Genomic DNA, 122619 nt, shown 5'->3' with positions numbered 1-122619 from the left:
TGTTAAGTCTGGACAACTCCTCATACCGACCTGTGTTTGGATCCTCTGACTCGGGCCCCCTGCGCTCTGGACTGGCTCCATCAGTGTATTGAGTCTGTTTTTTACTAAATTCTGTCATTTGGTTATTATTTATATATTTTTTTCTCAAATTTCAGTTCAGTTCTCTCCTGTTTCTCTGTGAAAGGCTGCCCTTCCTTCTTAGAGCATGGTCACAACCACTGCCTCAGGGTCTCAGTCCCACACTGGGCCATCTTGGAGTGGTCTCTTGATGTCTCTGATTTTCTTTTCCCTTCAGAGATGTTGAGATTTTCCTGTCATTTTGGACCGTATCCTGGACATCATGACTATGGTGTCTTGTGCTGTGAGTTGTGTTTAAATCCTGTTTTGAAACTGATTTTTGTTTTGTTTTGTTTTGGTGGTGTTGGGGATTGTACCCAAGGCCTTGGGCCTGCGAGGCCAGCCCTCTACCACGGAGTATGTCCCCAGCCCCTTGATACTGACTTTGTCCAGGCGGGCAGCCTGTTGGGCTCCTGCCGGGGTCCCTCGCCTGCTCTGGGCTGTGGTTTCAGTGTGAGATCTTCTTAGCTTTGCAGGGTCATTCGGATCTGGTTAGTGTGACAATCCTGGGCCTGAGACCAGCCTGGGTCCCTGTGACTCAGTTCTGAAAGCCTTTGGGATTCTGTTTGGGGTCAGCTTAGGGGTGAGCTCAGATAGTCATCTACTATTTTATGGGACTGTTTTCTTGAGCTCCCTTGCTATGTTCCCCCCCCCCCCCACCACCACCACACACCTCCCAGGTCCCAGCAGCCTGCCCCTCCACACTCTGGACAAAACTCAGGGTTTTCATTCCTGTGACCATGTCTATCTCAGGGGCTGACAAACAGTTTGGGGGTGAGGAAGAAACGGGGATTCCCCTGTGCTCTCAGGACCAGGGCTCCTCTGCTGGGGGACAGTCCCCTTCCTCAGTTAGAGGTACTTTCCCGGCTGCCCCAGGCCTTGCCACTGTCATTACATGGCCTGGGACAGGAAACAGTGAGAGGGGCTGTTCACTCTCTTTGACCTGCAGAGGGTCTCTTTCCAATTCCTGGGACCAGAAACACGAGGGCTTCTTCTGGAGATGTCTTTCTTGGTGTCTTGTGTCCAGCTCTGGGATTCAGGCGCCTCTGAGTCCAGGCTGGGAAAACGGGACGCTCAGCACCAGCTGGGTAGTGTCCTGAATCTGGGTCCTCCCACATCCTGCTCCATTTGCTTCTGGGGGTCTCCCGAGAGCAGCTGCATGCACTCTGCCCAGGCCCTTCGCTGCACTTGGTGGCAGAGGGGGACAGCTTTCTCTACTTGATCACAGCTGAAGTGACCCAGCCGTCATTGTCCCCTGCACATCGCTGTCCCAGTCCCTCTCGCTTACCCATTCGCCTGTTCTTTCCCCACCCTCCCCCGACCCTTCCCTGGGACATGGGCTTCAGGGCAGCAATGGCCTGGCTCTTGTGGAGGACCATGGCCACTGCGCCATCTTGAATTCCTGGCACACAGAGCACCCCGGTAAGTGCTTCTTCAGGACTGATCCACCTTAGTCATGAGGACTTTGGGGACGACTGTTTCTCTCCTTCCCTAGATCCTCTCCTGCCCACACGTGCTCTGCATGTTCTTCAGAAATGACCTACTGGTCAGTCACCAACACACAGGGACAGGCTGCAGGACAACCAGAGGGAGCTGGGAGAAGAATAAACCGTCGTGTCCACTAGGATCCTTCCACAGCCGGTGCCGGGAGGCCCAGTTCTTAGGGGACTCATTTCCCCCCTTCCCAGGGAGGGGAAGTCATTAGCTCAGGAAAGTGACGAGTGCAGGGTAGCTGGCTTCAGGTGACTTCACCAGTGACTCAGGCCTTGCCCCAAGGTGGGGGGGAGCCACGCAAGGGGGATGTGGATGTTGGGCTGGGAACTCTGTCCACTCTGACAGTCCCCGCAGTGGAGGCTGTAGGACACAGCCTGTTCCCGTGACGTCACAGGACATAGGCCCAGCTGGACACAGATAATCTCTTTACTTCAGTCACCTCAACACTCCCTGGGTGGCAGGGTGCAGGGAGGTCGGGCTGGGGGGGCTGAGGGTAGTGCTGTCTCCAGGAATCCTGGCTCCCAGTGTCCCTAACAATGGTCAGAGCAAGCCCGGTGCACTCCAGGGTCAAAGGACAGCTAGCAGAACAGACTCACGGGAAACGAGTCTTCCAGATACCCCCCCCCCCACCCACCCAGAGGAGCTCGGTGTGGCTCTGCCAGGACAAAGTTCTGAATCACTGGCTGCTGGCAGAGTCCGACAGGAGTGGCTGGTTAAGGTCCACCCTGTCCTCAAAATGGGACAGGACCTGAGCCGCTGGAGTCCATTGGTGATCTCTGGGCTCTCCTGCTGCTCGTGCGCCTGCAGGCCAGAGGTCAGCCAGCAGTGCTGACCCAGCCACCCAGGCCTCCATGGCCCGTGGGTCCACCCTCCGCTTTCCTATGTCCATGCCCAGCCCTTGCCCACGCCCATCTGGTTCCCGTGGCCAATCACCAGGGCCCCGCAACTGGATTCCGAGAGCTGTGGAGTCTCCTGGACCCCGAGAGCCAGCGAGGGAGTTGTGGAAGGGGTAGGAGGGGAAGGATGCCTGTGTCCTTGCCCCTGACTTCACCGCCATGAGGCCAGGAACCTCCCAGGCCACAGGATTGGTGGGTTTAAATATGACACCAACAAAACACAAGGCCAGGACCGTCCAGTCATGAGTACCCTTGCCTCCAGTTGCTGTGGGCAATTGCTGTCCCCTGGTGCCTGTGCTGTGCCTGGAGCCCAGGGCCTGTGACGTGGCCACATGTAGAGTTGAGGAGTGAACAGTTAGAAGCCCCAGAGCACAGCGCCAAGGGCGGTCCTGTTCCCGTCAGCTCTGACCACCTCCTTGCCCTGAACACCCTCTGGCTGGCCGGGGATGCTCTGTGCAAAGGAAGCAGAGCCAGTCCCAGCAGAGGTCACGCACACTGCTGCTGGCAGGGGACACTGCTGGAACCTGTGGGAGCAGGGGACTTCCCAGCAGCACAGGTGACACTACTGGAGCCTGTGGGAGCAGGGGGCTTCCCACTGCACTGGATGGCGAGGCCAAGCTATGGGTGCCATCGAGTGGTTTTGGATGTGCCTCTGCCCTGGCATTTGTCCCAGGCATCCAGGCAGGGCACAGCAGACCCGACCAACACTGGGAGGTCAGGAGACGGAGAGGGATGTGGTTCTGGTGCGGGGTCCCTGGCTTCAGGGCCTGGAGGACTGGGAGGACAGGCAGGACGTGCAGTCACCCACTGTGGCTAGTGTACTGCTAAGGAGCGCTCCCCACAGGACCCCGGGCTCCTGGCCAGGATGTCTCTGGCGCCCTGACAACCCCTTCCTGTTGTGGAAGCTCAAAAGTGGCATTTAAAAACTCAGAGAGGTTTTGCTGGGAAAAAAAATATCGTGCTGCCTGAAGAGGAGGTGGCCCTCAGCAGCAGCCGCCCAGCCCTGGGCCTGTCCCCACCCTGTCCCCACCAGCCAGGCTGACTCCTGTGCCCCTCACCTTCTGGCCCCTCTCCTGTCCCTGTGCTTCAGAAACTCGAAGCCAACTCCTGACACCTCCTCAGATGAGCAGGGAGGCAGCAGGGACCCTGGACCAGTCCTACTCCTGCTCCTGCCGGCGCCTCCACCCCAACGGCCCACCCGGCTTCCGGCCGAGAACAGGCCAATGCTTAAAAAAATAAAAAGGAGGGACTTCGGCAGAAGATCCCACAGGGAGCGATGCTCCCAGTGGGGCAGGGGCAAGTCTTGGGTTCCTCTGAGAACAGGCCTTCAGGGACTAAGGTGACTTGGTGACAGAGCAGGAACCAGTCCCTCGGGGGCTCGCACCTCTGCAGAGCAGAGATGCCACGGGAAGGGTCTGCCGAGGCTGCCTCATGATGGGCAAGGAGAGGGTCTTCCTGCCTCTTTCTGTCACCAAGGGCAGAAGGGGACACACAGGGGTGCACGCTGGAACCCAGTTCCTGGGGATAAGTGGAAGCTCTCTGGGCCAAGTTCTCACCTGGCAGCCGCCGCTGGGGTCCCTTCACGCCAGGCTAACTTCTGAAGTTAAAGGCTGCTCTGATTTGAATGTGAGTCCCTCAAATTTCAGGGGTTGGAAGCCTGGTCCCCAGGGCCATGTGAAGAGCGGGTGGGGCCTGCTGGCAGCGGGTGGCTCTTGTGGGGCCCGAGTTAGTTCTCGAGAGAGTGCGGGTTCCCCATCCAGGGGCTCACTTCTCACCTGGCACCCTCTCTCATGCATTAGCTCCTGCTGTTGTGATGCCATCTGCCGTGAGGCCCTCACCAGCGCCCAGCTGGTACTAGTGCTGTGCTCTTGAACCTCCAGAGCTGTGGGCTAAATAAAACTCTTTTCTTCATAAGCCCCTAGCCTCAGGTATTCTGTTATAGTAACAGAAATGAACCCATACAAGGACCAAGTCTAGGTTAAGGGCTTTGAGTAAGTTAACTAAGATGTAGTCCATAAGTTTCATAATATGATACACCTCTAAAAAAGCCTCTTTTAAGATGGTATGCTGCCAAAACACAAGTACCTCATAGGTACTTTTAAGAGTTTAAGTTAATTTTTTTCTAATTCATTCACACTTTTCTTCAAATAGCTCTCTCAAATTTTATTTGCACGCATGTTTCTTAAAGGTTTGCAGGGATGAGGCAGAACATGGTAGGCAGAAGAAACTTACCATGGTGTCTTCCCTTGTGTGTCAGCTGTGACATTTGCCAGCTCTGTCCTGAGCAAACTGTTTATCCCGCCTGGCTTGTTACTTCAGTAGTAGTGGGGAGAACTGGCAGGTTAATCCAAGCGCTAGGCACACAGTAGGTACTCAGCTAATGCCGGCTGCTACTGCCTGCTTCTAACAGCAAAGGCTAGGGACCTTCCACCAGAAGTCACAATTTCACTCAAAACACAAGACGGAATGAACTCCTCTCTGTTCTCTAAAGGGACCAGGCTGGAAGGATTTTTTCTTGTTTTTTGACAGAGCACTTACTATGCTGACTTGAAAAGGAAAAAACGATTCTGCTTTTGTACCTAATTAGGAATAAATAACATTCAAATATCAGACAGAATTAAGTGCTTAAATACACTTAATTTCTCAAACAACAAAAATTTTAGTAGCAACGATCATACATTTTATGTATTCTGGATCCTAAACTCTTATCAGTTATGTGGCTTGGAAATACCTTCTCCTGCCCAGTGCACTGTCCCTTCACTTTCTTAAATGGTCATCAATTTCGTTTTTGATAAAATCTTGCTTTTATAGAAATTGACATTGCCAACTTTTTTTTTAAAGTCTTCAAATTTAGATGCGACAGTATTTCTTAAAAAATTTATTTTATTGTTTTAAAACCTATTCAAATTATATAACTATTTCTTTAAAAACACAATCTGTACCCAAAAAGGGGGTGAGACCCGAGTCCCATGGGCAGCTGCCTTTGGCTCTGCTGACAGCTTTGGGTCAGGCCGACAGCTTCCTTACCTCGCCCAGGAAGTCATAGGCCTGCTCTGAGAGGTCGAAAGGCTGGTGGGCCCTATCTGGGGACAGGAGAGCGCGCAGGGCGCCCCCATGCTCCTGGTTCTGCTTGAGGAAGTCAGCGATGGCCCTCCAGCGAGCCCCCTCGCTCTCCTCTTCTGCCCAGCGCAGCGGGGGCAGCAGCGTGGAGCACAGGAGCGGCCACGCGCAGTCTTGGTAGACCAGGAGGAAGGTGGCCTTCAGGCACTCAGGGTCTCTCTGGGAAAATGCCAAAACCACAAGTGACCAGGACGGCCCATTCGCTGCACCTGAGGCACGACAGCCACCTAGGGGCGGGGTGGAGGGTGCCCTGGGGCCCGGCAGGGGGTGCAGCCGCCTGGAGCGGGAGGGAGCAAGGTGGGCAAGGAGGGGAGCTCGGCCCTGCCCAAGCCTCCAGGGCTCCGGAGACCAGGGTGCTGCGGTAGGATGGGGGACAGGGCATGGTCCAGGCTAGACAACCAAACACAGCAAAGCTGTCGACTCGGCTCCACCACAGCCTATCAGAGCCATGGTCATGCCCTGGTGGTGGGGATGGCCGTGTCCTGCATGGGGTCCAGAGAAAGGAGACCCCAGGACAAGATTTGCAGCCATGCCTGGGTGGGGTGGGGGCCCTCAGTCCTGAGGGTGTCAAAAGCTCCCAGTGACAAGAGTGATGCGTACCAGCACCAGCTGCGGTGGGTCTCAGAGGGCCCAGCAGGCCCAGGGCAGAGCTGTCACATGCAGCAGAGCCCACAATGTGTCCCCAACTGTGCCCATGCGAGCACTGGGGTAGTCCTATGGGACTCAGGACAATGTCTCGACCCCGACCCCTGGGTTTAGGGGCATTAGCGTGTCTTTATCCCTCGTTCCTTGCAGGTGACCACCGCCTCCATTCAGGAACTGGCCACCATGGACTGCAGGTCCGAGCAGCCTTCTCGCTCTTCACAGGGACACAGGGTACTCAGCCACATGTGCCCTGTCTGCGGCCACGTCTGCAGCACAGTGGAGCAGCTGCTTTGAGTCCAGGGCCTCACACGTGCTAAGTGAGTGCTCTACAAATGAGCTTCACCCCCACCCAGAGTTGAGCAGTCCTGACAGAGGCTATGACACCTACAAAGCCAGAAATATTTACCATCTGGCTATTTACACAAAGTTTGTTGCCAGGCGCAGTGGTGCACACCTGTAACCTCAGTAGCTTGGGAGGCTGAGGCAGGAGGATTGCGAGTGTGAGGCCAGTCTCAGCAACTTGGCGAGGCCCTAAGGACTTAAGTGAAATCCTGTCTCTAAATAAAAAGGGCTGGGGATGTGCTCAGTGGTTAAGTCCTTGGGTTCCATCCAATCCCCCAAAGCAAAAGGCTGCCAAATCCTGGATTACAGAAGTCAAACCCCACCATGGTCCACTGTCCACTGCAAGTCCCACGTGCTGATTACCACTCAACAGAAGGCAGAGCAAATACTATTTCCGATATGTGATGCAGTTTAGGCTGGCTCCTTCTCTTTCTCTACTATGGGGATTGAGAGCTAGAGGAACTTTTAAAAGTAAGGAACATTGGAGAGCCAGCCAGAAGGGCTGGTTCAGAAACTCCTTCATTTCAATGAGACTCAGTGACCTGAGATGCCTTTGCACATTCAGACCCGATCATGCACACCCTTCTTGGAATGTGCACTGTGACCACAGTGACACAGTTTCCCTGACGGACAGCAAGCACCACTGTGGCCACTTGGCTGGAGAAGAGCCATTATGGGGCTGGGCGGGGCTCAGTGGCAGAGCGCTTGCCTGGCATGCATAAGGCACTGGGTTCCACCCTCAGCAGCACATACAAATAAATGGAGTCCACTGACAACTAATCAAATATAGGGAAAAAAAAGAGGAGGCATTACTTGAATGCAAACAACAGCGCTGCAAATACGAAGTCAGTATAAAAACCACATTACCTTCTCCGATCTTTTCAACATGCTTTCTCTCTCAGCCCACGAACTCTAGAAAAGCGAACAGAAAGAGGTCAGTCCCGTGTCCCCACAGCACTTCTGCAGCTTGTCTCTGAGGGAACCTACGGGCAGGGTTAAGAACAGTATGGAGTGACGGAATGACCCAACGCACCTGCTGCTAATCACCAGGTACCAGACCCACACGGCAGAGGTGTGCAAGGTGCCCCAGGAGCTCAGTTCTCATAGGTCAGAACCAACTTAAGAGAACCAGCGGCAGCCACATGCCGTGCGGTCTGCACTGCCACAGGCTAGGGCTGTGAGCTAGCATTGAGCTTCCAAGGTAAGACATCAGCGAGAAAACACTGCCAGATGCCACAGTCCTGCTCCCATGCGATGCCCATGGATGGGGGAGATAGAGTGAAGCAGTTTTGCAATATTCCCAGCCTGCCCACAGGCTTCACAAAAGCTCCTTTAGAGAAATAAGATCCCATGGGGTATGGACTGGAGTTCCCAGCCCCAGTCCTGGCAGCTGGTGAGCCTGGATGGAGCACGGCCAGCCTCAGGGCTGCCTCCCGGCCTGGGTGCAGGAGGCTTCCCCTGCCAGGGCCTGGTTTGTGGTACACCTGCAGGCAGTACCCGTTCTCGGGAGGGAGACTCTGGGGTGCTCATGGATACGGGTGCCAGGAAAGAGAGTCTCCATGACAGAGAGGCTGCTCCAGGGGTGATCACAGATGAAGCCACTGTGAGAAGGTTCTGGAGTGCTCAATTTTCACTGCCTCATCGGACCATGGTTCCCCACACTACTGACTATTCACCATTGCCTGGAGGTCCTCAAAGGCCTGAAGAGGCCCCTTAAAGAGCCAGAATACTTTACTAATCAGGCCAGGCGCCATTCTTATTATTAAAAGCTAATCACATGCTGAGCATAGTGGTGCACAGCTGTAATCCCAGGATTCAGGAGGCTGAGGCAAGAGGATTGCAAGTTTGAGGCCAGCCTCGGCAATTTAGTGAGGCCCTAAGCAACTTAATGAGTCCCCATCTCAAAAAAAACAAAACAAAACAAAACAAAAAACCTATCAAAACTGCACTTATTTAAATACATCAAGATGTACACACACTTCATCATGTAAATCTGAAGACAATATGGGTTAATGTGAATATCACTGAGCAGCATTAGACTGACTCTGCGGTAAACTCTGCCTGTGGTTGGTGACATCCTGTGCCATCTTTCACTGAGCAGCAGCCAGTGGTCAGCTCTTTCCTGCAGCCCTGCTCTGCACCAGGCCCCTTCTTCCTCTCTGCAGCAGACAGAAGCCCCTGCCCCCGGCTCCCTTCAAGTCGGGTAGCCCACAGAACTAGTGCTGGCCCAGGCACCCTCAGGGCGAAGGCTGTGAACATCCCAAGGACAAACCTCCCTCCGTCCTCTCCCTGTTCCTGCAGGGACAATGGGCAGCAGAGGAGGCTGCTTGTTCTAGTTCTGGATGATGCCCTCAGGGTGGGCCTCTGCCAGCCCGCACTCTTGGGGGACCATGGAGCAGGGTCTTCGCTGACCCAAGCTGGGCAGGGTCCATGAGTGAGAAGCCAGCCAGGCCCATGTGGGCGGCTGGCGAAGCCTTGCTTATCCTGTCACACTAACAGGTCAGGGCAGAAGGCTGGAGAGTGTGGTGCAAACACTCTGCCATTTCTATTATTTATCAAAGATTCACTATGGAAAAATTAAGAAAATACAGATTAAAATGACCCATGACCCAGAGGCCATCACTGGTAGTTTCCTGGAGCATCATCTTCCAGATGTTCTCACAGACCTCCCCCGTGTGTAAGTAACACGTAACCACATGTACCCACACCTGCACAAGAACGTGCACACACGCACGCAGCTCTCTCCGGGGATACACCACCTACACATACCCAGTGTGTCCCAAACGAGGTGTTTTTCCTTTATGTCGCAACAGACTGCATGGCTTTCTCCGTGTGTGCTCCGTGGCCCAGCCTGTGGCCTAATTGGCTGCACCCAGCTAGCCCTCGGTGACAGCCCTGCTTGGCCCTGATGAACTCCGGGGCCAGTCAGGTCACTGCACGTTTCTAAACCATCTGCTTCTCAAGGACACGCAGCCGTCGGCTAGCCTGGCTCTGAGGTCCCCCTAACAGAGACGTTCCTGTGGCAAAAAGGCCCAGCCCTCAGTGAAAAGCTGCCTGGCGCTAGTGACTTCAGAGGGAAGCAAGACCAACACTGCACCGTTCAGTACAGCCCCAGGGGACCATGCAAGTGGCCACAGCCATGACCTTTTTGCTGAAAAAGGCCCAAAGAGAATCTTCTTATTCCCCCACCCCAGACCAGTCAGCACACAGTCAGCTGCAGGTCTAGAGATCTCCAGGGATGACCGAGGCCTTCCACCTTTGCTGTCAGGCCCTCTGACCACCCTCCTAGCCACTGAGTCCCCAGAGCCCGGCCGCTCCTTCCTGCACATGGGCTGAGGAGGAGTCCACCTGCAGCACAAGCCTAGCAGGAACCACTTCCTGTACCCATGCCCTCCACACTGGGTCCGCGACCTGGCCCATGCTCCGTCACTCCCTGGCCTGCACCCAGCGTGCCAAACCAGAAAACGGCTCTCCTCTAGAATACTCTCCACTGATTCCTTCCTGCCTGGAATGTCTGCTCAGTGTCCTCACCTGCCCTCGTGAGTTGAGATCCCAGCTGGCCCAGCCCAGAGCTCCTTAATGAAGCACTGCTGCCTTCTTTAAGTCGCCATGGCCCAGGGCACCGTCCTGCTCTGGGCAGCACCTGGCATGAACACGGGTCCTCTAATGTTTGTTAATCCTGACATATTAGCTTGAGCCATGGGGACCCGCCATCTCTTAAGGCCAAAGCCACTGGACACTGGAGATGTCGCGTGCTCTGGCCTAACGTCCCTGCTGTTCTAGACGTGTGGACTGGCCCTCAGGGGTGCCGCGTGCCCTGACTCGCCTCTGAGAACTCAGCTGGTGGGTTTCCGCTTAAAAGCGTTCTAAAAGATGTCACTGGTGGTCATGTTAAGCCCAGAAAGAAGCAGGCACAAAAATGCCACAGGGACCATAGGCACCTCGTGCTGCTGGGTCAGGGGGGGCAGCCTGGCAAGAGCTTTTACCCTGACAGCGGAACAGTCCTGGGAGACAGAGCTAGGTGACAGAGCTCACTAAAGCGAAGCCAGCAGGTGCATGGGCACCGTCTACTCACCCTGAGGGCGTCCATCACGTCGGGCTGCTCCAGGAGCTGGGGGAAGGTGGCCAGCATAGGATGACTAATCAGATCTGAAAGACACAGCACAGAGTCAATGCACCTCTCTGCCCTGCATCTAAAAACACTCACATTAAATGATTGGGCCAAATGATTTGTTAACACCCGCCACACACCTTGACCTCCAGGAGGCTTAATGTGGTGCCCCCGACCCCCTTGTCCTGTTTCAGGGAGTTTAAAGCGATTCCTGCTAGGGTGAGGGTCATTGGGCTCTCAATAGGGAGGCTGGGAAGTTTATTTCTTCTCCTGGGGTTTCTTTCACATTTCCACCCCTTCCTCCTATGAGAGTGGCCTGGCAAGAGGAACTTCCAATTAGGTAGCCTTGCTCCCGGAGGGCGGGCAGGAGCCAGGAAATGCCAGGGGAAGGAGGGGGAGCCGCTGCTCAGGGTGACTCCAGTCCTTGGGAAGGACCCCAGCCTTGGGTAGGTGCCAGTGGGTGGTGGTGGGTGAAACTGGAAGGATCCAGAACTGGAGGGCCTGGCCCCACGGCTACAGACGTGTAGGACAGCACCACAGCACCGATGGCCCACAGGAGGGTGGCATAGGAGGCAGCTGGCCAAGGCCCCATGCACTGTGGCCTAATGTCCCTGCTGCTGTCCGGTGCCTGGGCCCGGCGACTCCTGCAACAGCAGCAGGTCACCTCCGACAGCTCTGGAGGAGTCCTTGGGGTCCACCAGCAAGGAACCAGCAGTTGGTATCCAGCTTCTTACTGTGTTGCTCCTCTGTAGAAGAGGAATGCTGGGGCCCACGTGGGAAAGGCGGGAGGGCGGGGAAGGCACGTTCCCTGCGCTGAGCTCCTCTAAGGGCACCTTCCCCGGTCACTTCTCCAGGTCCCACCTCTTAACACCACTGCTGCAGCGACGCTTGATACACAGAGGGGCTTCTGAAAGAGCGAATCTATTCTATAATTTTGTGTCCTCACTAAAGAAAAACCCCTCCTCTTGATCTTATTATGCTTATTCTGATGATCAAATGCAGTCAGCCATCTTGAGTGATCTTCTCATCCGAAGGAGGGACTGACTAATAAGCCTCATTCTCTTTAATAAGTCATGTCACACTGGGTGTAGTGGCCCATGCCTGTAATCCCAGAAACCAGGCAGGCCAAGGCAGGAGGACCGCAAGTTCAAAGCCACCCTCAGCAACTTAGCAAGACCCTAAGCAATTTAGCAAGACCCTGTCTGTAAATAAAAAATAAGAAGGGCTGGGGATGTGGCTCAGTGGTAGTATCAAAAAACAAAAACAAAAAGAAGTTGTGTCACTTGTGAAGTTTTTATAGAGTCATTAAAATAAACTCAACAGGCTTAATGATCCTCCCTTAGCGTATGGCCTTGCTTAAAAATGGCTGCTGGGGCTGGGATTGTGGCTCAGGTGGGACCCGGTTTGATCCTCAGCACTACATAAAAATAAAGGCATTGTGTTGTGTCCATCTATACCTAAAATAAATAAATAAATATTTTTTAAAAAATGGCTGCTGACTTTGAGCTGCCAGGTACCAGGTGGTGAGTCCCTGGGTGTGGACTCTGTCTAACAGGAGTCAGGCTGCTCTTTCACTCACTCTCCTGTCCCCTCTGGCCTGCCTTCCCTGGTGTCCCTTCAGCTCCTGCAGCTTTCCTGCCTGGGCCTTCAGGTACGCTACCCGTCTCCCCAGAAGGGACCCTTTTAATCTCCTCTCCACACTTCCTTCCTCCGGAGCACTTCCTGTGGAGGCGGAAAGGCTCACCCCTGCATTGCTGGGTTGAGGGGCAGCCATGCCTCTGTCACTCACCAGGGCCAGCATCATGTCTGGCACACAGGACAGGACACATCTGCTTACTCATTTATTAATGAGTTCAAAGGCTATCCAATAAATTTAAACTATTTTTCTTTTTAGAGGCAATTCTGGTAACACATTTCTCTCTCATTGTCAATTCATTCATTCATGTAAGAAACTTGATTTCCTAAAATTATTGGACTTGGAAAAAATTCAAACTTAAAGAAGCTGTAAGTAAAACTAGCGCCCAGAACCCAGAACACTTTTTACTGAATGCGCTGGTTTTATTCCACTGGCACTTACACTTCATGCATTAAGAACCAGCTATTTGGGGTGATTCTGGTTTCATCCCCCAAAGATGTGGGGAGAACTTATGGAACAAAAACAAATGATTCAGAAACAGAAAGAGAAAATATGTGTTTTAGGATCTCCAACCTCCGGAATTTAAAATGAGAATATGTAGAAGAATTTACATGCACTTGAGCTCACGAAGTTCAGTGTTCTGAAGGAGTCCCACAAAAGAAGGGCCAGGAGCACTTCTAATATGGTGTTTCCAATGTCACATTTACAGGCAGAAGACAGAGGGTGGCACGGGTCACACACACTCAGGGGCACAGAGCACGAACACACAAGGAAACCATGCAGGCCCCTTACCAGCACTCTGCAGGCTCATCCTATCCCTGAGGAGCACATCTCCAAGAATTTGTCGATAAAATATCAGCAGGTGGACGTAGCACATCCCTCCGATCAGTGTTTCTGGCAGAAGGCTGTTATGGAAGGACAAAGAGGCAGTCACTAAACAACCCCTAGGCTGGCCAGCCAACAGGGCTTTTTACTGTAATTACTCTAGGAAGAGGCTGCAAGTTTTGCTTCATTACTGGAAACATTTTAACAACCTAAAGGTGAAACTTCCACTCCAGCTGGCCACATTAAATTCCAGACAACTTGTATTTTAGGTGACACTTTGGAGTCTCAGCTCTGAGTCCCTATGCTGGCCTACATGCCCACGTCAAAGGTCAAGTAAAAAGTCATCAAATACATGTTCTGGAGAGCAGGGGATTAGGGAGCTACAGGCTGTAACAGGGCATGTGCTGCCACGCCTGGCTTCCAGTGCAGAGGAAATGCCAGATCAGACAGGGCAGGGTGGGACACGGGGGTGGAACAGGCCTGTGGCATCCTGACTTGGCCACTTCCTGATTGTGGATTAATTAACTTCTCTCCTTGTGCTTTCATTTCCTCGTTTGTGGAATGAGCATGCTACCTTCATTTCAAGGAACTGGGTGGGTTAAAGGTGGCGTGGAAGGCCTGGTGCAGGGCCCGAGATGGGGCAGGGACTCGGGGCGGACAGAAGACTCAGTACTGAAGTTCAGTTGGTATCGGTTTAGAATAGATGGTTGTGACTTTAGGATATGACCCACTACTCCCATGGTGACCACAAAGACACCACCTCCAGAACAGACACCAAGGAAACTGAAAGGGAACCAACTGTGTCACTATAAAAATCACTTCAACGTCAGGGGAAGCAGGAGGGGGAAATCAGGACAAAACCTCCAGGACACTCAGAACAACCGCCCAGGGCAAGGCCCGCCCACCAGCGACCACTTTATTCATTTATCTGATGCTACTGGGGCTGGAACCCAGGGCCTGGGCACACTGGGAATGGGCTCTGCCACTAAGGCTATCCCCATCCCCGACCAGCAATGACCTTAACTATAATAGATTAAACCCCCCAAATCAAAGACACAGATTGTCAGAATGGATACAAAATGAGATCCAACTATATGCTTTCCTATAAGAAAATATATAAAATTAAGAAATCTTAATTTTATAAATTAATCCTCTATCTTAACCCCAGAGTTTTAGAACAATTATCCTAGGGGCCACATTCAGGCTTCCAGCTGCCTGGAAGGAAACGGTGATCGTGACCCTGGGCTGGCCTGAGCGAGGGGATCCCCGTTCCTGAGCTTCCTGGGAACTGGAGCAGCACCTTGCCCACTGTCCAGAAGCATCAAGGTATGGTGCAGGCCAGTTTTCCCCACCTCCAGGCGGGAGCAGCCTCAGCCCTCTTTGAAGCCACTCAGGTTCCCATGTCTACTCCTGACCTAGGAGCCGAAGACTGGCAGCCTCAGTGCCCCATGTGCCCTCAGCAGTCATGCTGCGACTCCAGAGGCTGTTCTGCCCCAGGCCCCCATGGCCTGTGTTCCAGCTGCTGCTGAGTAAGTGGTCGCTGTGCTGCGCAGGGGAAGGGTGGAGCCCTCCTTCCTTCCTTCCTTCTCACCCGCTCCTTTGCTGTTTGCTGCCCACCTCCCTGTTCATCTGTCTGGCAGGCAGGGCACTCCCACAGTGGGCACGCCTTTCCTTCTGGCACCTTCCCACTCCATGAGGCAATGCTGCTTACCTGTTTTTTTTTTTTAATTCCTTTAGAAAAACCTCTTGATTTTTCCAAACCTAAGATGGCCAGAAAGTTCTGTGTCACCAAAGGCTAGCTGAGTTGAAGAAGTAAGAACATATCCTCTTGACCTCACATGGGGACCAGCAGTCTCTGGTGGCAGAGGTGCTGTGATTGGGGTGAATGGGCCTCAGGTAGGCCATATCCTATTTATTTTTAGCAATAATATAACAGCATTAAAAGAGAGGAAAAAATGCATCAAAAAGGCAAAGGGAAGTCCATTTCTAGCACTGCCACACACACGTGCACGTAGCTTGCTTCTACAGGCCAGCGCTTCTTGGTGCTCAGAACTCAGAGTTCAAATTCAGAGCTTCCCCTCCCCTAAGGGGCTAAGAACCTGATCACTGCAAATTGAACCCTTTGTACAAGAGCTCCAGAACGAGAAAGGTAATTCCTATTTAACCCTGAGAGAAGGCTAAACAATATAGAGCACTAAGTTAGATCTGAAACAGCTCCAGAGTCAGAAAGCCAAGCCTTGGGGAGCCTGAGACACCTGTGTGCTCCCTGCCACGTTGACAGCGCCCCCTAGCCTGTCCCAGCCCAGCCAGCTCCCTGAACAGTCTGCTGGGCCCCTGTGCAGGACCCTGGAGCTCTCTCCAGGGAACACGGGTCTGCCCAGCTTCATCCGCATTTTCAAGGTCTCCTGACACCCACAGGCTACACTCATGTAAGGCTGTGGGCTGGGGCAGCTAGGGCCCTAGGGGACAACGGGCTCTGAGACAGATACTGGGCTTCCTGCTCTTGGCGCTGCTGCTCCACTGTTCTGTACTTGCTGGCGTCCTGGAAAGTCCCCTCCTGTCTCCTGACAGCAGAAAAGTGGCGGAGCCAAGGTGGAGCTGGTAGGCAGGGCAGGTGGGGCTGGAGGTGGATGCTCCTTGGAAAGAGAGGGGAGGGCTGCAGGTGCCACACTCGCTCCCTTCTCTCTGTAGGTAGCAGGATGGGTGGTGAGGATGCCCAGTTGGGTCAGTCCTGCCTTTGCCCCTCCAGGTGCTCAGGCAGGGCAGCCACATCCTAAAGTTCACATCCAGCCCCTGACCTTGGCCTATGTACACCGCAGCCCATGGTCCACGGCTTTGGAAAGGCCTAGGGCCTCTGGTTTCACTGCCATGGCCTGCTGTCGGTGAGCCAGCCTGTCCCTGGGTCACAACAGCAGGGTGCCCAAACCCACCCTTAGCATCACCAGGGACGCACACGGCAGGATCCCGCCATGTGCAGAGGCAATGCCAGGACAGCCCAAGTCTGGGTAAGGGGCAGGGGCGGCAGCAGCAGGGCGCCTGAGAGGCATGCTCTGATATCAAAGGTCTGGGTGCCCGTGTGCACTACACTCAAGCGAGAGCCTCAGTCCCTGAGGTTGGGGACAAGGACCCAGGGCCCTTCTTAGTAAGCCAACACACAGAAGAGTGCTCCTAGTTTTATCCACCCCCTGTACCACAGTCAAACCTGACCTTGAGATGGTGAAGGGACCTAAAAGCTAGTATCTGGAGCCACAGAAACTGCCGGAAGCGCTGTGCTGACAGGGCTGCGGGGGTGCCCTGGGCTCCCGGAGGAGCGGCTGGCAGCAGCAGCAAGAGGGAGAACTAGGCCCCATGGGTCCGGCTGGCCCCTGACAAAGACCACTACTGTGCTGCTTCTCCTCACACTGGGAAAAAAACACAATTTTCTGAGAAAAGATTTGCCAAAAAAAGGGCCACGAATATCCAGGAAAAGAAAAAAGAGGCGGGGCAGGTAAGGAGAGATTAATCCCCAGGAGCACGTTATTAACAGTTACTGAAAGACTCAACACCCGTGTGTGATGACAAGCACCTGTCAGCTCTGGAGAAGGAACAGGGGATATTTAAAGCAAGGCCCTGACCCAGGGGCGGAAGCCACCACTCAGTCTGCTTCCCCTGCTGCTCCCCAACCTGCATCAGGCTCACCGTCTCCTGTCCCCTGTGTGACCTGGAGGAAGGCCCTCTCATCCCTCCAATCGGTTAACATCTGTTTTAAATTCCTCAGTCCTCTTCATTTGAACAAATTTCAGGAAATGGCAGCATGTATCTACCTGGTGTGCACTGACATTTATTTGGATATAAAATAATTAGGATATAGATAATTATAGCCAACACCACTGTGTTTCTGTATAGCCAGGGACTATAAATATGGACTAAGTGTTTTATATACTTGCTTTCAATTAAACCTCATTACAGCTGGAGGGAATTGACATTGCTATTATCCCCATTTTAAAGAGGCAGCTACTGAAACCCCGAGAGAAGGTTACATGACTACAGGGGATCCAGTGAGAACTGGAAGCTCTGGGATCTCCCCAGGAAAAGGCAAATGAAACCATGGTGAGAAACTGCTGTTCACTTTTTAAACTGATCTAAACAGAAAAATCATACCACATGCTGCCAAGAACACGGAATCACTGAAACCCGTGCACAGAGAGGGGGAGAGGGTCAATGGCACAGGCATTCAGGGAAGCAGCCAGACCAACACCAGATGTAACAACAAACCCTCTGCTAGGCAGTCCTACTTGAGATGTAGGTAGCCTCACATCCACACACGCAGAAACGTGTATGCAAATATTTAGAGCAGGTTTATTTATAGTTACCCAAACCTAGAAAAACCCAAATGACCACCAACTAGAGGATGATAAACACATGGTGGCATGTCCATCAAATGCAGCAGTAACCATTTAGAATGAACAGGAACAAATCACTAACAAAGGCAACAGCGTGGACGAGCCTCAGATGTATGATGGTCCAAGACGCCAGACTCAGAGGCTGCAGGCCGCAGGCCACATGAGTCCACCTATGGCATCTGGGAAAGGCCAAAGTGCTGGGGAAAAAAACTGAGGAGTGCTTCCCCAAGTCCAGAGCTGGGAGCTGACAACAGAGGGACACAAAAGAACCTTTGAGAGCAAAGGGAATATTCTTTGGATTGTGGTGATTGTCACGTGATCGGTACATTTGTCAAAACTCCAGGAACTGCAACCCCCAAATCATAAATTTTACTGCATGCAAGTAAAACCTAAATAAACCTAAGATTAAAAAAAAAAAGTTCATACTGTAGTGACTTGGCCACATCAGTATTTATAGTAGCTCAATTCACAGTAGCCAAGCTATGGAACCAACCTAGGTGCCCTTCAACAGATGAATGGATGAAGAAAATGTGGTATCTATACACACAAAAGAGCATTACTTAGCCTAAAGAAGAAGGAAACTATAGCATTTGCCAATAAATGGATGGAACTGGAGATTATCATGCTAAGTGAAATATGCTAGTCAGTCCCCAAAAACCAAAGGCCAAATGTTCTCTCTGATATGCAGATGCTAACGCACAATAAGGGGAGGGGAAGGAAGAAGAAAAGTTCATTGGATTAGACAAAGAGTATGAGGGGGAGGGAGAGGGGCTGGAAATAGGAAAGACAGCAGAATGAGTGGGACGTCACTTTCCTGTGTTCATATATGAACCCCCGACCAGTGGAACTCCACACTATGTACAACCACAAGAATGGGAAGTCCCACACCATGTAAGTAGGATATGTCAAAATACATTCTCCTGTCCTATAAAACCAAAAAGAACAAGTAAAAAAAGATTTCCCTGAAGATAGGCCCAGGCATTGGTAAGTCTCATTTGTTCAAAAGTAGCTGAAAGATTTATTACCAAGTCTGTCACTTGAGCTAAGTGGTAAAGAATAGTAAATGATGCTAAGCTTTATTATTTTTCTATTTCTCTTCTGCTCTTTGGCAAAAATAATTAATGGGGGAAAAAGTAACTGACAAGAGACAGCCAAGCAAGGGGGACCCAAGGCAGATGCGACCTGGGGCCGAGTGCCCCGCGGTCACTGCCCGGGAAGCTGGACGCACCTGAGCATGCTCCGTGACCTTTGGGTGAGAGACCTCAGTTTCACCAGGAGTTGAGGCTGCCTCCGCATGGTCATCATCTGCTGGAAAACACTGCCTTGCGCTGTCAAACAGAAACAGACCCACAGCTGTCAGCGCTCGGAGCGGGCGTTTGGTAAGACTATTAAGTGACAGGTCAGCACAACTGGTGGTTACAGCAGGCAGGAGGCGCCCACATCCCTCCGGCTGTCAGAAGAGACCTGGCGGTGACAGCAATCTGGGGCCTCCCTACAGCACCCCCAGCCACTAGGGCAGATAGCCGCAGCAGCACGCAGGGAAAGGGCGAAGGGCACATGCGGCCCCAGGAAGAAGCACCTGCACCCCAAACCCCAACTCCTTCCTGTTCCAAGGAGGAGAGAGCCTGCCACTGGGGCAGCAGCCAGGGTTGGTGTCCTGGACCACACAAGGACGGGAGGGCTGAGGTGTGCGAGGGGGCTCCAGCCGTCAGCCCACAGCTTCCCGGGGGAGGGCCCATCTGTGCTGCCCTCTACTCCCTTCCCTGGTGTCCCCTGGCCAACAGACATACTGACGGGTGCTCCATCTTCCTGGAGGGTGGCTGGAGGGTGAGGTGGCATGCATGTCACAATTTCAATGCCTACACGCCCTGACCCTGAAATGGGCCATCTCTGAGGCAGCCGGCTTCACTCACTCTGTACCTGCCACAGCATCAGCTCAGCGTTCAGCGACAGAACTAACGCAGGGCCCCATTTCTCACGATTTTCAACATTATAGTCTTACATGTGCTACCAAAATAACAATCACTGAGATAAAAATGACTAAGATCACATCACCAAATGGCACATCTTAAAACATGGGAATCCAAGTAGAAACTGTCATGCTTACTGGAATACGGCTGCCTTCTCTGAAGCCTCTGCCATTTGTTTCATCTTTAAGGAAAAGGAGGTGCCACGGTTTGGATCTGAGGTGTTCCCCAAAGGCCCACAAATTAAAGGCCTGGTCACCAGCCTGTGGCACTGAGGGAGAAGGTGTGGGACCTTTAAGAGATGGGGCCTTATGGGAGGAGGCTAGGACACTGGTCAGTTGAAGATACTGGACCCCAACCCTTCCTCTGAGTCCTGGCAACCATGAGATGAACAGGCCTCCTCTGCCATGTGCTCCCACCATGATGTCACAGGCTCAAAGAAACGGAAACCCGTGAAGCAAAATAAACCTCTTTCTTCTGAAGTTGATTATCTCAGGTACGTTGTCACAGTGACAGAAAGCTGACAGAAGGCAGCGCACCACTGCAGTACCTCTTCTGGACACTGAAGGGTCCACTTCAACACCTTTTTCATAAGGAGTGCCACCATTCAAGAAGAGCTCGTAAGTCCTGTGAAGGAATAACATACTATGATGGCTGCGCATGGCGGGCATTCCGTAGACACCTGAACCAGAAGTGAAACATTTTTAGCACAAATGTATTCATTCTAATTATGTCTCATTGATGGATGAGAATGACAGTGTTGACCCTTCCATGGGGTGTCATCTCAGCAAAGAGACTCTGTCCCAAGCATCAACACAGGAAATGTACTTATATGAAAATGAGAAAGATTTTTGTTATTAAGATGGGCCTGGGGCTGTAGCTCAGTGGTAGAGCACTTGCCTTGCACACGTGAGGCACTAGGTTCGGTCCTCAGCACCACATAAAAATAAACAAATAAAAATAAAGATGTTTTGACTTGAATGACTTGTTAATAGCAAGTAATTACTGTTTTTAAATGTGTTGAATCAATATTTGAAATTAAGCCATTATGAATTTATATGATTTTTAAAATAAAACAGTACCACAGATCGTTGTAAAATGTTGGAATGGGGGCTGGGGTTGTGGCTTGGAGGTAGAGCACTTGCCTAGCATGCATGAGGCACTGGGTTCGATCCTCAGCACCACATAAAATAAAAATAAAAATATTGTGTCTACCTATAACTAAAAAATAAATATTTAAGAAAAATGTTGGAATGGCATAGACAGGACACGTAAAAAGTGAAAAATTCCTCTGTCCTTCCCCCTAGTTCAGTAAGTCTCCTGCCCTGTCTGGAATATGGTCACCCACCCTGTGCCTCACAATACACATCAGAATGCTTCCCTATCAACCGAGCTCCACCTCCTAGAATATAACTGGGACCTCACTTTGCCAAGGTGGAATTTTGGATGTTTCCTTATTTTTTTCTTCTAAGTATAAGTGAAAACCCTGAACATATTTTTTAAAGAATCATAAGAAACTTGAGTTTCTGTATTCACTCCTGATAATGGGGCACCCCTCCTGCTTCGGCTAGGATGAGGCTAGAAACTAGGGTTCAGTGGTAAGGAGGCTGTGCAGGGCATGTTATCCAAGTTAATCCTCACCAGGAGCTTGTGGGGTAGGAATTATTCCCCCAGATTAAAGGTGGGGGGAATTTGGATACTGTGGCACATACCTCCTGTTATACAGGCAGTGTGGGACCCAGCACCCTGAGTTTCCGTAATGACAAATTTAGAATCTTGATCACCATCCTCCCTACTGCTTGTCCATCTGTAGCCCTCTGTGAATGTCCTGTTTATATCCTAGACTTAGATCTTTATTTTCCCCATTTAAAAATTCTTATGAGCTGGGTGAGGAGGCACATGCCTATGATCCCAGTGACTTGGGAGGCTGAGGCAGATGGATCACAAGTCAAAGCCAGCCTCAGTAACTTAGTGAGGTCCTAAGTAACTCAGCGAGACTCTGTCTCAAAATAAAAAATAAAAAGGGCTGGAGATGTGGCTCAGTGGTTAAGCACCCCTGGGTTCAATCACTGGAACCAATAAATAAATAAATACAAATTCAGATGATCTTTTACTTATTAGTTTTCAAGGGCTCTTTTTACGTTAGGGCTAATAACATTCCAACTTTGTGGTATGCATGATGATATTTGCTTCTGGCTTGCACTGTGCTTTTAAAGTTTAAATTTGCTTACAGGAGGGCTGGGGCTGAGGTAGAGCACTTGCCTAGCAAGTGTGGGGCCCTGGGTTCAGTCCTCAGTACCACATAAAAATAAATAAATAAAGGTATTGTGTCCAACTACAACTAAAAATAAATATTAAAAAAACTGCTATAATTTCAATGTCCTACACAGATTCACAGAGGACCTGGGGATCCTGGACTTAGCTTTTGCACTGTTTTCAGCATGGTGGAATGTGCCAGTACTTCAGGGAACAGTCCCAGCAGGCAGACAGTGCAAGCATATTCTAGAACATGTCCTATGTGTCCTTCTCCCTCTCTGGGTGAGGGTGTGTGTGTTGCTTTCATACACTACTTTATACAACACTAAAATCAACATTAAAAGCCCTCGCCCCAAAAGCTGTTGACATGCCAACAGAACAAACCTGAGTTCCTTGATCCTAAAAAAAGAACTTCTACAAAATCACACAACTGCTAGGAATTCGCAGAGCACTTACTTTGCTGGTATCGGAACGCCACTGGCATCGAAGAGCCTGAGAAACACCCAGCCGCAACTCAACTCTCCTCTCTCACCCGTTGACTAGGAAATAAAACAAGTCTGAGAAACAACATCTGAACGAGTCAAATTATAAGCACATGCAAGCCCCTGAAAGGAACAAGGCCAGTATCCCCGCTTAGGGCTAAGCAGTTCTGCCCCAGAAAATCAAATGAAACGTGGTGGGTCCCATGGTACAGCAGAGGTGGCACTTTAAGTGATGCTCACCTTCTGTCAAAATTGCCCTTGAAAATCCCTGAAACTGTTGATGTGCCAACAGGTGCCTCAGGAGCTGAGCACTTCCTGTGGCATCACCCAGAGGCACATGGGTGCTCCTGAATCAGCAAGCTCTGTCTCCCTGCAGTGGACTGTGGGGATTCAGCATGCAAAGGCCTTGACACCTGGAAGTCTGCCCCACTGTCCACTGCCAGAGGCCACTGGGCCTGGCTCCAGGCTGCTCCTCTCCTTGCTCTGACTCATCTGCGACTCCCCTGGGTTTACTTGTCCTAAAGAAACACGGGATGATGCAGTACACAGGGTACCTGTGGTGGCTCTGGGCTACGAGGGGCCGGGTTCCTATACTGCATTCAGATGCTGCTAGGGGGTGGGAGATGGAGGGCTGCTAGCATGGCCACGCCTCGGCTCCAGCAGTTCACATGACACCATGCTTCTGGTGTTCCCTGCACAGAACCGCCACTTGGCCAGGTCTCTCAATAAGAATTGCTGACTGCAGGGCCAGGTGCACTGGGTCCCGGGGTTGGAGTGCCACGGTGCTTCTGATCACTTTCTGAAAACCCCTTCTGTTCTGAATTTCCGTTCTTTAGGAGCTCTGGCGTTCACTGGTGCTACACATGTAAGCAGGTCCTGTTCACCTTAAATGCCACTGAGAAAGCAGCACTGCATAAGAATCATGAGCACTGCCAGCTCGCTCCACCAGAGATGAAAATCCCACCTAGGGAAACCCTCCAGGACTTCACTCACAGACACACACACTCCAGCACTTTTTTTTTTTTTTGGGGGGGAACTGATCCCAGGCGTGCTTCACCACTGAGCCACATCCCCATCCCTTTGAATTTTTTATTTAGAGACAGGGTCTCACTAAGTTGCTTAGGTCCTCTCAAAGTTGCTGAGGCTGGCTTTGAACTTGCCATCTTCCTGCTCAGCCTCCTGAGTTGCTGAAATCACAGGCCTGAACCATGGCACCCAGCCTGCCAATTCCCTTTTAACTGGTATATTATAAAGTGACATTTGTCTTGCGTCTGACATACATTGCGAATATAAGAAATTCCAAGTTCAAATAATATTCCCAGGTCTGGAGATGAAGAATTGGACCTGATAAAACAGTCACCATGGAGCAAGCATGGCAAGATGCCAGTGACCTGGAACGATAAAGAAACGTGGGTTACTGACCACAGAGCACAGTGGGAAGGGGCGTTCTGCCCCGTCCAAGGCATAAGGCTTGTGCCTCTGCATTACCACAAAGGTCTCTTAAGGAAAGTTAAGAGCAGACGGACTGACCCATCCACACCACTGACTTGGTAAACACACTCAGCTCCCTTGTTGAGGGAAACACCTTTCTCTTCACTTACTTTTCTCCGAGCAGGGCTAACATACAACCTGTGCGGCAAACCACCCCGAGGTGCTCGAGGCCCACTTGGCATATGCTGTAAGGTTTTTATGCCAATCGCTGTTCCTTTTAAACAGAATTGAGTGGCTGGGCACACATGTCTGCTGGGCTTTCCTGATGCCTGCCTGGAACAGGCCCCCTCCCCTTGGGCTCCTCCCACCCCTCTCCCTACACAGCACATCCTCCCTTTCTTGCCTATAAAACCCTACCCCGTCTTTGAGGTCTAGTTTTCTTTTACAAAACCTCCTGAGGCTCAAGGGCTAGAATTAACTTCCCTCTCCTCTGTGTTTCCCAAAGCGCTTGGAGACCCATATCCTCACAGCCCGCCTGATCAGAGTAATCCATAGTGCCCACCCCACAGGGCCACTCTAAGGATTGAATAAACCAGGGACCCAAGGGCCTGTGCGTGGCTAGAGCATCCTAAGTAGAGAGCATTCTTATTATTTGCAGCTGTGTTTCTTCCCCACTGACATACAAGTAAACCCTCATGCACTAGGAAGAAGTGGGCACGTAACGGATACCTCAGTTCATTCAGGAAGGTGACAAGCACTTGGTTATTCCTCCCAAAGCTCACCTTTATATCCTGAGAAAGCATGACACACAGCTGTGCGTCACAGAACTGTGAAATGACAGATCCAAAGATATGTGGTGTGACTCCCTGGAGGCAGGGAGGTCAGGAGGTCAGGAGGCCACGCTCACTTTCAGGCATTGTGCTGTAGTCAAGCAAGGATGCCTGTGGCACCCAGCAAGCTGCGGGCCTCACTCACAGCCAGTGCCCTCTCGAGGAACCCCCATTTGTGTTAAGATCTTTATTAGGAGAAGGGTAATTAGGGTGCAGTAACAAAGGGAGTTAGTTGAGGGAGGGAAGTAAACACTCAAGTAATGAAACCTGGGGGTGGAAGTAGGTGAACTACAGACAATTTGTATTATTAAAAGAACAGAGAGACATCTTGGATTCACTAGCATCCATCCCTGCGAGACTGACTCAGTGGTAGAAACCTTAACCTCATCCCAGTTCTGACAGTCCGGAGTGTACTGGTTCCCTAGGCGGCACCTTTCATTTCATCAGAGGAAAACACAACTGTCATTAGTGCAGTTGTAAGACTCCATTTCTGAAAAACACTTCACTTCCTAAATTTTATCTTCTTGTCTGCATTTTTCATCAAATGGGCATTTCCTAAAATTGAAATCCAATGAATAGGATGATTCATTGGAATTATAACCTTGGTGAGTCAGAAACACAAATAACTTTAATCAAAGTCCTCCTAGAACAGTAAAGAATCTAAGGGTTCACATGTGGCTCCATGTGCTCTGTGCTGAATGTGATGCTTCCACAGCCTCGTCTTAGGTCTTAACTGCTGGTCGCCTAGGAGGAAAGCAGGGTGTTTCCTGTTCTGCTACTCAGCACATTTCTTACCTGGGGAGAAAAGGTCCAGGTTTTGGGCTTTTTGGGTTGCCACGTGGCCCTCACAGTGTGAATGTTGCTCAGGACCTGAAAGATTTTCCGATTTCAGATCAGGCTGTAGGAAGTTCTTTGAAACATCACCCTTCTGAGTCCCAGATAATTACCAGTGGCTATATTGGTCAGGGCAGAGGGAGAGGAGGGGCTTCCATTTTTTATTTCATGCAGTTCTGTAAGATCTGGGTTTCCTTCTTCATCCAATATAGTATGCATCTAACTTTTCAAACAGTGAAAACAATGGTCCCAATACTTATTAATAAAACAATGAAGGAGCTGATAAAATAGATTCAGATTCGTGCCCTTGTTACAGTAATAAACCACATCAAGTGAATACTCAATATCTGAGATATGCTTACTAGAAGAGGAAGTGACACTTCAGGTAGAAACCTCAGAAGCCTAGAGGACTAAAACAGAAGATCTAACACTTGTGTCATCAGAGTCCCACAGGAGAGGAGTTTAAAAGCCAAAGACAGAAACCTACAGATTTAAGAAGCTGAGCAAATTCCAAACAGGGGAGATCCAAAGGGTTTGTGCCAGGTACACCACACTTCTAAAGTAAACAGGAAAAAAAAATACACTGAAGGTAGCAAGAGAGAAAAACAGCCAGGTTAAGCCAGGGGAATGACTCAGATGGCAGTGGGTGTCTCGGCAGAAACCAGAGGCCAGGAAGAGGTGGCACCACGGTGTTTAAGTGGTAGATGAAAAGAACTGTCAATCCAGAGTCCCACATCTAATGGAAAGGTCCTTTAGGAAGGAAGAGAGACAGATACTCAGATAAAGCTAGTTTAACAGAATCTGTCACCCTGAAAGGATGGTTAAAGGACACTCTCTGCACAGAAGGGACAAGCTAAAGAAGGAATCTTGGAACATCAGGAAGGAGATCAATGGGAATAGTAAAGATCTGACTAAATACTACTAATTTTCTCAGTTGATGGTTGAAGCAAAAATTGTAAGACTGGATGATGTGGTTTCAGTGTATGTAGAGGAAATGTGCAAGTCAGTTGTGAGTGAATGAGGACAAAGAGAATTAGAGAGAGGGACAGTCTCTGCCTCTCTCTCTCCAACCAGAACACTGCCTGTGGTCACTGTGATTAGCTGGGTGTGTAAAATGACACCTACAGCAAGCACCCAGGAAGCCACCCAGAGAGACCACTCAACACCACGGACAATTCAGAATGGAGTTCTAAGAAACGAATAAGCCACACGCAAGAAGGAGGAAAGAGAACAGAGGACAACAGGGAGAGAGAACAAAGCCGGGCTCCCTCCCAGCCCTAGAAAATAAAACAAAAAAGAAAAGCAGGCAGCAGACCCAGAGGCTTGAGGCTCCCCCCGACGCTGCAGGTGTGGGTGCACCTGCCCTGCGAGGACGGTGGGTGCTGGGAGGGCGTCCTGGATTCCCGCTGCCCAGGCTCCACAACAGAGCTTTCCTTTGTAATAGGCTAGATTTGTTAAAGAAGCCTTCAAAGAGCAAATAATGCATTTTTCTAACTATTAAAGGTAATGTAAAACTTCTCGATTTCGAACTCTGATAAAAATTAATTTCATAAATGAACTTCTAGGATCTGGATATAAATGAATCCCATATTTTCTGTTATTAAAGTGAAATTCTAGTTTTTGTTTTCGGTTCTCATGTGAGAACAGGAGAGTACAGCAGGTCCTCTCTTCTTGGTCACTGCTGACACCTCCTGGCCCGTTTGCGGTGGTGCTTTTGTGCACACTAGCCCTGTGGTCACCCTTACTCCAAGTTCAGGTGGAAGAAAACCACCAGGGCAGCGCCACACGCAGTCCTCCCGGAGGCCTCCCTACCTGTGTGCGTGTGACCATGGTCTATCCAGGGGTGGATGTCTGAGACCTACTGCCCGCTCCACACCTGCTCTTCCTCCATCCTCCACACTCAGCCCACCACCAATCCCGCAGATTCCTGCCTCCTGTATCTCCCCCCACCTGATCTCCACCCAAGATGTAATAGTCATCACTCTTTTGGTTGCACTTATTATGCTCCATGTGTTGTTCTCCATGCTTTACTTATAATAACCCAGTTTGCTCTCATTGATCCCAGGAGGTACAAGAGGAGGAGCCTGAGAGCAAGGTCAAGGTCCCATGTTGTGCAAATGCCAGCGCCAGGGGCAATCCTAAGCAAGCTGGATCCAGATTTTGCTTCTTCAAGATGATGCCTATTGTCCTCTGCCTGCCATGCTGTGCCATGGCCCTGCCCCCAGTGGTCCACTTGAGTCCCCTCTGGCTGCCCTCTTCTCCCTTTAACTTACCTTTTCTATTTATTCTTCGGAGAGGAGCCAGAGATCTTTCTAGAACATGAATCTCATCATGTCACCTCCTTCAGTGCCCTCTGCTGTTTTTAGGACAGACGCGCACTGCTTCTCACACTGCCTGCCTTCCAGACACTCCCTGTCAGGATTCCACACTGGCGGCCACCCTGCTCCCCCTGGAGTCCCCTCCCCAGAGGGCCTCTGCCTGCACATCCCATGGAGGCCTGGGGCTCCTCAGCTCAGGGGGTGAGGCTGTGAGGAGCTCTTCTGCGGCTCCCACCCACTCTGGGAACCCCTCTAACTAGGCTTTAGCTGACATCTACCAGACTGTCTGTTTCACTTCCACTTTGTGATTAGTACAAAATATTTTCTAATTTCCCTTTGACTCATTGATTATTTAGAAATCTGTTAATTTCCAAGCATTTGAAGACTTTGCCCACGGATCTTTCTGTTACTGATATCTAGCTTAATCTCATGTGCTCAAAGGCCATACGATACCTGGCTCTCAACTCTATTTTAGACTTGTTGGGGTTTATTTTCTGACCCAGGTCCACCTGTGTAGACTGGTGGATATTCCACATGCACTTACAACATGCTTCTTACTGTTTAGAGGTGAAGTGCTGCTCAATACTGATCCTACCTAGTTTGTCAATAGGTTAATCAATTCCTAATATCCTTTCTCATCTTCTGTCTGCTTGTTCTATATTCCTGAGAGAACAATAGTGAAGTTTCCAATTATAATGGTGGCTTTTCCCATTTCTTTTTTCAGTTCCATCAATTTTTAGGTCATGTATTTTGAAGCTCTAACATGGGGTGACTGGGTATGTATCTACTTTGTTTGACATTTTTTTTTTTTTTTTTTAATGCACTGGGAGTTGAACCCAGGGCCTTGCAGATGCCAGGCAAGCACTCAACAACAGAGCCACATTCCCAGCTGGACATTAATATCTTGAATAGTGAACCCTCCTCCCTTTAACTTACCTTTTCTATTTAAGGTGGGCTTCTTGTATGGAGCATCTAAGTGGATCTCTCACTGTAACTCTTACATTCCCCTAATAATGTATTACATGTTAGGTATATTTTTATATGCCTATTGGTTTCTCATGTTTTCTTTTTTGAAGGGTCTGTTCAAGTTTTTGCTCATTTAAAAAATTGAGTTATCTTTTTATTTCTTAGCATCCTTGACTTGTTCTTAATCTTAGATTAAAAAAAAAAAAGAATTCTACATTTCACTGTCAATGATAGAAATTTAGGTTTTTCTTGTTCTTTATAAATTTGAGGAAGTTCCCACCTGTTCCTAGTTTGTAGGGAATTTCTTAAAACTCGTGAATGGGCACTGGAATTTGTCAATGTTTTTTCTTTGTTTATTGAGATGTTCACGTGATTTTTTCTTGTCTACTAATATGATGAAATAACATTACAATTTCGCATGTCCAATGCTGCATGCACAGGTGTGTACATCTGAACATGGGGAGAAAGTCCAGTTGGTCGTGACCTACTGTCCTTTCTATAAATTGCTAGATGCAACTTGAGAATGTTGTTTAGGATTTTAGTTTCTATATCCATGAAGGATACTGGTCTTGTAATGTCATCCTTTGGTGTCATGTTGTTCCTAGATTTAGGAAATACGTTAGGGAATGTTTCCTCCTTTTCTATTCTTTGGAAGAGTTTGCATAAGATGGGTATTATTTCTTCCTTAAATGTTTGCAGGAAGTCACTAGAGTGAAGCCATAAAGACTTGGAGTTTTCATTGTAGGAAGTTTTTAATTGAAGTTGTAATTTCTTTAAAAGAGAAATTCAAATTTTCTATTACTTCTTATGTCAGTTTCAGTAAATTATGGTTTTTTATAAAATTATCTATTTCATCAATGTTGTCAGATTTACTGGCATACAATTCCTTATAATATCCCTTATTGTCCTCAGTGTCTGCAGGATCAGTAATGATGTTTCTATTTCAATGGGAGATATTGATAATTTGTTTTCTTTTCTTTTCTTTTTTTTTTTTTTTTTTAACCAGGGATTAAACTCAACCACTGAGCTACATCCCCAGCCCTTTTTTTTTTTTTTAGAAACAGGGTCTCACTGTGTTGTTTAGCACCCCACTGTTGCTGAGGCTGGCTTTGAACTTGTGATTCTCGTATCTCAGCCTCCAGAGCTGCTGGGATTACAGGTGTGCATGTGCCACCTCGCCCAGCTTTCTTTCACTCTTTTTAAGTATCTTGGTCAGTCTTTCTGGGCATCTTTCAATTTTATTAATCTCTTCAAAGAATCAACCTTCATCTCCATTGATTTTCTCTTCTGTCCACCTGTTTTCTATTTCATTAATTTCTACTCTTTGTTATTTCCTCTTTTCTACATTCTTAGGTTTAACTCACTCTTCAATTTCTAGTCTCTTAAGTTCCCAGCTTAGATCACTGATTTTAAACTTTCCCTCTTTCTAGTATATGTAATTAAAGCTACGAATTTCTACCTAAGCACCACTTAAGCTACATATCATCTATTTTTTTAGAAGTCATTCAGATTATCATTTGGTATTAGGTAAAAAATGGTCTTTTAGGAATCAGGGAAGAGCAGAGCAGAAAAGGATTCCAGGAGACCTCACGGGAGATGGCGATGCTCCATATCTTGACTGGGGAACTGGATATACATTGCATTTTCAAAAATACAGTACTCTATACTTAGAACTGAACTGTACACAACACTAGAAGACAGGTACCAGTCCTTCTCATAAGTGAAGAAATCTAAGGCCTAAATGGGTTAACTGTTTGTGTACCAACATCACACACTGAAGAGCCAGGGTTAACCCACTGTGGTACCACATACTCACACACACAGTGCACTCCACATTTAATGTGTGGTACACACAAGGGCTTCTCCATCATCCTGTGTGAGATGGTTCAACTCAGTGAGCTTACCTTACTGCCATCAAACAGACAGAGGCGAACATGTCTGCTGAGCACCTGGATGCTCGTTCCTGGGAGAGGAATCATCTTACAGCTCCACAGGGTGAGGATCAAGGAAACACGACTTGGCCTTGACTTAATCTGAAAGAAAAACACAAAAACCTATTAATAGTAGTACAAATCCATTTCCAAAGCATCATTTGTAAAATACAGCTTAAGAAGATATACATAGAATACAAAAAGGAAAACTTTTACATGGATATACATACACAGAGTTTCAATAGTCTGTTCAAAATCAAACCCAGTTATTTCAGGTAAATTCTGCATAAAGTTATATTTGAAATATTTGCATTTTTTCTTAACTACTTAAAAACTTCAATGAAAGACTACTAGTACTAGCAGGTAAAATATATGACTTGACCCTCGAATCACTGTATTCTAGTCTCCAGGTCCATTCCCATATGATGTGTGGAATTGAAGACAGTTACCCTAGCATGACAACCAAGATACCTGGCATTAATGTCACCCAGCTACCTCCTCTTTGGCTCTTAGATGCATTGACAAAGAATGTTTGGTCTGACTGTTCAAATCTATTTCACATATAAAGGTCAGATTGTGAATAAACAAACTGGCATTCTGTATTTTTATTTTTAAAGAACAGCTTCAATTAGCTAAACTTTACATTCTGCTTTATGATCACAAGCCTTTTCATTTAAATAATTTATATTGTTGCAAAAGATAAGATAATATCAATAATCTGTCACCTTTTTACTTAAGTAATGAGAGCTGGGTTTTTAGTTCCCGGGCACAAGTTCACAGCATTAACTGTGATCTGCTCAAGCACTGATGCACCAAGCAGCCCCTCTCTGCCCACTTGCAATACACTTTACAGCACTTCTTACTAAGGCGCCAGTTGATGCTCAGGGTGAGAGGATTATGGGCACCAAGTTCTGCACTGCCTTCCTACCAACCCGGCCACAAATGAGGGGTAAAGTAAAGGTAAATGGGAAGGGAGTGACATACTCTAATGCAGTTTATATCTGTTACAGGCAGATATAAAGTAGAATTAAAGATCAAGAGCATATTCTACTTCAAATACTGGGATAGCAAAAATCTTTTTTTCTTGGTGGTACCAAAAAGTGTGATCATGAGATTCTGCCGACTTTTTCATTCCCACTAAACTAAGATCATGTCATTCTACTCTTCCTGACGGAGCTGGCAGCTTCCCACTGCAAGAGATCTGAGATGAGCAGCTTGCAGAGAGCAAAGTCTGCTTAGCTCTTGGTCTCAGAGGTCTCAATCCATGGTCGCTTGGCTCCACTGTTTTGGGGCCAGTGGCAAGGCAGGGAATCAGAGCGGGGAGCACATGGTGGCGTGATGTGTCACCTCGCAGCAGCCAGGAAGTAGATGGGAGAGAGGCAGGGGCTGGGGTCCCACAATCCCTTCATGGGTGTGGCTCAGCCATGTAACTTCCCCTCACTAGGCCCCAGCTCCAGGTCCTACCACCTCCCAATAGCCCCCAGGCTGGCAGCAAGCCTTGACCCATGGGCCGTGGGGCACCTATCCAAAGCACAGTGCTGGCCAACACTGACTGCGTTCTCATACTCTGCCAGGCACTGCCAAAGCCTTCATACATTCTCACAACCGCTCGATGTTAGGAGGACTGTCATCCCTGTTCCCAGATGAAGACACTGAGGTAAAGCATGATGAACAGGGAGACTCAGTATTACATCCTTTGTGGCGATGGGAGGAGGGCACAACCGCTAAGAGAAACCAGAGTCAGGGGACCAAGTCTAGGTGCTGCCTTGGCTATGTGAACACCACTGCTTTAAAGCCACATGTCACTCATGTGCTGGCCCCAGGACAACGGCAGCCAGGCTGCAGCTTCTCTGCTGTCGCTGTACTCACAGTGCCTGTCTTCACGTCCCACATCAGATCTCTGAAGGCCAGCTGTGACGCCGTGAGCTCAGGTTGCAGAAAGTAACTTGCTCGAAACTGATTCCCTGAAAAAACAGCTTTCCTTTATTTTCTTATGAAAAGAAGAATGAAATTCAAAACCAAAAGTCTAAGACATTATGCTACAAATTTAGGAAACAGATATTTCCAAAATGCCAAGGGGCTTACTAGCAACTTGCTTTCCAAGTCAGATGAACCAAGATAGAATCATGCTCAAAATTTTAAGATAAAAACTGATAAAAGACTACTTTAAGATAGTTTTAAGGAAGATCTTAAAGAGTTTAGACCAACAACATGCTTCATAGTGAAGATGATTTATTCAAATATTTCTATAAAATGCAGAAATCTGTAACATTTTTTATATATTTTAGAAAAAATACATAACCATTAGTTTTGCTTCTTTTTAAAATTTTTTTTAGTTGTTGATGTAACTTTATTTTTATTTATTTATATGTGGGGCTGAGGATCAAACCTGGTACCTCACACATGCTAGGCAAGTGCTCTGCCATTGAGCCCAGCCCCAGTCCCAGCCCTGCTTCTTTCTTCACATATATGTTTTTAGTTGTAGAGGCACAAAATACCTTCATTTTATTTATTTACTCTTCCGTGGTGCTGAGGATGGACCCAGTGCCTCACATGTGCTAGGCAAGCGCTCTACACTGAGCCTAGCCCCAGAACCTAGTTTTACTTCTTAACACAGAAGTGCAGGAATCCATCCACAAAATGCACGAGGACCTTTTCAGCACTGAAGCCAGCGAGGGGGCAGGTCTCATATTTGGGAACTTATAGTGGCACTTCCGCTATCAAGACCACCCAATGCAAGTGAACTCCCCCTCCACTCTGCCAAAAGGTCCTGCGCAGCACCGGAGATGGGTATGACCTGTCAGGAATGAAGCAGCCTACCTGTCCCCACCTCTATCCTGCTTTGGTAAAGAATTTTCTACCAAAAGTCTTTGATGTGTTCCAATATAAATAAAGCAAGCGCGGGCTGCATTCTTTGTTAGGAGCTAGACCCATCTGGTCAGCTTTGCCCTTTGATGCCCCTGCTCTGAAACTGCTTTCCTGTGTTCTGAGGTCATCTCGTGGTACTTTTTTAACTATTACTTCCCAGCCAGCCCATCCCTCCGGAGGGAAGCCATTCCCTTGCCCACGCAGGATATGGGAGATACATAAGCATTTTTATACTTCTCTTCCATAGTTTATCATGAAGAACATTTATTATAAAATCACTTTTTTGTTTAAGAAATCATTTGAGTCCCTGCCCTGTGCCATGGGCTGTGCTAGGAGCTGGAAATGGAGCCGAGAATCCTTGTTGACCACAGCTGAGTGAGGGAAACAGAGAAGTAGGCACATGAGACTAGTGCGTGTGCTCACAGGGTGGGAGGGAAGCCCCGCTGCCAGAGTGGGCATCGCTGCCAAGGTAGAAGGGACCCTGAGACTACAGGATGGGAAGGGGCAGGAAGAACCTTCCCAGCAGAAGTAACCTTGAAGCAGCCCTTCCACCCGCAGTTAATGGCTCAGGCACACAGGAGCCAGCCTGCCCCTCATGACTCCCCTTCAAAATGAGCTTCTAGACAAAAGTTGCCAAGTAGCGGGAAATCCAGGGTGAACAGGAATCAGAAAGCCCACGGAACGCTCCAGGAGAGCCCTTGCTGTGAAGAGGAGCAGAGGAAGGGAGGCTTCCTCGCTGGGACGGGATGGGCTGGTGGCACTGTGCTGGGACGAGATGGGCTGGTAGCACTGTGCTGGGAAGGGATGGGCTGGTGGCACTGTGGTGCGCTGCTCACAGTGGTGGCAGGGGAAGGCAGGACAGGCAGGCTAGAGAGCAGGAAAGGGCTGGCAATTAAAGAGAATAGGGAAGGGCTGGAGCCCACAACACAGGTAAACAGATGGCCCTCTCATAGAATTGGAGTCCTTGCTTATGGTCACAAGAGGGACAAGGAAAGGACGTGCTCCAAAGAGAAGTGAGACTCGGCATCTTCCTCAACTTGTTTTAGCTACCAGAGAAAAATTAGCCTCCAAGCATGGCTGCAGAGGCCGAGCGCCACCGTACCTTCCTCCAGCAGCTGGGAGAGTGTGGAAGGCCGGAAGCCTGCGGGGATAGCCCCCATGCTGGTTAACACATCCACGGTGTTCATCTGCCGAGGAGAGGACAAACAAAAGTGGTCTGCTCGCTTCCATCCATGATTCCTCACCTCCCCACTGTGTCCCTTCAGCACCACAGCAAGCCCAACCCAACGGGAAAACACCACGTGCACATGTCGGGAAAGTGCTGCAACATGACCCAATTCCTGAGAGGACGTGGCCATCACTGGATCTGCACTCTCACAAAGACTTGGGGCCCACATAGTGCTGGGCGCAGAGCTTTGTGTTTCTAGATCACTGCTTCAAGTACATTCTGACTGTAATGCTCCTGCTCTAGCCCCATCCCAACTGCACTGCCTTTCAGCAGATGATACCACTAGCATCTCCTTGGGAGTTAGAAGAGCAGTAAAAGGTCAGGAAGATGCTAACTGAACCGTTCATGGTGATTACTCACGGGGTGGAGAATTTTCATTTTGTCGTGTCATTTTTTTTAAATGACAGGATTACAGATAGTGTCTTACCTTTCTGGGTTTTTCAGACTTTTCAAATCATAACTAAAATCTAATGCCTGCCTTTGCCAAAATGATAAATAATCTGGATAGGATCAATGAGAAAGATTCCGAGCTCCGAAATCACACCATGAATGAGATGATCTACTCTTCTTGTACAGAAGCCCTAATGAGAAATGTTGGTTGCAGCTCAGGCTTGCTAAGGCAGAAAGAGAAGCCTTCTGCCCTGCACCTTCCACACCTGAGCCTGGGAAGTCTCGAAGAGTCTCCATCCTGGTTTGAATCTGAACTCAACTAGAACTACAGGAAATAAAACACTTAAAACATCCCAAATGTCTTAATTGCCAAAAATATTATAAGACATCAAATATAAAGTATTATTAATAAGACAGCAGATACCAACCTCTGAGATAGCTTTTTGAACAGCACCGCGGCGAGTATCAGTTCTGGGGAAATGAAAGAGCAGGTAAGTGCAGGCGCAGCCTCTGCCCCTCACCACAGGAATCAGAGAACAAGTACAAACACTCAGTAGATTCTGAAGACCAAACAATCTCTAGGCGAGGCCAAGCTAGAACTAAATGCACTAAAAATAATTGCAAAACTAAAGTAGCCATGACCTTTAGGTCAACAATAATATGAAAAGCTCTCTAGGTATAAGTTGACTCCATTTCAAGAAAATCTTGCATTATTTTAATAGTAAAAATAAATAAAAAGTCGGCAGAAGCTGCTCGCTCTCCAGCGCTCTGTACCTCTGATTAGCTTCAGATTCACCCTCCGTCCCCCCGGTGTCCTCCTCACTGCCCTCTTCACTTGTCGCCTGCTCCTCTTCTTTATCACAGGGCTGAAAAAGTGTTGAAACAGGAAGTGCTTTCCAACTAACACAAAAATCAACCAATAAAAATGCTACGACTTTCAGAAACTTTCAGGCACAGAGGGGAATTTTTATGTGACAGGGAAAAAAATTTCAATCCAGGACTGATAACTTCACTATGTGAAACAATGACAAAAACTAAAGTAATCAGCAAAGTCACCAAAATAAATCCCAGGTAGAATTTATTCAAATGAAAAAAATTAAAAGAATTACCTTTGATAGGAGAAAATAAATGTGGGGTAAAGCCCTTTGCAGTTACGATACCAAAATTTAAAAAATCATAAATGGAAATGCTAGCAGATTTCACTAATAAAAAATACACGAAGCTGAAGGTCAATAAAGAAACCATTAACACCAAGTTCTAAGGGTTAGTTTTATAAAAAGCTCTTATAAATCAAGAAAAAGATATTTTTAAAAAATTCATTTGAAAAATGTTCAAAGAAACTGAACTGGTTATCCACAAAGAAGAAACGCAAATGGTCGTAAATCATTAAAAAAAGATGCTCAGCCTCATTCGGAGTATCACAAGTACAAATAAAAACTATGAGGCTGTTTTGTTGACCACATTGGCAAAGGCTAAGAAAGACTGGTACTGGCCAGCCTCGGCAGATGCATGGGGAAATAAGCCCTTTTAACTCCACCATGCGGCCTGCGAAATAGTTTCATTAATGAGGTTCTTGGCATAAAAGTTACCTAAAAGAGATCAAAATAAAACACACAGACTCAGTTACCTTATTTCTACTGCCAGGTCCGAGACGGCTCTCCTCTCTGGTTCCCTCCTCTAACCGCCCAGCAGGGCAGCAAGGATTACCCAGGGCTAGCAGGAGAGAGAGAGTTTGAACACGCCTGGGAGTAGCTTTTTATTGGGGAACAAGAGATTCAGGGGAGAATTCCATCCAATGAGGGTTGAGGGGGGACTGCACTCCAAGGTCAGGGTCAGTGGTCAGGCACACCCCCACAGGGATGGGTTCTCTCATCAGGAAATAGCCTGGAAAGTTCCGACACAGCCAGAATGCCTCAGACCCTTAACGGGAGCCACCCAGTTATGTGTCAGAATGGCTTCCCACACTTAACATTGGCAGCCATAATTTTGCCAAGACAAAATTGGTAAAATAAATCAAGATATAAAGGTGTAAACCCTTTGAAGCACTGACAAGCATGTAGGATTTCACCCAAGAGGAACAACCAAGAGTCTACAAAGAGGTACATGCAGACTGATCCAAACAGGCTGCAGGTGGCCACCCTCCACCTCTTCCTCTCTAGCAGAACCGCTGACTCATGGGGCCTGCTGAGACTCCATCTGGCCAGCCAGCCTCCCTTGCAGCTAGATGTGGCCTGGGGACTAAATATGCTGGTCGTCGAGACATGGCTGAAGTTTTCTAACTTCCAGAAAACTTTTTACCTCCTTAGATAGCAGTTCATATTTCTTGATTCTTTCCTCTTTTTCCTTTTGCTGCTCAGAATCATTAAAGGATTTGGCCACTGACTTAACTAAAGAGGTAACCCAGGAAGAGCTGCCTCACTTGGAGCTATGGAGTTCCAGGTGGGGCCTGAACCAGCACCAGAAAGCCATCTCCACACTCCTTCCATGTGTGGGAGAAGATGCAGCTACCTCAGGTGAGCTGCTTTGGGGAGACTTTTTGGTAATTCATAGAAGCTAATTTTAGGTTCTTTGTGGCATAATTGATGGTGATTATAGGTTGCAAACACCCTGAATAAATGTCACCACGAGCTGGAATGCTTGCTGCCTTCCAAAGGACGACCTAGACCTGTCCTGCGTGGTGCATAGCCCTTTGCCACCCGTGGCTACTGAGCTCTTCACATTAGCACAGGTTGAGATGTGCTGTCCACGTAAACACACACTGGATTTTGAACCTAATATAAAACAAGTAACTCAATGTCCAAATATAGATCATGTGTTGAAACGATATTTTTGATATACTAGACAATATAAAATATTAAAAATAATTGCCCCTATTTGTTTACTTCTTAATGTGTGTAATGAAAATATATATTTGTGTCTTTTGCTGGCAAAGAATTCCTAAAACTCTTGGAATTTCCTGAATTCTTATTCATAAGAAGTTTTCTTATTCCTAAGAAGTTCAACCATTCTAGTGCGCAGGCTAGTGAGGTGCCTCTAGAGGACCCCCAGACAGCTTCAGGAAGGGATTAGAGGTTGGAACCTTCAACTCTTCCTTCCAAACTTTAGGGAGGATGGAGGAGCTAGAGATTAAATTCATCACCAATGGTCAGTGATTTAGTTAATGAGAATAAACAAACTTCCATAGACACCCCCGGGAGGCTGGGGCTTGGGTATCTTCCAGGTGGGTGAATACACAAAGGCTTTGGGGAACAGCATGCTTAGGTCCTGCATGCCCCACCTCAACATCTTGCCCTGTGCGTCTTCTTCACTGGTGTTCCTGAGTTGCATCCTTTATAATAAACTGGTACATCCAAGTATAGTTGTCCCGCAGTATCCTCAGGGGATTGGTCCCAGGAATCCCCATGGATACTAAACCTAAGGATGCTCTAGTCACTTATATAAAATGATACAGTATTTGCATATGACCTGTACACATCTTCCCACATACCTTAAATCATATACAAAATACCTATGATCTCTAACACAATGTAAATGCCTAATAAATTATTATTATATTGTATAGTTTAGAAAATAATGACAAGAAAAAGAATTGTACATGTTCAATATAGATGCAACTGTTTTAAGATATTTTTGCTCTGTATCCTCAGATACAGAGGATAGACTGGAAAGTGTTCTCCCAAGTTCTGTGAGTCACCCTAGGGAATCATCAGACCCCTGCAGAAGAGAGGAGACTTCTGAATTTTTAGCCAATCAGTCAGAAGTACAAGTGGCTGCTGGGACATGTGACTGGCATCTGAACAGAGGGCAGTCTAGTGGGACTGTGCCCTTACTGTGTGACACTTGTGCTAAATCCTGGAGTTAAGGCCAGAATCCAACTGAGTTGCTGAACACTGGCTGGTGCTAAGGAGCTGATATGGAAAATGACACCCGTGGTGTCAGAGAATAACCCCACCCCCCGTCAGGAACTCAGTGTGGTCACTGGAAGACTTGGAATCCCGTGGGTGGGTTTTCTTATTTCCATCCGACAGAGCTCATCCAGACAGGTGTCTGCACCACGCAGCATGTGCTGTTGTGACTCAGGACCAAGCAGGCATGGACAGTATGCTGATATCTTGGTAAGGAGGTCATGTATTTGTGCAAGTAAACACCAAGTGGACAGTGGCCATGTTTTATGATAATAAATGCCTCTTAGTTGTTATAAACACCACCAGCTCACAGAGCCACCTCCTGCTGAGAATGCTCCCGGGCTCACTTTCACCCGAGCTCTTCACAGGCCCCCAGGACCTCAATACGCAATGTCCTCCCCACGCCCTGTCTCTGTAAAACATTATTTAAATTTCAAGTCATTCTCTAGTCAACTGATCCAAGAATATAGCTTAATGTTTAACTGAAAATGAGATCTATCTGAAGGAGAAAGCATAAACAACAAAGACTCACCTCCAGGTAGGTTCTGGGAATCAGACCTTCGTTTCCTTTGCTGTCCTTAGCTATCCACCAACCATCAGGCTTCTTCTCAATTACAAGAAGAATTTCTCCTTTCTTAACGCAAAACAAAGTACAAATTTAAAACTAAAGCTCAATAGTCATGAGTAGCATTCCATTACTAATGCTTTAAAATATACACTGAAAAAAGGAAATATTTCCTTAATTCAATATTTATCCTAACTTTTATCAAATGCTTCCCTACTGCCATACCCCAATACCTTTGTGACTATAAATGAATCATTCCTTTGGGTTGCTCAACACACATTCAAATTCTACATGCAAATGAGGACCATTTCCACAAGCATTTATGAGGACCCTACTTATTCTAGCAATTTGATTATTGCAGAAAATATTTTTGAATTTGTAAGTCTCTCTTTGGAAAATTTCTTCCAGGAGTATCATATAAATCCCTGAAGAAAAATGATTCTATTAAGTTAAGCCCTATTTTGAAACAAAAATAGTTTACCCAATGTTCCTACCTACCTAATCCATGTTTTCAACAATACTTGTCCATTGAAAACAATACTTGTTTATGTACGAAATATAATCCATCCTTGAAAAACAGTAATTTCCACTACTGAAGACATGTAAAAGCAAGGACTTTCTTAGAATATACAGTATTATTTAGTATTGGTGGCATTTTTCCAGGAAAAGTTAAAAAAAAAAAACCTATGAATTAAAATGTATTAGCTGAGTGCAGTAGCACATGCCTGTAATTTCAGTGACTTGGGAGTCAGACGCAGGAGGACTGCAAGTTTGGGGCCAGCCTCAGCAACTTGGCGAGGTTCTAAGCAACTTAGCAAGGGACCCTGTCTCAAAGTAAAAATAAAAAAGGGGTGAGGACGTAGCTCAGTGGTAAAGCACTCCCAAATTCAATCCCTGGTACCAAACCAAACAAAAAACAATAAAGATATTAGTTGTACAATATTCTTGCATATTTTACTATTAATGAGTGTCACACTTTGAAGTTAAACAAAAGATTAAGATTTATATATTCAATAAAAATTTCTTTGAATCATTTCACTAGCAGAAAACTGTCTCAAATCCTTTACAAACCACACCTGCATGGCTGAGGCTGTAGCTCAGGGGTAGATCACCTGCCTGGCTAGGCCAGGTCCGATCCCTGCTCTGCATAAACAAACAAGACCCCACAACTTCATTTTCTATCCCACCTGCCACTTATCTATGCACAGGCCTAGAATGGATGTGCGCCCCTTCAAGTCTAAGCCAACAGGAAGAAGTGTGATAGTGCTCCCCCTACCTCAGCTAGAACACTGCCTAACTCACCTGAATAACTTGGTACATATGACATTCAGAAACTAATTATAAAATTTTACCCCTTGTTAAGATTTATCAACACTAAAGCCCCATCTTTAGAACAGGTAACTTTAATAATAGACTCTCACATAACTACTGCTTGTAAATCATAATCCCTTTTTTAAACAGACTGAGCCTTTAGAAACATTCTCCTTACACTAGGTCCCCGTCTTCTCTATTTACCTTAAATGTAAGGTCCCCAACTTGCTGAGCAGTAAAATCTCCAAGAGCAATGTATTTTCTACTTGTATGTTTAGGAGATTCATTTTCTTGTTCCTCTTCCTCTTCCTCTTCCAATTCTTCTTCCTCTCCACCACTTTCTTCCATTTCGTCAACATCTTCATCTTCTTCATCTTCCTCAGAAGAATCCTCATCTTCCTCTTTGTCAGTAAGCACATCAGTTCTACAAAAAGCATTTGTATGAGGAGATCTCTTGAAAAAACATGCGAGTACAAAACCAGTTGGAGCAGAACCTCTGTACCTTGAAGAACTGTTCCATTTTTGGAGCTGGCCAAAAAAAAAAAGCAATGAAAGGAAAGTACAACTAATGGTTCCCACAACCGTGCTGAGCACACGTGACCTGAAGGACTGAGGGTGGACAAGGAGCCGGTTCATATGAGCGAGGCCTGTGCTACAAGAGCACCCCACCCACGGCCTGGGTCCCCCATTCAGGAGTGCTCAGCTGCTTGAGTGCTCTCACACAGTGCTTGAAACACAAGTGGGGGTTTTGATTCTGGCTCTCTCTCTTCTGTGGGTGACCTTCTTGTAAGCTCTCCCTTTCTCATAAAAAAAGTTGAGATAACAACAGAACCTGACTCCTAAGGCTGTCATGAGGATCAGGTGAGTGACAATCCGTAAAGTGTTTAGAACAATGTCTGCCTGCAGTGAGCTTCCCATCAAAGCCAGTTAGGATGACGGCTGAGGCGGTGGCTCAGTGGTAGAGCTCTTGAATGTATACTGGAGTATGTGGATATACCTAGAGCCATTTATCTTCATCACTATTGTATTTCTTTCCTCTTAATCAGTGTTGCTAAGAATTTATGAATTTGATTAATATTTACAGAAAAGTCAATGTTTGCCTTTGCTGATTGCAACTACTGTTTATCTGTTGATGTCACTGTTTTCTGTTCCCATTGTATTTTTTCCTTTCCCTTGGGCTTACCTTGTTACTTTTCTGGCTTCTTAAGTTAACAGCTTCAATAATTGATTTTTGGTATCTTTTAAATTATTCATTGAAGCTATGAATTCCTTTCTAAGCACTACTTTGGCTGCAACCCATGAGTCATACATACTTTTAAAAATATTTTTTAGTTGTAGTTGGACATAATAAATAAAGGTATTATGTGGTGCTGAGGCTCAAACCCAGTGTCTCACACGTGCTAGGCAAGCACTCTACCGCTGAGCCACAACCCAGCCCCAGAGTCATACATTTTTATCATTTGAAATATTTTCCAATTTCCAGTGCAACACTTTCTTGAATTAATGGGTCATACAGATAAAGTATGTAACTTAATTTGCAGACTTTTAATGATATCTAGTTATTTTTCTGTCACTGAGCTTCAATATAATTTAAGAGATCAAAAAATATAGACAATTTCACTTCTTTGAAATTTATTGAAAATTGCTCTCTGGTCCTATATGGCTCATTTTGGCTAATGTTATATGTTCACTTGAAAAGAATGCATATTATTTATTTGCACAGATTTTATAGTTGTTTGTGGTGGAAAAGTTAAGTAAAATATCAGCTATTCTGTCATTCTTAATGCTGGAATTCAGTGAAAAGTCTAGAATCTTCGAGTCAATATTCTTACCATTTTCCCCACAGTGTAAAAAGCTGGGGAACAGCATTTGAAGGGTCTAAATAATTGATATTTTGTTGCTCCCTACAAATTAGTTTGTTTATACCTACAAGTCTTTTGTAATTTGTAAGAGAGATTATTAACATTCTCTCCAGCAGAAAAACAATTATGTGTCTACTTCAAATTTTTAAAAAACATTTATAAGAAAGGGGACCCTGTCAGTAGACACTGCAAGTCATTTTCCTTACCCATCAACACTGACACTCAGGGCGTCATCCTAGTTATTTAACACTTGTTTACGTAGCTTCTCGCACCTCTGTTTTGCTTTCCCAACTACATCTTGAGTAACCTGAGGGCAAAGACTAGGACGTGCACATCTTTACATCTCTCTTGGGATTTGACGTGTCCTATCATGCACAATAACTGCTCATTATTCAGACCATTGTGGTCATTTCTTCATATCTATGCTGTTATAGCATATATTTATTTCAGAATCAAATGTAAAAATGATAGCAACATAATATCTGAAAGAAAAGAATGAAGGCAAGAAGATGGCATACTCAGTTCTGTGTTCTCTGCTTGTGGTCACAGCAAGCGCCTGCAGCTGTTGAGTAAGCTTGTCCAGAAAATTCTGCTCCTCCTCCTTTCTCTGATTATAGTTCCCGACAGGTGCAGACTCATCCGCCTAGGAGAGAATATTTCATTGAAAAATGAATTTTAGTTTCCTAATTACATTCACTTTAAAAAAATGACAATAAAAACCACAGTAAGTGCTGTAGGACAAAATAAAGACTAGTGTGAGATTATACTTACCTTAGGGAAATACATCAGAGTTACAAGAAATGTAGTTAAGTAATTGAGTTGGAATGCAAGCCAAATGAAAACACAAAACCACATGGTTTTGTTTTCGTTTTGTTTTTTGCTGAGCACTGCAGACACTCTAGAGTCAAGTAGGGGACAGGGTCTGTCAGGATATTGGCTCCAGAGTCAGAAAAGAGAGGGCTGGTCCCAGGTTCTGCCGCTTACTGACAGAGACATTGTTTCTTCACCTTTGAAGGCTGTTTTCCCATCTGTGAAATGGGTTAACTAGGTTTTCAAACTCGGGGCGAGCCTGCCTCCTGCGTTGAAAAGTTCTGTGTCACTGCAGAAATGCAGAAGAGACACTCAGATGCAGTAACAAGGATTCAGACACAGGCAGGGGACACTTTCAGGTGACTTCCATTTGCTCCATGAGCCTCTAGCCCTAGACACGTAGATGAAACTCAGGCCCATAGGAAAAAAAAAAAAAAAACAAACTCCTGAAGGGATGGCCAAGGGTAAAGCTGGCTCCTCCAATCTGGCAGTCATTGCTGTGAGAGCCACCACCGAGACGAGACTTCCTTCCACTCACCGAGGGCTAGACTCTACCCACAGTGGGATTAAAATCAAAATGGCTCCAAAATGCAACTCATCTAAGTTATACAATACACACATTTGAAAGGCAGTGTCTGGTTTCTGGGTCCTTAATGCTGAAGAGCTCAGCAGGGCTGGAGGTTCTCTTCTGCTCTGAAGCACACCTGGGAGACCATGCCCCCACTCAGCACCTCTGGGTTGGGCTTTATTTCTAATGCAAACCCAGGAACTTACCGACTCCAATTCATTCCTCTTCATGAAAATATTTACATAAAAAGTTTTTTTTCTAATATGATTCACATAATACTTACTTTTCTTAGCTTTTGAAGAACATTTTTATTCTCATCTATTGCCTGTTTTAACTGGATACATCTAAATTTTAAAAAAGAAAGAAAATATAATGATTTTTCTGTTGTCACAATTAGAAAGCTATTTTAAAAAATCCTTCAATCACTAAGCAGGCAAGGCCATTGGCTACTGTTAAAAATAATGTTTAAAAATCCACATGTAAAAACCTTTGTACCCATTGCTTTAGATGATCCAAGGGGCGCTCCAAGGCCCTGGGCAGGAAAACCAGGCTCAGAAATGTCAGGGACCTGGGGCCTCAGTCTCCTGAGTCTAAAATGAGGAGGGGCTCTGGGTCCTAAGACGCCTCCCCAGCTCTACAGTTGCCAAGGCCAAGGAACTGGACATGAGACACAACTGACCCCCACCACAGCTGTGTAAGTCTCCCAACAAGCCCGACTCCAGGCAGAGAAAATAAGGTTCTAAAAAGAACCACAGTGGGTCCCTGGGAGGGCAGCAGGGAGGGCAAATGGGCACCCGGACTCCGAGTGGGCACTCGGACTAGTGGCAGTGGCAGTGACTGCCTCTTCCTGCCACTGCCACTGCACACCCCTTTTGAACAGGCTCTCGGGACAGGTGCAATGCTTTGGGCTACAGAGACAGCTCATATATCTCAGTTTAAGTCTCAGACACCCAGAGAAGATACAAAAAATGACCAAAATTGGGGTACAACTGATGATAGGGGAGTTTTCCTTCTTTTTCTTGATACTAAGGATTGAATCCAGGAACACTGAACCACAGAGCCACATCCCCAGCCCTTTTCTGCATTTTATTTAGAGACAGGGTGTCCCTGAGTTGCTTGGAGACTCACTAAGTTGCTCAGGCTGCCTCTGAACTCATGATCCTCCTGCCTCAGCCTCCTAAGCCACTGAGATCACAGGTGTGTGCTGTGGCACCCAGAGGAGTTTTCAAAAATCAAATCTTTTTTTAGTATTCGGAGCCCTGGCTTTTCTCTCACTCTCTGAAAAGTGACTTCTGTGTTACTGGAGCTGTTTTTCTCTTACAGATGTGAGTGAAATGACATAAAGTAACATAAAAGGGAAACGGGGTAGGAGTCAAAAGTCCTTTGTGAAATGGGCAGAAAAAGAGAAATGGCAACGTGAAACTGGTTGACCCTGCCAGGTGCCTGCCCCAAACCCTCCTCTGGCTTCCTCTATCCTGTGACCTGCCCTCTGTTCTCAGCCTCCACTGCAGGTGGTGGGGGGACACCTGGGCTGGCCAACAGAACATAAAAGAGCATGCTCAGGATGCCCCCTGCCCCCAGCCTCTACAGCAAGGCATTAAGAAACCCCCTCCCCTTCCTGCTCTTAAATACTGCCCCCTAAGGACGTTGCAATTCTGAGGACAGACATCATCAACAAGCTGAGGCTGGCAGAAGAGACAGAATGTCACCAACCGCTGGTCTTGGGACATCAGGAGCCACTGACCCACCCGGGAGAATCCAGCAGCAGAGTTTTGTCAGATGAGACTTAGTAAAGCTGCTTATTTTGACAGATGTCCTGTTGAATGAAGGAACTCAGAAATCTCACTTGAGAGCCAGAGTGCAAAATGATTTTTTTATAATACACAATCCAAGAAAATATCTGCTTCATATCTATAAAATTATCAAATCCTCAAACAGCCCAGATACTTAAGATTCCTGGTTCAGGATAAAAACTAAGCACACACCCATCTTCGCTGCCTCCTGAAACCGAACAAAAAATGACTAAAGTGTTTTCGAAGGTAATAACCCCAAACAGCAAAGAATGGGAAAGGATCATGGGCCAGCAAGAGAGGGCAACAAATTTCTGCTTCATGGAAAAAACAGAAGCATGTTCGTTTATCAAGTGACACTCTTATCAAGTGTCACACAGGCACAAGGGACACCCGGCAGAACACTCCAGGATCATGAAGGTCTGTCTAGGATGCACATGGGTGCACGTTTAGGGAAATCAATCTTAAAGCCATCAGGGGTCTTTGTATTACTCGGGGAAACAGCAAAGATTCTCATTAAGTTTACATTTAGTTAAGGCTCTTTTGTAATAAAGGTAGCAACTTTTAAAGTTTATTTACAGAAATCCTCAGCCTGTTAGCTCTCTTCTCTTATCTCACCTTCTGTTTTCCCACTGAACCAGAAGATTCTTCTTAAAATATAATAATAATAATAATAATAATAAATGATTTGGGGAGAATCATAATTACTAAAGAACTTTCCAGCACACCTATTCCGGCACTGAAGGCTCCTCAGACTAAAGGCTGGTTCCTGACCCCATGATGAGCCCTGTCCACTTGCAAAGAACTTGATTTGCATTCAGCATATGGTGCTAACAGGAAAGACACCAAGATATGCCACAGTGGAAGAACCCGAGAAAGGGCTCTAGAATAACCAACCCAGGCTCACATTCTCAAGTAAAAATGAATAGCAAAGGGCCACCAGACTAAATAAAGAAAACCAGTAACATAAGGATAAAATGTAAAATTAATAAATAAATAAATAGGAATTCAAGCACCAAGGAAGCAAAGACAATTCAAAGAACAGAAGAAAACTTAAAAACAAACCTAAGCATGGAAGGAGAAAATCTGAAAGCAGGAATATGATACTATAAAAAAAAAAAAAAGATTGAAAACAAGAAAAAACACTAGTAAATGAACAACATGATCAGTAACATAAAACATTCATAGAAGTTATAAAAATTTTTGTTAGTGTTTTATTTGGAATGTCTGATGGACTTAATTGTGGCTGCTACACAAAACACAGTCAGTATTTGTTACCCAATCCTCAATTACAATTCCATTTAGGAGAAAAAAAAAGTCAAGAGAATCTCCAAGGCATAAGAAAAAGACAAGCAACAAAAGTATTCATGAGAGGTTTAGAAACCTAGACAATCTATCCAAGATATTCAATACCCGACTCAAAGATGTTTCAGAAAAAATAGATAAATGGAAGTAAAGAAGTGATCTTTAGTAAAATAAAATTTCCCAGAGCTCATGAGAAATATATGAGTTTTCAAAGTGAAACTATCCACTTGGTGCTAAACAGATAAAAACAACGCCAAGATATATTGTGCTAAAATTTCAAAACACCAAGGCTGAAAAGTCAACAGGCTAATTATTAAGGAACCATAATTGGACTTACCAGCATCACTGCATGCAAAGAAAACTCAAAAATGCCTTCAAAATTTTTAGTAGCAATTATTTTAAATTCTATGAACAGCTAACTATTAATCAAACATAAGGGCAAAATGACATTTTCAGACTTGCAAACATCAGTGTGAATTTTTAAGGGACTGTGAAGGGATCATTTTATTCACAAGCTAACTATGGCTTAAAAATACTTATTATTGCCAGGTGAGGTGTCACACATCTACAATCCCAGCAACTCTAGAGGCTGAGGAGGAGGATTGAAAGTCTGAGGCCAGCCAGGGCAACTTAACAAGACCTTTTCTCAGAAGAAAAAAATAAAAAGGACGAGGGATGTAACCATGTGGCAAAGGGGCCTGGGTTCAAACTCTTCTCCCCATAAACACTTAATATTTTTTATTTAGAGAGAGAGAGAGAGAGAGAATGAATTTTTAATATTTGTTTTTTAGTTTTTGGTGGACACAACATCTTTATTTTATTTTTATGTGGTGCTGAGGATCGAACCCAGCACACCGCGCACGCCAGGCAAGCACCCTACCCCTTGAGCCACATCCCCAGCCCCAACGCTTAATATTTTTTTAAAGAAAATTAAAACTTAGCTTTCCCCAAGGCTTCAAATATAGTCTGTATACATTATTTTGTTTTTAAATCTAGCAAAGCAAGCACGATTACCTTTATTATTTTCTTCACTATTATTAATTAATTTAATTTGAAATAATTCCTTAAACAATCAATCCTGCCAATATTGGTAAATTAAATTCCATTTGACAATTTTAAAAATTATTTATATTTTACTTTGCCTTAAGGCACTTTGAATTCCTGGCTTAAGTAACACTTTTCCAAATACTTCTAATAAATAATTTAAGTTAATAGAATGAATCTCATGCTCTTTTCTTCCCCATGGTCTTATTACTTAAGTATTTACTATTTATCTCCTGGTGCCCCTTCTCATGTTCTTCTGAATGCTATAGACTCTTCAAATACCCCCCAAATATGCAGATTTACTTAATGATGTTCTGAACTTAATGCAAAAGTGTTAGCAGTCTAGTTCAGTTTAGTTCGTTATGTCTATTTAATGTTAAAATTTCCCAGGGATTTAAACCAGAAACTACTTACTCATATAGAGAACACAGTATCTTTTCAAGAAAATTAAAGGTCATTATCCCAAGCAAAGACAAATTGCTTCTAGCAAGATTTCTGATCATTTCTGGGCTACATGAGCCAAGGGCCTAGGGTAATTCTGCGTGAGCCACCACTGTGCATTCTGAGCAGATTTTAGTTGCTGCACAATAGCAACAAGCCCACAACCACTAGGTGTAGCTGGTTCCTTCTAGACCTTCATGACATCACCCTGCAATCCTTCCATTTGGTTGTAATGGACTAAACCCTGCCCCTCTGAGATTCTCAAGTGCCCTCCCTTGCTTCAAGGAATTCTGCATTTCTTAGCCACCTTAAAACATTTTCATAGGCTCCCAACTTTAGTGTCTTAAAGCCAAGTAATGCTAGATGCATTAACTAACTGCTGTGAGCCTTGATTTTCTTATTTATGTTAATAAGTACCTATGGTATTATTGAAAAAATTTAAGAAAAAGTTTGAGGAGTACAGACTATAATGCCCGGCACATACAGGGTATAAAATAAATGAAGGGTGCTTTTTAATATTTACTATTCTTTATTTGATCTTATCATTTCAAATTAAGACCAGGTAGATATAGATAATGATAGGAAATATTTAAAAGTACATTTTAGAAAATCTTATTCACTGTTACCTCAATATTATCTACCATTATTATTTTATCTTTTGGGTGAAACATAGATAAATAAAAAGAAAAAGCAAGAAAGGAAGGGAAAGAGATATAAGTATATCTCAACTCATTGAGATATAGGTATAGTCCCGAGAAAACCTAATAATTGAGCATACTTTACCTTTGGTAAATATCTCGACTTTTATTAGGTTCTAGAGCTTCTTTCAATCGGCTCTCAGAAAGCAGACTATCAACCTATGGAAAACGGAGACAGTTTAAAACATCATATTAAGTTATGATTCTTACATTTCAGTTATGTCTATTGTCTTAGGAAATAAAAATTTACTTTTCTCCCCTTATGAAATAAACACTTTTAGGCATACAATAAAGTCGAAAGAATTTTAGAGCAAATACCTATATGCCACCACCTAGATTCTACTGTTCACATTTTACCCTACTTATTTGGTCTTTCTATCCATCAACCCACTTTATTTTTATGCATTTTGAAGTCAACCGCAGTCACCAATACACTGCCCCCTAAATAATGTGCTATAGGTACCACTAAGAGAGCTGAATATTTGATGTAAAACATACAAAGACATGCACAAACCTAAAAGGTATATCTGCTGCATTTTGACAAACATGTGTGTTTATAACTGAAACCTCATAGAAGAACTCCACTGTCCTTTCTAGTAAATTCCATCCCATTCCTCCTGAGACAAACTTGTCTTGATTTTTTTCCACCCTAAATTTTGCCTGCTCTTGAACTTTTACATAAATGAACTTGTACAGTATGAACTCTTATCTACATGAACCATGTAATGTTATGCTTCCACACTGTTGTATCATAAGTTTATTCCTTATTACCAAATAGTATTCATTGCATCGAATGTTACATGACTTTGTCCTGACTTCCTGTGTTACTAAAGACTACTTGCATCTTTGTCAATGTACCCCTCCAAAAAGGCACACCTTTCTTTGGTTCCTTTTCTGCAGATTATGAGGAAAAGATAAAGTAGATAAAAAAGTAAATTCCACTAGCTTCTCTCCTCTGTCCTTATTATTTGGCATCCACCTGAGTTATTTACAAAATTCATACACTCAGTGACCCAAATAGGAAGCTGATTCCTTGTCCCATGGATACCATGCTGGAAATTTATTCCACTTTCTTTTTTTTTTTTTTGAGAGAGAGAGAGAAAAATTTTTAATATTTATTTTTTAGTTTTCGGTGGAAACATCTTTATTTTATTTTTATGTGGTGCTGAGGATCGAACCCAGCGCCCCCAGCGCATGCCAGGTGAGCACATTAGCACTTGAGCCACATCGCAGTCCCGTCCACTTTCTTTTCAGGTCTCTTTTGTGGATACAAGAAAGAATGAGCTAATACTATTAAAACGTCCTTTCCAGATATTCAAGGTATCAAGTGGTTCCTGAATCAATTTGTCTCCAAGTTGAATAATTTTGTAATCATCTTTTATTTTTGCTTTACTAACTGCTTTTATAGTTTACTTTTGAAAAATTTCCTGGTTCTCTTAATGTCCCACTAAATTTAAAATTAAGTGCAGAACCACAGTAAGTTACCAGTAAGTAAGTCAATACTTCATCAAGTTTTATTTTTCATTTCTACCAGGAGACAACTTTGCTTTTGCTGTACCACTGTGATTCCAATACAAAGTCACTTAAATATTTATGTGCCAAATTCTTTGGTACATTTTAAAATTTATTTTTTAAAATTCTTTTTAGGTACCAGGGATTGAACTCAGGGGCACATGACCCCAGCAGTATTTTGTATTTCATTTAGAAACAGTCTCACTGAGTTGTACAGCACCTCATTTTTGTTGAGGCTGGCTTTGAATTCACCGTCCTCCTGCCTCAGCCTCCAGAGCTGCTGGGATTACAGGCTTGCATCACTGTGCCTGGCTTATTTTTAACTGATATAAAATAATTTTATTTAGAGTAAAAATCTTGGCAATAGATCCTTTTTCCAAAATAAAATTAGCAAACTGATAAAGAAACTAAAAAAAATGAACCTATTAATTGCTATTTACTTTTTTTTTCTCAAAAGGTAATAGACCTAAAAAAAAAAAAAAAAAAAAAAAAAGGTAATAGACCTGGGATGAAATGGCACACACCTATAATCCCAGCTACTGTGGAGGCTAAGGCAGGAGGATCACAAGTTCAAGGCCAGCCTCAACAATTTAGCCAGACTCTGTGTCACAATAAAAAATAAAAAGGGCTAGGGATGTAGCTCAGTGGTGGAGCACTTACATGCCTAGCATGCACAAGGCCCCAGACTTATCCCCAGTACCACAAAAACAAATAAATAATAAAAGAGCTGGGATGTGGCTCAGTGATAGGGCACACCTGGGTTCAATCTCAGTACGAAAAAAAAAAAAAAGACATAGGCATTCGGTGTACTTAAAAATGAGAAAAATCACTACTCCCAGCATTCCACCACAGAGATACCATTTCAGCATGTTTTCTTTTATATCTTTTTCATGTACTATATATAGAAAAACGTCATTAAGATACCTTTTATTCCGTTTTGTTTTTGTTAACTTGCCATTTGATCACAAATATTTTCCCTAACACATTAACATTTAACAAAAGTTTAGTAATAGTATTATTAAATCCCATCAAAAGTTATTCATTCCCCTATTACTTCTCATTAAAGTGTATCATTTTTTCTATTAAGCAACAATGAGACCAGTACTTTTACTATCTATCAATCTCTGTCCCAACGTTTCATTATTACATAGGGCAGGTTTCTGGAACTCCACTACCCAGCCTGGGCGCATGCACATGGGCTACACCTCCTCGCAGTGCTTTCCAGAAAGCTGAACCTGACACCCTGGAGCAGCGAGTCTAGGTGCCAGGCCGGCCACGCCTCTCCCAAGACTGAGAGTGGCCATTTTCACAGTCTTTGGGAGAGTTCATCTCCTTTGCCACTGGTTTATCTTTGAAGTTAACTTTCATGCTGACATCACTTGTGTGTCCTCTAGTTAACGTCCCTGCTCGCCCTCCAGGTCCTGCAGTCCTGACACAGTAGGACTCTTCCTGAGGCTTGAGCCCCAAGAGCGGTGGCTCCAGGGACAGGGACCCCGCAGAGCGCGGGGCGGGCGCGGGTAGGACAGCTCCAGCGCAGCCCTGGGCTGCAGACCCGGCGGCTGGGGGCCGTCAGGGCGGGGGACGCGGTCTGTCGTGGACGGTCGGGAGGTTCCGTGGGTGGCCGGACCGGGCGCAGCGCGGGCTGGAGCGCGGTTTAGCGCGGGCTGGAGCGGGGTTTGGCGCAGGGAGGTCGCGGGTGCGGAGCGTTTGGGTCGGACGCCGGCTCCCAGGGAGTGGGGTCGCTGGCAGGAAAGCGCCGCGGCGCCCCGCGCCCCCTCGCCCACCCCGGGGTGCGCCCGGCCCCACCGTACCTGCTGCTTCAGCTCCTGACTGCGGCGCCGCACCGCCTGCAGCGGATCCCGCGGCCGGCGTGGCAGCATCTTCTCGGCCTGGGCGCCCGGCGCGCGCTGGTTGCCAGGGAGACCAAGGCGGCGCCGGAAGATGACGCCACGGTGCGCCCGCCCTCCAGCCCCGCCCACTTGTCGACTGCTGGCGGGAAGAAGGCCAGAGCGGTAGCATGCCCGCCCTGGTTGCCTACTAGCGAAGCCCTGGGTGTGGAAACTACACGTGCCACAGCGTATCGTTATTACCTCGGGTTGAGGTGCTGTTTTATGCTGTTGACTCACGCCAGTCTCACTGAGCAAATCTTAAGATGCGATTTGAGCCTTTTAACACTTTCATAACTACAAGAACTGTCCAGTGTAGCCTTCACCGGGTGCATGATTTTGGCGCATACTGTTGCTTTCAAAGTCACTTTTTAGTTATTTGTCTTCTGGGATATGGCTGTAGTTTCTCTCCATTCTGATTTTGCACGTCGTCCATCTGAATTCTGGGAGGATGGTGATTCTGTTCCAAGCAAGTCTGTGAGCAAATAATGCATCCTCACCTTGATCCCCAGTTTGCAGGCACTCTTAGGAAGCTGGTAATAATAATTCCCCAAGCTGGGCTGAATTCTGTAAATCCAATCCCCAAACTCCACTATGGCAACATTGTACTTGACCAAGAATGACAGACCCAGCTAACCTCCCAAATGATGGACCACATTAATATAAATGTGTGTTCTTCAGAACTGTACATAAGTTGATTGCACAGGTCAGGCCAAACAGTCACATTTTTATTATATACTTCTTTCTTCAAAAATGATAGAAAAGTCCATAAAGCCAAGTACTGCCTGTATTGCTTGCAACTTGGGAGAGAACTGGGAGGATCACAGGTTAGATGCCAGCTTCAGCAACTTAGCAAGACCCTATCTCAAATAAAAAATTAAAAAGAACTAGAGACATACTTGGTGGTAAAGCACCCGAGTTCAATCCCCAGTACACAGAAAAAAAAAAAAAAAGTGCAAAATGAAAGCATGCAGCTTCCTGAATCTTCACTGTATGCCCCATGTAATGGCACCCAGATTAAGAAACATTACATGCACCCTAACAGTTCTTCCTCTCCTAGTTCTTACCCACCCTTATCCCCCCCACCACCACCAAAAGTAAACACTACAAACTTGTTTTGCTTCCTTTTGGACAAATAATGGAATTATACTGTGTACAGAATTCTTGTGTCAACCTTATGTTTGTAAGATGCTGTACTTAGTTGTAGTATGTTCATTCTCAAGTGGGTCAACTAAAAGGAATTTTAAGTCAAGATCTGTTCTTGTGACTAAGGGAAAGCTGGGAAAGATTGAAGGCCAGGGTAGATACAACTGAGACCAGAAAGGAGATAGCCTATGAAGGGGCCCCTACATCTGCTTTCCAAGGAAAGTGCTGCAGTCTGGCTGGGCAAAATAACCGGGAGGTGACAAGCAATTTGAAGGTTGAAACGGGAACTGCTTTATTGCGGGACAACAGCGGTATATATACCTAACTGATTACACACAGCTTGACTCCGTTAGCATCATCCAGATACAGCAATCAGCCAATAAGGAATTCCCATCATCTTAATAGCTCGGTGGCGTTGCCTCACAAATCACTCCTCCTGGCAAACTGCCAGGCGCCATCTTGACTTGATTTGCGGTCCCCAACAGTAAAGGAAAGGTCATGCAACAGAGCCTGAACCACCGGGTCTCAGCCTCTGCTGAGCATTAGAGTTACCTGGGGAGCTTTAAAATTCTAATGCCCAGACCAACTACATGCAGCAAAATTTCAGGGATTCGTATTGGGAAGGTTCTTTAGATGATCGTAATGGACGGCCCTGTTGAAAACCACTGCTCTAGTCAGATCATTGAGAGCTAAGGGAATTCCCACCTCATGGCCTTTATCTTCTCATGTGATGGAGAGCAATCTCCAGGAATGAGATATACACTGGGAAGAAACATTACTGGGACACCAGAAGGATATACAATAGAACCCACTTACGGTAGGCCACATAAGAAAGGTGAAGTGTCTTCCTCTGGTAAGTTTGGTGGCAACAACAGTGTTGAGGGGTAAATGTGTAAGTGGGGATGGAGTCTAATGTGATCAGGAAGCCCAGGATGACTGACAAGGTGAACTGGAGGATAGGATAACCAGTGGTCTTGAGTTGGCACTTTTACTGATGTTAGCTGCCCTAAACATGGAGGGTTCACCTGCTGAGATCAAAGCCAAGTATGAAATGAGGTCCAAGTCTGTTGAAGAGAAGATCCAGGGTTTAGCTAAAGCAATGTGGAATGTAGTAGGTGGTCTGAGAAGCCCATATGGGGCAGAAAGGAAGACAAGATAGAAGAGTGAGTCAACCAAGACAAGTAGATGTTGTGATTAAATGGCATGGCAAGTGGGGGTGGGGTATTTATTTCAAGTCAGCACTATGTCATATCCAGGATATCTACTGTTGTGACTCCTGGCTCCCAACCTCCTGTTTCCAGTTTTGGTTCACATAGCAAAGGGTACTGCCTCTATGTGAGAAAGCATTTCAGGGGAGAAAAACTTATTTGAGTAAAGGTAAGAAAAAGGTGACAGAATATCAAGGGGGATTCCCCACTACAGAGATGGGGACACATGTGCATAGAGCATAAAGAGATAATAGGCACAGAAAATGAGATTAGGAGTGGCACAGAATGGGAGAAGATCCATGGGAAACAAAGGGACTTGGGAATGAGCAGCACAAACCCATAGGCAGGGATGCCCAGATATGGGACAGGAGAGGGGGCTGAGTACACCAGGGCGCTGCATGCAAGCAATGAGGAAAGAACCTGGAAAGACCAGGTCCACCAGGAACAGGGTACAGGAACAGATACAGAGGCAGAACTTGCCAGAACCCAGATACTTAACCAGGAACATTCCAGTAGTTGGAGGGCAACATGTACCTCAAGAAACCTACTGTGTCTCAAAGAGCTTTAACTCTGAGCCTCAATGAAAGATGGTAACTAGAAAGCTTCAGCTAACTGGAGCCGACAGGATGAAGCTCTAAGAACCATCCTTTGGGTCCTTATGTACTGCATTCACAGAATGAAAAAGAACAAAGTTGGAAGTCGTGTAACTTTAATAGATTTTCTGTAGGAACACCTTTTCTAAATTTCCTTATGTTGCTGTGGAGCTGAGACACAAAAGTCATCTTTATAAGAATGAGCAAGGGTGGTGTGCTAGAAAGCATCACCTGCAAATAAAAAGTAACCGTGGACCTAGTCACTCACTCCTGATTTACAGAATTTATCACCAAGCTCTTTTCGATAACATTTCTTGTTCACATGTATATTCCATAATGAGACATACAGGAGACTTCTGCCAATAGAAATGTCTACTCTGTACTTGGTACACTGTCACTCTCTGAAGTGCAAAGGTCTTACATACATCATCCTTACCTCAGTTATGTGTACACAGATCCTTGCTTTCCTGGTCCAACAAAAGGACCCATAATGGTTCCCTGGTGAACTCTGCCTTGTGGCTGTACCAACGACCCCGCATAGATTCCATAGGAAAGAAGTTACTTGTTGAAAACTGCTCATGCATAAGCTTAAGAATCCAGAATCTCTTGATACAGCAAACTTAACAGCAGGCAAAAGATCCCTTTCCCTTAAAGGAAAAAAAAGGCTCAAAGATGCTTAAATTTTTTTTATTTTAAAAATAGATTCATAAAGTGCAAGAACTTATTTCTTTCCGGTATTCTACATCCATCTTCAGCAAGCTGTTGGAAACAGAAAAAAAAAGAAAAGGTTAGTAATACACTCTTTAACTTCAAATAATTATGCTGTAGCTTTAGGTCCACCAGGAACCTAAAGGAATAGTTCCTTTTACCTTTAGCTGACATTGGTGTCTTGCCAAGGGTAAGCTCAGCACCTATTTATTTTTGCTCAGCAATAGAATTTGAACCACGTGTGTGTAACTTAAAATCCTCTGGTAACTTGAATTATTAAGATCTGCTGTTATGGGCTGGGGATGTGGCTCAAGCGGTAGCGCGCTCGCCTGGCATGCGTGCGGCCCGGGTTCGATCCTCAGCACCACATACCAACAAAGATGTTGTGTCCGCCGAGAACTAAAAAAAAAATAAATATTAAAAATTCTCTCTCTCTCTCTCTCTCACTGTCTCTCCTCTCTCACTCTCTCTTTAAAAAAAAAAAAAAAAAAAAAAGATCTGCTGTTACAAGAAAACAGAGGTCCTGAAAATCTATGACAAATAGCTCTGATGAGAAAGTCTGGACTAAATGCAAGGATTCTGATTTCCAGACCACTGCTCTTTCCTCTTCACCAACTTCCCACAACCTGAGTTTTCTGACTGGAGTTTACAAAACGTTAATGCAAAGAGGTCCCCGGGAGCCACGGGGATGCACGGAGGGGGAGCAGATGCAAGAGGCATCTCTGTGGTTCCCATGGCCTTTCCTTTTTGCCTTGTCGTTCTTTCCGGGATCTTTCACTTTTAATGATGTCAGGGTGCGGTGACCCTGCACAAGGCAAGTCAGTGCCACCAAACCCCCAAAGGGAGCTCAACTATTACACCCAAGCGCTACTACTCAGCAAAGTTCCTCCTCCTGGTCTCCGGGGAGGGGAGCAAGTCCCTCCCGGCGGCCCCAGACTACTGCGGACCCAAGCCCCGCGTTCCATCAGCTCACCGACGCTGGGGAAGGGCCGGCCCCGCGGGCGGGAGGGCGAAGGAGCCGGGCAGGAGGGCGAAGGAGCCGGGCGCGCGCGCGCATCGCTTGGCGGCCACTCAGGCCAGGTCCAGCTTCTTCTGCGTCGTCGCCAGCTTGTCCTGCAGCCTCCGCTTCCTCCAGTCCAGGTAGCGCCTCCTTAGCCGGTTCGCCTGCCAGCCGACGAGCACTCCGGAGGCGAAAGCCACCAGCACTGACACCTGCAGCGTCCTCTCGGACACGTCCGCCATCGCGGCCGCCCGGCGTGCACCGCGGCCTACGGCGCTGCGCGAGGGTCAAGCAACGCCGCGTTCACAGCGGGCACCCGGCGAAGAGCCAGCGGAGCAGCGGCTTGCGCGGGGCGTCCTGCAGGGTGTGTCAGCAACAGGTCGGCCTTCTCCAGAGACCTTCCCAGTGCTTGGAGAGCCCGTCTGCACCCCTCTGAGCCCTCCACAGTGTTCCATCTATCATTAATCAGATGTTTCCTTGCACTATTAGCTGACATTGGTGTCTTGCCAAGGGTAAGCTCAGCACCTCTTTATTTTTGCTCAGCAATAGAATTTGAACCACGTGTGCAACTTAAAATCCTCTGGTAACTCGTTTCTTTCAAAAATAAGTACAAGCAGATAAAATTGTTTTTAATAATATATCTTATCATTTCAACATCAGTTTGGAAATTATTTAAGAGATTTCTGGTTTTTGTATTGTCTTTGAAACTTGGTGTATATCTTTACAATTAACATCAATCATACTTTTTAAACACTGAGTTTTCAGTGGAGATATTTGATCTGTATCTAGTTTTATAAAATTTACAGTTGAAAAAGAAGGCTCATTTACTTACACAAATTTCTTTTTCCCTGAAACTGAGTTTACTATGGGTTTTTAAATTAAATTGGTCATTAGATTTCTTTAAATTGAAAATGAAGTTCTTAGGGCTGGGGCTGGGGCTGGGGCCCAGTGGAAGCGCTCTTGCCCAGCATGTGTGAGGCACAGGGTTTGATTCTAAGCACTGCATAAAAAATAAATAAAATAAAGGTCTGTCAACAACCAAAAAAAAAAAAAATTTAAAAAGAAAATGAAGTTCTTTTATCACACTAGCCATGCTATGCCAGAGCTAACAGGAGACAGAATTGTTGAGATGAGGGGCACACACACTTCTAATGATACAGGTCACTGTGATCCTGGGTGTCCCACTTCCTGGTGTTCAGGCACTTAAGTGTGCAGATCCAGAGACTTGCTTCTAACTAATAGAATAAAGCAAAGGTGATACGGTGTCACCTATGATTGCTTTATATTACATTGAAGACTTTCTTTACAGCTTGATGAAGAGGGTGGAAGTGTTGAAGGAGTTGACATCAAAGAACTGTGAGTGACCCCTGGGAATGGCGGGGTGCTCCAAGCTAACAGCTAGATCCCTTATCCTACAACCACAAATAAACCAACTGTCTGCAACCTGAATGAGCTTGGAAGCACATTTTCCTCACTGGGGCCTCCACATGAAAACACAGCCTGGCACCTTAGTTGCAGCCTTGTGAAACTTTCAACAGAGGACCTAGCTAAAGACTCCTGGCCCATGGAAAGTGTGAGAGAATAAGGGTGCATTGTTTTAAGTTGCAAAGTTTGCAGCAATGTGTTACACAGTGTGGGGAAAACACTTTCCCACTCTGGCTTTCAGTACCAACTACCTCTTATGCAGACGCTCAGTACTTCAGACATCAGATGTGGGAGAAGCCCCACACACCAACCAGTTCTGCAGTGAACATCAGCAGTTGAATGTCCTCCAATTCTATCTGGAAATAGTGTCAGATACTACAAGTTGAGAGCTCAGAATCACAAGACTCTGACCACACCCCGCCCCCTTCAAATTGCCAGTTTCAAGTGGTAGGTTGTCACTTATACTTCCGACAGGTATAAATCAGGAGTTCCCACAGCCCTGTCCTCGGGTTTGATTTGTTTGCTCACAAAACTCAAGGAAACACTTTACTCATGTTTCCCATTAGTGTCATCTCATCTCTTAGCTCACCCTGTTGTGTTTTCAGGACAGAGCCGACCTCCGCTACCGCCCTGGGTCCAAGCAGTCCTGGCCTCTTCCCTGAGGGGCTGCAACAGCCCCCACCGGCTTTCAGAGCTTCTCTTCCTGGCCTGGCCTCCATGTTCTATTCCCCACACAGCAACCAGAGCAGGTGGGCCTGCAGGGAAGAAGTTGGATCATGTCACTGCTCTACTCAAACCCTGGAGTGTAAAAGCCTCTGTGGTGGCCCCGAGGGCTCTGTGTGACCAGCTTCCCTAGCCTTAGCTCTCAAGCCCCTGCTCACTGTGACCTGAACTGGTGGAGAATGTTCACAGGGTGGGACCCTGCCGTTCTTCTTCTTCTGGATACTCCCTGGCTCGTTTCCCCATCTCCTATAAGTTTTTTTTTTTTTAATCAACTTTCACCTCTTTATGAAGCTATCAGACTAGGTAAAAACTCAAACTCAAAACTAACTAACTAACTAAATAAGTCACTCACAAACTCAGCCATTCCCACTCTTGGTGTTCCTGATCCCCATGGTCCTTTTCTGTCTCCCTCTAGTCCTGGCTCCCTGCCACATACAGCAGGATTTACTTATTACATTTACAGTGCAGTGCCCCCGGCCCTCCCCCCCACCTAGAATATAAGCCACTTGAGAGCAAGGATTTTTGTCTCCACTGTGCACCATGAATCCTAAGTGCTTAGAACAGAGACTGGCAGATAACTGACACACAGTGAATATTTGGTGTTGATGACAGTAGGGAGTGGTCAGCTGTATCTTCTGGGTGAATGGCTAAATTAAATCAGTCTCTCCTCTCAGGTCCTCTCTTTTCCCCCGTCCTCCTCTTCCTTCCCTCTTCCTCTTCCTCTTCTTCCTCTCTGCAGTGCTGGGCATGGAACCCAGGACCTCCCACTGACTAGGCACGCATTCTGCCACTGAGCTGTGTACCTCCAGCTCAGAACTGAATTTTGAAAGATAAGTAGGTTAATTGGAAGAAAACATGAAATTTCTCCTTAATTAAGTTTTCTCACTTATAAAACAAAAAGTTTGGTATGATGTGTTAATTTTAAGTCATTTTGGAGTCTTTTTCTGAGACTGTGTACCTGGGCCACTAGTGTTGCTGCAAATTTGAACCTCATTTGGAATTCTGGTCTCCTCCCTAAGATGCCTTGGGCTAAAAATAGGCAGATCCTGGACACGGGAGCCTTAGACCTGCAGAGCCAGCCAGACTATGCAAGGCCCTTATTTTAACATGAGGAAACTGGGGTCATATTCAGAGAGCTGCTGGGAAGAGACAAAGATCTACAATCTTAAAATCCCTCTTAAGAAGCCAACATGTCCCCAGCTTGAATCTTTGTATTTTTTTCACCTTGGAAAATTGTTTCAGTAGGACATTTTAGTGGATTTGATAATGGCAAACTGGTTTTGAGGTGAATATTAAATTTGGATTAATAATAGGCTGAATAGTCAAATGTCATGAGTTAATTGATTACAGAGTGTCTTCTGAAGGATACATTAATTGCTGCTGTTGAGTTTGCTGTTTGAAGCACTTACCAAGGGAAAAGACATTATCATGTACCATACTGAACCTTTGCTGCTTATGTAAATTCATTTAAAGTCTATAAATGACGTTACCTTCCTCTGCAACTCCCAGGCCCTGAGCAGTAAAGTGGTCACTTTATACTTGAATGTGCCCACAAAACATGAATCTGTGATCTGATTAAAACAGAGCATTCGCCTTCTATTAATCCAGTCCCTGTCGCTAATAACACAGCACCAGAGTGGAGGAGTATAAAGAGGAGAGGTTTGTTTCCTAGGTCTACATCAGGGCCAAGGGCAGCAGCTGAGGATGGTCTTCTTGCTGCAGAGTCCCGAGCCAGGGCAGAGCTTCACATGGCGAGAACCACAAGTGTAAGGATGGGTATCCTCCGAAATCTCCACTCCCCTCCCTTTATAAAGTCACCTGTATCCAATCATGGGGACTTCACTGGGGTGAATTTATTTAATCCTAATCACCTCCCAAATATTTCATTTCTAAACACCATAGGTTTTTTTTTCATCTTTTTATTTGCATTTTTTAATATATTTTTAATTTATTGGTTCTTTTTAGTCATACATGACAGCAGAATCCATTTTGATATAATTATATAAGCATTTATTGAGTACATTTTATTCACAGAAAAACAAACTTTAAGCTACAAATCCCAGATTATACAGCGGGAAGAAATTTTCTTCGTTTTCCACACTGATGGAAAGGTTCATACTAAATGAAAAAAAGTCCTATAATTATATTCACAACATTTCATGTGATTGTTCATAATACTAATACAATTATATAAGAATCAATATGTTTGAGGTTAAGCATAAAAATAATGAAAAATGCAAAATCTAAGAGAAATTACATCAAAGCCTTTGTTATATCAAATAAAAAAATGCAAATTTGTTACTAAGCATAGACAAATGGCAAAATATATTTATATAGTAAAATATATATGTCTTCAAGTTAGACAATACTACAGTAATGTTGGAGTGGTTGGACTGTAGTTTGAAGTCTGAAGTTTGCAGCTCTGCACATGGATTTTTGGCATTCACCATAGTGTTTGATTGACCTAGTAAAGGCTCTCTTTCCCATTCCCATCAGAGGAGAAGTCAAAAGCAATTTGCATTTCTATTGCAGGGACAGCCTTATATTTTCACTGTCTTGCTTCAGGGTTCTGTCCATTTGTTCAGAGGAACCTTGACAATCCTGAAATCCTGCAAAATAGCATGCTGGTCCATTCATGGCAATGGGCTGGTAACAGGAAATAGTAGGAACTGTGGGTGCCTTTGTAGGACAGGTACAAGTCGGAAGGTCATAGAGACAGCTAAGTTCAGGTTCAAGCTGCAGGGTGAGTGTCCAGGTGTCCAGTGGTCTGGGCAGGTCAGGATATCCCTTCTAAAGTGAACGGGAAGTAGCTGCGCTTGGCAATACATCTAGTGGCCGGTCTCTTTGGGTCTGGGGGTTGGGGTGCTGCTCCAGCCAGGCAGCTCATGAGACTGATTGGCGAGCTGCTCTGCCCCTGGTTGTTATCATGGAGCCAGCTCTGGCACTGGGAGTATCTGTGGCAGTGACAAGGATGAGATGTGGAGCTTCTGCTGAGCCCCACGTAGAGCACTGCAAGGGAGACCTCCCGTCTTCCTCTGTGGCAAATGCTCTTAGTACAGCACTTCCTGTGTTGCTGGTCAACCCATGTAGAAGCTACACTCCTGCCTGTGGGATCTCAAGGACTCTGGAGCCTGAGTGGACTGTTGTGAAAGGAATATTTCTGATGGCTGATAACTGGGTATATACAGCAGTGCCTCATTTTTAAGAGAGAATAATAAGTAGGAGACTGGGCCTGGGCCTGTTCAAGGGCCCAGGGAGACTGTGTGAGCAACCAGCTCAAAAGTCCCTTGGACTCTCCTCCAGCTCCCTGCCTCCCTCTCAGCCTGCACTTGCATGCTCAGGAGGACGGGGAGAATTTTCTGGAAACATCCCATTCCTGGTTCATGAGTGGACCTGTTTTGGATGACCACCAGGGGACACCTGACACAGAGAAGGTGCTCAACAAGCCAGGTAGCAAGATGGCCCTTCCTGTGGGTGCCAGACGTCCATTCCCTTGCCTCCCTGGCCTTGCTCAAAATAGGTTCATGTGCAAGGTGGTCGTTTAGCCAGGGATAGAAGGTAATAATAGCCCAAAGGTTTATTTGGGCTCATGGTTCTGGGGGATCCATCCCTAGACCTTGTGACTCCCCCACTACTTTGGGGCTTTGGAGTGCACAATGGAACAAACTGCTGACATCATGAGCTGGGAAGCAAAGAAAAAGAGAGGATGGGCATGAGGTCCCAGAATGTACCTTGGGGTGCTCCCTCAGTGACCTAGCCCTACTTCCTAAAGGCCTGTAGGACCTCCCCATAGCATCACCCTGCAGACCCAGCTTCCAACTCATGGACCTGTGGGATACACTCTTCCAAACCAAAGCAGTGTTGGAACTTAAGGGAGACTCTCTCTACCAGGTACCAAAGCACTGCAAGTGGAATATCCCTGCCTATTCTGGGCTCCTCGTGCTGCCAAACCACATGCACGGGGAGGGGTGCTATGTTGCCTATGCTAGCAGTCCCAATGGCCAAGGGAAGATCTGCTCTACAGTGGGGCAGGGAGAGCCAGGTCTGGAGTCTTGCAGGTGCATTGGACATCTCTTATTATATTTCCATGTCCCACTGTACAAGTTTATGGAAAAAAACTATAGCAACCCAAGTAAGACGGGACTGCCAGTGGAGTTCCCGTAGGAGAGGAAGGTGGGATCACTCTGCCAGCTAAAGATCCCTGTTTAGCAAAGGCTGAGGGGATCATGGAGCAGGTGAAGGGATGTCATTACCCCGAAGGTCCTGGGACCAGCTACAGAAGCAGGGTTTCTGCAGTCATGCTGCTGTTACTTCATTGTTGCCTGCAGTCCCACTACTTTATATAGAGGATGTCGCTGGTGGCTCCCTTTCTGTTTCAGGTGGGAGTGTGACTGTAACAAACTACCATAGGTAGGGTAGCTTATAAACAATGGAAATTTATAAGGACACCAATTGCATTCCTGAAAGCCCCACCCTCATGTCGCTGAGACTTCACCTCTTAAGACCATCATATGGGGGGTTAGGGATCCACACATGAATCTGGGGGACACAAGCATTCAGACCATACCAATGACCAAGCTGACATTAGCTTCCAGTGATATGGTAGCTTTTTCCCACCCATATTAAAGAGTGAATATTGAGGGGCGAAGGTGCAGACTGGGTGGGATTAGACTCTCCACATCGTTCGTCCTTCCCTCTGCCCCAGGAGGCTGACCTCTGTGGATTCTGTTCCACTGGCAATATGCTAGGTAAGCTTCACTGGGGCAGGAGATACAGTGCTGTCAGCTGTGAGTTAAGTGAGGGAAACAGAAGTGCACATTGAACAGGGCTGCAGCCTGACCAGTGGGTGAAAATGTGACCATAGCCCATAGGAACCTACCCCGAGGGGCAGCAGTCAACGTGGCTAATTCAGTGGTCAGGGACTTTAGGACAAGAATACCAAGCATCAACAGTACTCCGACTGTTTGAGAATCAAAACTCTTCTTCAAATCTACCTTCTGGGGAGAATAATGATTTCAAGTGCAGTTAGATCACAGTGGGGCGATCGTGGTTCACAACAGCGTATCACAAAATTATAAGGAACTAGAAGAGAGGAGATTAGAGCTTCCTGACACGAAGAAGTGGTGAACGTTTAAGAGGAGGGCGATGCTAATCACGTTGTACGTGCTGTGTGTATGATCACCACTCCACACACTTGCATGTAATAATAAAATCCATGCCTAGAGGAATTTTTCACGCCTTTTTTGTTTTATTACTGGGGATTGAACTCAGGGGCACTCGACCCTTGAGCCACATCCCCAGCCCTATTTTGTATTTTGTTTAGAGACAGGGTCTCACAGAGTTGCTTAGCGCCTTACTGTAGCTGAGGTTGGCTTTGAACTTGCCATCCTCCTGCCTCAGCCTCCCAAGCTGCTGAGGTTATAGGTCTGTGCCACTGCACCTGGCTTCCTCTTCCTTTTCTTCTGTTTCCCTCCTTCCCACTTTTTCTCCCTCCTCTCAATCCATCTCCTTCCCTCCCTTCCTCACTTTCTTTTTTTCTTTCCCTCTTCTTCACAGTGATTGTTTAGGTGTAGAGACCTTGTCAAGTTCACTTTCAGCCTGGGTACATCATAGGTGCTACGGGGAGGCAGAGGCACGTGATTTTTTCTTCCCAATGATGTCAGAAGTCGCGGTGGCCCTGGCCCTTGGGGCTGTAATTCTGCCCATCTTTCTCTCTCTGACCTTGACCTTGCCAGCCATCAGGACCTAGCAGATTCCTGCTGAACCATCCAGAAGGACAGTATGTGCCTAAAGGTGACAGAGCCTTCCGTTGGAGGTGACCAGGGATTTGGTTGGTACGGGTGCCCTTGCTGGCCCTTGGTGGCATGGAAGGATTTATCATTATTTTAAATTCATAGCCAACATTAGAAGAAAAAAAACTCAGGAACAGGATCATGAAAATTCAGATTTCCGCTGGTCTTGGTGGCACATGCCTATAATCCCAGCAGCTCCAAAGGTTGAGGTAGGAGAATCGCAAGTTCAAAGCAACTCAGTGAGACCCTGTCTCTAAATAAAATACAAAACAGGGCTGGGGATGTGGCTCAGTGGCTGAGTGCCCCTGAGTTCAATCCCTAGTACACAAAATAAATAAATAAATAAATTCACATTTCCATTTTCTCTTGAAAATTTAGCATTTCTGGCAACCCAGAGTTCCAGGTCAGGCTGGTACTGGGAAGCCCCAGGAGAAGAAAGGAGGACCCACATCTCTTTCCCTGGGGGCATCCTCCACAGGAGGTCGAGTTAAAGTCCACACCTCGTCTCTGGGGGACTCCACCAGTGTAGGAGGGAGCCAAAATTTACCAGCGCCCAGCATCAGCAGCCCCTGCGCATATATTAGCTCATTTAATTCTCCAAAGAAGCTCTGGAGGAAGGTTCCCTTTCTATTCCGCTGATCGGAAAGCAGGGCACACACAGTGTTGCGCTGGGGTGCACAGTCTGCGCGCTGGGCCAAGGGCTGCTGACCAGGCCACCCTCGCGGTCCCCGCAGCCCCGCACAGGGTCCACCCCTCCCCGACCCGGCCAGCGCGGCCTGGAAGGGGCTTCCGGAGCTCTCTCCGCTGGCCTGAGCAGGTCCTTCGCCCCCGGCCGATCAGCTGTGTCACTTGGAGGGCCCAGAGCAACTGGGGCCTCCCGCCGGCCAATGGGGGCTGGAGCATCCCTTTCTGGTGCGCCACAGCCTCAATGCCCGGGACCCGCCTAGCCGCGGGGGTGAGTCGCTTATGTCTGGAGCCCCGCGATGAGCCTCTCGCCCAAGAGTTAAGGGACACGGTCCCCGGTGCCTGAGGGCGCCCGGATCGCAGCGCATCCAGTCGCCCTCCCCGCGCCAGACGCCTCCCCAGAGAAAAGCCCCGGGAGAAAACGAACCGGCTAAAAGCCAGCACTGGGCTGCTGCGAAGCAGGGCCCCTGTAGGGACATGGGGCGGGGAGCCCCTCTGCACCGGGCGCTTTCTCTGTCCTCTGCGCCCTGAGAGCCCAGGCTGCTCTGGAGAGCTGCGAAGCCAAGAAGCGCACAGTGGGCTGGAGGGCAGCCCTTTGAGTTGGGGTCACTTGTAGCTGTCAAGCCTGTGCCACAGGAGAGGCCTCCCATCCGCGGGGACTGAGCCGGATTGCGTGGAGACCTGATTCCAGGTCTTGCTGGCCTGGCTCCAGAGCCTCACACTGCGCTCTGTACCAGAAGGAAAACAACCAAGGGTCCCAGCGCAGGATGGGGTTTGCAGCCCTGGCTTTTCCTGAGCCTGCGGGACCCAGCTCCACAGTGGGCTCTGTGTGTTTCCTGTGACAGACAGGCTCCTCTGGATGACTTGGAGCTTCCAAGCAGCTGCTCTTAGGCTGCATCCTTTGGAGGGATAAGAAACAGAGGGTGGAGAGAGAGGCAAGAACCCCTGTTCTGATGGAGCAGTTTCCAGATCATGGACTGGTCTCCTCCTTGAGCCTCTGTAAGGGGGGATTGGTAAATCGCAGTCACCTTGTGGGATGACCACGCAGGTTGGGTCCAGCCCAGTGTCTGGCACACAACGACGCTGGTCATTTCCTTCAGGCCATGCAAGTGTGTAGGAGGTCAGAGTGTTTTAGTCCTGCTTCCCATCTTTCCTGGGCTGGTCCTGCCATTCAACTCTGGGCTGAATGGCATCCTCTGCTTCCTTGCTTCCCAGTGGGCTAGTAGCCTGCTGGAGAGAGTCCACAGGGCCCTTATGTGTGGGGTGGAACATTGGGCTTCTCATCTGGCCTACTGTTCTCCCACAGAAGTCAGGCCCCTTCCAACAGGTGGATTCTACTAAGTCCTCTCTGTGAGTGAGTGGGTGAATAAATGAGTGATCAGGCAAAGGACAGGAGGAGGAGATGGTTTCTTGGTTCCCAGTCTTGCCCTTGGTCCCAGCATCTACAAAATGACAGGCTTCCTTGTGATCATGAGAGCCTTCAGTGGAGAGAAAATCATTTTAGCCAGAGATGCTCGATGCCCTCTCTCTGTGTGTTTCATATTTCTTTGTCTAAATAAGAGACGCATGCAGATGACTAATACTTTGAGAGATCAAGAAATACAGCTGGGCATGGTGGCACTGGCCTGAAATCACAGTGGCTGGGGAGGCTGAGGCAGGAGGATCTCAAGTTCAAAGCCAGCCTCAGCAACTTAGCAAATAGAAGAAGAACAGAGAATAAGTCAGAGTCCTGGCTGACTCCAGTGTGAGCCGTTTTGTTTAATGCATGTCTACAGAAGCCAGAGATTTTGCGACTCCAGGTCTTTCAGAGACCTCCTCCAGGCAGCAGGCACTAAGGGTAATGCACCTGGTACCAACAGACAGTCCTCAGCAGAGCCCCATATTTTCTGAGGCGGCAGAACATCTAGATCTGGGGAGGTGGGTGGCCAGTTGACTGGGTTAATCTTTTGTAAGTTAGCTTTGGGTCACAGAATAGGAAACTGCATAGTCCTTGAAAAATGCATCAGCATCCCTCACTTTCAGAGTTGAAATAGAAATATCCCAATGCTAGGGATTCCCAACCTCACTGTTGGTCAGACTCATTGGGAAGTTTTTAGGAAGGTACTTTGTTCAGCTTTGCCCCTGAGATTCTGATTTTACTGGTCAGGATGTGGCTCATGCCACCAGTAACTTTAAGGCTGCTAGGGGATTCTGAGGTGCAGCCAGGGCTGAGAGCCTGTGCCCCATGCTGTTTCTTGTCAACTGTCCTCTGTGGTCACCTCTTGATATTTTGTGTGCTTCTATTTGAATGTTCTCACTCTTCAACTTTTTCATGCAGGTCTGTGATTACTCTGTCTTCAAGCTCTTGGGTCCCTGGTGTTACCTTATAGCCATTTGCAGAGAAGTTCGTGTCAGGGGAAGATGGCAGTTACCAGAAGCCTGCAGAGGGCTGGCCAGGGCTCCCTGGGAGCACCAGAGAGCAGTGTGGGTTTAATCTGCAGTGCCCTCAAGAGCAACATAAAACCAGCCAGCTAGGTAGGAATGATTCAGTGACAGAGGGGACAGGGCTTGTGATGATCAGGAGGGCATGTCCCTTGCCCTAAGAAAAGCACAGTCACCCACCTCCAGCTGTGTCATGGGGTTGATCATAGATTGCAAAAATGCTCACCAAGTCTTCTGATCCTTGAATGCTGCCCCTTTGCAAGGTGACTTTGCAATTCCTTTCCATACAGTTAGGGTCCATTTCTGCAGCCCTTGAACCTGCAGTTGGCCATGGGACTTGCTTTAGCCAATGGGACATTAGCAGATGTCCACAAGCAGAGGTGTGCGAAGCCCATGAGTGTTGGTGCTTGCTCTCTTGATGCTCTAGACACACATGGCCAAGAGATGTGAGCAAGATCCTCCTAGAACACCCAGTGCTCATGACTTTCAGGATCAGTTAAGTGGACTCCAAAGGGACTGCCCAGCTGACCCGCAGAACACGGGAAAATATGAAGTTCAGGTGATGAAGTATTGGGGCAAACAGCAATAACTAACCAGCCCCACCTTGCCAGATGTTATCCATCTTTTAAAGAGAAATCATAATTTCACATTTTTGTGTAAGTTCCAGTTTTGAAAAAAAATTGAATTAGTAGCCAACATCCTAAACACATTCTACAGGCCAAACAAAACATACCTTTAGACTGCACTTGGCCTGTGGGTTGTTGGTTTGCAAGTGGCTATGCTGAGGGACACGAGGTGTTTGTCCTAATGCCTGTTTGCCGTCACTCACTCACTCACCTTTCTTGCCAGAGTGGCCGGTGCCCTCCACCTGTGGCTGCTGTCTGTACGGGATGCGCACTGTACGGGCACTGCCCCAGCTTCTCTGGGTGGTCTTTCCATGTGGAAATGTGGGATCGCTCGTCCTCCTGGAGAGACTGCAGTGTGAGATGGAGTCCAAGGAAGAACAGTGCGAGGGTAGCGCCTGAGCATGAGATCAGGCATGGAGGTTGGGCCCGTGGAGGGCAGTGGACAAGGAATCTCATCTGTTTTTTTCAGAGAATGTTGTTCCTGGAGGGAAAGCCAGGGAGAGAACGTTGGAGAGAGGGGATTGTGGGGCCCCTAAAGGCCAAGCCAAAGATTTCCCACTTGGTTATCTGGGCGAAGGAGAGTAGCTCTACGGGAAGAGAAGTCACTGGCAGCTTTTGCACAGGGGGCCCTGGGAAACAGGGGCCTGCTCTGTTTATCCACGTGCAGGAAGAGTTTATGGCAGGAGTGGAGTCAGGCAAGATGGGGGCAAGACTGTTTGTAGTGACAGACGGAGCATTGGCATTGGGAGGAAAAACCCGAGTGGAAGAATGTAAGTTAAGATGTGTGGGGACTTCTCTTGACCTTGAGATAGGGCTAGTTTTGCTGATTTTCTTAGCTATATCATCAAGACATGTTGGTGTGTTTTCAAAGCACTTCCATCAGCAGCTTCAGATTCCCGGCTCCTGTCACCTGCCTGCCTGATGGAATCTGGGGCTCCCGGTGGTCACTCCTAGGGCAGGGGAGACGGAAGAGGGTGTCTGCTGGGCGTTTGGAAGGAACGTCCTTGCTCTCCCCTGAGAACCTCTGGAATCATCTGTGCCTCCTTTCTGTGCTCTCCCCTCCCTTCTAAGGCTTACAAAGTTGGGTCAGGAGGGGAGGGAGGAAACACAACTGTTTAAAATCCAGTTTTCAATCTCGAGGAGAAGAGGAAACGTCACAGCTATGAGAAGAGGAGACAAGGGAGTCGGGGAGGTGTATCCCTCACGGTGCAGTTAGAATCGACCTCAGGAGGGAAGCTGCAGGGAAAGGCCAGTGTAGACCCTGCTTCCCACTGTCACTGGACCGTCAAGTCACATTTGAACTTTAAAAAGCGGATCCCAGGTCCCGCCTCCTGTGGGTTCTGACATGGCTGGTGTGGGGTGTTCTTGGAACCAGGGTCTTTGAGAGCTCCCCAGGGAGTGGACCCCTGCCGTGGGGACTGAGAACCCCTGTGTTCACCAGGGCCCTCTGTGGGCTGGTGCAGCCTGTAGGAGGTGCCTCCAGGGGAGCATCTGTATTTGGTGGTTGCCATTTTCATGGTAGATACTGACAGTGGTTTCCAAAGGCTATCATTTGGATCTAGAATGTTCCCCAAAGTCCCATATATTAAAGGCTCCATCCTCAGCCTGTGACTCTCTTGGGAGGTAGTGGAATATCTAAGAGGTGGGGTCCAGTGGGGGATCTTAGGTCATTAAGGGTGTGCCTCTGAAGGGCATGTTGGGACCCTGGTCCCTTCCTGGCTTTCTCTTTCTACTTCCCAGCTGCCGTGAGGTGAGTGGGTAGCTCTGCCATGCACTGCCTGCCATACTGTGCTGCCTCACTACAGGTCTAAAGCAACAGGGTCAATCAAATGTGAACTGGATATGGAAACTCTGAGCCCAATAAAATTTTTCTCTTTATAAATGAGCAACCTCAGGTCTTAGAGTGGCAGAAAGCCAACTCATACACCATATGAACTTGAAAAGTATAAAGTGTTGGAATGGGGTGTCTAAGATAGGTCACATTCTTGGGTTGGATGAAAAGAATTGGTTTTCTGGGAAGACACAAATGGCTTTAGTACAAGTAAGTGTGCTTACTACAGTTCATCTGCTGAGAACAACATCTCCCAAGTGAAATGGGCAGGAGAAAGAAGTTGCACAGTAACGGGAAGGAGGGAAGTAGGCCCAGAAGGCAGAGTAGAAGAGATTGCAAGTGGAGACAGATGTCAGAAATGTGCCTCCTCTTGAGGCAGGGAAAGCCTCGAGAGCACTTCTGTGGGCTGTCCTGGAGCAGGCTTGGTGTTACAGAGCCTGAGCAGATCTTGACAACCAGGGGTGTCCGCATGGCCAGGGGCACTGGAGGGAAACCTGTGCTGGTCTCATTAAGGTCTGTGTCTGGGTGATGTCTCAGGGAGATAACCCCCAGGCCTGGCTCCCAGGGATGGTGGGAGTGGTTTTCCCCATCCTCCCTCTGGAGGGCCTGTGAATGGTCTATCTCAAGCTTGTGAGTGTCAAAGGGCTCCTGTCTCAGGATCCAGTCATAAGGATGTTAACAGCTTCATTATTAAAATTCTTTTCCTGGGTGTCAATCAAATCCAGGCTTTGTACACGCTGAGCACACACTCTACACCAAACCCTGCGTCATCTTCTCAAACCAGGAACAGCAGAACTTTAAAAAGATATTGCTGTGAATACTTTTTTAAAAAGTCAGAATTCTTTGCTGCCCCAGTATGATCTTTCTGAGGTTTAATAGGACTTTATTTTTTTAAACATATATTTATTTTTTTCTTTTTCTTCTTTAGGCATAAAAGACAGTAGAATCTATTTTAACATTTATATAAGGTAAAGAATTTTCTTAAAGTTGATGTGCATGCACTGAAAAAGCTAGAAACAAATCAACTCTTATTGATACAAGATGTTTTTACCTAAAACAGAATTCTAAGAGTATACTAAGAAATTATTTATTGCTCAATATTAAAGATGCTTGATGGAAAAATAATTGATATTAATAGTTTTTCTATTAATATTTTATTAGATATGTTAAAGAAAAATGTATAATGTGTCAAAAACATAGATAGTGCATCTTAGGTTTTGGTAATGTGCCCTGGTGAAGTGTCCTCCTGCCCTGGAATGCGTGAGACTCCCAAAGTGATCCATTCTTACAGCAGTGAAGCCATCTCTAAGGATATGGTTCTGCATCAACTTTTAATTCAAGCATTTCTTTTCTGTTTGGATAATTTTTAACAGCTTTATAGAACTATGATTGACCATCTGCATACAGTTGGGAATCTTTTGACCCTATGAATACATGATGCATTTTTAAGATTATCTTGCCTGACCAGTAAGAGACACCCATTCAAAACAGGCAGGAAGATGGCTTCTGTTTACAGTGGATAGCTCAGGCAGTCAATTAGCTTATCAGACTATTTTTCTTTCTGAAGTCTATGGAAAGGGCTAAATAGCTGGTCAGTGTGTGTATGTTCTTATCTCATAGATGCAGAATCAGAATGTGAATCATCACACAGGGAGGCAGCAGTCCTGGTCCTAAGGAAAGGCAAACAAAGTCTCTAGAAGCCCCTTTGGCTGGTCGGTATTAGACACTGTTTAAAATCACATCACCCTTAGTGACAAGCAGGAGAACGTGCACGCACGTGTGTATGTGTTTGGGCGCGCGCGCATGCTTACCTGCACAAGTCTTCTTTCCCATACCATTTGGAAGCCTGTGGGATATCTATGTCTTCTTTCATCAAGAAGTAATGCACTTTTTTAATCCTACAAAAACACTCATAGGGCCCCAAGATATTTATGTGTGCGTGTGTGATATTCTTGTGTGTGTGTGTGTGTGTGTGTATAATATACAAAAGAATGTTGAGCTGAGCACATTGGCACACGCCTGTAATCCCAGCACTTGGAGGCTGGAGTAGGAGGATTGCAAGTTCAAAGCCAGCCTCAGCAACTCAGCAAGCCCCTGTCTCAAGGCAGGGGGGTGGGGGTGGGGGGAGGGGGGACTGGGGATGTTGCTGAGTGGTTAAGCTCCCTGAGTTCCGTCGTACCCACCTCCATAAGAATACGTAATGCAACTATGTTTGAATAGAAAAAAAAAATGAGTACTATCAGAATGATAAGTTGCTTGTTAAGAAGAATGCAACTCTGTGTCCTGACAGGGGGATAAAGTCCAGAATATATTGGCTGAAATGTGTCCACCATGAGTTACATGAAAGCCTTGTGACTGGTTTTCAGTTCCATGTATGTATAGAGATCTACCTTAAGTAGATTTGGAAGACATGGATAATTCACTTGTCAGATTTCGCCTCAAAAATCCCTTCAATCACCCACCAAGTGGCTTAAATATAATTTGGGGTTTCTATACTTGGGTTTGTGTGCATATACTCATACGTATATTTGGACAGACGGAACCTTTATTTATGTGTAAATATGCCACTTAAGCCATGTACATATTCTGTTCAGTGCTTTCTTATTTTCCTTCCTCAAATGAGAACCTGTATTTGAGTTCTAGAAAATGCAGTGTGCATGTGGCCAGCTCTGCTGCAGGATCCTTGGTCCCAGGGGACCCACCAGGAAGGGCACCTATGGCTCTGCTGATGGTGGCAACCTCTAGGGAGCCGGGCTGGAGGTGGAGGGGCAGGGCTCCCATCTGTGCCTGATGCATTCCAACAAGGAAAAAGCAGTTTAGTTCCTGTGCTGACGTTTTCTCCCTTCCAGAAACTTCTCTTGGAGCTGCCTATGTTTCTGATGCCCAGTACAACAGGAACGTTCCAGTCCAAACTTCCCCTCAGGCTATCAGGTAATTTAATCATCTAGCTGTCCACTTGTCCACCTTAAGTTCTAGAGGTTGAGACAAACCTGGAGGCATTCTTTCTACAGAAACTTTTCAGAGGGGTCTAGGTACGGCACATAATTTGGGTAAAACCCAAGAGTGTTTTGTTCTGTGGTGCTGGGAGCCGACCCAGAGACGGGCCTGTGCTAGGCAAGTGCTCCACCATGGAGCTGCAGCCCAGCCCCTGAGCCTGGTGGTTTGGGTTAAGTTCTAAGAGCACAGTGTCCCACGTGCAGGGAGCATCCGGTCAGTTAAGAGCAGATCAGGGGCAATGGACACCACCAGGGCCAGGAGATGGAGTGCCCAAGCTGGACGCACATGGCCACCTTTCTTCCTAGCCAGCGTTACCTGGAGTGCAAGGGAGGGCTTCTCTTTTCCCTTCTGTCACCTCCTAATGCTACCCACACATTCACTCCTTCCCTGGGAATCCAGCATTTTCTATCTCTCCCTAAAGTTTCAACTAAGATCAATCCCTTGGCAAGAGTAAGGAAAAACCCTCTCTTACATCAGCGCTCGGTGTCAGGGTCTCCAAAAGCAACAAACACCTCATATGCCCAGAATGCCAAGCAGCAGTGGGGGACTGTGCCACCCTGCAGGGATCTGGCGTGTGGCAGCCACATCTGTCCTGAGTATACCGCGTTGAGACGGGCTGTGCACATTTTCACATTGGTCTCAGCTACGCCCACATGGCATTAGGTCACTTTAACTGAGGGTTCACCTTGTCAGTCTCTGGTTCAGAGTGTTCTCTTATTACTGTCACAACAACTCCGTGAAGAAGGTGCTAAAGCTGGCTCGAGACTGTCCACCAAGTGTGCTTTGAGATATGATCATCGTCTTGATGTTTTCTGTTAGTGTTTTATAGTTTGAGCTCAAGTAATATCACCCTGCTCCTGAGAACCTAAAGGGCATGTGACCCATCACGAGTCTTATTTATTTATTTGTTTATTTACCCGTTTATTTGGCAGTGCTGGGGATGGAACCCAGGACCTGGTGCATGCTGGGTACTGCTCTACCACTGAGCTGCCATCCCAGCCCCATTTACAACATTCACTTGAAGTGCAGGTGCCCTCATGAGTGAACTGTTTTTTTTTTTATCAATGGCACAGAGGCTTCAATGTGTAAGCATGCCTGTCACCTGTAAGAAGCAGTTTTGAATTCTTCTAGGTCCACAGGAAAAAAAAATAGCATGTGCTCACTTACAACAAAGTTAATCAACAAAGCAAATTGAAACTGCTTGCAGGAAACAGCTTCCATTCTCCCATTCCCCAGCTATTTTCAGCAATCGCATCCAGAGTCCAATTCCAGCTCAATATAAAATGTGTGCTCCCAAGGAAGCCTGTATAATTGACATCACCCAACTTGGGGAGGCAAGGGGAATGCTGAGAAGATCAGTTCTTCAAAACTCCTACTTTTTCAGAAAACTCATTGAAAGGCAGGGTACCCACTTGCAGCCATCAGTGGTTGACAGATGGCACAGAGGCTTCAATGTGAAACCGTGAATGCCAATCATTACAAGTGCTTCTGACACACTCTAGTGCAACCTGGGACACCCCAAAGTGCTCAACGAGAACACACTTTGTTCCTGCAAGTGGAAGCAGCTTGTATGAACTGTTTCAATCAGGAAATTCCAAGCTCTTCTCAGCAATCACATTCAGAGCACAGTTTTGGCCCAATAGAAAAAGGGTCCTAGCAAGAGGGTCCCACACCTACGATCACCTTCATAAGGTAGCTTCCCATCTTCTGTGTGGAAGTGGGTTTCTCCTTGGCCCTTATGCTGTAGAGGAGACCACTAGGAGCTAAGCTTCATGCAGGACCATCTGACCCGGACTTTTTGCAAGCCCTATGAAGCCCTCACACAAGCTCAAATGCTACAGGACTCTGCAGACCAGTCCATGCAACAGTAGACATTCATTCATTGTCTAGAGTCTACAGGTTCCTAAATGCATGGCATTCATTATCATCAAATACACAATTTGGATCAAAAACCATCACAGTAGATCAGGTAACAAATCATCACAGTAGATCAGGTAACAAAAACATATATATTTTAAAATAATAATATATTAATGGGAACAACAAATACAGGATAGAGTAACAACTGTGTTACTAAACAAGGTCAAAGACAATGGCAAACTATAGATTCAAACTTTGAAGCAAATAGTAATCAATGTAAATATTCCTGGGCTGCCTCAGCCCCGCCCAGGCACACAGCAGCAGAATGGTTTTGCAAGCATCCTCAGGAGGGCTGCAGCCTTCTTCTTTGCAGGACGAGAGGGAGGTTGAGGCTGGATCCACTCATCATTCTTTTGGGAGAGGCTCCTTTTCCTCAGCACGAAGTTGGGTTTCGTGTGAGGGTTCTTTGCGTAAAATACGTTGGCCTGCGCTGGAATCCTCAGCTCTGGGGAGAGAGGGGTGTACAAAATAAGGTGGCTCAGGAGGTGCTCCCTGGGACACCCCAACATCTGAGAGCCTGTGCCAGAAACGAACTGAGCCACACACCTGAGAGCTCTCCAATTCAGCACCAATACCAACAAGACAGCCTCCACAGTCCTCCCTGAGGAAGAACTAGGCAGAGCACTTCAACAGACCTAATGTCTGTTCCTACCAAAGGCTTTGGACTCCAAAACATCCCAGGTCCTCTTGCGTCTGCCAAAGCACACCACTAGGGTTTGCATCTGAAATCTCCCACAAAAGTGCCGAAGATTCAGACCCCACATGAGCCATCTTCACAGGTGGGTTTGGAAGGAAGCATTGGATGGTGAGTGCTCTGATGTCAACATGCAATTCTCATTCAAGATGAATACACTATTGGGAGGTGGGAGGGACTGGAAGAAAGGTGGAGCATGCTTGGAGGAAGACCAAAACAGGAGTGCGCCCTGGGCACCAGTACCTTGTCCCTGTTGGCTCCACTGAATCCTCAATTCTCCAAGTAGAGGTCCTCCTTCTCCTCTCCGTCTTTCTCTCTCTCCCTCTCTCCCAGCCTTGTTCTCTCTCTCCCAGTCTATGCCTTTGTGGCAAGGGCTGAGGAGCTCTCCACTGCCACACACTAGAGCTTTATGGACAGCCTCAGTGCACAACCAAAGAGAAAGTTGTGAAACCCAGAGAAAAGGCCTAGGATTCTCAAGTATGGCCACGGTGAGGACAGGCTGACCAGCACGGATACCACATTAGAGCCACGCTTCTGCGTTGGTGGAGCCTGCTTCCATGTGAACCAGGCTTCTGAGAATGGAGGCCACATTCCAAATGCTGCCCTCCTGAGAACAATGATTCCAAAGACCAGCAAAGGGACTGCTTCCCTCCGACATGGTGTATGGCCCAGTGGTGCCATGACCCCGAGTGGGGGAATACAACAGCCAGCTTCTTCTTCCTCTGAACACCTCTTTCCTGTCGCCCTCCTCTAACCTAGAGCCTGTTCTCCATCCCTTCTGGGTTGGATGTGGGGATCTCTGCTATGAATTTCTTAGGCTACCAAGGCCCCAGACAGACTTCCTCTTCCATAGACTCTACTAACCTAACAGAAGGTTAAGATAGGAGACAAGTGATCCTAGAACTCATTGGGATGGTGGTCTTCAGCGTACATAGGCTGGGATAATGGCTGCTGAGGTGTTTGGCTCACAAAAGCCAACCAACCAACCAATGAAAAAGCTCTGACATTATTACCAGATGAGCTCTGTGGCTACGTGCTCAGGAAGCCCTCATCTGACTCTAGTTAGGGATCATAACCTGGCTATTGGGATCACTCCTTGGCTAGTGGACTCAGGTGCGGAAGACCATGGAATTGATGCAAAAACAGATGATTCAAGCTGTCTCCCAGGCTGTGTTTTCTTCCCAATTTCATCCTGTTACTGCTTGCTAGAATCTTGGCAATGCTCTGCCCAGGCAGTGGTTTTCTGGTCACACAGAAGGCTTTCAATCCTACTGCTTCAGTCCACAAAATGCCAGTTCCATCTTTAGCCCATGCATTCCCATGTTCCTCTGAAACCACTCCTATCTCAGACCACAGAACCATACTGCTCCTAGAAAGAGGCTTTCCTCCTCACTCCTCAATGATGTCAGCTTTGCATGCATCTTCATGTCCTGGGCAGGGCACCTGGTGGGGAGCCGCACTAGCCACTGGGGTATACCAAAACACCTGGAGAGCTTACACCAGCAGAAGTGCAGTTGGCTTTGTGCACGAGCCCAACACACCCTGTTGGAGTGTTCTTGGGGGTCAGAGACTGCTCTTTGGTGCTAAGAGTTGACCTGAGTCCACATCCTGATCCTTGCTCTCTGTCATCTGATTGTCCCACTTACTCTGACGGTGAGAGATGATTTGGCCCAGCTCATATTCCTCCGGCTTCTCCTGAGTAAGCAAGTGTAGCTCGAGGGCCCTGCGGATGACGACAGGAGCCCGATCGTGGCAGGTCACCTGGAGCAGCATGGAAGACAGGCCTTCAGGAAATGGGCCTTGAAGTGACTACTCAAGGACAGTGGGCAGGGGCATTCTGGAGGCACCTCCACTCTAAATACAAGGGCAACATCCATGACCCTACTACCTGAGGCTGACCTCCTGCTCATCGCGTGGGCTCTTCCCATAGGCTACTAGCCCAATCCTTGTACATAGGACTTCCTGGACCTGCCATTGCTCTTTGTGGAGCTGCACTTCTCTCCAAGTGAAAGGACCCCACTACCTGCATACAGATGCAATCTCATCCCACAAGTTGAGAGGAATTGGACAATAGCCTCCAAGATCCTAGGTCTGCCCGAGGATGCAGGCGGCATTGGGAATGGCCTAGGCACAAAACCGAGAGGCTTTGGTCTGGATTGCCAGGGCCCAAATCAGACCCAGGAACATGACCACACACAGGAGTGACGAAAGATAGCCATGAGAGCTCCTGGCCTCCAGAGGCTCAGTGCTGGCTGGGGTGTTCGAGGGCACCTGTTCCGCCAAGGGTGGTCATTGGGTTACCTGGACATTTAGTGTACTTGCTCCACATCCATACTGACTCTGCAGAGAGACCCTCTCAGCTCCTTGTTCAAGGAACATGCAGAACCTCATACTGGTGTCCTGCTCCATAGAGGCCAGCATCCCATACAGAGGAACCTGCAACCTAGGTCCTGGCCTGTTCTCATCTGTCACCCATACCTGCCTCTGCCCTTCTGGACTGCATGCTGCCACCTGACACACAGACTCCCTCAGACATGGCGGTGGACAAGCTGCTGCTCTCCCTCATCTCAGCTCCAGCCCTTCACACTGACCTCTTCCTTCTTGATTCCCATCTATCCTCCTGATCATCCAGAAGCTCCAAATCAAGAGGGCATGAGTAGTCCATGGTATTGGACCAGTGTCTGCTCCCCACCCAGGTGTAAGCACCAGGGGACATTCCTGCTCCCAGGCTTACCAAAACAGTCTTGGCCATCTTTGGACTTTGTGTTTCTAAGTGGACACGAATTAAGCAGGTGTCTCCCACCTGCCTGTGGGAAAGCGGCCTGGAGGACTTGCAGGTTGATTCTGAGAACTGTGGGGGATGGAACATCAGCAAACCCAGAAACAGAAAGCCACCCCAGCCTGTCAGTTGGCTCTATGGGCTTCTAGCACATATGTCCAGGTGCTCAGGCTTCTCATTTCCCCAGGTGGGAGTGGAATGGCAGCACAAGTACAGCTTGAATAAGGTAGGTGTTTACCTCCTTTCCCTTGACCTCGCGGCGTTTCCTCACGATGAAATAATATTTGATTTGTGGATTCATGGACAGATACATCAGTGAGTGGTCAGGGACCTTGATTTCTGCAGAGCAAAGTGGAGAGAATTGTTAGGTGGCACTCAAGGATTAGACCACAAAACACCCACAACCCCTGAGAGTCTCCGTCAGGGCGAGCCTGCACCAGAATTGAGAGCCCTCCTATCCAGCTACAGTGCCACCAAAGACTCCCTCAGTGATTCTTCCCTGGAGAAGATGATGTACAGGATTCTAAACCAAAAGAGCACCTGGCAATGGAAACAGCACCTTGGGCCCAGAACTTCTCAGTGCAGGTTGGATCTGCCAAAGGGACACTGCTAGGATCTGCATCAGGATTGGCAAAGGCTCCTGTGCTTAGGCCTTTCTCCCCAGGGCAGCCATGCTCACACATGGGCATTCAGGGAAGCGTTGGATGGTGGGGGAATTCATCCCCTTGCCCTGGATGAATCCACTCATGGATGAATACACGGAGGGGAGGTGGTATCCATCAGAGGTGTGTTGGGCATGGACATGGGAGGACTTGAGCAGGGTGGTGCCCTGGAGAACTCTATTGTTTTCTAGGATCGCTCTCCTTCCCCTTGTTTCTCATCAGGAGCTGTCTGCTTGGTACTTTTATTCTGGTTCTTGTTCTACTTCTGGCTCTTCTTTCTGTCCTGCATCTTCTTGTAGTTCTTTCTGGGTCTTTTTCCTGTTCTTACATGATTCCTTCTTGTTCTTCTTCTTGTGTATCTCCCTCCACCCTTCCTTCTGTTCACCTCCTTCTTTTTCTTCTTCTGCCTCCTGCTCTTTATCGTGTGATCCTCTCCACACTCAGGAGTGTCTCTTTGTCCTCCTCCTCCTTCTCCTTCTTTCTCTGGCAATGGTGGGGCGTCCTGAGGAGTTCAAATCTATCACACTCTTCTGCCCAGATGCAGCCTCCGTTCAGTAGTCCAAGATGAAATCAGTTCTCAATCAATGGCCAGGAGTGAAACCAAGACCGAAGACAAGTGACTTCCTTTCTTTGTCATTGTCACAGTCAGGAAAGACTGAATAACAGACACTGCATTCTGGATAGGCTTCTACCTGTGGTAGTCAGCACCTCATCTGGACCAGGATTGCTAAAATAGATTTCACCTCCATAAAGCTTCCCCAATGAAAACAAGGTTTTCAAAATCTAGGAGAGGGCCAGCATCACTGCCACCCTCCTGCCATAAGGCATAGATGCCATCACACCTAGTGGGTTCCAGGCCCCCCGTAGTCCTCCCTTTTGACGTCTGTTACACACAAACCTCCCCTGGTCTGGAGCCTGCTCTCAACTGATGCTTGGGTTGAAAGTCTGTTTCTGAAATCACCTTTGTAGATTCTCGGTTTGGTAATTCCTTTTGACTGGCTTATTTTTTTACTAGGGATAAAACCAGAGGCACTTAAGCACTGAGACCATTCCCAGGCCTTTTGACTTGGGTACAGGGTCTCCCTAAGTTTCTGAGGCTGTTTGGAAATCCCCATCCCCCTACACTGCCTCCCAAGTCCCTGAGATTCGCAGACACTGCCCCTTGCCCAGCTCCTTGCACCTCAGTCTTCCTCATGTGTGAGACAGAGCCAACTCAAATGAGGCGGTGTGTGAAAATGGGAAAACTCACTTACGTGCCTGACAGATGGTGGGTTCTACTGTGGACAGGCTGGGATGGTGGAGGCTAGGAGTGTCGGGCTCACAAGAAAGGAAAGAGCACTGGCATTGTGGACAGCTCAGCATTGTGGCCTCTGTTCTTCAGATGCCCTTCTTTGTTGCTGGAAGGAATAATAACCTGGCCATTCTGATATCTTCAGGAGATGGGCACCCAGGCACAGAGGACTTGGAATTGTTCCAAAAAGAACCCAAACAGGCTGTCCCCTGGCCTTGACTTCCTCTTCACTGAGTCCTGTTCCCAGTTGCTGCAATCCTGACATTCTTGAGTAGGCAGGACTTCTCATATCCTGGCCTGGATTGGGACCTGTGCGGCTTCCGTCCATAGCAATGCTGATCCAATCAGGACCCATGCTCTGCTCCTCTTCATTTGAAGGTATCCTTATCAGTGAGCCATAAACCAAACTGATGATGGATTGAGCCTCTCTCTGCCTTGCCCTCATCGATATTAGCTTTGCATTGCCAGACCAGGTCCAGGGGAGAACACGTTTAGGGAGGTCCAGCAGCCCCCTGGGGCCGCACTGAACACCTCCACATTGGACACGCCCATCACTGCACTTGGTTTCCTGCACCAGGCCCACCACACTCTGGCTATTTTAGGGCCAAGGCCCACTTTCTCTTGGCTGTGAGTTATCCTGAGCCCACTGTGGATCATGTCTCCCCACTGTCTGATTGTCCTACTTACTCTCATGCAGAGACATCATTCTCAGCAGCTCAAAGTTGTCCACATCCTCATGCTGCAACAAATTTTGGTCCAAGGCCCTGCGGATGAGGCTTGTCACCCTCTCCTGACATGTCACCTAGATCAGGGTGGGACAAATGTCATCAGAGAATGGATTTTAGAGGAGCTACCCAGAAGACTGTGGTCAAACATTCAGGAGAAATCTCAGCTACATATACAAGGGCACAATCTTGTTATCCTGCTACCTGAGTGTGTCCTCCATATACCGCCTGGGTTCTTGCAACGTGCTACTAGCACAATCCTGGTACAAATATCTGCCTGTACCTTCCATCTCCCCTCTCCCTGGGGAGCCACATTCCACTCAGGTCAAAGGACCAAACTGCCTATGCGCAGACACACTCTCATCTCACTGAGATGACAGCAATGGGCCAGGGATCTGTGCACCAAGTGTGCTCTGGGATGCAGGCTGCCTTTGTGGGTGGAAGAGGCAGATGCACTGAAAATTTTGGTCCTGACTGCCACTACACAAAACAGACTCAGATACAAGAGTGTGCACTTGAGTGCTTCATGATAGCCTGGAGAGGCCCTGGGCTCTGGAAGCTCGGTGCAGGTCTGGTTCTAATGATGTACTTGACTCAGCACTGGCAGTCACTGAACATGTCTCCTCTGCAGCTGGACACCTGCAGCATTAGCGTGTCTACTGCACATCCATAGAAATTCTGCCAAGAACCCCTTTAGCTCCGTATTTACATACATGCAAAGACTGACATTCCGAAGTTTGGCATGACCCCCCAGGTGATCCCGACCCCAAATTTTCACACCTAGTCATGCTAAGGAGGTTCTCTTCCCTGCCACCAGGAACACACCCCCTCCTACACATGTGACAAGTCACTGCCAGCTCCGCTGCTCCAACCTCACTCATTGAGAATACCAAGTTCTAGGCACTGCAGCCTACACCCTGGACATATCTCTGCCTTCATCTGTCCACAGCACTTCCGTCTGCACTTCTGGCCTGCCAAACCCACAATACACAGGCCCACTCACCGCTGCAGCTGGGCATGCTGAGGCTCTCCCCACTCAGGTCAAGCCCTTAAGACTGACCTCTCTCTTCTTAATTTCCCACCACAGCCCCAGGGTTAGCTGTGTCTCCTGCCTTCCACTGTGTGGACACCCAGGAGGCAGCCCTGCTGTCGGGCTTACCAGGATGCGCTTTGTCTCCCTCAGGCTCTGTCCCTCTAGGAGGACGTGGACAAAGCGGCTGTCTTCCACCTGCTCGCTGGAGTGAAGCAGTGAGGAGCTGCTACTGGTGACTTTTCTCATGCACCACTCATTGGTTTGGGTGGCCTGGGGCAATGGTCCTGCAGCCACCGCAGAGCTGCTGCTCACAGCTGCTGGGATCCTGGATGCCACTGCCACAGAAGGCTCCAAGAACTGTGGGGGATGACAACATCAGCAAAGCCCAGCACCTGCACCCCACCCAGCCTGGCAGTTGGCTCTGTGGGCATTCTACAACATCCATCCAGAACCTGAGGTTCTTGTCCCCTTGGAGGATGTGGAGTGGCACCAGGAGTAAGACTGAAGAAGGTGGCTGTTTACCTCCTTTGGCTTGACTTTAAACAACTTGCTGGCAGCTGTTTCCCGAAGAAGAAAGTTATAATCCACTCTGCCATCCAGGGCGTAATATACGTTTCCATCTGCAGGGACCCTCAGCTCTGGAGAGGCAGGGGCAGAGGCGTGGTAGGTGACACTCAAGGAATACACTACCCAACATCCCCCACAACTGAGAGCCTCTGCCAGCTCAGGTCTCACACACAGACCTGAGAGCCCCCGAATCCAGCTACTGTTGCACCAAAGACTCCCCACTGATTCCTCCCTGAGGACCCTCTATGCACAGGAGGTCCCCTACAGGAACACCTTTCAAGGAAATAGCCCCTTGTACCCCAGACCTTCTTAGTTCACGTTGGACCCACCAAAGACAAACAGCTAGAGTTTGTATCTGGATTGGTCCCCAAAGACTCATGTGTTCAAATTTTTCTCCCCACTGCAGCAATGATCACAGGTCGGTTTATGGAAAAGCACTTGATGGTGGGTGCCTCCACCTTGCCAGTGGATTCATCCACTCATACAGGGCTACACTAATTGGAGGGGTATGGTTTGGAGGTGTGTTGAGCGTAGGTGGAGGATGTCCACAGCAGGGCTGTGCCATCCAGAGATATATATTTCTCTTGAGTTCCCCACTTCTGCATTTTCTCCTCATGAGTATAATTCTCATTCACATTTTTAATCAATTTATTGTTATACTTCTTGTTCGGCTTGTGTTTCTCCTTCTTGTTCTTCTTCTTCTTCATCTTCTCCTCATGCTTCTTCTTAAAGTCATCTTGACCTTCTTATTCAGGGTCTCCTCCTTCAACTTATTTTCATTTTTCTACTTCTCCTTCTCCTCCTCCATGTTCTCCTTCTCCTCGTCCTCCTCATCCTTGTCCTCCTCCTCCTCGTCCTCCTCCTCCTCTTTCTTCTTCTTCTCTCTCTCTCTCTCTCTCTCTCTCTCTCTCTCTCTCTCTCTCTCTCTCTCTCTCTCTCTCTCTCTCTCTCTCTCTCTCCAAGAAGAGTTTACAAGCTGTGAAGGGTTCTATTCTACCACACTCTTCTCTCTAGAAATGGCCTCTGGTCCTAAGTAAACTCAGTTTGCAATGAATAGAAAGATTGGAAGCCAGAAATGATTCTTCATTGAACTGCTTTTCTCATGTACTCATCTAGGTCAGGAAAGGCCACCAAAGTAGGCACCCTGTGGTTGTCTGTCTTCTTTGACACAAGACAAAGAAGCCTCTCTTCTTGGCCCCTTGTGGATAATAGCTTTGCAATGCCTCCTCAGGCCAAGGAAAGAACACATGATAGGCAGGTCCACAGCCCCTGGGGAACATGAAGAACCTGCAGATTTATGCCCCATCATTACACTTTGTTTTATGCACAAGTCCCACCATACTCATCCTGGGCACTGGGTCAATGCACACTGTGTTCTGGCTCCCAGTTATCGTGAGCCCACTGTGACTCACTGCTCCCTACCCTCTGATGGTTCCACTTACTCTGATGGTTCGAGAGAATTTGCAGAAGCTCGTAGTTTTCTGGGTCCTCCTGCTGGAGCAAGTGTGCATCTAAGGCCCTGCGGATGATGACTGGAGCCCTGTCCTGGCAGGTCACCTGAGCAGGGTTGGAGAAAGCTCATCAGAGAGGGAATTTGGGAGTAGCTACCCAGAGGACAGTGCTCAAGGACAATCAGAGACAAGTGAGCTCTCAACACAAGGGCACCATCTTGATACCCTGCTACCTGAGGCCTTCATGTGATCATGTGGGGGTCTTCCTATGAGCCTCTAGTCCAATCTTGGTACAAGACTTTGCTTCAACCTGCTATGCCCTACAGGGACAAGGGAATAAGGACCAAAAGACTTTGTACAGACACACTCTAGTCCCATCAAGATGGGAGGAATGGTCCAGTGCACTTCCATATCCCTGCTCTGGTCTGGGATGCAGCTGCATTTTTGTGTGGACCAGGCACAAACCCTAGGTGCTTTGGTCCTGACAGCCAGGGCACAACACACACTAGGACTCTTTAATGATAGGCATAGAAGCTGCTGGGCTCGAGAGTGTCAGTGCTTGCTAGGGTGTCAGGAGGTTCGGACCCAGCAGGTGCAGTGGTTCAACATGGCTCCCCTGGAGGTGGACACCAGAGTCTCATGATGGATACTCCACACCCAGGAAAATTCTGCAGAGAGAGCCGCTAAATCTCTATTCACATACATGCAAACTAGGACACTAATGGGCCCCTCCAAGGCCCCCAGTTCTCTGTGACCCACACCTACCCACCCTAATCATTCTACAATGGCTCCCTTCCCTTCAACCAGCAACATATCCCCTCCCACACACAAGAAAATGACTGCCAACTCCTGTGCTTCAACCTCCACGGTTCAATATACTCCTCCTCAATACCAAGGTCAGTAGAGGATGGCCTGTACCCTCGATATTTCTCTGACCTCCTCTGAACCCAGCACTCACTCCTGCACTTCTGACCTGCACACCCCAAAACACGCAGGCCCACTCGCACCCAGACCTGGCATGCTGCTGCTCTCCCGCCTCTCTCTTGCTCACTTTCTGCTCTCCTTCCTGACCTTCCAGAAGCTCCAGTTCAAGAAGACAGGCCTAGTCCAAAGTGTTTGCTGTGGACTCGGTCTTCCCCACTGTGGGCTCCCAGGAGACTCCCCTGCTCGAAGACTCACCAGGATGCTCCTATACTGTGTTGTCCTTTCCTTTTCCAGGTAGACGTGAATGAGGCACCTGCCTCTCATCCGCTTGTTATATTGGGGCCTTGGGGAGGACCGAGTAGAGACCCCTGATGTCCTGGACTCCGGCTCTGCCCCTTCCCTGGGAGAAGGCTCTGGCTCTGGGGTTGGCTGAGGAGCCGTGACAGGAACTGAGCTTGTAGCTAGAGGAGAAAAGATGCCAACATGACTGCCTTGCCCTGACCTTCCCACAGACAGACAATACCTCTGCTGCCAGGAAGAACTCAGGCCCTTGGCCCACACAGGACCTCTTTGCAGACTGGGGTCACTTCCTGAATGGACAAAGGCTTGTCCTAATTTCCAGCCCAACACCAGGCATACAGACTCCCTGCAGTGGGACAACAGTCGGACCTTTCCTCATATACCCTTAGGTACTCACCACAGTCCGCCTGGCTCTCAGGCTTTGCCTGGCTTGATTTGCCATCTTCAATTGCGGCCAGGAGGTGGTGTGCTTGGTGTTCCAGGTTCAAGCCTCCCAGCAGGAGCCACATGGATAGCAGCTGCTGCAGACTCAGAAAGCCTGGAGGCTGATGGGAAGCCTCGGAGTAGAGGTTCACCCAGGTCCCCAGGAAGGAAGGTGAGGCACTGTGGGGAGGAAGGTGTGGAGTCAGCAAAACCCTGGCCTTGCCTTCACCACGGCCTCCAGAGAAAACCTCTGACCCTACACTGGGGAGAGCAGTCTTTCCTCAGCCTTCCCAAGTCAAATCACCTTGCAGGTCCCTATTCTGGAAACAGGAGCCCACCCTCTTGACCCCAAGCCCATTCCATGTTGAAGTTGGTCCAGGGGTCCACCATAGTCACTGAAGAGGACAACGTGCACTTATGCCCCATGGAGTCAGGGATGCAGTCACATGTAGGATATGTACTCATGGCACCTGCGGTTTGAGGCTGACCCCCATGAAAAGGGACACAATGGCAGTCATTTGCACCCTATTTTTCAATGAATTATGAAATGTGACTGGAAACGTGTCTTCACACAGTGGGTGCTTTCTCCATGTTCATCAGTGAATGAGCCCAAACTGCTGATTCCCACATATCTCTGGGTGTGGGAGCCGCCATGTCCAAAGCCCCTGTCCAGCTATGTCCCAGCTAGGATGCTCTGTCCCACTATGGAAATTAACATGTCTTTATTAACCCAAAAGTGCTTTTCCCAAGGCCTGAGTTTTGAGACGCCTCTGGCACAGATCTACGTTCTTCACAAAGCCAATATCACACCAGAAAGACCACCTGGCCTCGCTGAGTCCACCTGGGAATGAGCTCAGTGCACACCATTGAGCTGTGGTGCCCAGTGTGTGGGGACTGCTCCACGGACCTCTGTGGATCAGCTGGAGTCAGGATGGTTTCTCTGCCTGAGAGCGGAGTTCACTCCCCTTGCAAGGCTGTGGCAGGCACCTCCAGGACTCGTCCCATTCGGGACTGACATTCCACTATGAGTGTGGTCCTCTATCTCATTAGGTATCACAAACCTTTGGGTCCCTGAGAGGTACATGGCAGCCCCAAGACCCAGGCATGAGGGGGCTACACACTTGGGCTTGGTGGTCTGGTGCTTACCTTGGGAACAAGAGATCCAGCACCTGATGGGTGGGGATGGAATCCCAGGAGATTAACCCCATGTTGCCGCTGAAATGTAGGTTCCTCCCACAAATGACAGGCAGGAGCTCATTCCTAAGCTGGTCCTGCCTGTAAGGTTCAAGGCTCTGTACCCTGAAGGGCTCCTCCGTGTTCTCATCATTTTCACCCTGTGTTGGGACCAAGAATGTTGGTTTAAAATGGAAATGGTGACAAACAGAAAAATGACTTGTGCCAATACACTAGAGTCAAAGCACAATGGGACAGTTCCCATCAGTACAAACACCCCCCCCCCCCCACACACACAGTCAGAATAGGAGTCCTGGGCCATTCATCAGGGATCAGACTAGAGGGCCTGCTGGGCTCACCTGCCCTGTGCTACTCACTGTTACTCTTGAGCTCCTCTGCGACAATCGCCAGAGGCTCTGGCGTCTAAGATGAAGCCTCACCCAGTGCATCCACAAAAGGGCTAGTTGGCCCCCCTGAGATTCCTGGGAGCCTGAGGCTCGGCATTGTTTGCAACCACAGGAGAACATCCTTCTCCCTCCAGTTTCTCCAACCAAATGAGCTCGGATGGCTTGGTCAGTTAAGTGGGTGCCTGGATACCAGGGTTCCATGTTCTGTTTGATCCATTGTCAAGGCAATGATGTCATTTCCTGTGCCCATACCTGAGCCTCTTTTCACATAAGACCACTTTCAAAAGCCCTATGAGCTGCTGATTTCTCCTCCATGCCTAAACATCTCAGGTGCGCAGGTGTTCACCAACAACTACCCAAACATCCCCACCAGCATCTGCCCTGCTTGGTGCCACTAGAGTTCCAGCTTGGAGCCTTCAAAAATGCATTCACAACCAGTCCTTCCCTCTCAGCAGCTTTTGGACCCTGGTCCCATCATTGTGCAACTCATGGTGTGCCCAGTCTTTTCTGGAAAGTAGGGTAGCATCTAATCTCTAGGGTTTATTGTGTCTATTGGCCCATAACACCCTCTATTCTCTCTGAAACCAGAGATGGGACTCACAGGTGGCTAAAGCACAAATGTAGAGATGGGACAATCACAAGAAGGGCAGAGACAAAGAATGCACCCCAACTCAATCAGGCCTGTGTCCCACACAGGGACGTGGCCAATGTCCGTCCCATCGTGGCTGCAGTTCCCTCTCTACACCATGGCAAGTTGGAGGGGACTGAGATGCAGAGGCTGCTCCCCTCTGCCATACAACTTCCCAAGGCTTCTCCTAAGATTTCAAAAGGGCCAAGTGTGTCTAGTGTTGGGGTCTCACAGAGACTCCGAGGTACCACAGCATCCTGCTGCCCAGAACCGGTTCACCCCTCACCTCAAGGGGGCTCAGCCTCTGCATTCATGGGAATTGAAGTGGGTACAGGTGATGGGATATCACCTCCAAGACTGAGTTATGCCAAGTCCATGACCCCTGTCTGCATCCCTGTCTCCAGCACCACTCCCCTCTCTCTCTTTCCTCCCCAGAGCAAACAAATCCATTTAGCAAGTGTGTCCTGTGATAAAGACATGACAGTCACCCATCCTCTCATTGCAAAAACACTGAGGCTCAGCCAACATGGATCCTACCAGGAACACAGGCATAAACTCAGAGTCCGATCCTCCCAGCCGAGCCTCAGTGGAGCCTGGACTCCCAGCCTCCTGAGTCAAGGAAACAGAGGTGCCTAGCCGAGCCACCTTGGATGCAGCCGCACACAAACTGAACTCATCAATGCCCCTTGCTCTCAGTTGTGAGTAAGAGGGGAGGTGGTGTTTCACAACCCTGGACATCAAGTGCAGTCTCCAGGCTTTGGGGTGTGCCCTGGCCTCTCTCTATCTGCCCAGGCCCTCCAACTCACACTGGCCTTTTACCCAACCTCCTCCTAGGGCCAAACTCAATCCTGCCTCTCAATTTCTTCTGCCTTCCCCAACACACTGCTCCGCAAAATGAGCAGCGCTGGCTCTCTGTTATCATGCTGGTGTCAGCAGCAATGCCACCCCACTGACATCATTCTGAGTCCCAACCTAGGCACTCCAGCTGTCCTTGCCACATGTGGCCCTGTTTGGGCTCTGGCTCTTGCTCTTTTCTTTCATGTGCATGTGTTTTGAGGTTTTGAGTTTCTCCCACTGCAGAACTGCAGCCGTGGCAGGGTAGAGCTCATGAAGGTGACATTCTGAGCCACATCCAATCCCATCAGGACTGTGAACTGGGGTGATGCTGGAACACAGTGATGAGTGAACACATGGGAGGTGGTTGGACCCACCTTGCCTCTGAGTGGTTTCCTTTCAGGACAGGAATGTAGGGATGGGAGCCCCTGGCGTGGGATGCTTTGCACAAGGCGTGACCACGGGCTCTTTCCTGGCAAAAACTGGCTCCACTCAGCATGGAGAGCACTGTCATTCCTGGTGGCTAACAACAGCCCTGGACCCCAGAAAGGAACCCACACTCAAGATTAACGTCTGAGTGTGCGTGTCCTCGAGGAAACGAGGTCTCCTGATCCCAGGTGCAAAGGGGTAAGTCCTCTAACTCCAGGGGCCATGAAGGGACATCTGAGTTTCCCTTGTCCTTCTTTCTCTCTCTGAACCCATGGTGTCCTCACACTAACCACAGTTAGGACCCTGGCCTCATTCCCCAGTTGGGATCATTAGGCTCCATAAAGGACAGTCTCTAAGATGCTCAGTAAACCACCACCCTCTGCACAACCCATAACCCTATTCACCCAAGAGGCAAGAGGATTTCTATTCAGGAAAACCAGGAAAGGGAGAGCCTTTCTCAAGGACACAAGGACATTAGTGAGTGAGGGAGTGATTAATGGATGGAGAACTATTTCCACCACCAACTTCCAGGAGCATATATGGCCCTTTGGGCACAGGTACGGACCCTTTTTTTCCAATCAACTTTTTCAGAGAAGTGAGGCTGCCTTCTAGATGGCACCTCCACACTAAGGGGGTCTCCTACTTCTTCCACATGTACATATTGCAACGGGCCTCCCACTGTGCATCTGAGAACACTCTGTGGGCATCTGTAGCCTTTCAAGACCCCAGAAACCATGCGGGCACCCCAGCACCAGCAGAGCATTTGTGCACATCACAACAATCACCCCGGGTGAGAACTCTCCGTTCCACTCTGTACTAGGCCCTGCCATCTGTACTGATCAGTCCAACCCCTCTCCTTCCTGTTTCTTGATTATACTACCATGGTTCCCACACATGGATGCCAGGGTGCTTGTGGCCCCCCCAACCATTTGAGTTCCAGGAACAGTGGAATGTGTTTGGGAACTTCTGGATGACGGGAAGTCCCACCCTCCAGGGTTTCATCTTCAATGTAATGAGTGCAGAGGGAGCCAGGAGGGCTCTGTCAGGTAGAGAGAGGTGGGAGCTGATGGAGCCTCAACTAAGTGCCCAGGACTCTGGGTTCAGAGCTGGTGTTATGTGGAATTGTTGAGGGACGTGAAGAAAACCCAGCTCACTGTACGCAGAGACAGCAGATGCCCTCACGTGGTCAGGCTGCTGTGCTAATCAGAGCCCCAAGATGTTCCACAGGTGTGCAGGTGGGGAACCCACGTGCCAGCCCAGGCTGTTCCTGAGCACCTCTACCTGGATTCGAAGCACGTGACTCTGCATCAGCGTCCTCACATCAATGTATCCCGGCCCCCCACCCCAAAAGTTCTCTCAGAGACAGTGAGGTTCCACTGCTCTGGACTTGCCCTTTTCTCTGGGATTCTGGGGCCCCATTAATTAGGAGGTCACAACAATTCTCAGCACACAGGCTGAGCCTACTGAGATCCCAGGAGTATCCAGGCATTGCTTCTATTTATAGTCCATCATGTCCCACCACACTGTGGACACGTATTGCACTCACCTAAAGAAACCACCAGGCCCAGGGCCTTCGTGCCACTGGCCTGCAGACACCTGGAGGAACAGGCAACCTATAGGCTGCGTGGAACCAAAGACCCTAGATCCTGGGATCTGAGCTGGACACACAGCTCATGTGCACACAGTCACCACCGTCACCGAGAGTGCAATTGAAACACCCGCAGAGTTAGCAGTGGACCTGATATGCCCACGAGTGGGGGTGAACTGCATCCCTTGAAAATGATCGTGTCCAGAGAAAGGCAAATTTTGTAGGATTTCACTTATCTCAGATTCTCAATTATCAGGTTCATAAAAAGATAAAGTACAATGTTCTTTTCCTGGGCCTCAAGGGCACTAGAATTCCGCATTGATGGCAAGAGTATGTCCACGTGACTTCTGGAGATGCATGGTGGTGACGCCTATACACCAACATGAACATGCTTAATGCCACTCAACTGTGTCCTCCAAAATGGTTTAATTACAAAACAGATGTTCGGTGTCAATTACCACAATGTAAACCCTTGGGAGACTGCTGATTGACTCATCTTAGCGTAAGTCAATGAATAAAGGTCCTAAGGTGCGAAGCTACAAAATGAGGGATGAGCATGGATGAGGATGGGCGGGAGAATCCTCCCCCTCTAACACAATTAGGGAAGGATGTGCTGCCCTCAAGTGGCTGGGGGGCCTGGGATCCTGCCACAGAGGGGGATTCCAAACCTCACATCCCCTGACCCAGGCCAGAAGACCAGGTAGAGTCCAAGGACCCTGGGGTGGCCCAATGGCAATAAAGGTCAAAAGGAACTGGGATCTGCCTGGACCCTCAATCCCCTACTCTGAGTAGGGCTGCATGATGAGGCCAGAGGCCATCCACAGCAATCTGCCTTTACAGGAAAAGAGGGACTGCAGGCTGCCTCTGGCTCACTGACTCAGGATGGTGTTTTCATAAAGCAAGACCACTTCCTCACATTTGACCAGCAGCTCATGCGCTGACAGCACAATGGCTGGCTTGACTCAGGCCCTGAGAAATGAAATAGAAAATTCATAGCAAACCCATCTTTAGCTCTTCCACATCATCAGGGGGTGTGATTCATTTCCATCAACAAAGATGTCTGAAATGATGTCTAAACATGCTGGGGACTCACCTCCGTGTGGAACTCTTCAGGAAAAAGGGGATCAAATCTCATGAAGCAACTCTTCTCTCCTCTAGCCCATGGGCAATGCAAGGAACCTGCATGTTACCAGAGGCTCACTCTCTCTTCTCATGTCTTCTGGAAAGGATTCATGAATGCTTCCTTCAAGGTGAAGCAGAAGCCTGCATTCCCAGCTGCACAGAAGTGTTTGAGGGCAGTGTCTCCCTTAAAACCCAAGAAGAAAAACAGGTCATTAAACAGGCACATGGATTAGAGTACATGATCAATGATCCCTCCTCCCTGAAGCCTTCCACATGCCCACCTTCCACATTCACAGAGAAATGCTTGGCCATTCTCAAGACCAGGAGACCATGATGCTCATCACCAGGAAGTCAATAGGAACATGAACAGAGCAGCATGGATTGCACAAGGTGGCACACCAAGGATCTGCAGCACAGCTGCTAGAACACAAGAGCTGAACTTCAGTATTGACTTTCTGCCACGTGCCAAGTACGATGGTAATGTCAAGCACAACATGCAGATATGCAAGTAGTGGGTGACATCTTCATTGGAACAAGGAAGTATCTTATCCTTACTCATCAAAATCATCACAAAGAATAAAATGGATGCAAGACTTCTCATTTCACTATCATGTAGCTGTTGGATTTCCCTATTAAATAATACCTCCTCCAAAATAAAAAATATCTCAGATATGTGTCAACTATTCGATGGATGACATTTTAAAAACTAGGCCTTTACTTCATATTTATGTATGCTATAGCCCTGCCTAAGGCTCTTTGAGAAAGGAGCACATAGAATTGGATCTTTGAAAATCTCACATTTGCCGATAAATATTACCGACAATGTCAGGCATGGCGAAGTGAAAAGTGGGACTTTGGATACTCAAAGAATGCTATGTTGTGAGATTGGTGTCTCTGACTCATAGACAGCATGTGGTTTCTATGAAAGCTGGTGAGGGAGCAGGAGTAACGAAGCTCATGGAACAGATGACCTCAGGGAATACTGACAGATAGGCCAAACTGGAGAACATGTTCCAGCTAACATTGGTATTTGGGCTCCTGAGCCCAGTCCTGTTTTAAAAAGAGTTGCAGACAGGCAGTGTTCATGTACAAAATGTCTACCATGTAAAAGTGGGTAATTGAAATGTAATCTAGGTACACATCTGATAGAATGGTCTGCCAACCTATGGATTTCATTCTAACAAATAAAAAGAAAAACACAGACATGAGACAGAAAGATAAAACCTTGTCTTCACCAGGATGCCTAAAAATAAGTTTTATTTGCCTCATGCAAAGAGCTTTCAATAGAACTTCTGATTTCTGAATGAACCCATTCAATTTTATAATGCACAGATCATAAGGTTTTCTTTACAGAATATTCTCTTCTTCTTCTTCTTCAAGCCTCACATAGAAAATGTCTCACAGGACATAGGAGGGGAATGACCCAAAGGATGAGAGAATGGCTGGCACCGTTCTCAAATGTGCCCATGTAGCCTAAAGTTTGAAGGCACCTAATTGTACTCTAAAACAATGATGAACCTATTTGATCCATTAATTAATAAATAGCACCGCTTTACCACTTGAACCAAATCACAGAAAAATGGAAACAGATGATCGAATTCCTCTTCTCCCATCACCTCCTGGCCCAGACTCTCCCCAGAGGTGGCTCTGGTCATCTGTCTATTAGGGAGTCACCCGTGGTCCCCTATCTCTCAGAAAAGAAAATCACCTCAGCTACTGTCCCTAAAGCCAAGTGATGGCTGCGGTTTCCACACTGTGTGGATCTGGAGAGATGCACAGTGCCGCTGGACCAGCCTATGTTCAGGGCTGTGTCTGTGTCCCACAGCTGAAACATGTGGTCCAGGGTCTTCTTTCCACCCACAGGTCCTAAGAACTTGCAGTCAGCCCGTGCCTCCTTATTCACTGTGGCCACAGACTTCCTGCCAATGGCCATTGCATTGTACATGTCTTATAATTTAACACGACATTGAAATGAACTTCCTTCTGGGAGCTTCCCAGGGCACGTCCCAAGACCTGAATTTCTGTGTTGTAGGGAGCATAGCATTCGTGCATTTTTTAAGTTTCATGGATAATGTTAAATGTGCCTCCAAAGTGTATGAAAAAAGCTTATCTTCCTATCCCCTCCCAGCACATATTATCAACATCCTTAATTTGGGTAAAAAATAAATAAATAAAACACATCATTTGAGCCTGTGTTCATCTTCTTGCCAGCTGTGTTCCAGTGACCTCCTCCCGTGCATAGTGCTCATCTGTGTTTCTCCTCGTGCCTCCTGTTCTACTGGGTTGCCATTTCCTCCCAATCGGTCCCTCTGTTTTGACAATGTTTGGGGCATATTTCGTTGGAGAGTAGTTTCTAACGTGGATGGTCAATTGAACCATCTTGACAGCTTTGGGTTTTGAGGATTGAAGCCAACCCTCCCCATTTCTAGGCCACAGCCTCTTCTCCTAGATTTCTACCAGTATTCCAGTAAATATTTCATTGAATTTGGTTGGTCTCTGTGTCTGGGTTCAAGACTTAGGTCCTGCACTTGCTAGCAGGGACATTGTGCTTTCTGGTTTGTTGTGTTGGCTTCTTGGGGACACTGTGAGGATCAGGTAGGCAAGGCAGGTAGAGTGGCTGGCCTAGAGCATGGCCCAGAGGGAGCGTTTGATCAACATTATTTGTAAAATGACAGCTGTCAATTATCACAACCAACATGAAAGGCCATCCTAATAATCATCATTATGAAAATATTGGTCACAATAATGTTTTCTGCTTCTATGGTACAACTGTATTATACTCTCCATGAGTGAGGTCACAGGCCATGTGTCATTGTGTGCCTGCTTCTGTCACTTAGCCTGGAGGCCCCTGGCATAGTTTGCGCTTCAGGACTGGAAGCTCTTTTACGATACAGTTTTCAAGTGGCCATTGGTCGCCTGATGGTACTCCATGGGGTCATCTGAGCCTGGCTTGCATCTGGCTCCTGCAACCAACATCCTGTTTTGCTAGAAACTCCATCGAAAGAGGCTTGGAACTCCTGCTCTCTTGTTCGTCTCTGAAGTTCTGCCATTTCTTCTCAGATGGCTCCATCTCCAAACCTTTCAACCCCCTCCCCTGCTCCAGGGCTTTGAAGCGGTTTCTTTGGGAGCTTCTGCACAGGGTTAAGGACAAGCCATTCCTCACATGCTCCTTCAACAGGAGGAAGAGAGGGGCCAGAGGGGCCACAGGGAGCAACCTCCTGCTCTGTTCCAGGCAGCCACTTCCAGGCTGGGGCTGCAGCCTGGGGCTCTCAGGACGGCTCTGGCTAAGGGGGAAGCCCTACCCAAGCCTGGGTCACAGCCTCCCATGCCCCAGGGCAGCTGGTGAGCACTGGTGGAGGGTGGAGGGGAAGGCTTGCACCCCAGGAGTCGGGTCTGGACAGCATTCAGGTGGGAAGAGACCACTGGTCACCAAGGGGATGTGAAGCAGGGGGTGACCCAGGGCAGCCATGAGATCTCCTCTAAAGACCACTGTGGTCCCAGCAGTACAAAGGGACTGAGTGACATTATTACTCTTCCCTGTTTTAAGGACAGAGGTGTGGAAGGGATTCCTGAGAGTCACAGAAAACGTGGCTCACAGGTTTCATTTTGCCATCTAGGAGTGACCTTGGCCGCACTGGTGGCAATTCCCCAGACCTTTGATGAGCCCCCTGGCATCCTCCCAGGCCCAGTCTCAGGGGCAGACAGCTGCTCTGACTGCTCTCCCTGGACCTGAAGATCACATGGGGTTTTGAAATTCTTTTTGTTGCCGCACCGGGCATTGAACCCAGGGCCTTGCACATGCTAGGCAAGTGCTCTACCGCAGAGCTCACCCAGCCCTGAGGGTGACAGGTTTGGAGAGCATTTGCTACCTGAGTCTTGGTGAGGTGAATCCTCATAGCCCTGAAGTCAGCACGTTTCTCTACCAGCTGCGTTTGCAGGGTTAAGATCTTAGCTTGAGTTTTGATTTCCCTTATTTCTTCACTTCTCTCTCTCTCTCTCTTTTGGTACCAGGGGTTGAACCAAGGGGTGCTTTACCACTGAGCCACATCCCCAGCCCTTTTTAAAATACTTCATTACAGACAGAGTCTCACTGAGTTGCTCAGAGCCTCACTAAATGGCTAAGGTTGGCTTCAAACATGCCATGCTCCAGCCTCAGCCTCCAGAGTGTCTGGGATTACAAGCATGTACCACTGCCCCCCAGCTCTGCACTATTCTTAATCAGAGAACCTGTGGGGCTATGTTTACTAGGTATGAATTGAGTTGCCCTCCAGAGAAAAGAAAAAGTAACAAAGCTTTGCTGTGTGGGCAAATCAGGGATGACCCCAGGACAGGGTCAGCTTTCTCTCCAAGGAAACCCCACTGCCAAAAAGGAGCCCCTTGGCCAACGCAGTGGTGCACTCCTGGAATCCCTGCACCTCGGGAGGCTGAGGCAGGAGGATCAAAAATTTCAAAATCAGCCTTAGCAATGGCAAGGCACTAAGCAAATCAGTGAGACCCTGAGCCTAAATCAAATTCAAAATTGGGCTGGGGATGGGGTTCAGTGGTCAAGCATCCCTGAGATCAATCACTGGTACCACCCCCCGTGAAATAAAAGAGCCTCTGCTAAGGACTTCCCTGTTGGCTGAGGCAGCTGCCTGCAGTGGGTGTCCTGCAGAATGCAGTCAATCTCCCCAGGCCTGGGCTGTGGGGAGGGGTTGGCCCGGAGACCAGGGGTTAGCCCCCAGCTAATGATCACTTGGTATTGTGGTTTGGATGTCAAATGTCCCCATTGCCCATGTGCTAAAGGCTTGGTCACCAGCCTGTGGCCCTTGGGACATAATGGAAACTTTAGTAGGTGGGGCCTCCTGGAAGGAATGAGATCATTAGGGGTGTGACCTTGAGGGGGATATTGGGACCCAGCCCAGTCCTACCCACCCTCTTCCCAGGGTGGGTAGGACTGGGCTGGGTCCCAATATCCCCAATATCAGAAATGAGCAGCCTCCTCTGTCATGTGCTCCAGCTGCCAGGATGTCCTACTGTGCTGCCACAGGCCCAAAGCAACAGGGCTAAGGTGCCATGGACTGAGACCTATGCAGCCGTGAGCCAAAAGAAACCCTGTTTCCTTTTAAGGGGATTCTCTCAGATGCTTTGTCACAGCAACAGAAAGCTGACAGCACCCTTGGTCTGTGCCCCTGCTTTATACATAGGGATGCTGAGGGCCCACAGGAAGCCGAGCAGCCCCAGGTCACATGGTCCCGTAAAAACAATTATTATCCATTCATTCACTGACTACATGGCAGGAGCTGGACTCCAGATCTCAGTGTTTGAAAAAGTTGTGTTTCCTTCCTGCCCCTTAGTCCCTCGCTCTCTCTTTTTGTATGAATCCAAGAAGGACCTTCAGGAGATTGCAATGCCACCCAGTCATCCTAGCCAGCTTTGTACTTGAACATGAAGTTCATGGGATGTTTCTGCTTCACATTGTGTTAGTCACTAGTCATCAGAGAGCTCTGTGCTTTCACCTACAGAGTGCCACCCCACTTCCCTGCTGCAAGGGCTCTTCCTGCCAGGTCACCTGCTGGATGGAGGGCACTGCCCAGTGCCCTAGATCTCTCCTGAATGTCCTGTGACCAACCCACTGCAGGCCAGGCAGACATCCACAGAAAAAAACAGCGAGAGGGTCTGGCGCCCCCTGCAGAAAGCACCCCCATCCAGGTACTGTTATATAGATGCCCACAGAACGTTCCTCAAACCTGAAGCAGCTTGGACTGCATCCAAATGCAACCACAGGCCGAGCACAGTGCCACCCACCTGTGCTAGAGTGACTCAGGAGGCTGAGGCAGGAGGATTGTGGGTTTGAGGCCAGGTTTAGCAACTTATTGAGGCACTGTCTTAAGATAAAGAATTAAAAGGGCTGAGGATGTAGCTCAGTGGCAGAGCCCCTGGTCCAATCCCCAGTACCAAGAGGAGGTGGAGATACCAGAGATGGGAACTTCTGAGTTGGGTCAATGATAACTCCAAGTCCAATGACACTGAATGCACAGGGGAAGCTTTAACCCGCAAAAGAAAAGGAGGAAGGGAGCTTCAGCTCCAGGTAAAGGACTAGGAATTGAACCCGGGTGCCTTACCACTGAGCACACCCCAATCCTTTTTATTCTTGTTTTGAGAAGGGGTCTTGCTACATTGCTGAGGGTCTCACAAAATCACCAAGGTTGACCTCAAGTGATCCTCCTGCCTCAGCCTCCCGAGAATCTCTGGGATTACAGGCATGCACCACCATGCCCAGCAGGAAAGAAACTTTTATCAGTGCAGCCACACGGGGAAGGCAGGGGACCCACATCTTAGCCTGTTTTCAGGGGGTGACAATGACTTGGAGCTTTTATAGAGAGGGGAATGAGGGCAAGGGCTTGGGCTTTGCACAGCTGCCAAAGCAGGTGGTCCTGACCAGTTGAGGTCTGTCCATCTTCCCAGGATTGGCCAGGTGGTGCCTTGTCAGGAGAGCTGTGTCACCTGCTTTGGCTCTCAGATGCACATCAATCAGACCTTGTTCCTGGGACATGAAACAGACTGCATGGGGGTGGGGGTCTGGATTCTGAATTAAGAGCAACTTTCTTCTGCTGAAAATAGAGACGGGCTGCAACCCTACGCCCACCTCAGGAGCCAGGAAAGCTAAGATGGGTCCCGCCCTTCCTCAGGCCTGGGCACAGGCCATCTGCCTAGGCATTTTCTGTGTTTTTCCCATTTTTGCTTTTCTTCAGGCCAAGGAAATTCACGGATATAGATCACTTGGGTTTTGTTTCTATAAACTGTAACCACTTCTGTGGGTCAGGGGCTTCTTCCAAGCCTTCTGGCTGCTTCTCCCCAGTTTGATCAAAGTTCTTTATTTTTTTTTCTTTCTTTTTTTTGCCTGTTCCTTGTGCTGGTGGGCACTGATGCAGCCAGCAGGGTCCAGTAACAAATCCAAGGTGACTCGGGCAAAGGGGATGGATGGGCCATATATTGAGGCAGAGATGCTGCCCTTCTAATTCTGCCTTTAGCCATCCATTGGATGTCTGCGGGTAGAGGTGGAGGGCTGGAGTCCTCCTTACAAAATCCTTACAACTCAAGTCAGCAAACACTGAAAGCCCTGTCGCCCTCAGGGACAGGGCCCCAGACAGTTCCTCGGTGCCTCCCAAAGGCTGCCCAGGGAGAAGTCACTTGGGGCCCGACTCCAGGAGGATCATCAAGGGGCGGTACAGGGGGACTTCAGGTAAAAAGCCGCAGCCAGCTCGCCCTAGGACCCCAGCCCTCACCAGCCCCACCGCGTTCCTGGACAGAAAGGTTTCCTCGAGCATCCTCACTGGGTGTCCCTGCAGCAGGGCCCCAAGATTGTTCTAGAAAGGGATCTGTCAGGTGGGAGCGACAGAATCTCATGAAATTTTAAGTACAACAGAATGCCAAATGACTACTCATTCCAGTGAAGACATGCTGCAAATAAGACTTAGAACACGTGCTGCAAACAAGACTTAGAAAAGTGTCCTCACAGAAGATTCTGTCATTCTGCATTTGTTTCTGAAAGTTGAAGCACACAGTTCTAATGAGCCCAGGAAGAGGTTGATACCCAGTTGAGTTGGCATATGATGTGCCAGAGCTCAGGACTTCAGGGCTGCTGTCAGGTGGTTCCCGGGCTCTTCTGGTCCTCACCTTCACTCAGGGTCTTTTTGTTGGTGATGGAGTTCAGCAATGGATTACTGGCCCAGAGACTTGTTCAGTATTGCTCCGTAGGAGCAAAACTGTCACCAGTTGTAGGTAGCCAACTCCAGGTGAGAAACTTGATAGATGTTAATGCTCACGGCTTCACACCAGCAACCTGCCCCTCAGTGATCATGCTCTCTAAAATATACACCATGCTAAATTGTGTGGAAGCATTCTAGGTCTAGCCAAACCACACGATCTTTCAAAAACAGCCCAATAACATTTAGAGGATTCACTCTCCAAAGCAAGCTTGCCAATGCCTGAGCGCCCACACACTCTATTGGCGCCAACCTCACCTCCTTTTAGAATGCACACATCCACCAAGATACCACTGCCTGTGGTGGTTGAGCAGCCTTTCCAATGGACGAGGTGGATGTGAATGTAACACGTGAAGGAATTAGCATTTACCAACAACTGGAAGAAAAAAATCCATTCTCTAAGATATGATGACGGAGCTGCTCTGTGATCTAGACCATCCCCCTCTCCTGCATCCTCTCTCTTTTCCTCTGCCTCGATGGACCTCCAACTGAGCCCAGAAAGATGTGTCCTTTCTAGTCAGAAGCCCTGTCATGGCTTCCATTTCCAGGCCCTGATTCCTGGTTAACTGCAGCCAGAGCTCGCTTTCAAGGTAGTCTCTTCAGATCCCTTCCCTACCCTAAACACAGTGTGGGCTCTGGCCCCACCCTCACTCTCTACACCACCATTCCACATTAGGGTCTTCCTGTCCCTCTCTGTGACCCAGGACTGCCCATGACTGACCCCACCCAACAACAAGCTGTTGAACCAGGTGCCATCAAAGGGAAGAAATGACCAGAGATGGCTAACTTGAAGATTTCACAGAATAGTCCATGAGACAAGGAATATCCTGAACCAGTGAAATGACATAAGAGGAAGTCAATGAATTCTAACCTCAAGGGCAAATCCTACAGTACACTGGCTCTCAAATTCAGCTACACACTGGAGCCACCTTAGACCTGTGCATAGTAGTGACCGCTGGACCACCCACTGGCCCTGGGCTGATGGAATGGCTCTAGGCTAAGATGGGACACTGGGGTTTGTAAATTACCAGTTGAGTATAATATAAAGCAAACTTTGAGAACATTGCTTTTTTCCCCACATGAAGAACTGTGTGCATACAGATGCAGAAGTACACAAATCTGCAGCATAAACCTCCTTGAGGGCCATAGATTAAATGCACTGCAGTCACCAGCATCCTGGCTAGGAACACCACCAGCCTCCTATTTCCACCTTCCAGGTGATTGCAGCCCCGCCATGCAAGCATGGAGGAGTCCTCCCTGCTGAGAAATTTCAGTGTGCAGAATGGAGAGCCCTCTCTCCTGGGAGTCCCTGCTTTGACAATAAGTGCACTGGAGAAGTTGAAATCAAGTGGGAGGCACATGGGCAGGCTTCCTGGATGAGGCCCTATTGAAAGAAGGATGGGATCTGAGGAGTGGACCAGAGAGAGGAAAGATGGGAAGTACAGCAAGTACATTCAGAGCCGAGGTCAGGCCCAAAATACAATGTTGGCTGACAAGAGAGCCCTTGCACCAGGATCAACAATTTTGAGAAGGCAATGAGGACTGCCTGAAAAGATCAATTCCACAAAATTCCATGGAAACCCACTCATCACACCTTTCTGAAAACACTGGAAATGTAGGTTTCATGCAAGGAACTCTGGGTGGCAGATGGCAAAGTTTGCCAAATGCAAACATGCCTACCAGCTCTGAGAAGCCATTCTCATTCACACTGCTTCAACCAGGGAAAATCCCCATGTGCTCACTGAGAACAAGTTAGCTTGTGCCACTTGAAGCTGCTTCAACAAACAGCTTCACTTCTGCACTTCTAAGCTGTTCTCCTCAAGAACTTTCAGAGCACAGTTCAGGCATGAAACACAAAGGGTGCCAGAAAGAGATCTCTTGAATCTAGCATCACCAACGTGCAGTGGAAAAGAGGACCAGCTGAGAAGATCAGTTCTCCAAAGTCTCACTGACATCCATTTGTCACACTCATTTACAACATTCACTTGAAGTGCAGGTGCCCACATGAGTGAACTGTTTTTTTTATCAATGACACAGAGGCTTCAATGTGTAAGGATGCCTGTCACCTGTAAGAAGCAGTTTTGAATTCTTCTAGGTCCACAGGAAAAAAAAATAGCATGTGCTCACTTACAACAAAGTTAATCAATAAAGCAAATTGAAACTGCTTGCAGCAAACAGCTTCCATTCTCCCATTCCCCAGCTATTTTCAGCAATCGCATCCAGAGTCCAATTCCAGCTCAATATAAAATGTGTGCTCCCAAGGAAGCCTGTATAATTGACATCACCCAACTTGGGGAGGCAAGGGGAATGCTGAGAAGATCAGTTCTTCAAAACTCCTACTTTTTCAGAAAACTCATTGAAAGGCAGGGTACCCACTTGCCGCCATCAGTGGTTGACAGATGGCACAGAGGCTTCAATGTGAAACCGTGAATGCCAATCATTACAAGTGCTTCTGACACACTCTAGTGCAACCTGGGACACCCCAAAGTGCTCAACGAGAACACACTTTGTTCCTGCAAGTGGAAGCAGCTTGCATGAACTGTTTCAATCAGGAAATTCCAAGCTCTTCTCAGCAATCACATTCAGAGCACAGTTTTGGCCCAATAGAAAAAGGGTCCTAGCAAGAGGGTCCCACACCTACGATCACCTTCATAAGGTAGCTTCCCATCTTCTGTGTGGAAGTGGGTTTCTCCTTGGCCCTTATGCTGTAGAGGAGACCACTAGGAGCTAAGCTTCATGCAGGACCATCTGACCCGGACTTTTTGCAAGCCCTATGAAGCCCTCACACAAGCTCAAATGCTACAGGACTCTGCAGACCAGTCCATGCAACAGTAGACATTCATTCATTGTCTAGAGTCTACAGGTTCCTAAATGCATGGCATTCATTATCATCAAATGCACAATTTGGATCAAAAACCATCACAGTAGATCAGGTAACAAATCATCACAGTAGATCAGGTAACAAAAACATATATATTTTAAAATAATAATATATTAATGGGAACAACAAATACAGGATAGAGTAACAACTGTGTTACTAAACAAGGTCAAAGACAATGGCAAACTATAGATTCAAACTTTGAAGCAAATAGTAATCAATGTAAATATTCCTGGGCTGCCTCAGCCCCGCCCAGGCACACAGCAGCAGAATGGTTTTGCAAGCATCCTCAGGAGGGCTGCAGCCTTCTTCTTTGCAGGACGAGAGGGAGGTTGAGGCTGGATCCACTCATCATTCTTTTGGGAGAAGCTCCTTTTCCTCAGCACGAAGTTGGGTTTCGTGTGAGGGTTCTTTGCGTAAAATACGTTGGCCTGCGCTGGAATCCTCAGCTCTGGGGAGAGAGGGGTGTACAAAATAAGGTGGCTCAGGAGGTGCTCCCTGGGACACCCCAACATCTGAGAGCCTGTGCCAGAAACGAACTGAGCCACACACCTGAGAGCTCTCCAATTCAGCACCAATACCAACAAGACAGCCTCCACAGTCCTCCCTGAGGAAGAACTAGGCAGAGCACTTCAACAGACCTAATGTCTGTTCCTACCAAAGGCTTTGGACTCCAAAACATCCCAGGTCCTCTTGCGTCTGCCAAAGCACACCACTAGGGTTTGCATCTGAAATCTCCCACAAAAGTGCCGAAGATTCAGACCCCACATGAGCCATCTTCACAGGTGGGTTTGGAAGGAAGCATTGGATGGTGAGTGCTCTGATGTCAACATGAAATTCTCATTCAAGATGAATACACTACTGGGAGGTGGGAGGGACTGGAAGAAAGGTTGAGCATGCTTGGAGGAAGACCTAAACAGGAGTGCGCCCTGGGCACCAGTACCTTGTCCCTGTTGGCTCCACTGAATCCTCAATTCTCCAAGTAGAGGTCCTCCTTCTCCTCTCCGTCTTTCTCTCTCTCCCTCTCTCCCAGCCTTGTTCTCTCTCTCCCAGTCTATGCCTTTGTGGCAAGGGCTGAGGAGCTCTCCACTGCCACACACTAGAGCTTTATGGACAGCCTCAGTGCACAACCAAAGAGAAAGTTGTGAAACCCAGAGAAAAGGCCTAGGATTCTCAAGTATGGCCACGGTGAGGACAGGCTGACCAGCACGGATACCACATTAGAGCCACGCTTCTGCGTTGGTGGAGCCTGCTTCCATGTGAACCAGGCTTCTGAGAATGGAGGCCACATTCCAAATGCTGCCCTCCTGAGAACAATGATTCCAAAGACCAGCAAAGGGACTGCTTCCCTCCGACATGGTGTATGGCCCAGTGGTGCCATGACCCCAAGTGGGGGAATACAACAGCCAGCTTCTTCTTCCTCTGAACACCTCTTTCCTGTCGCCCTCCTCTAACCTAGAGCCTGTTCTCTATCCCTTCTGGGTTGGATGTGGGGATCTCTGCTATGAATTTCTTAGGGTACCAAGGCCCCAGACAGACTTCCTCTTCCATAGACTCTACTAACCTAACAGGAGGTTAAGATAGGAGACAAGTGATCCTAGAACTCATTGGGATGGTGGTCTTCAGCGTACATAGGCTGGGATAATGGCTGCTGAGGTGTTTGGCTCACAAAAGCCAACCAACCAACCAATGAAAAAGCGCTGACATTATTATCAGATGAGCTCTGTGGCTACGTGCTCAGGAAGCCCTCATCTGACTCTAGTTAGGGATCATAACCTGGCTATTGGGATCACTCCTTGGCTAGTGGACTCAGGTGCGGAAGACCATGGAATTGATGCAAAAACAGATGATTCAAGCTGTCTCCCAGGCTGTGTTTTCTTCCCAATTTCATCCTGTTACTGCTTGCTAGAATCTTGGCAATGCTCTGCCCAGGCAGTGGTTTTCTGGTCACACAGAAGGCTTTCAATCCTACTGCTTCAGTCCACAAAATGCCAGTTCCATCTTTAGCCCATGCATTCCCATGTTCCTCTGAAACCACTCCTATCTCAGACCACAGAACCATACTGCTCCTGGAAAGAGGCTTTCCTCCTCACTCCTCAATGATGTCAGCTTTGCATGCATCTTCATGTCCTGGGCAGGGCACCTGGTGGGGAGCCGCACTAGCCACTGGGGTATACCAAAACACCTGGAGAGCTTACACCAGCAGAAGTGCAGTTGGCTTTGTGCACGAGCCCAACACACCCTGTTGGAGTGTTCTTGGGGGTCAGAGACTACTCTTTGGTGCTAAGAGTCGACCTGAGTCCACATCCTGACCCTTGCTCTCTGTCATCTGATTGTCCCACTTACTCTGACGGTGAGAGATGATTTGGCCCAGCTCATATTCCTCCGGCTTCTCCTGAGTAAGCAAGTGTAGCTCGAGGGCCCTGCGGATGACGACAGGAGCCCGATCGTGGCAGGTCACCTGGAGCAGCATGGGAGACAGGCCTTCAGGAAATGGGCCTTGAAGTGACTACTCAAGGACAGTGGGCAGGGGCATTCTGGAGGCACCTCCACTCTAAATACAAGGGCAACATCCATGACCCTACTACCTGAGGCTGACCTCCTGCTCATCGCGTGGGCTCTTCCCATAGGCTACTAGCCCAATCCTTGTACATAGGACTTCCTGGACCTGCCATTGCTCTTTGTGGAGCTGCACTTCTCTCCAAGTGAAAGGACCCCACTACCTGCATACAGATGCAATCTCATCCCACAAGTTGGGAGGAATGGGACAATAGCCTCCAAGATCCTAGGTCTGCCCGAGGATGCAGGCGGCATTGGGAATGGCCTAGGCACAAAACCTAGAGGCTTTGGTCTGGATTGCCAGGGCCCAAATCAGACCCAGGAACATGACCACACACAGGAGTGACGAAAGATAGCCATGAGAGCTCCTGGCCTCCAGAGGCTCAGTGCTGGCTGGGGTGTACGAGGGCACCTGTTCCGCCAAGGGTGGTCATTGGGTTACCTGGACATTTAGTGTGCTTGCTCCACATCCATACTGACTCTGCAGAGAGACCCTCTCAGCTCCTTGTTCAAGGAACATGCAGAACCTCATACTGGTGTCCTGCTCCATAGAGGCCAGCATCCCATACAGAGGAACCTGCAACCTAGGTCCTGGCCTGTTCTCATCTGTCACCCATACCTGCCTCTGCCCTTCTGGACTGCATGCTGCCACCTGACACACAGACTCCCTCAGACATGGCGGTGGACAAGCTGCTGCTCTCCCTCATCTCAGCTCCAGCCCTTCACACTGACCTCTTCCTTCTTGTTTCCCATCTATCCTCCTGATCATCCAGAAGCTCCAAATTCAAGAGGGCATGAGTAGTTCATGGTATTGGACCAGTGTCTGCTCCCCACCCAGGTGTAAGCACCAGGGGACACCCCTGCTCCCAGGCTTACCAAAACAGTCTTGGCCATCTTTGGACTTTGTGTTTCTAAGTGGACACGAATTAAGCAGGTGTCTCCCACCTGCTTGTGGGAAAGCGGCCTGGAGGACTTGCAGGTTGATTCTGAGAACTGTGGGGGATGGAACATCAGCAAACCCAGAAACAGAAAGCCACCCCAGCCTGTCAGTTGGCTCTATGGGCTTCTAGCACATATGTCCAGGTGCTCAGGCTTCTCATTTCCCCAGGTGGGAGTGGAATGGCAGCACAAGTACAGCTTGAATAAGGTAGGTGTTTACCTCCTTTCCCTTGACCTCGCGGCGTTTCCTCACGATGAAATAATATTTGATTTGTGGATTCATGGACAGATACATCAGTGAGTGGTCAGGGACCTTGATTTCTGCAGAGCAAAGTGGAGAGAATTGTTAGGTGGCACTCAAGGATTAGACCACAAAACACCCACAACCCCTGAGAGTCTCCGCCAGGGCGAGCCTGCACCAGAATTGAGAGCCCTCCTATCCAGCTACAGTGCCACCAAAGACTCCCTCAGTGATTCTTCCCTGGAGAAGATGATGTACAGGATTCTAAACCAAAAGAGCACCTGGCAATGGAAACAGCACCTTGGGCCCAGAACTTCTCAGTGCAGGTTGGATCTGCCAAAGGGACACTGCCAGGATCTGCATCAGGATTGGCAAAGGCTCCTGTGCTTAGGCCTTTCTCCCCAGGGCAGCCATGCTCACACATGGGCATTCAGGGAAGCGTTGGATGGTGGGGGAATTCATCCCCTTGCCCTGGATGAATCCACTCATGGATGAATACACGGAGGGGAGGTGGTATCCATCAGAGGTGTGTTGGGCATGGACATGGGAGGACTTGAGCAGGGTGGTGCCCTGGAGAACTCTATTGTTTTCTAGGATCGCTCTCCTTCCCCTTGTTTCTCATCAGGAGCTATCTGCTTGGTACTTTTATTCTGGTTCTTGTTCTACTTCTGGCTCTTCTTTCTGTCCTGCATCTTCTTGTAGTTCTTTCTGGGTCTTTTTCCTGTTCTTACATGATTCCTTCTTGTTCTTCTTCTTGTGTATCTCCCTCCACCCTTCCTTCTGTTCACCTCCTTCTTTTTCTTCTTCTGCCTCCTGCTCTTTATCATGTGATCCTCTCCCCACTCAGGAGTGTCTCTTTCTCCTCCTCCTCCTTCTCCTTCTTTCTCTGGCAATGGTGGGGCGTCCTGAGGAGTTCAAATCTATCACACTCTTCTGCCCAGATGCAGCCTCTGTTCAGTAGTCCAAGATGAAATCAGTTCTCAATCAATGGCCAGGAGTGAAACCAAGACCAAAGACAAGTGACTTCCTTTCTTTGTCATTGTCACAGTCAGGAAAGACTGAATAACAGACACCGCATTCTGGATAGGCTTCTACCTGTGGTAGTCAGCACCTCATCTGGACCAGGATTGCTAAAATAGATTCCACCTCCATAAAGCTTCCCCAATGAAAACAAGGTTTCCAAAATCTAGGAGAGGGCCAGCATCACTGCCACCCTCCTGCCATAAGGCATAGATGCCATCACACCTAGTGGGTTCCAGGCCCCCCGTAGTCCTCCCTTTTGACGTCTTTTACACACAAACCTCCCCTGGTCTGGAGCCTGCTCTCAACTGATGCTTGGGTTGAAAGTCTGTTTCTGAAATCACCTTTGTAGATTCTCGGTTTGGTAATTCCTTTTGACTGGCTTATTTTTTTACTAGGGATAAAGCCAGAGGCACTTAAGCACTGAGACCATTCCCAGGCCTTTTGACTTGGGTACAGGGTCTCCCTAAGTTTCTGAGGCTGTTTGGAAATCCCCTTCCCCCTGCACTGCCTCCCAAGTCCCTGAGATTCGCAGACACTGCCCCTTGCCCAGCTCCTTGCACCTCAGTCTTCCTCATGTGTGAGACAGAGCCAACTCAAATGAGGCAGTGTGTGAAAATGGGAAAACTCACTTACGTGCTCGACAGATGGTGGGTTCTACTGTGGACAGGCTGGGATGGTGGAGGCTAGGAGTGTCGGGCTCACAAGAAAGGAAAGAGCACTGGCATTGTGGACAGCTCAGCATTGTGGCCTCTGTTCTTCAGATGCCCTTCTTTGTTGCTGGAAGGAATAATAACCTGGCCATTCTGATATCTTCAGGAGATGGGCACCCAGGCACAGAGGACTTGGAATTGTTCCAAAAAGAACCCAAACAGGCTGTCCCCTGGCCTTGACTTCCTCTTCACTGAGTCCTGTTCCCAGTTGCTGCAATCCTGACATTCTTGAGTAGGCAGGACTTCTCATATCCTGGCCATGGATTGGGACCTGTGCGGCTTCCGTCCATAGCAATGCTGATCCAATCAGGACCCATGCTCTGCTCCTCTTCATTTGAAGGCATCCTTATCAGTGAGCCATAAACCAAACTGATGATGGATTGAGCCTCTCTCTGCCTTGCCCTCATCGATATTAGCTTTGCATTGCCAGACCAGGTCCAGGGGAGAACACATTTAGAGAGGTCCAGCAGCCGCCTGGGGCCTCATTGAACTCGTCCACACTGGACACGCCCATCACTGCACTTGGTTTCCTGCACCAGGCCCACCACACTCTGGCTATTTTAGGGCCAAGGCCCACTTTCTCTTGGCTGTGAGTTATCCTGAGCCCACTGTGGATCATGTCTCCCCACTGTCTGATTGTCCTACTTACTGTCATGCAGAGACATCATTCTCAGCAGCTCAAAGTTGTCCACATCCTCATGCTGCAACAAATTTTGGTCCAAGGCCCTGCGGATGAGGCTTGTCACCCTCTCCTGACACGTCACCTAGATCAGGGTGGGACAAATGTCATCAGAGAATGGCTTTTAGAGGAGCTACCCAGAAGACTGTGGTCAAACATTGAGGAGAAATCTCAGCTACATATACAAGGGCACAATCTTGTTATCCTGCTACCTGAGTGTGGCCTCCATATACCGCCTGGGTTCTTGCAACGTGCTACTAGAACAATCCTGGTACAAATATCTGCCTGTACCTGCCATCTCCCCTCCCCCTGGGGAGCCACATTCCACTCAGGTCAAAGGACCAAACTGCCTATGCACAGACACACTCTCATCTCACTGAGATGACAGCAATGGGCCAGGGATCTGCGCACCAAGTGTGCTCTGGGATGCAGGCTGCCTTTGTGGGTGGAAGAGGCAGATGCACTGAAAATTTTGGTCCTGACTGCCACTACACAAAACAGACTCAGATACAAGAGTGTGCACTTGAGTGCTTCATGATAGCCTGGAGAGGCCCTGGGCTCTGGAAGCTCGGTGCGGGTCTGGTTCTAATGATGTACTTGACTCAGCACTGGCAGTCACTGAACATGTCTCCTCTGCAGCTGGACACCTGCAGCATTAGCGTGTCTACTGCACATCCATAGAAATTCTGCCAAGAACCCCTTTAGCTCCGTATTTACATACATGCAAAGACTGACATTCCGAAGTTTGGCATGACCCCCCAGGTGATCCCGACCCCAAATTTTCACACCTAGTCATGCTAAGGAGGTTCTCTTCCCTGCCACCAGGAACACACCCCCTCCTACACATGTGACAAGTCACTGCCAGCTCCGCTGCTCCAACCTCACTCATTGAGAATACCAAGTTCTAGGCACTGCAGCCTGCACCCTGGACATATCTCTGCCTTCATCTGTCCACAGCACTTCCGTCTGCACTTCTGGCCTGCCAAACCCACAATACACAGGCCCACTCACCGCTGCAGCTGGGCATGCTGAGGCTCTCCCCACTCAGGTCAAGCCCTTAAGACTGACCTCTCTCTTCTTAATTTCCCACCACAGCCCCAGGGTTAGCTGTGTCTCCTGCCTTCCACTGTGGGGACACCCAGGAGGCAGCCCTGCTGTCGGGCTTACCAGGATGCGCTTTGTCTCCCTCAGGCTCTGTCCCTCTAGGAGGACGTGGACAAAGCGGATGTCTTCCACCTGGTCGCTGGAGTGAAGCAGTGAGGAGCTGCTACTGGTGACTTTTCTCACGCACCACTCATTGGTTTGGGTGGCCTGGGGCAATGGTCCTGCAGCCACCGCAGAGCTGCTGCTCACAGCTGCTGGGATCCTGGATGCCACTGCCACAGAAGGCTCCAAGAACTGTGGGGGATGACAACATCAGCAAAGCCCAGCACCTGCACCCCACCCAGCCTGGCAGTTGGCTCTGTGGGCATTCTAAAACATCCATCCAGAACCTGAGGTTCTTGTCCCCTTGGAGGATGTGGAGTGGCACCAGGAGTAAAGACTGAAGAAGGTGGCTGTTTACCTCCTTTGGCTTGACTTTAAACAACTTGCTGGCAGCTGTTTCCTGAAGAAGAAAGTTATAATCCACTCTGCCATCCAGGGCGTAATATACGTTTCCATCAGCAGGGATCCTCAGCTCTGGAGAGGCAGGGGCAGAGGCGTGGTAGGTGACACTCAAGTAATACACTACCCAACATCCCCCACAACTGAGAGCCTCTGCCAGCTCAGGTCTCACACACAGACCTGAGAGCCCCCGAATCCAGCTACTGTTGCACCAAAGACTCCCCACTGATTCCTCCCTGAGGACCCTCTATGCACAGGAGGTCCCCTACAGGAACACCTTTCAAGGAAATAGCCCCTTGTACCCCAGACCTTCTTAGTTCACGTTGGACCCACCAAAGACAAACAGCTAGAGTTTGTATCTGGATTGGTCCCCAAAGACTCATGTGTTCAAATTTTTCTCCCCACTGCAGCAATGATCACAGGTCAGTTTATGGAAAAGCACTTGATGGTGGGTGCCTCCACCTTGCCAGTGGATTCATCCACTCATACAGGGCTACACTAATTGGAGGGGTATGGTTTGGAGGTGTGTTGAGCGTAGGTGGAGGATGTCCACAGCAGGGCTGTGCCATCCAGAGATATATATTTCTCTTGAGTTCCCCACTTCTGCATTTTCTCCTCATGAGTCTAATTCTCATTCACATTTTTAATCAATTTATTGTTATACTTCTTGTTCGGCTTGTGTTTCTCCTTCTTGTTCTTGTTCTTCTTCATCTTCTCCTCATGCTTCTTCTTAAAGTCATCTTGACCTTCTTATTCATGGTCTCCTCCTTCAACTTATTTTCATTTTTCTACTTCTCCTTCTCCTCCTCCATGTCCTCCTTCTCCTCGTCCTCCTCATCCTTGTCCTCCTCCTCCTCGTCCTCCTCCTCCTCGTCCTCCTCCTCCTCTTTCTTCTTCTTCTTTCTCTCTCTCTCTCTCTCTCTCTCTCTCTCTCTCTCTCTCTCTCTCTCTCTCTCTCTCTCTCTCTCTCTCTCTCTCCAAGAAGAGTTTACAAGCTGTGAAGGGTTCTATTCTACCACACTCTTCTCTCTAGAAATGGCCTCTGGTCCTAAGTAAACTCAGTTTGCAATGAATAGAAAGATTGGAAGCCAGAAATGATTCTTCATTGAACTGCTTTTCTCATGTACTCATCTAGGTCAGGAAAGGCCACCAAAGTAGGCACCCTGTGGTTGTCTGTCTTCTTTGACACAAGACAAAGAAGCCTCTCTTCTTGGTCCCTTGTGGATAATAGCTTTGCAATGCCTCCTCAGGCCAAGGAAAGAACACATGATAGGCAGGTCCACAGCCCCTGGGGAACATGAAGAACCTGCAGATTTATGCCCCATCATTACACTTTGTTTTATGCACAAGTCCCACCATACTCATCCTGGGCACTGGGTCAATGCACACTGTGTTCTGGCTCCCAGTTATCGTGAGCCCACTGTGACTCACTGCTCCCTACCCTCTGATGGTTCCACTTACTCTGATGGTTCGAGAGAATTTGCAGAAGCTCGTAGTTTTCTGGGTCCTCCTGCTGGAGCAAGTGTGCATCTAAGGCCCTGCGGATGATGACTGGAGCCCTGTCCTGGCAGGTCACCTGAGCAGGGTTGGAGAAAGCTCATCAGAGAGGGAATTTGGGAGTAGCTACCCAGAGGACAGTGCTCAAGGACAATCAGAGACAAGTGAGCTCTCAACACAAGGGCACCATCTTGATACCCTGCTACCTGAGGCCTTCATGTGATCATGTGGGGGTCTTCCTATGAGCCTCTAGTCCAATCTTGGTACAAGACTTTGCTTCAACCTGCTATGCCCTACAGGGACAAGGGAATAAGGACCAAAAGACTTTGTACAGACACACTCTAGTCCCATCAAGATGGGAGGAATGGTCCAGTGCACTTCCATATCCCTGCTCTGGTCTGGGATGCAGCTGCATTTTTGTGTGGACCAGGCACAAACCCTAGGTGCTTTGGTCCTGACAGCCAGGGCACAACACACACTAGGACTCTTTAATGATAGGCATAGAAGCTGCTGGGCTCGAGAGTGTCAGTGCTTGCTAGGGTGTCAGGAGGTTCGGACCCAGCAGGTGCAGTGGTTCAACATGGCTCCCCTGGAGGTGGACACCAGAGTCTCATGATGGATACTCCACACCCAGGAAAATTCTGCAGAGAGAGCCGCTAAATCTCTATTCACATACATGCAAACTAGGACACTAATGGGCCCCTCCAAGGCCCCCAGTTCTCTGTGACCCACACCTACCCACCCTAATCATTCTACAATGGCTCCCTTCCCTTCAACCAGCAACATATCCCCTCCCACACACAAGAAAATGACTGCCAACTCCTGTGCTTCAACCTCCACGGTTCAATATACTCCTCCTCAATACCAAGGTCAGTAGAGGATGGCCTGTACCCTCGATATTTCTCTGACCTCCTCTGAACCCAGCACTCACTCCTGCACTTCTGACCTGCACACCCCAAAACACGCAGGCCCACTCGCACCCAGACCTGGCATGCTGCTGCTCTCCCGCCTCTCTCTTGCTCACTTTCTGCTCTCCTTCCTGACCTTCCAGAAGCTCCAGTTCAAGAAGACAGGCCTAGTCCAAAGTGTTTGCTGTGGACTCGGTCTTCCCCACTGTGGGCTCCCAGGAGACTCCCCTGCTCGAAGACTCACCAGGATGCTCCTATACTGTGTTGTCCTTTCCTTTTCCAGGTAGACGTGAATGAGGCACCTGCCTCTCATCCGCTTGTTATATTGGGGCCTTGGGGAGGACCGAGTAGAGACCCCTGATGTCCTGGACTCCGGCTCTGCCCCTTCCCTGGGAGAAGGCTCTGGCTCTGGGGTTGGCTGAGGAGCCGTGACAGGAACTGAGCTTGTAGCTAGAGGAGAAAAGATGCCAACATGACTGCCTTGCCCTGACCTTCCCACAGACAGACAATACCTCTGCTGCCAGGAAGAACTCAGGCCCTTGGCCCACACAGGACCTCTTTGCAGACTGGGGTCACTTCCTGAATGGACAAAGGCTTGTCCTAATTTCCAGCCCAACACCAGGCATACAGACTCCCTGCAGTGGGACAACAGTCGGACCTTTCCTCATATACCCTTAGGTACTCACCACAGTCCGCCTGGCTCTCAGGCTTTGCCTGGCTTGATTTGCCATCTTCAATTGCGGCCAGGAGGTGGTGTGCTTGGTGTTCCAGGTTCAAGCCTCCCAGCAGGAGCCACATGGATAGCAGCTGCTGCAGACTCAGAAAGCCTGGAGGCTGATGGGAAGCCTCGGAGTAGAGGTTCACCCAGGTCCCCAGGAAGGAAGGTGAGGCACTGTGGGGAGGAAGGTGTGGAGTCAGCAAAACCCTGGCCTTGCCTTCACCACGGCCTCCAGAGAAAACCTCTGACCCTACACTGGGGAGAGCAGTCTTTCCTCAGCCTTCCCAAGTCAAATCACCTTGCAGGTCCCTATTCTGGAAACAGGAGCCCACCCTCTTGACCCCAAGCCCATTCCATGTTGAAGTTGGTCCAGGGGTCCACCATAGTCACTGAAGAGGACAACGTGCACTTATGCCCCATGGAGTCAGGGATGCAGTCACATGTAGGATATGTACTCATGGCACCTGCGGTTTGAGGCTGACCCCCATGAAAAGGGACACAATGGCAGTCATTTGCACCCTATTTTTCAATGAATTATGAAATGTGACTGGAAACGTGTCTTCACACAGTGGGTGCTTTCTCCATGTTCATCAGTGAATGAGCCCAAACTGCTGATTCCCACATATCTCTGGGTGTGGGAGCCGCCATGTCCAAAGCCCCTGTCCAGCTATGTCCCAGCTAGGATGCTCTGTCCCACTATGGAAATTAACATGTCTTTATTAACCCAAAAGTGCTTTTCCCAAGGCCTGAGTTTTGAGACGCCTCTGGCACAGATCTACGTTCTTCACAAAGCCAATATCACACCAGAAAGACCACCTGGCCTCGCTGAGTCCACCTGGGAATGAGCTCAGTGCACACCATTGAGCTGTGGTGCCCAGTGTGTGGGGACTGCTCCACGGACCTCTGTGGATCAGCTGGAGTCAGGATGGTTTCTCTGCCTGAGAGCGGAGTTCACTCCCCTTGCAAGGCTGTGGCAGGCACCTCCAGGACTCGTCCCATTCGGGACTGACATTCCACTATGAGTGTGGTCCTCTATCTCATTAGGTATCACAAACCTTTGGGTCCCTGAGAGGTACATGGCAGCCCCAAGACCCAGGCATGAGGGGGCTACACACTTGGGCTTGGTGGTCTGGTGCTTACCTTGGGAACAAGAGATCCAGCACCTGATGGGTGGGGATGGAATCCCAGGAGATTAACCCCATGTTGCCGCTGAAATGTAGGTTCCTCCCACAAATGACAGGCAGGAGCTCATTCCTAAGCTGGTCCTGCCTGTAAGGTTCAAGGCTCTGTACCCTGAAGGGCTCCTCCGTGTTCTCATCATTTTCACCCTGTGTTGGGACCAAGAATGTTGGTTTAAAATGGAAATGGTGACAAACAGAAAAATGACTTGTGCCAATACACTAGAGTCAAAGCACAATGGGACAGTTCCCATCAGTACAAACACCCCCCCCCCCACACACACACACAGTCAGAATAGGAGTCCTGGGCCATTCATCAGGGATCAGACTAGAGGGCCTGCTGGGCTCACCTGCCCTGTGCTACTCACTGTTACTCTTGAGCTCCTCTGCGACAATCGCCAGAGGCTCTGGCGTCTAAGATGAAGCCTCACCCAGTGCATCCACAAAAGGGCTAGTTGGCCCCCCTGAGATTCCTGGGAGCCTGAGGCTCGGCATTGTTTGCAACCACAGGAGAACATCCTTCTCCCTCCAGTTTCTCCAACCAAATGAGCTCGGATGGCTTGGTCAGTTAAGTGGGTGCCTGGATACCAGGGTTCCATGTTCTGTTTGATCCATTGTCAAGGCAATGATGTCATTTCCTGTGCCCATACCTGAGCCTCTTTTCACATAAGACCACTTTCAAAAGCCCTATGAGCTGCTGATTTCTCCTCCATGCCTAAACATCTCAGGTGCGCAGGTGTTCACCAACAACTACCCAAACATCCCCACCAGCATCTGCCCTGCTTGGTGCCACTAGAGTTCCAGCTTGGAGCCTTCAAAAATGCATTCACAACCAGTCCTTCCCTCTCAGCAGCTTTTGGACCCTGGTCCCATCATTGTGCAACTCATGGTGTGCCCAGTCTTTTCTGGAAAGTAGGGTAGCATCTAATCTCTAGGGTTTATTGTGTCTATTGGCCCATAACACCCTCTATTCTCTCTGAAACCAGAGATGGGACTCACAGGTGGCTAAAGCACAAATGTAGAGATGGGACAATCACAAGAAGGGCAGAGACAAAGAATGCACCCCAACTCAATCAGGCCTGTGTCCCACACAGGGACGTGGCCAATGTCCGTCCCATCGTGGCTGCAGTTCCCTCTCTACACCATGGCAAGTTGGAGGGGACTGAGATGCAGAGGCTGCTCCCCTCTGCCATACAACTTCCCAAGGCTTCTCCTAAGATTTCAAAAGGGCCAAGTGTGTCTAGTGTTGGGGTCTCACAGAGACTCCGAGGTACCACAGCATCCTGCTGCCCAGAACCGGTTCACCCCTCACCTCAAGGGGGCTCAGCCTCTGCATTCATGGGAATTGAAGTGGGTACAGGTGATGGGATATCACCTCCAAGACTGAGTTATGCCAAGTCTATGACCCCTGTCTGCATCCCTGTCTCCAGCACCACTCCCTTCTCTCTCTTTCCTCCCCAGAGCAAACAAATCCATTTAGCAAGTGTGTCCTGTGATAAAGACATGACAGTCACCCATCCTCTCATTGCAAAAACACTGAGGCTCAGCCAACATGGATCCTACCAGGAACACAGGCATAAACTCAGAGTCCGATCCTCCCAGCCCAGCCTCAGTGGAGCCTGGACTCCCAGCCTCCTGAGTCAAGGAAACAGAGGTGCCTAGCCGAGCCACCTTGGATGCAGCCACACACAAACTGAACTCATCAATGCCCCTTGCTCTCAGTTGTGAGTAAGAGGGGAGGTGGTGTTTCACAACCCTGGACATCAAGTGCAGTCTCCAGGCTTTGGGGTGTGCCCTGGCCTCTCTCTATCTGCCCAGGCCCTCCAACTCACACTGGCCTTTTACCCAACCTCCTCCTAGGGCCAAACTCAATCCTGCCTCTCAATTTCTTCTGCCTTCCCCAACACACTGCTCCGCAAAATGAGCAGGGCTGGCTCTCTGTTATCACGCTGGTGTCAGCAGCAATGCCACTCCACTGACATCATTCTGAGTCCCAACCTAGGCACTCCAGCTGTCCTTGCCACATGTGGCCCTGTTTGGGCTCTGGCTCTTGCTCTTTTCTTTCATGTGCATGTGTTTTGAGGTTTTGAGTTTCTCCCACTGCAGAACTGCAGCCGTGGCAGGGTAGAGCTCATGAAGGTGACATTCTGAGCCACATCCAATCCCATCAGGACTGTGAACTGGGGTGATGCTGGAACACAGTGATGAGTGAACACATGGGAGGTGGTTGGACCCACCTTGCCTCTGAGTGGTTTCCTTTCAGGACAGGAATGTAGGGATGGGAGCCCCTGGCGTGGGGTGCTTTGCACAAGGCGTGACCACGGGCTCTTTCCTGGCAAAAACTGGCTCCACTCAGCATGGAAAGCACTGTCATTCCTGGTGGCTAACAACAGCCCTGGACCCCAGAAAGGAACCCACACTCAAGATTAACGTCTGAGTGTGCGTGTCCTCGAGGAAATGAGGTCTCCTGATCCCAGGTGCAAAGGGGTAAGTCCTCTAACTCCAGGGGCCATGAAGGGACATCTGAGATTCCCTTGTCCTTCTTTCCCTCTCTGAACCCATGGTGTCCTCACACTAACCACAGTTAGGACCCTGGCCTCATTCCCCAGTTGGGATCATTAGGCTCCATAAAGGACAGTCTCTAAGATGCTCAGTAAACCACCACCCTCTGCACAACCCATAACCCTATTCACCCAAGAGGCAAGAGGATTTCTATTCAGGAAAACCAGGACAGGGAGAGCCTTTCTCAAGGACACAAGGACATTAGTGAGTGAGGGAGTGATTAATGGATGGAGAACTATTTCCACCACCAACTTCCAGGAGCATATATGGCCCTTTGGGCACAGGTACGGACCCTTTTTTTCCAATCAACTTTTTCAGAGAAGTGAGGCTGCCTTCTAGATGGCACCTCCACACTAAGGGGGTCTCCTACTTCTTCCACATGTACATATTGCAACGGGCCTCCCACTGTGCATCTGAGAACACTCTGTGGGCATCTGTAGCCTTTCAAGACCCCAGAAACCATGCGGGCACCCCAGCACCAGCAGAGCATTTGTGCACATCACAACAATCACCCCGGGTGAGAACTCTCCGTTCCACTCTGTACTAGGCCCTGCCATCTGTACTGATCAGTCCAACCCCTCTCCTTCCTGTTTCTTGATTATACTACCATGGTTCCCACACATGGATGCCAGGGTGCTTGTGGCCCCCCCAAACATTTGAGTTCCAGGAACAGTGGAATGTGTTTGGGAACTTCTGGATGACGGGAAGTCCCACCCTCCAGGGTTTCATCTTCAATGTAATGAGTGCAGAGGGAGCCAGGAGGGCTCTGTCAGGTAGAGAGAGGTGGGAGCTGATGGAGCCTCAACTAAGTGCCCAGGACTCTGGGTTCAGAGCTGGTGTTATATGGAATTGTTGAGGGACGTGAAGAAAACCCAGCTCACTGTACACAGAGACAGCAGATGCCCTCACGTGGTCAGGCTGCTGTGCTAATCAGAGCCCCAAGATGTTCCACAGGTGTGCAGGTGGGGAACCCACGTGCCAGCCCAGGCTGTTCCTGAGCACCTCTACCTGGATTCGGAGCACGTGACTCTGCATCAGCGTCCTCACATCAATGTATCCCGGCCCCCCACCCCAAAAGTTCTCTCAGAGACAGTGAGGTTCCACTGCTCTGGACTTGCCCTTTTCTCTGGGATTCTGGGGTTCCATTAATTAGGAGGTCACAACAATTCTCAGCACACAGGCTGAGCCTACTGAGATCCCAGGAGTATCCAGGCATTGCTTCTATTTATAGTCCATCATGTCCCACCACACTGTGGACACGTATTGCACTCACCTAAAGAAACCACCAGGCCCAGGGCCTTCGTGCCACTGGCCTGCAGACACCTGGAGGAACAGGCAACCTATAGGCTGCGTGGAACCAAAGACCCTAGATCCTGGGATCTGAGCTGGACACACAGCTCATGTGCACACAGTCACCACCGTCACCGAGAGTGCAATTGAAACACCCGCAGAGTTAGCAGTGGACCTGATATGCCCACGAGTGGGGGTGAACTGCATCCCTTGAAAATGATCGTGTCCAGAGAAAGGCAAATTTTGTAGGATTTCACTTATCTCAGATTCTCAATTATCAGGTTCATAAAAAGATAAAGTACAATGTTCTTTTCCTGGGCCTCAAGGGCACTAGAATTCTGCATTGATGGCAAGAGTATGTCCACGTGACTTCTGGAGATGCATGGTGGTGACGCCTATACACCAACATGAACATGCTTAATGCCACTCAACTGTGTCCTCCAAAATGGTTTAATTACAAAACAGATGTTCGGTGTCAATTACCACAATGTAAACCCTTGGGAGACTGCTGATTGACTCATCTTAGCGTAAGTCAATGAATAAAGGTCCTAAGGTGCGAAGCTACAAAATGAGGGATGAGCATGGATGAGGATGGGCGGGAGAATCCTCCCCCTCTAACACAATTAGGGAAGGATGTGCTGCCCTCAAGTGGCTGGGGGGCCTGGGATCCTGCCACAGAGGGGGATTCCAAACCTCACATCCCCTGACCCAGGCCAGAAGACCAGGTAGAGTCCAAGGACCCTGGGGTGGCCCAATGGCAATAAAGGTCAAAAGGAACTGGGATCTGCCTGGACCCTCAATCCCCTACTCTGAGCAGGGCTGCATTATGAGGCCAGAGGCCATCCACAGCAATCTGCCTTTACAGGAAAACAGGGACTGCAGGCTGCCTCTGGCTCACTGACTCAGGATGGTGTTTTCATAAAGCAAGACCACTTCCTCACATTTGACCAGCAGCTCATGCGCTGACAGCACAATGGCTGGCTTGACTCAGGCCCTGAGAAATGAAATAGAAAATTCATAGCAAACCCATCTTCAGCTCTTCCACATCATCAGGGGGTGTGATTCATTTCCATCAACAAAGATGTCTGAAATGATGTCTAAACATGCTGGGGACTCACCTCCGTGTGGAACTTTTCAGGAAAAAGGGGATCAAATCTCATGAAGCAACTCTTCTCTCCTCTAGCCCATGGGCAATGCAAGGAACCTGCATGTTACCAGAGGCTCACTCTCTCTTCTCATGTCTTCTGGAAAGGATTCATGAATGCTTCCTTCAAGGTGAAGCAGAAGCCTGCATTCCCAGCTGCACAGAAGTGTTTGAGGGCAGTGTCTCCCTTAAAACCCAAGAAGAAAAACAGGTCATTAAACAGGCACATGGATTAGAGTACATGATCAATGATCCCTCCTCCCTGAAGCCTTCCACATGCCCACCTTCCACATTCACAGAGAAATGCTTGGCCATTCTCAAGACCAGGAGACCATGATGCTCATCACCAGGACGTCAATAGGAACATGAACAGAGCAGCATGGATTGCACAAGGTGGCACACCAAGGATCTGCAGCACAGCTGCTAGAACACCAGAGCTGAACTTCAGTATTGACTTTCTGCCACCTGCCGAGTACGATGGTAATGTCAAGCACAACATGCAGATATGCAAGTAGTGGGTGACACGGTGCATCCATTCACAGAAGTGGGCAACATCTTCATTGGAACAAGGAAGTATCTTATCCTTACTCATCAAAATCATCACAAAGAATAAAATGGATGCAAGACTTCTCATTTCACTATCATGTAGCTGTTGGATTTCCCTATTAAATAACACCTCCTCCAAAATAAAAAAATATCTCAGATGTGTGTCAACTATTCGATGGATGACATTTTAAAAACTAGGCCTTTCCTTCATATTTATGTATGCTATAGCCCTGCCTAAGGCTCTTTGAGAAAGGAGCACATAGAATTGGATCTTTGAAAATCTCACATTTGCCGATAAATATTACCGACAATGTCAGGCATGGCGAAGTGAAAAGTGGGACTTTGGATACTCAAAGAATGCTATGTTGTGAGATTGGTGTCTCTGACTCATAGACAGCATGTGGTTTCTATGAAAGCTGGTGAGGGAGCAGGAGTAACGAAGCTCATGGAACAGATGACCTCAGGGAATACTGACAGATAGGCCAAACTGGAGAACATGTTCCAGCTAACATTGGTATTTGGGCTCCTGAGCCCAGTCCTGTTTTAAAAAAAGTTGCAGACAGGCAGTGTTCATGTACAAAATGTCTACCATGTAAAAGTGGGTAATTGAAATGTCATCTAGGTACACATCTGATAGAATGGTCTGCCAACCTATGGATTTCATTCTAACAAATAAAAAGAAAAACACAGACATGAGACAAAAAGATAAAACCTTGTCTTCACCAGGATGCCTAAAAATAAGTTTTATTTGCCTCATGCAAAGAGCTTTCAATAGAACTTCTGATTTCTGAATGAACCCATTCAATTTTATAATGCACAGATCATAAGGTTTTCTTTACAGAATATTCTCTTCTTCTTCTTCTTCAAGCCTCACATAGAAAATGTCTCACAGGACATAGGAGGGGAATGACCCAAAGGATGAGAGAATGGCTGGAACCGTTCTCAAATGTGCCCATGTAGCCTAAAGTTTGAAGGCACCTAATTGTACTCTAAAACAATGATGAACCTATTTGATCCATTAATTAATAAATAGCACCGCTTTACCACTTGAACCAAATCACAGAAAAATGGAAACAGATGATCGAATTCCTCTTCTCCCATCACCTCCTGGCCCAGACTCTCCCCAGAGGTGGCTCTGGTCATCTGTCTATTAGGGAGTCACCCGTGGTCCCCTATCTCTCAGAAAAGAAAATCACCTCAGCTACTGTCCCTAAAGCCAAGTGATGGCTGCGGTTTCCACACCGTGTGGATCTGGAGAGATGCACAGTGCCGCTGGACCAGCCTATGTTCAGGGCTGTGTCTGTGTCCCACAGCTGAAACATGTGGTCCAGGGTCTTCTTTCCACCCACAGGTCCTAAGAACTTGCAGTCAGCACGTGCCTCCTTATTCACTGTGGCCACAGACTTCCTGCCAATGGCCATTGCATTGTACACGTCTTATAATTTAACACGGCATTGAAATGAACTTCCTTCTGGGAGCTTCCCAGGGCACGTCCCAAGACCTGAATTTCTGTGTTGTAGGGAG

General features: G+C 48.1%; 4 protein-coding genes and 2 long non-coding RNA genes across 14 annotated transcripts; 1 reads left to right on the top strand and 5 right to left on the bottom strand.

Annotated features, from left to right (window-relative positions):
* Window positions 1-5372: 5372 nt before the first annotated feature.
* On the bottom strand, window positions 5373-52828 carry Nphp1 (nephrocystin 1). 9 transcript variants are annotated; one of them, XM_078028389.1, is made up of 20 exons: window positions 52692-52828; window positions 49454-49527; window positions 44374-44434; window positions 43231-43355; window positions 41055-41274; window positions 39507-39608; window positions 35844-35935; window positions 35498-35540; window positions 34554-34638; window positions 32453-32547; window positions 30557-30685; window positions 25330-25404; window positions 23554-23664; window positions 22248-22330; window positions 20086-20162; window positions 18797-18896; window positions 13154-13266; window positions 10690-10763; window positions 7482-7526; window positions 5373-5786 (listed from the first exon to the last, which is right to left on the bottom strand). In XM_078028389.1, the coding sequence occupies exons 1-20, from the start codon at window positions 52758-52760 to the stop codon at window positions 5514-5516; spliced, it is 2046 nt and encodes a 681-aa protein (XP_077884515.1). In that variant the 5' UTR covers window positions 52761-52828; the 3' UTR covers window positions 5373-5513. The 9 variants fall into 9 exon arrangements, 8 of the variants coding, with proteins under 8 accessions (XP_077884515.1, XP_077884516.1, XP_077884517.1 ...); XM_078028390.1 differs by lacking the exon at window positions 25330-25404; XR_013428685.1 differs by lacking the exon at window positions 5373-5786 and having other exon boundaries at window positions 7483-7526; window positions 20004-20162.
* A 3556-nt stretch (window positions 52829-56384) lies between these two features.
* LOC110597447 (mitoregulin) lies at window positions 56385-57708 on the bottom strand. The gene is made up of 2 exons (XM_040273870.2): window positions 57395-57708; window positions 56385-56472 (listed from the first exon to the last, which is right to left on the bottom strand). Exon 1 carries the CDS (start codon window positions 57661-57663, stop codon window positions 57493-57495), a length of 171 nt encoding a protein of 56 aa, XP_040129804.1. The 5' UTR covers window positions 57664-57708; the 3' UTR covers window positions 56385-56472; window positions 57395-57492.
* Window positions 57709-57792: 84 nt separating this feature from the next.
* Window positions 57793-60494, top strand: LOC144369205 (uncharacterized). Its single transcript, XR_013428684.1, has 3 exons — window positions 57793-57933; window positions 58731-59293; window positions 59452-60494. It is a non-coding gene; the product is annotated as an uncharacterized LOC144369205 (long non-coding RNA).
* A 15418-nt stretch (window positions 60495-75912) lies between these two features.
* On the bottom strand, window positions 75913-79774 carry LOC144369204 (uncharacterized). The gene is made up of 3 exons (XR_013428683.1): window positions 79269-79774; window positions 78181-78295; window positions 75913-76285 (listed from the first exon to the last, which is right to left on the bottom strand). It is a non-coding gene; the product is annotated as an uncharacterized LOC144369204 (long non-coding RNA).
* Window positions 79775-82734: 2960 nt separating this feature from the next.
* On the bottom strand, window positions 82735-86865 carry LOC144369202 (ral guanine nucleotide dissociation stimulator-like). The gene is made up of 4 exons (XM_078028387.1): window positions 86664-86865; window positions 86222-86427; window positions 85034-85148; window positions 82735-83662 (listed from the first exon to the last, which is right to left on the bottom strand). Exons 1-4 carry the CDS (start codon window positions 86773-86775, stop codon window positions 83457-83459), a joined length of 639 nt encoding a protein of 212 aa, XP_077884513.1. The 5' UTR covers window positions 86776-86865; the 3' UTR covers window positions 82735-83456.
* Window positions 86866-103442: 16577 nt separating this feature from the next.
* Window positions 103443-112674, bottom strand: LOC144369203 (ral guanine nucleotide dissociation stimulator-like). Its single transcript, XM_078028388.1, has 6 exons — window positions 110815-112674; window positions 109618-109732; window positions 107215-107315; window positions 106932-107048; window positions 105843-105957; window positions 103443-103947 (listed from the first exon to the last, which is right to left on the bottom strand). The coding sequence occupies exons 2-6, from the start codon at window positions 109634-109636 to the stop codon at window positions 103739-103741; spliced, it is 561 nt and encodes a 186-aa protein (XP_077884514.1). The 5' UTR covers window positions 109637-109732; window positions 110815-112674; the 3' UTR covers window positions 103443-103738.
* Between the last annotated feature and the right edge of the window lie 9945 nt (window positions 112675-122619).

Source organism: Ictidomys tridecemlineatus, chromosome 12 (assembly GCF_052094955.1).
Source record: "Ictidomys tridecemlineatus isolate mIctTri1 chromosome 12, mIctTri1.hap1, whole genome shotgun sequence".
NCBI lineage: Eukaryota > Metazoa > Chordata > Mammalia > Rodentia > Sciuridae > Ictidomys > Ictidomys tridecemlineatus.
This window is presented reverse-complemented; position numbering and strand designations above follow the sequence as displayed.

Coding starts and splice junctions, on each gene's coding strand:
- Nphp1 (XM_078028389.1), bottom strand. CDS start 52,760: ATGCTGCCACGCCGGCCGCGGGATCCGCTGCAGGCGGTGCGGCGCCGC. Junction 34,639..35,497: donor TTCAAAAAGCTATCTCAGAG/GTTGGTATCTGC, acceptor TCTCCTCGGCAG/ATGAACACCGTGGATGTGTT. Junction 5,787..7,481: donor TGTTGAAAAGATCGGAGAAG/GTAATGTGGTTT, acceptor GCATTTTCCCAG/AGAGACCCTGAGTGCCTGAA.
- LOC110597447 (XM_040273870.2), bottom strand. CDS start 57,663: ATGGCGGACGTGTCCGAGAGGACGCTGCAGGTGTCAGTGCTGGTGGCT.
- LOC144369202 (XM_078028387.1), bottom strand. CDS start 86,775: ATGTGGCTCCTGCTGGGAGGCTTGAACCTGGAACACCAAGCACACCAC. Junction 85,149..86,221: donor CACAGTATAGGAGCATCCTG/GTGAGTCTTCGA, acceptor AACCCTGCTCAG/GTGACCTGCCAGGACAGGGC. Junction 83,663..85,033: donor AATTCTCTCGAACCATCAGA/GTAAGTGGAACC, acceptor CTGCCTCTCCAG/AGCTGAGGGTCCCTGCAGAT.
- LOC144369203 (XM_078028388.1), bottom strand. Junction 107,049..107,214: donor GCGAGGTCAAGGGAAAGGAG/GTAAACACCTAC, acceptor CATCCCCCACAG/TTCTCAGAATCAACCTGCAA. Junction 103,948..105,842: donor AATCATCTCTCACCGTCAGA/GTAAGTGGGACA, acceptor CTCTCTCCCCAG/AGCTGAGGATTCCAGCGCAG.